This window comes from Ylistrum balloti, unplaced genomic scaffold (assembly GCF_031769215.1).
Source record: "Ylistrum balloti isolate Yb309-2 unplaced genomic scaffold, AGI_CSIRO_Ybal_v1 Utg369580, whole genome shotgun sequence".
NCBI lineage: Eukaryota > Metazoa > Mollusca > Bivalvia > Pectinida > Pectinidae > Ylistrum > Ylistrum balloti.
The window spans coordinates 116253-235181 of record NW_026781871.1 but is presented as its reverse complement, the minus strand read 5'-3'; the positions used below and the strand labels follow the sequence as shown (position 1 = coordinate 235181).

Here is a 118929-nt window from a genome sequence, read left to right as displayed (position 1 = left end):
TTGGCAATCTTCATAAATTCGCTCAATATTATATTGATTAAGTGCCTTAAGATTTTGTGCTAAACAGAAATAATCGATATAATCAAAACATACTTGATTCCGGTTTATACGATTCCCTTCCGACTTTTTTTGCTCTCTAAAATAATATGTCATTGTTAGCTTTATCTTTTATATATTGTTCAGAATTAGTAGATGAAATTACTTGATGTCAATGACATGAAAGGATTCGGGTATTGATCCCCGATATACACATGGCTTTTGATTGAGTTTAATGAAAACATGTCGGCATCATTATACAATGTACAAAGTCTCTACATTTCATTAAGTGTAAAAGCTTGGCTCTGATACAGACAATATAGACAAACTCGGCAATTTTACTTTCCGGTTATCACCACGAGCATAATAAAAAACAAAGAAAAATACACACCTAGTTAATGAAATATTTACAAGTACATAATATAACGAGCAAACCTAAGAATAGTAATGTTCTCGAAAATAAGATACATCCCTGTTTTAACGCAGAACTGAATTGTTAAAGAACTCTTTTGAAAAGGTCAAAAAATTCGTTGACACTTTTAGATAAACAATTTCGCTAACCCTCTTTCACAAACTTTATCCACTTTATTTAAGTATGTATGTAAGAACGTATTCAGAAGCGCAACAAAAAAATTAAAAAAACAAAACAAAACAAATTTTGATTTTATCTTCACTTGAAAAGAAAAAAAATGATCATGGCGTCAAATAGATTGTAATGTTAAATTCAGGACTATTTCAGACACTCTTACATCCGTTGGGCACCACGACCTACATTTACACAATTATCAAACAAAGGTTGGAAATATTCTTAAAGACGAACACAGAAATCAGATCAATACATCTTTCCGAAAAAAAAAAAATTTCCGGCTGTAAATATGGATAAAACCTTGGTGTGATATTAATTGTTTGCGTCATAATGTATGTGAATCGCGTGAGACTTTTTGGAGGTGAAACACTTTGTAAGTATAAAGTTTGGCCGAGTTTATCTATGTTGTCACCTTGTGAGATATTTTTGGAGGTGACACCTTTGTAGGTGTAAGAGCTATCTTGTGCTTAATATTTATTGGCGGTGAAACCTTTGTGGGTTTAAGAGTTAATCAGTATTTTAGATTTCTTGGAGGTGACACCTTTGTAGGTGTAAGAGCTTGTGCACTGTCCATCAATATGTTATTTTGTGTTCTGTGTATGCACAAATATGTACATATATATACTGTATGTATGTATGGGTGTGTGATGGTGTGTGCGTGAGGGTGTATATAGATACATCATAATAATGGGTATCTATTTTGTAAATAAATCTTGCTAAAAATAATTATGTTATAAGGAATGAAAGTGATGAATGTAGAATGAAAGCCCTCCTGTGTGATGGCAATATTTTGTAAAGGAGGTTGAACCCAGAGCTCCTCAACTCTGGCAGCCCCTAATAATGATTGCTGAGCTGAGGGATTAAAATTAAAAAAAAAAAAAAAAAAAAGGTTTAAGAGCTATCTAGTGCTTTTTGTTAATGACACTTTGTCGACCACCTACTTTATTTAAATGACACTGATTGAGATATTTGAAAACCTCCTCGTTAGATTATCCGTTCTTTTATCGACAATCTATTGTACCTTGATGTTATATCATACTCAGCAGTAAAACTTACATATATCATACTCAGCAGTAAAACTTACATACATCATACTCAGCAGTACAACTTACATATATCATACTCAGCAGTAAAACGCAGTAAAACACATATATCATACTCAGCAGTAAAACTTACATATATCATACTCAGCAGTAAAACTTACATACATCATACTCAGCAGTACAACTTACATACATCATACTCAGCAGTAAAACTTACATATATCATACTCAGCAGTAAAACTTACATACATCATACTCAGCAGTAAAACTTACATACATCATACTCAGCAGTACAACTTACATACATCATACTCAGCAGTAAAACTTACATATATCATACTCAGCAGTAAAACTTACATAAATCATACTCAGAAGTACAACTTACATATATCATACTCAGCAGTAAAACTTCAGCAGTAAAACTTACATATATCATACTCAGCAGTAAAACTTACATATATCATACTCAGCAGTAAAACTTACATAAATCATACTCAGCAGTAAAACTTACATAAATCATACTCAGCAGTAAAACTTACATAAATCATACTCAGCAGTACAACTTACATATATCATACTCAGCAGTAAAACTTACATATATCATACTCAGCAGTAAAACTTACATAAATCATACTCAGCAGTACAACTTACATATATCATACTCAGCAGTAAAACTTACATAAACAACAAAGAAAATTCCAACAACCAACATGTCAAGAGAATCGCTATGCAAACTCATTTATAACACTATGAAAAATATGAACAAAGAACCGGTTTATACGGAATACAAAGAGAATAAGACAATGTGTTCCGGAAGAGTTAGCGTCTTCTGCGTCATTGACGACAGGCGCCATGTAAATCTTGGTCAACCATGATCCCAAATGAGATGAAGTACGGAACTACCAGGCATCCTCTGTAGCATCAGAGAAACCTTAGAAGCATTTCATTTGTCAATCAGGCTACCAATACATGCTGACTTTTAGGACCGATGAGAGTTTTCAGCAAACAACTGATTCAAAGATCAGAATTTTGAAGTTCTTAGACACGAATAAGTTTACGTCAAATTGAAAATTGTACACAAGATGTAAACGATTGACATTGAAAGACGGTTATTCAAGTTTCATTGAAAATGACTTTAAAATGTTGTAACAGGGAAAAAACACGATTGTGTGTGTTTTCTGTTCTCTGTTTTATTTATATAGTTCATTACATAGGAGTACTTGTTTATTTATTTTTGTAAATGATCTATAGAGAGGAACAGACAACAAACATTCTTGTCGTACCGCTGCGAATTAGTTAAAAAACAGATTTAAAAAAACAACAACAAAAAACAAAAACTAAAACAAGAAAACACACATGCGCCGGCTTATCAGTTCTGTTCTCCGCTGTATATCCAGTCCTCACTCATTGTCTTTGCAGTTTGCTTTTTTAAAATCGGAATATTGTAGATTTCTACCAGTATTGAATGTATTTTTTCAGTGACCATAGTCTGTCCGAAATCAATACTTATACCATATAAGATGAATTCGATCACACATTAGCCTGCCTACCAGCAGAGTGGTATAGGCATTCACTACGACAAGTGGGTTTATTATTCGGCTGTGTGAGTATAGAGGTTCACTAGATAAGTGGATTAATCTGCGGCTGTGTGTGTATAGAGATTCACTAGATAAGTGGGTTAATCTGCGGCTGTGTGAGTATAGAGGTTCACTAGATAAGTGGGTTTATCTGCGGCTGTGTGAGTATAGAGATTCACTAGATAAGTGGGTTAATCTGCGGCTGTGTGAGTATAGAGATTCACTAGATAAGTGGGTTAATCTGCGGCTGTGTGAGTATAGAGATTCACTAGATAAGTGGGTTTATCTGCGGCTGTTTGAGTATAGAGGTTCACTAGATAAGTCGGTTAATCTGCGGCTGTGTGTGTCTAAACATTGGTTCCTACATCACGTCTGAATTATTAACATCATAATGAGAAACTACGGATTTCTTTATCTGCAGGTAAGTGTATTTATTATGTATGTGTAATTATATCCACGATAACAATAGGACTGATAAATACGTTACTATGTAACTCGGCCGTTGGTTACAATTAATTAAATGTTACATTAATGACGAAATACTTTACCAATGGAACGATTCCACCATTAAATAGATAAGATTTTTTTATTTGTGTAATTATTATAATTGTCGATATATTATTTTTATGGAGTTATTTTGTATGAAAAAAAAATCTAAAAGCAAACACATAATGAGATGGGTATTATCGATGTGAGCACAAATATATTGAAAGATTAGTCGGATGAAACTGTTTGAAACAACCCTCGGTTTTAATAATTTCGAATGCAAGTATGATCGCGTAAACTAAGATTCATGATTTGGTTTTTCGATGATGCTTTAAAGTTTGATATATATATATATATAATTCAAAAAAGATAAAAACTTTGTGTATCGTATATATGGAAAATCAAAACATTAACATGGCAAATAAAATCGTATGAAATCGCCGCTAACGTTTTCCGGCCTTGTGGCCATCTTCAGGCATTTGAATTACGTTACATAGTAACCTAAATTGTGACGTAATCTTATTGTTTCAATATAAAGGGGAGTTGATAACGTTAATAGCCCCAGCGCAATCGTTAATGTGCGTTAAGGGACGAATTGAACAGTTTAACAAAAAAGTCTTCTTTGCTGATTCGCTTAGAAATGTAAGTTCTGACATTTTGTAGAACGAGAATATCCAAAAGTGTGCTTTGCTGCAGTTGTCCAAATGTTCACTCAGCGGTATATTCCGTGTTTCCAGTTCAGTTCAGATCTTTAGTCCCATAACTTAATACATAAGTGTTGAGAAGGTACAACATGTGATTATACAGTAATGTAAAGATAGCCTACACATTCTATACAATGTACAACAGGTTACCGAGGAGGGTTTAGTTTATCTTTAAAAGCGGATCTGTTGTCAGTGGACACGAACCCTTTTGGACAGGGCATTTCCTGTCTGTCCAATGTCATTTTCAAGACGAATGGGACAAGTGATGCAGTAAATAAGATTTCTGCTTTTGCAATTTAAATCGCTGTTTTGTTTAATTACTTTCCCTCTTAGATGTGTTTACATGTTCAACATCTGGTATCCCCGCATTTCGATACCACATAGTCGCGCTGCTCACTGATATCAAATTTAGGTCGGGTTAGTATTTTCTTCAAATTATTTTATTGCCTTTTACTTTGAAGAATATCCGATGGCTTAAGGAGATCGCGCATCTTTGTGCTCTTGTGTAATATGGCGATAGAAGTTTTGGCAATTTCAACCGGCATATTACAGTGACCCGGGTTGTGTGTCAAAATGAACGGTTTGTCGGTTTTACTTGCTTGTCTTCCTTTGGGCTTCCTTAATTCTTCCAGAGGTATTGTTTTGGCGCGTTCAATACCCTTTGTAATTAACTGTTTGGGATAGTGTTGTTTGCGTAGAAATATTTGAAGTTCATTTAGTCTCTCCGTTCTTTTCACGCTATCTATCACAATGGCACATATCCGCCGTGCTAAGCAGAATGGTATGTTTCTTCGATTTTTACTGGGTGAATTCACAAAGAATATAAGAGTAAAGTTTTCCATTCCATTTTACACTGAATATTTTATGTTTGATTTTCAAGTTATATGGATTATCAACTGATGTGTTTTCAGATGCTAATGACAATGCAAACCGTTTGCGGTCTATACATGATACAGGTACGTATTAAGGTAGCCCTATAAGGTAACAGGTGGTTGACATAAAACGTTAGCATTACTTTATTGATAAACAACAATGTCACTCATACGGTCAACGTCGATCTAGTAATCCGTATTGTAGTCTGACGTTATAATTAACACTGTGTTATATGCTAATTTAGTATCCAATATGTTGTATTTCATGATTACGTTTACCTATCTGTTTCTAGGATTGCTTAGATAACATCGGAAATGAGTTCGTGTTGATGTTTATGAATCAGAAGAAGACGGGTTTGCCTTTCTTACTGTTTCTAACTACGCCCCAGCCTTCCCCGGTCACTGTTAGAATAAGAACGCCCCACGCGCTCTCTGCAGTACCAATTGATATGACACTTTTAGTGTATAACACCAATCTGACCAATGTCGTCCTTCCAGAGACACTAAAAAGTAGCCTTAACTGTGAGAAGACGTACAAGTCACTTCTTGTCACAAGTGATGACGTCATAGTCTTGTATGCATCCAATATGCAGCACAAGAGTACGGACTCGATGGTGATATATCCTACAGACACTTTGTCTAATGAGTACATTGCCGTGTCAAGGATCTCGGACAAACCTAATCCTGCCTACAAAGGCTCTCAAATAGGAGTGGTTGCTCTAGGGTCTGGCGTGATTTCATTCTATCTGCCACCCACTGTCTCAGTGCTGTACAATAGCACTACTTATACAGAAGAGATGCACGTGACATTAAACATGTATGAAGTATTCCATCTCGTAACAACAGATGTAACAGGTATTGTCGTTAAAGCTAGCATTAAAATGGCAGTTTTTTGTGGACATTCATTTATGAAATTTGGGGAAGATTCTGGTGATCACATGGAGGTAATGCTCCCGCCCATCCAGTCACTTGATCGTCAATATTTGGTTGCCAGGAAACCATCAATTAAATACAGGCCTGAACTTATTCGTATAGTAAGTACTTCAGTAGCAACACATGTCAACATCAGCAATGGTATCAACACTACTAGTGTGGAACTTCTTATTGTCGGATCTTACTTTGACTACGAACTAGCCTCTACAAGTTTTATTATAAACGCTGATAAAGCAATCTTGGTTGCTCACATAAGTCCTTCCCGAAGTATAGATGGACAAATTGGTGATTCATCAATGTCTTTAGCATTCTGCCCTAACTATTTGTCTTCGTTCTATACCTTTGGTGTTCCGGCGACATCCGACTCGAACCTACATCAGTACAATCTACTTATCATTGTGGAGGAGACTTACGTGAATAATGTATTATTTGACGAAGTACCTTTGGGGCTTGTTAATTGGACAAATATAGCGGACAGCGGATTTGTGGTCACAGAAATTGAAGATATCACCGACAATAGACATACACTCTCAAGTGATGGACCTGAAATTAGAATGGCAGGTGTTATAAATGGATTTGGATATGGAGAGCAGTTTCAGACTGTAATTGGACGGTATTTGGGAGTTCCAAGGGATCAGGTACGTCGTACATTTTACAGTTTACTCAGTTTCGAAAAAGGAACGCGGGTTTGATAATCGTAATAATTTCTTCTTCTCTGCTATGATTTTACTTGTTTTTGTAAATTACCCTCATATTGGTATCAGTACCCAAGCGGATATTTAACATAAATCTAAACATATGACATTGCAGAACAAAACTGACTTGGTTCCAAATTGTTTTCGGCAGTTTTGTGTTTCTTTTGGTTGAATTCATTTGTGAACGTCAGTCCCCATACTATCCCCCTATTACTAGAATGCTTAATTCATTGATAACATTTACGTTTTGCGGTAAGGAGAAGAGGTCTCAATAGCGGGAAAAACTGGAGGGTCCCAGAATGCATTGTAATTTGACCTGATGATGAGATTATAATTTCAATGTTGTATTTTTTGTTTCGACCTCACATCGGTATACAAAAAACGCTTTTCAGAATTAAGCAATAACTTTCTATTCAAATGTGAAAAAAAGACTGGGTGTTGTTTGAATAGTATATTCTCCATATATATTGTTTTTAAGACTTGCCAGGACATTTAATATTTGAGTTATGTGACATTTTCCGAGATCAATATAATGGTTTATTATTTACACGTTTATGTCTTTAGATCAACACCACTAAAGACGAGGACACGGGTAAGTTTTGAATCATTTCCTATTACAACTACGTCATTGGAAGCAAGAGTTTAGCATGTAAAATTGCCAATTTTCCTAAAAACGCTTGTAATCCTCCGATCAATAGATATGTTATTGCTTCATATATATTTTTATCAAGTTATCGTGTATAGGAATTTGGTATTGATAAAAAAATCTTATTACTTAGAGTATGTGTACCGATCAACTGTCGCAGTCCGTCGTTATATCAATATGCAAAAGCTACACCGGTACATTTAACATCTATAGAGCTACACTGCATTACCTGCACGTGTCACGTGACGACTAACGTTAATAAAAAGTTCAGAGATTTCCCTGACCTAGATACGCTTCTGTCGTTTTATCTATTTTAGAGTATAGAGGAAGGCACCTGTGCGGAATATATCGTGCGCTGGTGTTTTACTATTTGTTTGTTAAATTTCATCATAATGACAGTATTCACATCAACGAAATATCTTTCTTGACAAATAATTTAATAATTTCTCATGTAAAAATCATAAAATGTATGTTGTATCTTCCTTTGAATACATCCTATTTACTTTCATTGATAAATGATGATGAGGTAAGTATACCAAGGTCTGTTACTTTATTCTAATTTTCATTAGACGAGCAAAGATAGAAAAATAGGAAGCGATGGGAGAGAGTAGGGTACAGAGATGAGGTAGAGAGGGACCGTCTGTCTTACTTGACCTGTTCTATAACTATAAGAGGACCGGTTAAGGAGAGAGGGAAGAGGAAGAGGGTCGTACACTAGGTAAATTTCGATAAGTTGATAGTATTTTGGAAGTCTGTCAAAATTACTTTCTTAAATAATCCCTATTGCTAACCTAACCCTAACCTCAGGACCCGCTTTATCACGCCTGTTTTTTTTTTTTTTTTTTTTCTGAAAGCCACCGAGGGATATTTATCGTGCGGGTGGGACATTCTCACACGGGCCACCATTGGAAGTCCCATCCGGCGGACTGTGGCTTTGTGGTTAGTTGTTAGTAAGGTACTGGTGGTGATCTGTTTTGGTGTCCATATCTGTATCCGTCTTTCCATTTCCATCGTCCACTCTATGCACTGTTCGCCTTATCCATGACCATACTTTATGAAAATCCACACTGTTCCTTTCTTTATGTAGCTGTAAACATTTCGATGTTTTCCGATGGCATATCTTGTGATTGTGTGATCAGTATTGGGAGAGGTTGGAGGTGTCCGTAGGAGTTTAATAGGTAGTTAATAAATATACTTGTTACGTGGTGACTTATTGGCCAAATAAATGTTATAGGATATTTTTTTACCTTCGTACATTAATAGATAGAAGTGATAGGCAAAAGAGAACTACTGGGAGAGGTTAGAAAGACGGGCCGATAGGTATTGGGCGGAGTAAAGAAGTTGGGGACGGGTCCTACTAATTATGGGGAGGGAGGGGACGGTGGTTAAGCTCATGTTATGGTATCGTACAATGCATCTATGCGGTTGTATTGTATATTGCGTTGGGTTTTGACGAATTAGAAATGAAGCACTACTTTGTAGGGTGATGGTATCAAGTGTTGTGGTGGTATCAAGGTCTGTGGTATCAATTGTGGAATCAATGATTGTGGTATCTAGGTCTGTGGTGTCTAGGATTGTGTTATTAATGTCCGTGATATCAAGGTCTGAATCAAGGTCTGTGGTGTCTGGGATTGTGTTATTAATGTCCGTGATATCAAGGTCTGAATCAAGGTCTGTGGTGTCTAGGATTGTGTTATTAAAGTCCGTGATATCAAGGTCTGAATCAAGGTCTGTGGTGTCTAGGATTGTGTTATTAAGGTATGTGATATCCAAGGTCTGAATCAAGGTCTGTGGTGTCTAGGATTGTGTTAATAAGTTATGTGATATCAAGGTCTGAATCAAGGTCTGTGGTGTCTAGGATTGTGTTATTAAAGTCTGTGATATCAAGGTCTGAATCAAGGTCTGTGGTGTCCAGGATTGTGTTATTAAGGTATGTTATATCAAGGTCTGAATCAAGGTCTGTGGTGTCTAGGATTGTGTTTTTAAGGTATGTGATATCAAGGTCTGAATCAAGGTCTGTGGTGTCTAGGATTGTGTTATTAAAGTCCGTGATATCAAGGTCTGAATCAAGGTCTGTGGTGTCTAGGATTGTGTTATTAAGGTATGTGATATCAAGGTCTGAATCAAGGTCTGTGGTGTCTAGGATTGTGTTATTAAAGTCCGTGATATCAAGGTCTGAATCAAGGTCTGTGGTGTCTAGGATTGTGTTATTAAGGTATGTGATATCCAAGGTCTGAATCAAGGTCTGTGGTGTCTAGGATTGTGTTAATAAGTTATGTGATATCAAGGTCTGAATCAAGGTCTGTGGTGTCTAGGATTGTGTTATTAAAGTCTGTGATATCAAGGTCTGAATCAAGGTCTGTGGTGTCTGGGATTGTGTTATTAATGTCCGTGATATCAAGGTCTGAATCAAGGTCTGTGGTGTCTAGGATTGTGTTATTAAAGTCTGTGATATCAAGGTCTGAATCAAGGTCTGTGGTGTCTAGGATTGTGTTATTAAAGTCCGTGATATCAAGGTCTGAATCAAGGTCTGTGGTGTCTAGGATTGTGTTATTAAAGTCCGTGATATCAAGGTCTGAATCAAGGTCTGTGGTGTCTAGGATTGTGTTATTAAGGTATGTGATATCCAAGGTCTGAATAAAGGTCTGTGGTGTCTAGGATTGTGTTAATAAGTTATGTGATATCAAGGTCTGAATCAAGGTCTGTGGTGTCTAGGATTGTGTTATTAAAGTCTGTGATATCAAGGTCTGAATCAAGGTCTGTGGTGTCTAGGATTGTGTTATTAAAGTCCGTGATATCAAGGTCTGAATCAAGGTCTGTGGTGTCTAGGATTGTGTTATTAAGGTATGTGATATCCAAGGTCTGAATCAAGGTCTGTGGTGTCTAGGATTGTGTTAATAAGTTATGTGATATCAAGGTCTGAATCAAGGTCTGTGGTGTCTAGGATTGTGTTATTAAAGTCTGTGATATCAAGGTCTGAATCAAGGTCTGTGGTGTCCAGGATTGTGTTATTAAGGTATGTTATATCAAGGTCTGAATCAAGGTCTGTGGTGTCTAGGATTGTGTTTTTAAGGTATGTGATATCAAGGTCTGAATCAAGGTCTGTGGTGTCTAGGATTGTGTTTTTAAGGTATGTGATATCAAGGTCTGAATCAAGGTCTGTGGTGTCTAGGATTGTGTTATTAAAGTCTGTGATATCAAGGTCTGAATCAAGGTCTGTGGTGTCTAGGATTGTGTTATTAAAGTCTGTGATATCAAGGTCTGAATCAAGGTCTGTGGTGTCTAGGATTGTGTTATTAATGTCCGTGATATCAAGGTCTGAATCAAGGTCTGTGGTGTCTAGGATTGTGTTATTAAAGTCTGTGATATCAAGGTCTGAATCAAGGTCTGTGGTGTCTAGGATTGTGTTATTAAAGTCTGTGATATCAAGGTCTGAATCAAGGTCTGTGGTGTCTAGGATTGTGTTATTAAAGTCTGTGATATCAAGGTCTGAATCAAGGTCTGTGGTGTCTAGGATTGTGTTATTAAAGTCTGTGATATCAAGGTCTGAATCAAGGTCTGTGGTGTCTGGGATTGTGTTATTAATGTCCGTGATATCAAGGTCTGAATCAAGGTCTGTGGTGTCTAGGATTGTGTTATTAATGTCCGTGATATCAAGGTCTGAATCAATGTCTGTGGTGTCTAGGATTGTGTTATTAAAGTCTGTGATATCAAGGTCTGAATCAAGGTCTGTGGTGTCTAGGATTGTGTTATTAAAGTCCGTGATATCAAGGTCTGAATCAAGGTCTGTGGTGTCTAGGATTGTGTTATTAAAGTCTGTGATATCAAGGTCTGAATCAAGGTCTGTGGTGTCTAGGATTGCGTTATTAAAGTCTGTGATATCAAGGTCTGAATCAAGGTCTGTGGTGTCTAGGATTGTGTTATTAAGGTATATGATATCAAGGTCTGAATCAATGTCTGTGGTGTCTAGGATTGTGTTATTAAAGTCTGTGATATCAAGGTCTGAATCAAGGTCTGTGGTGTCTAGGATTGTGTTATTAAGGTATATGATATCAAGGTCTGAATCAAGGTCTGTGGTGTCTAGGATTGTGTTATTAAAGTCTGTGATATCAAGGTCTGAATCAAGGTCCTGTGTTTACTGTGTTCAATGTATTCGTCAACTAGATAATAAAAGAAAAGCAAGACCAGGTATAAAATGAGTTACTTCCCTTCTATCATTCACCAACTACCCTCTCTGTGGGAAGAGATTGAAGTTAAGACAACTGATTTTTACTTGACTTCAAAGAGTCCGTATTAAAGTTTCTGCGAGAAAATCTTTTTACTTGTTTTGTGGACAAATATCCAGTTAATGTGTATGTATCACTTGACCAGGCGGACAGAGATGTCCAGATAGCGTCTCTGTTGGGTGCCCCCAGTGAGGACATTTATGAATCATTTTATGACGATTCATCTTTGTTTAATTTTTTTTTTTATTAAAGTTTGTCTCACGTTTTCTGAAAAGGCCTACAATATGACTTTTCAGTAAAGACCATCTCATACCTAATGTTTGATGTGTTCTGCTAGAAATCTCCATTATTGATGAATTGGTTAATCACAGTCATTGTTCAATATTTATAAACATGTATTCTTGCACTTTTTTCTTAAATTTTCACCTACATTCATCATAATCATCATTGTAAATATCTTCAATTTTTGGAGGAAATAAAGAAATGATGATAATGATGATAAAATAGTTTACCTCCCCTTTTTCATTTAACAATTGCTCTCTTTGGGTTAGAGATTGAACAAAAGACAAACAGCTGATTTACACCTTACAATCCAAACAAACTATATCATATTGCTGTTTTGTCTTCCTGAGACTCTATGTAGGTTTTGAAATCGAGGAAATCACGGAGGAAATTCAGTACCTGTCGAAATAAATATCAAAATTTGTATAAAAATGGATGGGGAAGTTTCCGAACATCGTGGTTATATCAAGAATGCATCTTTCCTTATGTATACAGTTCTATTTTGTTGAATATTCCACGTGTTAATGGGAAAATGTTTTACAGTAAATCCGTTTTCTCATAATAAGTTTTATGTCGTATCAATTTGTTAACGTGACGACCTACTATTAGATAAAGACATCTTTCATGAGAAATATGCAATACGTTTGATACCAATTTGCAAAAAACTATTCAATGATATCTTCTAAACATCATATTTATGTTTGTATTTTTCTGAAATACGTTGATTGAGATGATTTAATTTCGTATGCAACAATTTATTAACATTGATTGATGACCAATCGTTTTTATTTCATTTTGGTTTTTATTTGTAAAGTGTCCATTCATATCGTTAGGCATAAATATGTCAAAGTCTACAGAAAACGTTTTATGAATAGTGTATGTGTTATTGTAGATGCTGTGTGTCGACAATATCAATTAGCAAAAAACAAACACCTGATGATTAACAATGAATATCCTTTCATTACAGAACCGTTCCGAGAATCGAGTATAACACAGAGATTCATAGACTACCTTCCTTCCGAAGATCCGTTTTACAACGTAACTACAAGATCCCGAGTACAGTGTTCGACCCTGTGTCTGGAATGTAGTGCCTGTTACCTCCTAGCGACCAGGTCCCTCCTCGGAGTGATAAATGGACCGTTCACATGCGCCCTTTACACCAGTGTCGCAGCCAGTGGACCGTTACAGCCTGCACCCGGATATACGCTTTACAGGCGTTTCTCCTAATCATCTTCAATGATATAACGAATATCTACCAATGTTTATACTAATCTTCTGAATTGTAATGTTACGTACGTCTTATATACAGTACAAAAGATCACGATTTATTTCTGTTACAAAACCCAGATTTTTTTTTAACCATTTTCGAATTCATGACTTTACAAGGACGTAAAACAACGTAGACATCAAATAACAGTTAGGGCGTCAGATTCACGATTGGTTTGATTTCATTCCAACATTGAGAATCATTGAAAAACTGTAAGATAGGTATGCTGTATTTTGAATTATCGGAAATGGTTGATTTTTTAATAAGTGTATATAGACATGTTGTAGCATTAGATCATCTTTATAAAATTAAGATGTAATTATCTTGAGTATACTTCAATCATATCTTGTTTTGAAAATCGAAGCTGAGTTGAATGTAGTGATTTGTCAGTTAATCGTTTCGTTAAACAGATGGCTGTTCTATGTTCGACTAGTTGAAATAAGTTATATTACGGATGACTCGTGACGTCTCGGAGTTGATGCTCACGAAATGGTGTGTCACACGATATGATCGTAAAGTGCGCTGGTTATGTTTAATTTATTTAGTGTTACTCTCGCTTGACCGTTTCACATCTGATGGGGACCTGGCAGGTGTTTCGATACCACGTTTCTATCGTGATATCAATATTGACCCGGTAGACCATGATGTTTGTGATTACAAAACAAACTTATCACCACATAGATTACCCTGTCATGTTCAGGATTAAGTTCGCTGTGCTAAATTGATATACCTTGAATTGGTCTGTATTTAAATCAATTTTGCTGCTGGTAATGGAAGAATATTAAGGATACTTTGTGGCATGATGTGTAGTAGAAGAATTGTAAGCGAGTTTCAACAACGCAACATATTTGCCAACATGCCAATACAACTGTAATTCAGAATTTATAAACGGGTACAAAATTATAAAAAAAAACCACTGCTAACATGCAAACTGTTGGAAACAAAAAGAATAAAGCCAGGAGTTCCACAAGGGTAACTGTCTTCAGCTTTATTGACGAGATCTATGTTAATCTAGGCCAAAACAAGTTGCCTTCTCAAATAAAGAATTTTAATATCAATAGCGCCAGGAATAAAGAGGATTGAACAAATTTTACTGCATACGACATGAAGAAATAAGATATTCAGTGATATCACAATCTTTATCAATCTGCATCTTTCAAAACCCTGAATTGATATGTTTTCCGTTAGCTGTCGGCAGCTTTCATTCATTTTGTGATATATGCACCAGGTACTAGAAGATAAACTATATATATAGTTTAACAGGAAACCACTTTTTACCCAGGTATTCAAAACTCCAATAAAAGTGGTGGAGGGATTCTGTTCTGAAAAAAAAAACCCACAAGAATGAAACAAGGCATCGAAGTATATTAGCAGATTGCCTCCTAGAATGAAAATACGACAAATTCTGCGTAAAGAAATGACTTTGACTTATATTCAAGGTCTCAAGTACGGAAAAGCCCACAAACTGTGACTGTTAGGTTCATAGGAGCAAGCCCAACAAAGTTTACGAAAAACATTACATCGGCCTATATTTAAGGTCTCAGAGTTCAAATCTGTTAAAACCATACAACTTCTGATTATTCAAAAGTTCCAAAGGCATGCTATTTAGCTTCACGGTCTTCATAGTTACTCTAATTGTGAAACATTTTATTTCATTGTGTGATAAGTAGCTGGACCTGTTTGATGTTAATTAGTTTGCCTGTTGGGTCCGTTGTTGTATATCTTATTCTCATTTGAGAATGTGACATTACACTTTCTCAGATTGACCAAGTTTTATATTGCGAACATCATCGATAAAGCAGAATACGCTTACTCTCCCGGAACATCTCGTCTTATTCATCTTGTATTTTCCCAGGAGTCTCAATGTAAATCTTTGTATTGTTCATATTTTGCCCAAGTTTTATTAAAATGGATTTTGGATTATGATTATGTTGAAATGTTGGTATATTTTTGTTTAGCTAAACAGTCCCAAAGGGGCAATTCAGCTCGTGTTGTCGTGCGTCGTCCGTCCGTCCGTCTGTCTGTCATCAACTTTTCCGTTTTAATGGTTTCTTTTCAATAAGTAGGAGTGTTAAAGTATGATGTTTGGCTGACATATTCAAGGTCACTGGGTCGAATTGGTTAAATCTTTTGAACAACTTCTTATCAAGCAAAATGCCCAGAAGCATGGTATTTGACTGATAGATTTCTGATATAAATCTCGACAAAGTTTACGGAAAGAATTACCTTGACCCAAATTCAAGTTCACAACGGTAAAATGTGTTTAAAACCTGAAAATGAGATCTTCTGATTAACCAAAAGGCATAGAAGTATGTTCTTAGGAGATTGGTTCCTAGAATGAAGCACGGCGAATTCTGCGAAGACAAAAGGCCTAGACTTATGTCAAAACTTTTATACAACTTCTGATTAACCAAAAAGTTTAGAAGCTTTGGCTGTTAGGTTCTTGGAGCAAATCCAATGTAGTTTGCGGAAAATTACCTCCGCCTATATTTAAGGTCATATGGTTAAAATCTGTTAAAAACCATACAACTTCGGATTATTCAAAAGGTCCACAGGCATGCTATTTAGCTATGTTTCCTTGAAAGAAAACTTACAGAATTTAAGAAAAAGAATTAACCTTGATCATATTTCTTATAAATTGTCCCCAGTTGTAATGAATTTGCGTTTGGATTATGCTTGTGTTGATATGTTGGTATTTTGTCAGTAATCAGCAGAGATGTATTTATAAATTTAATCCAGGTTTGTATCAAGGTATGAGTTTCTTGCAAAAATATCGTTCGTTCGTTTTAAAGTAAAAATGTTTGATCAAATTCAATATTTAAGGACCAGACCAATAATGCAAAGCCAAACTAAATTCAGCGGACAGGAATAATTTGTTTATATTATCAAATATTCAAAAAAAAGTATTTACATGAGATAAGCAGTATAACCATATTAGGCATTGGCTATCGAATAATATTCTTGCTATCATAAATGACATATAATTAAGCAATTAATCTACTAAAGAATCGATAAATTTAATATGTTTCTATAATGATATTTATTATGAACCCTGCAGTTTCCAAGTTATTGTTTGCAGCTAGGCAACAGAAGAAGTATTGTATTGATGTAGATTATAAGGCGAGATTAGATATATGTGCACTACCACACACAGAGACTGGACGCAGCAAGAGCTTAAGGGCAACCAATCGAAAGGTCACTTAACGTTTCCCATTGGACAGGTATAAGTGTCGATATCAGGAAAAAGCATTTATATCGTATGCTTGTTCATTTCACTCTGCACGGTAAGTTTGGTTCTGCATACTTTAAACACTTGTATAGTTCGAAAATACTTTCAACAAAGATAACGAATCAAAATTGAAAGCGCATTTTCCTGGATGGTATAGGTAACATATCAGGTTTTACCACCGTCTACTTCTTTATGAATGCCCTCTCTGTAAAAATGTTCATAGAACCAGTATTATGAATTAATATGTGTTGAAAGAAGGATATCACTTTTCAAAAGAGAGGAAAAATATACTCAGCAAATAAAGGGCTTGTCCAAAACTTTCATCTCGAGGGCTTACACGTACTACTTAAGCATTGAAATATCGTCCAGTTTAACGCATTTTGGTTGATGGTTCATCTATAGATGCTAATGATAATTATTATTGCTTAAAGTTGAAACCAGCAAATTGGACAATTATACAGTGCATACACCATTAGCATTTATGCATAATATTGTGATAAATCAAGAAAGGTCATTTCATTGTATATTTAGGTAAGGAATACAGGACCTGGTTTAGTGACCATGAAAGCGCTTATTGTCCTGGTACTCATCTGCAGCACAGCACGCGGACAACGTAAGCTTACAAGAGATATCACCACTGAATTAGATGTGTACGCGTCGCTACGACCCTTCTTGTTGGCGGAATGTATTGTTCAGTGTGCCGGAAGCACTAGCTGTAAATCGGTACTTCTCGAAGAGAAAACGAAAACTTGTTTTCTTAACAGAAACATCGCAAAGACACATTTAATTGGGATAAATGGATTCCAGTACAGCGAGAAGTACGATCCAGCAAAACCGCAGCAGGTAAGTTTTCTCGTCATCTATATCTATATACTTTCTTCAGTTCTGTATATCATCGTCAATCAAATATTTAGGTTCGTATAAATACTATTTGTCATCCTCTGAAAAAAACTTGAAAAGAAACAAAAAACAAAATATCCATACAAACAAAAGTCAATAAATGAATGAATAAATAGATAAAAAAAGTAAACCGAATTAAAAAATTACACAAAATTTAAACAAAAATATCAAAACATTGACACTACCACTAACACAGTGCATACGCTTCACTGGTCACTTATCTAATGAACTGGTTGTGATATATTCTATCTATATGTGTACATGTATCGTCATATGCATGATTAAGTTAAGAAAAAAAACTAAATCGAGTTGTTTCATTTACTAGATATGTTGGTGTTATTTAGCGGCTCCATTTTATTTCAATAAAAATGATTCGATAAAATATAATAAGGACATAAAAATTACTATATTTTATATTGATATGTAGCAAGCAACTGACAACATACGTTTTAAAAAAAAATGAATTCTTGCAGTCTCATATAACTTAACTTTTCTATTTCGAATTTCAGGAATTTTTACATCAGTGCACGATGATCAAGAAAAAAATGGAAACATGCTATAACAATGGTATTACTGATATTCTTCAAAATCTTATTTAATTTACTTAGTCAATTAATCTGAAATAATTGAAATGAAACATTGCACATAACTGACTTTTCCGCTGGTTATTAAAAACTAAATGGCATATATCTTTCAAGTAACAGCAGCTGAATAGCCGATATCATAAATAATTTATGTTAGGACACCATCATATGATAAAGTATTAGTTTCTGGTGTATTTTTAATTTCAAATTCCATAGTTACTGAAAGTTTCTATAAGTATGTCGCTATTGTAACTGATTGTTTCTGTTGTTTTTTGTGTTTTAGTTTGTATGCGAGTTTCAGATATACTTGTTTATATATAAAGGTCATCTTCCAGATACAAAACCTTTAACGTCGCCATCACATACAGAAATTGCAACACCACAAACAGCAATGACAACATCTGGTACAAAACTAACACCAGGAACGACGACAGCATCTAGTACAAACCCAACAACAACGTCCAAAACAATGTCTGTTTTAATAACATCCGGTAAGACAGCAACATCAACAACATCCAGTACAACACCTTCTACGACCGAACCACCACCACTTGGGACGACATTATCAAATTTCGACACAAAAATCGAACAGCTAACTACTACTCACCAGTATTGTCCTCCAAACTATGGTGAAATCTCTAAATTTTATCCACCTATATGCTACCGTATCGAAATGACAACACCATCCCCCTTTCAAGTAGCCAAGACGGTCTGCGAGGCAGAGCACGCCATTTTGCTACTTCCTGATAGTCGTGAAAGGCTTGATGCAGTGAAAAAAGTTATTTATACTGCTGCCAAAGGAATCAGTAAGTATCAATATTTAATTGATCGCCGAGACATCATACTTAACCAATTATGAGTGCAAGATGATTGTAACAGCAATTGAGAGATTGTAATGTTAACGTCAAGGTGCATTCAGATGGTGTAAAATATAGTATATAAATGCATTGATACAACTAACTTCGAATTATGAACTTCATTTTCAAGATTACAAGACAATGGAGACAAATAATTTACTCTAATTTCATCAAGTTCAAATGGCTAGTAGCGGTAACTGAAGTTGTTGACAGAAAATTGATAAACTACATGTATGGATCGAAAGACCAGGAAGATTAACTTTTCACGATTTCCATAAATTCAATCTGTATATCAATATTTTCATACTTCTATAGGCTTTTCACTTAATTTATTTTACAGCGTTTACAATTATAATAGTAAAATAGAAATATCCAATCTTATGCCTTCGCTGTTTCTTAGTTAATTGTCAAAGAGTTTTGAGTATAACTTACTAGTTCAGGAAAGTTGTTTTCTATCAGTATTGTACAGATTTAAAATTTCAATTATCCTTCTTGAATAAACGTTTGACGGTAGCGGATATCTTTTTTTAATATTCCTGAAAATGATAATTTCACTGATTTTCATTTTGGATTTGATTTGAATTATCTATAGAATATAAGTAAAATTGTTTCAATAATTGATCATGAGTATGTTTTTATTCGTAGATTTGTTATTTTTTTTATTTCGTATGGACAAGTCAGACATAGCTGTGACGAGAAAACGATCACTTACTATTGCAAATCTTGCATATTTGCAACTGCTTCATTTATGGACAGGTTAGAGTCCCTAACACATTTTCTTCTTTGTTGTGTATATCTGAATTAAAAATAAGTTTTCTACCTTCTCGACAGTATGAAATTCAGCGGTTGCATCAATATTACATGGAGCCTTAAGGTTTCATGCTGAATAAGGATAAAACCGATGAACCTTCATACTGGTAAGCTGATTTTTAATCAATGTATATTCACAAAACGACTTCAAACTACCAAAGAAGAGCTACTGTAACTGTTATATTGTGCGTGAAATCAGCTGATAAAATGTTAGGTCTTATGGTAGAAGAATAAAAATAAGGGGTATATATACATGTGAAAGAGTTTTACTCCAATCTAACGTTAACTTTTAACATTCGACCATTCAACACTATTGAATAAATAAAAAAATAAAAATTGTAATCAGGTTTGATGTTAAAGCTGAAATGAAATGAAAATATGCTGAGTGGAATAAAAATCTCAAACGAATATTTTTCTGTATACATTATTCATTTTGTTGTTTTCCTTTATCTAACATAGCATCGCCTCACATGATTTGGATTGATGCTCGGCGCAGTTCAGCTCAAGGCACATGGAAAACAAGCGACCACTCTGATTTTGATTATGACGAATTTCTGAGGACACAATGGGACGACCAAAAGACAGGTGACTGTGCCGGAATGAAATTCACACCACCGAGGAATATATCCGGTTGGATAGCTACTGACTGTTCCTTACCAGCTTGGTACATCTGTACCCCGTCGGGCACTTATGATCAATGGAGTTCATATTATACGTATGGATGATCATGACAGGTTTCACTATGGCTGACTTCATCTATAGAAGACAGCCAAGCAATATTTTCAAAACATGAATTTATTTTATTTTTTTTATTTCCATGTTTTATCTCTTATTGTTTGTTCATTTGTTCGCATACCATACTCTTACTTGGTTTTAAATGGCGTTTATACATATCTTTATACATATATCTTAATATTAAAATAATCAATATCTCCACTCATGGTGTTAAAATGGGAAACAGCCATGTCTCCATCAAAACACAATATTAGCTAAATGACAAAGGACAAAAGAGCGGAACTACTATGATAACCATTCTGTATATTTATTGTAATACCAGAAACGCTGATATATTTTATAGTATTTACAAGTAAATCAATGTTAGAAATATTTGTATAAAAAAGTAATTACAACCTTAATATAAAATCTCAAAATAGATATTATGAATTACATATGTATATATATATCAAATAACGTCTTCTTATCTGCTAATCCAGAAATAAACAATACAGGTAAGTTATTGTACATGGGATTATTGAGCATGGACTTGAAGTACAATCAATAATTATGACAAAGTCCTCATTAAGTAAGACGCCTGCAGATAGTTAAATGCCATGTCTCTTTCTGCTTTTATACACCCAAGTTTCCATTACAGTAAAATGTGTTTTCTTTCCATTTCATCTTTATTTTGTCCTTTTCTCAGAACACATAGAAGGGAAATAACTCATTAGTATTTTAGTTACAAAGAAATTAAATTAATTAGATTAATGAAACCGAACCTGAATGTTTTCATTTAGAAATGAACCATAACACAAACACATCTATGGATATTATCAATTTCAATTGACACTCTGTTTAAATATAAGGAATATTACAAATATAAAATATAGAACACAAAAATTAAAATTGAAAAACAAAAACAAAATAGGTCATATTAACATGATCGCATGGAATGTACAACGTTGATAAGACAGAATAATGTAGGTAGGTAGACAACTGCTTGTTATAAATGGTCCTTACTGCACTCGTGAACGTTTACACAACCATTTTTTAAAAAACATTTTTTAGATGTTTGAAAATTTAAACTATTAAGCCTATGTGGCTATACGATCATCGTCTCATGTTAATAGGTTTAACGCAAAGGTTAAACTTTTTTCGTGCTATAAGTTCACTTTCTAATAATAAAAAAAAGGAGCACCTCTTTTTTACTAGTGAATCACGTCGTGTATGAACAGTAAATATTTATCTCATCCATAACTTTTTCAGTTGAACAAATGAAATTTGTATCTCTAATTGTATAATTATACAGGCATCCTAATAAGATATACGTCACTGCGGTGAGGTATCTGGAGGCGATGACAACCTGTTCACCAGGGCATGAAAAATAATTTATGATGAAACTTCAGCATGTAATAAAGCCACGTTATAAAGTTTTACAAATAACACAGATGTGAACATAAGTAAAAAATCTCGTTGACATACATGTACAATTCGTGGTATAAACATGCTACGATTTATACTGTTCTACATCCTGTTTTATAAACGTGTCATGGACAAATGGATAACATTCCATGGATACAACAGCATTTTATATAGAAATCTGTCTTTCCTAGCCTTTTGGAATAACTATTTGCAGTATATATACAAAAAGATCCTTTTTCGTCCGCGTGGCACAAGGGCAATGTAAAACACTTCAGACTTTGATTTCTAATCATGTGATGATACCAAATAATAGACAGTTTTACATATCAATCAAAAATGTTCTGTTTTACTGAAATGGAGGGTCACTACATACCTTGTCGCAGTAATTACATATGTGTATCTTCATTGAAACCTTGATTAACAGATTGGTACTTCTCCTTAGCGCTTTTGCCATTACTTGGATTTTCAACCTCATCTACATCCATGGTTAGATTTTTACTTTGCATGCTTTCTGCATCTTCAATCGTATCCGGAAGTTTTCTACCCAACGTTTCCGGTAAGACCAGCGTTGCAAATCCACCAATCACAGCCAGAACACCAAAGAATATGATAGGAACCGATTTGTGTGTGTAGTCGCCCTAAAAACCAAGACACCTTATGATTATCATTATTGAAATTGTAATATCGTCCACTGTTGTGACTGTACTTTCAATGAACGTGACTGTTACTGAGACTCCCTTATTGAATATCACTTATACAACCTAATTTCTTTGGGAGTGTAGCAAATAAGTGCCTCTTTTATGCCCCAACCAGCATAGAGCAATATATCTTATTCAACCATCTTTTTAATGAGGGGTGAAACTCAAGCCAAATTGAAAACTCAATTGAAGAAAAAGAAAATAAATTTGTAGTGTTCTAGCAAGTACAGAATCCATGCTTATTTATACCGGTATATGTACTCACAAACATTTTAATTTATGAGCCAGATGGTGATTTCCACGATTAAAAAAGCCATATATTTAGCATTGATGTTGGAGGTACTAGTATATGTAAGAGTGGAATTTTCATCGTTTTCACAAAGCCTTTTTTAGTAGATGACAAAGTTATTTATATATTGATAGCTAATTATCCAAGATGGACCTCTTCCGCCAAGAAAAGGATTAATACTATGTAATTGTGTAAGTACTAGTCTCTTGAAGTTCATACCTTTTCATTTATAGGTTTATATATCTTTGGTGGAATCTGTTCACTGGTTGAACATGAGAACTGGGCACGTACAATTCCTACTTCACTGTCAGATTACATGGTAAAGAAATATGAATTCACAAAAGGGAACCGTTAACCAAAACAAAATAAGCCAAAAAAGGGTTAAAGAATTACATCCACATTACACATACCAATAACAGGATCTGAGGCGCAAGCAACCCACCAACTCTTGTGAGAAAAAAACAGCAGCCCATTCCGATACTCCTGGAAAATCAATTTATATTTCGTTGATAGAATACCATTATCATATACCAGTAAGTTATCTCCCCTACATACACTTTATCAGTAAATTAATATTTCACCATGATGATGATGATGATGATGATGATGATGATGATGATAACGATTACAGCAAAAATTATCAATAAATGTCCATAGAAAAAAAAATAACCCCCTCCCCCTCCAAAACTTACCTGATAACGGTAGGGTACAACTCTGAAGTATACAACACGATTACACTGAACACACCGCCCATACCAAATCGGCCAATGATTGCGAAGCTGGTAGATGCCTTAGATATGTCCTCACCTTGAGCAATGAAGAGTAAAACAATCTCTGATGCTTTTCTGTTTTGCTTCATGCTCCAAATAAGTTCACGAGGTGAATGTTTTGGCTTACATACGTTTGATGTGAATTGGAATGTTTGTCCATTAATATGTCAGATATCAAAAACCGAATCAACAATTCAAAACATTGTTTAATGTTGCTTTGAAATTAAATCAACTACCCGGAAGAATAGACCTAACGTATTGGTGGTTATTTTCATAGGATTATATTTTCGTTATTTCGCAGTACATTAATATGATCACGAAAATTTAGTTCGTTAAATAATGAGACACGTGTGTATAATATGTGCTTTCATATGCAGATCGGGAAATTTATTTCGTTTGAATATAATTCAATTGTTTAAAACAAACTTTTTGTCCACACCAATAGCTTTAAGGCAAACTACTTCTTCGGTGCAATATCCATTAGTAACATATACTACAATAATGAAGATTGTACAGGTGTTTTGTTGTACATTCACAACCTCATAAAGTAAGAAGCTCCTAATTACGTGACGTAACTTAAAATGACTTTGTCCATCTAAGAAAGGGTTGCTTGGACTTCCGAGAAGAAAGGAAAACAGGACAGAAAACCTATGAAGTTCACTTTTATCTTTTTACGAGAATAGTAAACCTCATTATTGCGATGACTTATGGTTACCTGTTCCAGCAAATGGTATAACTCCAGCCAGGATACAGCAGGCTCCGCCAAGGAGGAAGTAGAAAGCCAAAGGCTTACGTCGGCCGAATCTTAAAACGGAACATAGCTCATTTCAAACTGAAATCCAATTTCATGATTGTTATGAAAAGAAGCAAACATTTCTTTCAAAAGGTAATGCGTTTCAATTACGTAGTCATTTTGATACCCGGATTGATATTATTTATAAGTGATAGCGCATCTATCTCCTTGCATGACTCTCCACGATTTATTCGACTTCTGTGCATTGGTATACATTTATTTATAGTGTTCAATATTTATCAATCATAGTTCAGTTCCCGTCTCCTGGAATTCTTTAGTTTACAAACTTTTTGATGATGTATATCACTCCAACGTAGGCTACCATCTCGACCATTGCTCCAATAAAGAAGTTAAGATACTTGTTCCCCGCTAGACTAGTGATTTGGAAAGTAAGACCATAGTATCCGATGGATGTTGTGAACCTGGAAAAATAGAAAAAGGGTAGAAAATATAAAATCTTTATTCTCATTTGAGCGCATAAAAATGATGGCGAGTGTCATAGGTGTGCAGAAGACGCTTACCCTTCCGGAACACCTTTTCATGATCCTTGTATCTTTCTGTTATATATATGATGTTATGTTGTTTTTGAAAACAAAACATATAAATTGTAGCTTGGCATTGGGAACGGCACGAATATAGAACATGCATAATGAAGATACAAAATATTCAGAAATGAATATCACGTTTCAATTTACAATTTCAATTTTAGGACTGGATATCATACTTTAAAAATGAATAAACATGTATTGTATCACACAGCTGTTTCGACCTTCGCGTGCAATTAGGCGAATTTACAGTAAAAATGCTAATAAACAGTGACAAACGTACTCACCAAAGGAAAAACAACAAGAATGTCCTGTTTCTGGTTATTCGTGTCTTCATCAGGTCAAGGGCAGTGAACTGCTTCTGGCTTTTGTCTTTGGTAACCACGCCTTCTTTCCGAATAGCATCCATGATGTCAGCCGGATACGGTAGTTTGTTGAACTTTGCGATCCTTTTCACCACAGCTTCCGCGTCATCGAATCGCCCTTTCATTATCAACCATCTTGGTGATTCTGGGACCCAACTAAGACCATTGAAAATATTTTCTACAGTCAATTGTTTTGTTTTGAATGTCTTTTTTCACTAATAAAACAAAACAAAACTTGCAACAATCTTGTAGACATGTAGACCTATACAATATTGATCGTTTTACAATGTCACTGTCATAGATTTAACATTATGATTATATATAAATGAAAAATGAGCTCATGATAATTGCATAACCTTCCCATCCCTCTACAATAATTATGCTAATGCATCAGATAAAACCCGTTTTAATAGAATTGATCTTAAAGAAAAATTATCGCTGCGACCAATAATTAAAGTCAATGGCATTACAACAAATTACACACAAGTATATGGAAAGTTGTTTTTGTGTGCATAACGTTGATATATTTTCACAATAGCTTTTAAGGTTTCACTGTAACATGAATCCAGATTTTTAAAAAAAGGGACAGCACACCAACCCCAGAACGTAAAACTAGAGCAAAATTAAATCTTTAATACGGTTTTATTTCAAAGGAACGTCACGTGTTTATTCGAAATTTATTAAACGATTAACTGTTAAATCATATATTTTCATAATGTTCAATGTTCACAGTCTTCATTTCGTGGATAAATGAAGCTCAATATATCGACTTATAACAACTGTAAAGAAATCGTAGACATGTGAATTCTTAGATTAAAAGTTACAACAAAATCAACGGAAATAAATTCTCCACGAAAATTAATGATTTTACAGTGAATCTTACAACAAAGATAGGATTGCTTAAGCAAATTTTACATGCTATATTTTACCATATATAAAACACGAGAAGGATAGGCGGGAGGGAAATGGCCAGTTGTATGTAACGCCATGTTTGGATGAAGTAAGCGATTCCCGCCAGCAGCAGAACGCCCGTACCCCAGTAACACTCGAATACCGCTCCCGCCAATCCGCGATAATCCCGTACCGCTAGCTCCATCACCAGGGCAAATGTTGATGTCTGCAGACCCTGAAAGTAATATCAGACATGAATATTTCAACCTTAGTTTTAAAAAAAATGATTGATATCGTGTGTACATTTAGTAATATGATCATAAATGACGTAAACTCCCTTTGTCGGTGTGCTTCGTATTTACCTCTTCGAAGGATTATTCATAGCATAAATAATTTAAAACAAGCATAAAAACAAGAAAATATATACATGTAAATATATATAAGGCAAAGCATGAACAAAATAGAAATTTAAACGGATTTTCCTGAAAATGAGCAGGAAGAAAAAGTCCGGGTGCCCTAGAAGGGTAAGCGTCTTCTAATAATAATTTGTTGCACTACCCTCATCCATCCATCACATTATTGAGATAATTTATTGACTACTCTATGTACAATTCATTGACGACAGCTTCATTCTTTGCTAGAACAATGTGACACAAGAAGTCATTGCTACCATGCCCTTAACTGGTCCATGCATCCATTGACACCGTCAAGACTGGGATTTCTATGACCGTAGCTGATACATCAACCTGATTAGAATATAGATTACATAATGTATTGAGTTATGAAGGTCTGACAAATACCGCTAAGGAGTCCAGTTCCAAAATTTTGCCAGAGTATGATTCTTTTCGGCATCTATCATGATTGAGTATTCCGAATAACAACCATACTAAGAAGGATACGGCCATTGCAGGCTTACATCCGGGATGTAATATGTATTGTATTGTGTATTCACTATCTTCAAATATTTCAACAATGCTTCTTTTGCCTGTTCAATCACCTGTCTCCGCCAATTTTCACACGCTACCAAAAAGGCATATGAAGGAAGAGTTTTGATTGACAAAAAAAAAAAAAAAAATGGTATGGAAAGCATTGAAGTTATCTAAACATAGCTCATTACCGGCCACAGCAAAACTATCTGTAATTTGATCGCGAGGACATAGAATCATGAACATGCAAACAAGCAACCCCTTCCGAAAAAAGTCCAGTCTAGAAATAGCATTCTCATTTAAGTAGTCCATGCATTCATACGAAGGTATGTGTTCTATGTAATATGATCTCTTTGTTACCAAATCATGACATGTAAACAATCCTGAACTTTAACGATGTGTTTCTGCCTAGGATAATGTTTCACAAGCTTTCATCCTGATGTAGTCAGTACAATAGCCGTTGTAAATATGCTATTGCATTTCTGTCCACATATACTCAACAAAAAAGAAAGGTTAACATGTTTCCTTGGCGAATACCTGTAAATGAGTGAAAGCAAAATGACGTTTGTGCAATATTAGAAAATGGTAATGTTTTACATTACAAAATCCAAGGGGGTTACCAAAATCATTCAAGCGTGAAAGTCTGTATTAGCGAAAGAGCCTGCACGATGTTACTGCGACTAACTTGTGTCTTCGCTTGAATTTCATAAACATTCAAACTGACAACTGTTCCTTAGATCCTTAGGACTTAGAAATCACCTAATCTTGCTATCAACTTTATCATTATGCCCCGGCTGTCACAAGTACAGAGAGAAAAGGCTGTAGGCATGATCCAGGTTGGGGAGTCTCGCCGTCGAGTTGCACGGCATTTTGGTTGCAGTGTTAAGATAATTTGCCAGTTGGTAAGTCGTTTAAATCAAACTGGGTCAACATCCGATCGTCCCCGAAGCGGCCGACCCCGTAAAACGACCGCCAGGGATGACCGTCGTATATGATTGATACACTTGCGCAATCGATTCGTAACCGCAGTAGAGACTACAAGGACATTGTTCTAGCGTCGTGTGTCTCCCCAAACAGTCCGCAACAGGTTGAGGGCCTACCAATTGAAAGTGCGGCGTCCCTACACTGGACCCAATGTGTTGCGACGTCACCGTAATAATCGGCGTAACTGGACCCGTGTTCACCGTCGTTGGGCCTTACGACAATGGAACAATGTTCTGTTTTCAGATGAGCCCAGATTTTGGCTGCAACACGGTGACGGAAGGCGCAGAGTTTGGAGGCGACGAGGGGAGCGTTTTGCGAACTGCTGCGTCGCAGAACGGGACCGCTTTGGCGGCGGAAGTGTAATGGTTTGGGCAGGTATTTGTGGGGGGACTCGTACCAGGCTTGTTGTGTTAAATGGCAATTTAACCGGCATTCGATGTCGGGACGAAATTTTAAGACCAGTGGTTCTGCCATTCTTAAGACGCAATTCGTACATAATTGGTAAGGATTTATGAAGGGGTTAATTAATTAATCACAGAATAAAGTAGTGTTACCTTTCTTTTTTGTTTATTATATGTTTGTCAGTGTGTCAGTGTGTTACCGAGGTCCAAGTTTTCTTTATAGACTTCAGTTTGCGTGCTGAAATCCAACAGTCGTCAGAAGTTTGAAATAAAAAAAAAAGACTTCAATTATGAAGTTCGTGTCAATACGCGTTAAATATCATATATAAATTTAGTTATTTACCTGAATGAAGACTCCTTGGAAAAATCTCAAAACAGCAAATGCAGTGAAAGTTGTAACAAAATATATGCCGATTCCTATGGCAACAGGCACGTACAAGCATACCAACATCGTCCATTTCCGTCCAAAAAAGTCACCAATATGCCCGAACACCAAACCACCTGTCATCACTCCGAGGAAGTAGATCGTGGTGGCCAGTTTTCCAAGATAGATGTCGTCACATACTAAGTCCCACTGTTAACAAAACCAACGGTATGCTTTAGTCAAAACAATGGTTGGAAATACACACCGTTATGCCAGGATGGCCATCAAAAACCATATCATAATGATAGCAATGTATATTGCTCTACCAATATAATGAAGCGATAGTAAGAGATGGTAATGTCCGCTGTTCTATGAATTTGGATCTCAAACATGAAAAACCGATGGAAATATGTTTCATTACATCAATATGACTATCAAAACTGATAAAATAATGATAAAACATATATATAACTGTACCAATAAGAGGAAGCGATAGTTTGAAATTGAAATAGGTTCCACTCCACCAATGTGACTATTACAAATGATACAACTAATGATAGGAAATGCATGACAATGTTTCGATCAAACTTTCAATATGGAGCATGTTAACCATACTATCAATAATACGACTTAAAGAAGACATTCACTGTCCAACAAATATGTTACGATAATTAAATGTAGTGGATGATCAAGAAACAATTTCTAGGACATAAAGACTATAAATGTAATAAGACGATGCTGAAAGCATAGAGTTTCCCGCTCATTCTGCCATATTGGTCATGCAGCTGTGGATATATTCTGTAACTTTGAGTTAATGAAACAATCTTGACTGTAACCTTTTAAAGTTTCTATAATCCCTCAGTGGCTACTTTAATGATGTTAAAAGAAATTAAGTTTTACCTCCATGGTAATGGTGGTTTCACGATCAGTGTAAGGGGTATACGCCCACATCCCGTTAGGGTTCGACTTGCAGGTGATCGTGGTATTTTGACCGTTTCCTAGGATGTAGGATGTCTTACACTTGCCATACGTGACACCGAGGATAGTGGTGTTCCCAGTTTCTATGACATTGTCCTGACATTGGTGTGTTGGTGTGGAGCCGTAAAAAGCCATACACACGTGATTGAAACATACTGAGAAATAGTTCAAAGCCAGCAGTAGGAATGTCACTGTTTGGAACTTTCCGGGATGTCCCAGTCTTGGCAGCAATTCATCTAGTGCCACCGTCTTTGGTTTCTTTGTATCGACGTTTGTTGTAACTTCAGACATGACCAGATTCTCGATTCTGTAAGATGTGAAAAGCATTTATCATCACTTAAATTAACATCAATCCAAAAGTGGAGCAATTAATTAACTATAAAACTTGATTGAAGACTGAAATCCTCGGGTCTCATATTTAGAACATAACGTCATTTCGACTTAAAAAGATTGACGGAATGATCTTTCTAAACATCACGTTCCGTTAAAAGTCAATGTGCAAATATTTCAAATAAACACTCGTTAAGCTAACAAAGAACTCGAGTTTGAGTTCACTAGTCAATGTCCGTTATAATTCATGTCACTGCCAGGTAAGGCGTTGGTACGTATAGAAAACATGTAGACAGTTTTGATTTTTCTTGTGTTTGTTACCGACAGCTGAATATGGTATATATTATAGCGGTTGGTCTGTGTGTGATAGTCAACGACAACGACAAACGGCGATTAATTATATAACTTAACATTAAGAATATATCCGTGTCGTTATTTTTCTTAGTTTGAACATAGAAGGTGGATGCCTCAGGGACACACTATTAAACAGGATCGGAAAATACGATATAAATCCTATTTCTAAAATACTCTCTAAACATAAGGCAGAAAACACACATGCTGTAGATTTTAAATAATTTAGAATGTTACACACTCTGCAGGATACCTTCATTTTAGTCGCCTCATATCGTTCACAGTTTGTTCTCTTCCCGAGAATACAAAAGGTTTCTCTGGGAGGGAACGTCATTGTTTCTGGTATATAATATCACCGTAATTAACCTACCAAGTTATCATAACAGTTTGAAGGAGATTTACCAAATATTTACACCACGAAGAAGGATAATGGGTCGTCTGGAGATTAAAGACAATAAGTGAAGTACATAAAACATGTGCATTAAGGACTTTCCAACATTGAATGAGCCACAGTTGGTAAACCAGTACTTGAGATTAAATGATAAAACAACCGTACAGTGTTAGTTTAGTTTATGAGTTCTAGTTTTTGTTTACATCGACATAAAATGTTAAGACTCACCTGAAATTCTTTGCAGGAAGTTTACTCCGCTCAAACTACATATTAGAAATTCAAAACACTAGAGATGTGTAGCCACGAAGTACGAAATCTCGGTTCAATGTAGTAAATGACAACATACAATGTACAATACCAGGTGTGGTACAGATGTGTATTTCGTGTTTACCTGTCTTCAAACCGGTCTATTAAAAGCGACGACGTGTGTTGGACAAATAGCCGGCTGGGTTTGAATAGGGATATACTTTTAAATCAGATCGACTGTCTGAGGAGGTACATTGCTGTTGAAAAGTGGTCTTACTAGTTAACTAATTTATATTCAAAATTTTATTTCATTTATCTTGATTGTTTAAAGCTACACCCACTCCCTCAAAATCTAACATTTCATAGCGTTCTAATTCAATGAATATGTATAGAAAGATACTAGTTATTCTGCATCAATTCACATACCAATAACAAATCTTATCTGGTTGTATTGTGAAGTATCACACGGAGTCAAACAGAGGACAGCGCGGCCACTCGTACTTCTACGGGATGTATACCTGTGTGATGTCACCTAGCTCAATAACAAAACAAATTTTCCTCTCCTCAAATTCTGTATGTTTATGACGACACTCGTGTGTTACCTTTGTGTACACATTTACGTCTTATATACTCAGTACACATTCAGGTATATACACATTCCTCGTGCAACATCGGCCGTCAATTAAAGCGATTTGGTGTCGGCAATGCGGTGGTGACACAAGTAGAGAATCGGAATGACATCAAATGATTTCGACAATCCACCTGAACATCTTGTTTACTTACAGTTGTGGAATCGCACAACGGTAAACGATGTGCGCACGATGCCTGCACGATGTGCGCACGATGTCTGCAAGATGTACGCACGATCGGAAAATTGAACGAAATAACCTATCGCTCATTTGTACGCACGTAGTGCGATTTTATCGTGGTTGATATAAATTTAGAAATTGCTTAAATAAAAGGTGGGTGGGTGGAGGGGGGGGGGGAGGGTGGGGGTGGTTATTGTGGAAGATAACTTGACCGTTGTTCAGTACCATGGCGAAATTATTTGTCAAGATGTTCATTTATTTTCATTTATATTGAAGGAGGACAGCGCACATCCACTAACTACGTGTTGTAAAGACATATCTACAGCTGCAGAACGTCACCATGATACCCGAACCTGCTGTGTCACCTGATTTCTCTCCAACCGACCATGTTTGGGAAGAAACGGAGTGACGATTGCATTTGCAGTTCAATTTTATCATCTTATCCACATAAATGAAACTTTCCCGAAATTTTCAATACGTCCATGTGTTTACTGCATTGCTATTTCTGAACATAAACTTTAACTAAATAAGTTTGCAATGGGGGAAAACTGGTGGTGTTCGTTTGTCGTACCAACGCTTTATCATAGCTGAGGAATAAATACGGTTGTGGTTACACACAACGCACTAAAAACTCCTTACGCACATCGTGCATACATCGTGTGCACATCGCCACATATACAGTATCTAACGCACAACTGCGCGATAGGATCGCACATTTTGTATGTGGCTTGGTAAAAAAATGCGTTTTTAATATTACGAATTGAAACGGAAGAACTCGTGTAGTTGACTGAATAGCGATAACAGGTGTATCAAATTATTAGTCAATTTCAATTCGACATTTTTCGAAATAACACTGGACCCTGCATTAACTAGTCTTTGTATATTTTCACCGAGAGTGTCGAATGGCATGCGCCAGGCAACAAAATAATTGTAAACGGATGTATACGTGACAGGTACGGATCAGTACTGGGTAGTTATTACAAACACAACACTTTAGATTTACCTGGGTACATATTTGTATTTACAAATTGAAAGAAAAATGAGAGTAATACAGAAGTATTGGAAATAAATTTCCTTTCTGACGGTATGCGGTTTAAGATGTTTAATTGACGTCCATTTCATGTTAACATTAATAATAAATATGTAATGAGTGTCTGTATACTTATGTGTGGCATTTGTAAACGAAATACTTACAAGTGTATATAACTATTCCAGTATGTATCTTATTGGTCAACATGTGCCAACCTATAGATTTACGGCTTAATAATAAATATACTTAGTAGTACTCTTATATATCTAAAGATGAAAATTAATTTCTAAATATTACACCAACCACGATAGCATCGCACATCTTTGCGATAGAACCGCACAATGTGTCTATCTAAAGTGCAATAACTTATTTCGCCTAGTTTTCCATTCGTGAGCACAATATGAATACATAATGTGTAAATCGCACATCGTGTAACTATATTTGTTTTCAGACTTCGTTATACATCAATTCAAATATGCATAATAGTTATGTATAATATGTAACAAACATTGATATATGACAGGTTATAAAAATGGAAATTGATGATTAGAGGACATACATGTACATCGATTTACTCACCCACGTCCAAAAATGCTACTGACACAGATGGTATCTTACCCTTGTATTGTGAATGCAGGTCAACTCCAGTCTAATGCTATATATATTACCACGAACAATACGCAGAGGAAACGTCGTCTCCAGAGGTAGAGAAACGGGATACACAGGTTCTAACGTATTCTGGGTTATTGTAACCTTCACGGTCCAAAGATTAACAGTGCCACTGCAATTTGATGACCTTCAACGTATACAGATAAACTAGGTCAGTGGCATGCGTTACATGCACAGTAAGCTTTTAATGATTTACAGAATATACGGTTTCTTTGATATCAAGATATGTGAAGGTAAATCACGACAAACAAATATCAAATAGCTTGGAAAGAAAGAGGATATTAAGGTCAGATTTTTGTACATTGTTAACTACACTTGGTAAAGCAGTCAGAACAGCCACTACATTGGCTTTAATGTGTAGAATGTATAGAAGTGAAAAACTTTACAGAACAGACACATAAGTGACAACAAAATACATAGAGTTAAACTTCTACACAGAACAGACACAAACGTGACAACAAAAAACAGAGTTAAAATTCTGTACAGAACAGACACAAAAGTAACAACAAAATACAAAGAGTTCAACTTCTGTACAGATGAGACGCAAAAGTGACAACAATAACACAGTAAAACTTCTGTACAGATGAGACACAGAAGTAACAACAATAACACAGTAAAACTTCTGTACAGATGAGACACAAAAGTAACAACAAAATAGATAGAGTTAAACTTCTGTTCAGATGAGACACAAAGGTAACAAAAATAACACAGAGTAAAACTTCTGTACAGATGAGACACAAACGTAACAACAATAACACATCAATATACATAGTTAAACTTCTGTATAGATGAGACTCAAAAAAGACAACAGAATACATAGAGTTAAACGTCTGTATAGAACAGACACCAGAAAGACAACAATATACATAGAGTTCAACTTCTGTACAGATGAGACACAAACGTGACAACAATAACACAGGGTAAAACTTCTGTACAGATGAGACACAAAAGTGACAACAATAACACAGGGTAAAACTTCTGTACAGATGAGACACAGAAGTAACAACAATAACACAGTAAAACTTCTGTACAGATGAGACACAAAAGTAACAACAAAATAGATAGAGTTAAACTTCTGTACAGATGAGACACAAAAGTGACAACAAAATAGATAGAGTTAAACTTCTGTTCAGATGAGACACAAAGGTAACAAAAATAACACAGAGTAAAACTTCTGTACAGATGAGACACAAACGTAACACCAATAACACATCAATATACATAGTTAAACTTCTGTATAGATGAGACTCAAAAAAGACAACAGAATACATAGAGTTAAACGTCTGTATAGAACAGACACCAGAAAGACAACAATATACATAGAGTTCAACTTCTGTACAGATGAGACACAAACGTGACAACAAAAAACAGAGTTAAACTTCTGTACAGAACAGACACAAAAGTAACAACAACATACAAAGAGTTCAACTTCTGTACAGATGAGACGCAAAAGTGACAACGATAACACAGTAAAACTTCTGTACAGATGAGACACAGAAGTAACAACAATAACACAGTAAAACTTCTGTACAGATGAGACACAAAAGTAACAACAAAATAGATAGAGTTAAACTTCTGTACAGATGAGACACAAAAGTGACAACAAAATAGATAGAGTTAAACTTCTGTTCAGATGAGACACAAAGGTAACAAAAATAACACAGAGTAAAACTTCTGTACAGATGAGACACAAACGTAACAACAATAACACATCAATATACATAGTTAAACTTCTGTATAGATGAGACTCAAAAAAGACAACAGAATACATAGAGTTAAACGTCTGTATAGAACAGACACCAGAAAGACAACAATATACATAGAGTTCAACTTCTGTACAGATGAGACACAAACGTGACAACAATAACACAGGGTAAAACTTCTGTACAGATGAGACACAAAAGTGACAACAATAACACAGGGTAAAACTTCTGTACAGATGAGACACAAAAGTGACAACAAAATAGATAGAGTTAAACTTCTGTACAGATGAGACACAAACGTAACAACAATAACACAGAGTAAAACTTCTGTACAGATGAGACACAAAAGTGACAACAATAACACAGGGTAAAACTTCTGTGACAACAAAATAGATAGATTAAACTTCTGTACAGACACAAACAAAAATAACACAGAGTAAAACAACACATAACACATAACACATATATACATAGTTAAACTTCTGTATAGATGAGACTCAAAAAAGACAACAGAATACATAGAGTTAAACGTCTGTATAGAACAGACACCAGAAAGACAACAATATACATAGAGTTAAACTTCTGTACAGATGAGACACAAACGTGACAACCAAATAAATAGATTTAAACACCTATATAGAACGGACACAAAAATGACAACAATAACACAAGGTAAAACTTCTGTACAGATGAGACACAAAAGTGAAACAAAATACATAGAGTTAAACGTCTGTATAGAACAGACACAAACGTGAAAACAAAATACATAGAGTTAAACCTCTGTACAGATGAGACACAAACGTGAAAACAAAATACATAGAGTTAAACCTCTGTACAGATGAGACACAAAAAAGGCAATAAAATACATAGAGTTAAACTTCTGTAAAAAAAGAGACACAAAAGTGACAACAAAATACACAGTTAAACTTCTGTACAGAACAGACACAAAAGTGACAACAAAATACATAGAGTTTAATTTCTGTACAGAATAGACAAATTGCAGTGGCAGTGTTTTTTCTTTGCACTGTGTAGGTTATGATAACCCAGAATATATTAAAACCTGTATATCCCGGTTCTCTACGTCTGGAGACAACGTTTCCTCTGCGTATTGTAAGTGGTAATATATATAGCATTAGACTGGAGTTGACCTGCATTCACAATACACAGGGTAAGATACCATCTGTGTCAGTAGCATCAATTTCCATTTTTATGTCCTATCATATATCAATATTTGTTACATATTACACATAACGTATTATGCATATTTGAATTGATGTTCAACGAAGTCTGAAAACAAATATAGTTACACGGTGTGCGATTTGTACATTATGTATGCATATTGTGTGCACGATAAGAAAACTAGGCGAAATAAGCTATCGCACATTAAATTTGTGCACACGTTGTGCGGTTCTATCACACCGATGTGTGGTGGTATCGTGGTTGGTGTAAATCTGGAAATGACTATATATCATCTAAATAGATAAGAGAACAGTTGAAAACATTTACTAATTAGCTGTTAACTCTATAGATAAGACACATGTAGATCTATACACTCGTAAATATTGTGTTAACAAATGCCACACCTAAATGTACCGTCTGAAAGGCAATTTTATTTTCATTATTTCTGTATTTCTCATTTTTCTATAATTGTATCAACATAAAATAAACACAGGAGTTGTTTTTGTTACACCGGCGACCCAGCCGGTACGGATCTGGACTGTCACATATATACCCGTATACAGGTAAAACAATTTGTTGAAACTAAATACGCTTATACTAATTAATGCAGTATGCAATGTCATTTCAAAAACCGTCGAATTGTAAATGACATTTATAATCACCGATCAACTTTGATATTCCTGTGATCGCTATTCAGTAATAACTACACGAGTTTTCCGTTTAATTTTCAATCCGTAATACTAGTCAACCAGTTTAACCAAACCGATCAGTTGTGCGCACGATAATGTGTAGTGCGTGTGTGCGCACGAGGTGCGCCCGATGTATGCACGAAGTGTTTGGTGCTTTGTGCGTTACTACAACTGTTGTGTACCTAATGGTGTCTATAGTAATGTGTACTAAGTGTAGGATTATAAGTACTTTTTCATAATATTGACACCTATCGACAGTATAGAATGACTAAAGAGGTCGAAATGTTGATACATTTGATTTTCTTCACGGTTTACTACAGCTGAGTGATAACCATTTATACAATAGGTAGGGTTTACTTCGTTCAAGTCAGTGGGATCTACAAAGAACAAAAATACTGATCTCCGTTTTTAATAGAAATAATAAGTATTAAGCAACTTTATTCATAATAGTTTGCTTTCCACTTCCGTCTGTCTTCACTTTCAGCATGATCAATGTAAATATTTTTAATTTTTCCTTTCTTGATAGCTGCATCTCTGATTTCTTCTTCATACTGGTATATATTCAAATACTTGTACATAGTATTGTCACTGTAAGATGCTATCAGTTTTTATCAGAATGATATTCTCTCTTATAGATCACCGACACAAATGTTATTAAAGCGGTATTTAAGTAATATGATAAAATGAAACAGATTCACGAAAACCAGTGAAGACATAAGGAAGAATATTAAGAAAGAAAATAAAAATCGTCAGACTGACGGCGTTAATGTAATGACAGTTTCCCAAATTTGTACATTTAGTATACAACAAGAACTCAAATGTCATTCAAAGTGTCAGATTGAAATAAATTAAATTCGTGCTTACTACTTTTAGTATTATCGTTGAAATATCAGGGTTTTATTTCCTTTCCCCCTGACATGACCGAAACAAGACATCAAAATATCGGATATACACCGAATTAAACTCCAAAATTTTCATCTGTATTTATCTCACCCCTAGACGTGATTGGTGAAAAGAGAGGGCAAGATCAGTCAGTTTGCCACGTCTCTACATACAGTAGATAGTCTATAATCAGGACATTCATACGATACCGACAATTGTCGAAGAAGTTAGCGGCGAAAAAACAGATTCGGGGAAGGAGAAACTGCGATCAAATGATCTAATCTTTTGTCCTAATATATGCAACACTTCAAAGAACGCAGTGAATAAGAAATTTGATAGCTGAGGTCGTTGAAGCTGCAATCTGATTCCTTGTACGATATGAAGGTATCAAGTAGATATGTTCGATGGTATACATGTTGGTTTCGTTGTATGCACCTTCTTCTCATTCTGATTACTTACACATGGCGGACAATACCGGTTAAGCACTTAGATTTATTCTATTGGTATTTTTTCAAATGTCTCTTATCCTAGTTGTTATGATCATGTTTCCAAATTTGTTTGAAAAAATATTTCAACAATTTGGCCTGGCGGCTAAGACAGGCTTTCACCACTACGCCACAAAATTACCTGTACAAGTTATGGTCACATTAAAGCCGTCAGTTTTAAGATTTTTATTTTCTTTCATAATTACCATTTCTTCTTTCTTTCTTCATTGATTTTCGTGAATCTGTTTCATTTGATCACATTACATGAATACCGCTTTAATAACATTTGTGTCGGTGATCAAAACTGATATCATCCTTACAGTAATAATACTATGAATACTATGTACAAGTATTTGAATATATACCAGTATGAAGAAGAAATCAGACATGCAGCTATCAAGAAAGGAAAAATTAAAAATATTTACATTGATCATGTTGAAAGTGAAGACAGACGGAAGTGGAAAGCAATCTATTATGAATAAAGTTGCTTTAAACCTATTATTTCTATTAAAAAACGGAGATCAATATTTTTGTTCTTTGTAGATCCCACTGACTTGAACGAAGTAAACCCTACCTATTGTATAAATGGTTATCACTCAGCTGTAGTAAACCGTGAAGAAAATCAAATGTATCAACATTTCGACCTCTTTAGTCATTCTATACTGTCGATAGGTGTCAATATTATGCAAAAGTACTTATAATCCTACACTTAGTACACAGTACTATAGACACCATTAGGTACACAACAGTTGTAGTAACGCACAAAGCACCAAACACTTCGTGCATACATCGGGCGCACCTCGTGCGCACACACGCACTACACATTATCGTGCGCACAACTGATCGGTTTGGTAAAACTGGTTGGCTAGTATTACGGATTGAAAATTAAACGGAAAACTCGTGTAGTTATTACTGAATAGCGATCACAGGAATATCAAAGTTGATCGGTGATTATAAATGTCATTTACAATTCGACGGTTTTCGAAATTACTGCATTAATTAGTATAAGCGTATTTAGTTTCAACAAATTGTTTTACCTGTATACGGGTATATATGTGACAGTCCAGATCCGTACCGGCTGGGTCGCCGGTGTAACAAAAACAACTCCTGTGTTTATTTTATGTTGATACAATTATAGAAAAATGAGAAATACAGAAATAATGAAAATAAAATTGCCTTTCAGACGGTACATTTAGGTGTGGCATTTGTTAACACAATATTTACGAGTGTATAGATCTACATGTGTCTTATCTATAGAGTTAACAGCTAATTAGTAAATGTTTTCAACTGTTCTCTTATCTATTTAGATGATAAATAGTCATTTCCAGATTTACACCAACCACGATACCACCGCTCATCGGTGTGATAGAACCGCACAACGTGTGCACAAATTTAATGTGCGATAGCTTATTTCGCCTAGTTTTCTTATCGTGCGCACAATATGCATACATAATGTGCAAATCGCACACCGTGTAACTATATTTGTTTTCAGACTTCGTTGAACATCAATTCAAATATGCATAATACGTTATGTGTAATATGTAACAAACATTGATATATGATAGGACATAAAAATGGAAATTGATGATTAGAGGACATACATGTACAGCGATTTACTCACCCACGTCCAAAAATGCTACTGACACAGATGGTATCTTACCCTGTGTATTGTGAATGCAGGTCAACTCCAGTCTAATGCTATATATATTACCACGAACAATACGCAGAGGAAACGTTGTCTCCAGAGGTAGAGAAACGGGATACACAGGTTTTAATATATTCTGGGTTATTGTAACCTACACAGTGCAAAGAAAAAAACACCAGTGCAATATGTCTCATATTCATCTGTATAGAAGTTTTACTCTATGTATTTTGTTGTCGCGTTTGTGTCTCATTTGTACAGAAGTTTAACTCTATGTATTTTGTTTCACTTTTGTGTCTCATCTGTATAGAAGTTTCACTCTATGTATTTTGTTGTCACTTTTGTGTCTCATCTGTACAGAAGTTTTACTCTATGTATTTTGTTGTCGCGTTTGTGTCTCATCTGTATAGAAGTTTCACTCTATGTATTTTGTTGTCACTTTTGTGTCTCATCTGTACAGAAGTTTTACTCTGTGTTATTGTTGTCACTTTTGTGTCTCATCTGTACAGAAGTTTTACTCTGTGTTATTGTTGTTACTTTTGTGTCTCATCTGAACAGAAGTTTTACCCTGTGTTATTGTTGTCACTTTTGTGTCTCATCTGTACAGAAGTTTTACTCTGTGTTATTGTTGTCACTTTTGTGTCTCATCTGTACAGAAGTTTTACCCTGTGTTTTTGTTGTCACTTTTGTGTCTCATCTGTACAGAAGTTTTACTCTGTGTTATTTTTGTTACCTTTGTGTCTCATCTGAACAGAAGTTTTACTCTATCTATTTTGTTGTCACTTTTGTGTCTCATCTGTACAGAAGTTTTACTCTGTGTTATTTTTGTTACCTTTGTGTCTCATCTGAACAGAAGTTTAACTCGATCTATTTTGTTGTCACTTTTGTGTTATTTTTGTTACATCTGTCATCTGACAGAAGTTTTACTCTGTGTTATTTTTGTTACCTTTGTGTCTCATCTGAACAGAAGTTTAACTCTATCTATTTTGTTGTCACTTTTGTGTCTCATCTGTACAGAAGTTTTACTCTGTTTTATTGTTGTCACTTTTGTGTCTCATCTGTACAGAAGTTTAACTCTATCTATTTTGTTGTTACTTTTGTGTCTCATCTGTACAGAAGTTTAACTCTATCTATTTTGTTGTTACTTTTGTGTCTCATCTGTACAGAAGTTTTACTCTGTGTTATTGTAGTTACTTTTGTGTCTCATCTGTACAGAAGTTTTACTCTGTGTTATTGTTGTCACTTTTGTGTCTCATCTGTACAGAAGTTTAACTCTGTGTTATTTTTGTCACTTTTGTGTCTCATCTGTACAGAAGTTTTACTCTGTGTTATTTTTGTCAAGTTTTTACTCTGTGTTATTGTTGTTACTTTTGTGTCTCATCTGTACAGAAGTTTTACTGTGTTATTGTTGTCACTTTTGTGTCTCATCTGTACAGAAGTTTTACTCTGTGTTATTTTTGTTACCTTTGTGTCTCATCTGTACAGAAGTTTAACTCTATCTATTTTGTTGTCACTTTTGTGTCTCATCTGTACAGAAGTTTTACTCTGTGTTATTGTTGTTACTTTTGTGTCTCATCTGTACAGAAGTTTTACTCTGTGTTATTGTTGTTACTTTTGTGTCTCATCTGTACAGAAGTTTTACTGTGTTATTGTTGTCACTTTTGTGTCTCATCTATACAGAAGTTTTACTCTGTGTTATTTTTGTTACCTTTGTGTCTCATCTGTACAGAAGTTTAACTCTATCTATTTTGTTGTCACTTTTGTGTCTCATCTGTACAGAAGTTTTACTCTGTGTTATTGTTGTTACTTTTGTGTCTCATCTGTACAGAAGTTTTACTGTGTTATTGTTGTTGTGTCTCATCTGTACACTTTTGTGTTTTTGTGTCTCATCTGTACAGAAGTTTTACTCTGTGTTATTTTTGTCACTTTTGTGTCTCATCTGTACAGAAGTTTTACTCTGTGTTATTGTTGTTACTTTTGTGTCTCATCTGTACAGAAGTTTTACTCTGTGTTATTTTTGTCACTTTTGTGTCTCATCTGTACAGAAGTTTTACTGTGTTATTGTTGTCACTTTTGTGTCTCATCTGTACAGAAGTTTTACTCTGTGTTATTTTTGTCACTTTTGTGTCTCATCTGTACAGAAGTTTAACTCTGTGTTATTTTTTTGTGTCTTACAGAAGTTTTACTTTGTGTCTCATCTGTACAGAAGTTTAACTCTGTGTTATTGTTGTCACTTTTGTGTCTCATCTGTACAGAAGTTTTACTCTGTGTTATTTTTGTCACTTTTGTGTCTCATCTGTACAGAAGTTTAACTCTGTGTTATTGTTGTTACTTTTGTGTCTCATCTGTACAGAAGTTTTACTCTGTGTTATTGTTGTTACTTTTGTGTCTCATCTGTACAGAAGTTTTGCTCTGTGTTATTTTTGTTACTTTTGTGTCTCATCTGTACAGAAGTTTAACTCTATGTATTTTGTTGTCACTTTTGTGTCTCATCTGTACAGAAGTTTTACCCTGTGTTATTGTTGTCACTTTTGTGTCTCATCTGTATAGAAGTTTCACTCTATGTATTTTGTTGTCACTTTTGTGTCTCATCTGTACAGAAGTTTTACTCTGTGTTATTGTTGTTACTTTTGTGTCTCATCTGTACAGAAGTTTTGCTCTGTGTTATTTTTGTTACTTTTGTGTCTCATCTGTACAGAAGTTTAACTCTATGTATTTTGTTGTCACTTTTGTGTCTCATCTGTACAGAGGTTTTACTCTGTGTTATTGTTGTTACTTTTGTGTCTCATCTGTACAGAAGTTTTACTCTGTGTTATTTTTGTTACCTTTGTGTCTCATCTGAACAGAAGTTTAACTCTATCTATTTTGTTGTCACTTTTGTGTCTCATCTGTACAGAAGTTTTACTCTGTGTTATTGTTGTTACTTTTGTGTCTCATCTGTACAGAAGTTTAACTCTATCTATTTTGTTGTCACTTTTGTGTCTCATCTGTACAGAAGTTTTACTCTGTTTTATTGTTGTCACTTTTGTGTCTCATCTGTACAGAAGTTTAACTCTATGTTATTGTTGTTACTTTTGTGTCTCATCTGTACAGAAGTTTTACTCTATGTTATTGTTGTTACTTTTGTGTCTCATCTGTACAGAAGTTTTACTCTGTTTTATTGTTGTCACTTTTGTGTCTCATCTGTACAGAAGTTTTACTCTATGTATTTTGTTGTCACTTTTGTGTCTCATCTGTACAGAATTTTAACTCTATCTATTTTGTTGTTACTTTTGTGTCTCATCTGTATAGAAGTTTCACTCTATGTATTTTGTTGTCACTTTTGTGTCTCATCTGTACAGAAGTTTTACTCTGTGTTATTGTTGTCACTTTTGTGTCTCATGTGTACAGAGGTTTAAATCTGTTTTATTGTTGTCACGTTTGTGTCTTATCTGTACAGAAGTTTTACTCTGTGTTATTGTTGTCACTTTTGTGTCTCATCTGTACAGAAGTTTGTAGAATTCACATGATCATCACGACAACTGAAAATCATACCATTACTATCTATAACTTTTCCACCTGTTGATAAAAATTGTAAGAATTATTTATGGTCACTGTGATGGGATTGAGTTAAAGTCATATTCCTTATAAAATAAAGTAACTCTTGTTTTGAGAACATTACTATGGTCACGTGGCCTAGATTTTCATTTTATACTTTTAGAACAACTTACTCAATTACCCTTGTTTTTGTCTGTGGTCTACATGTAAACCCTTGGTTTTGGTCACATTTTGCCTCCTTTTCCATATTTTGTCCAAATTTTAGTCCCTTTGTTTGTCAATCCTATAATCTCCGTTTTTTTTTTTAACTTTCCGTTCTTAGCTAAAATCTTTTTTCCATTCCGCAGGCAATGATAATAGGAAATTTGGCTTTATTTAACGCGTAATATATACACATTTGTACCACACCTGGACTTATCCTAATGCTATAAACACTGCAGAAATCACAACCGTCTGGCACATTGCCACAGAAAGTTAACCATGATCTCCCAATAGTGACTCCAATGCTATAACTGTCTTGTTTTGGAAACAAAACAAAAATAAAAACAAACCTACATCTCTCTAATCACATACGGTTTATTGTTTGACATCATGCTAAACCATAAATACATTTAAAGAGTAAAAGCTCTACATGAATTCTTTCCCCTGACATCATTTGGGGTCCCTTCAGGTGAGATATTCATATTCATATTATGCATTTCAATGATTAAGAGGTATAGTAAGGGAGACAACTCAAAACGTATTCTCAGTTACATCTGATTCAAACCAAAAACATCAGAATGTATCCATCTGGTGTTTACTTTTAACATTTAACATTTCCATGTGTTAAATATTTATTATGAATAAGGTCATTTTTTTTCTTCAATGCAGAGATCAAAATAAAAATTGATCAGACTGACTGAAAAACTAATTGGTGAGTTGCAAAATTAGTCTGTCAATCTCCTTACAAGTAGTTCTTGTATTGTTTGTGGTGTCTGATGGACTTTCCCATCAGACCAGGTGAGCTTATCATCATCACAATTTTGTTATTACTTACACTCTCAAAAAGCCATCAATCTATTGGGACAAAATGTTTGAGAATTGTTGTTTAGAAGAAGCCAAAATTTGTGTAAAATATCTATTTCATGGCTAGGAGTATTAAACACATACAATCTTCTAAACAGATAATAAAAAATATGTATTTCATGGCTGGAAACATTAAACACATACAAACTTCTAAACAGACAAGAGTTCCTCGGAACTGTATGTATTGTCTGCATAAAGTGTCACGGTCACCCAGAAATAAAACTGGATGTGCAACGATCAACCATAAAGTTATAATACCAAATTTCATTTCTATAACTTAAAGCATAAAGGGAAAACTGCACAAAGTAATATTCCTGAGAAATTTACCAAGTTCAAAGGGACATATCACTGCCAAGAAGGGTTACAGACAGCATATAGCAAATGTCATTTCTCTAACTCAAAGCATAACCAAAGAAAGTCAAGAAAACAATATTCCCAGAGAATTTTCTAAGTTCAAAGGGGCATAACTCAGCCAAGAAAGGTCACAGACAGCCGGAAATCAAAGTTAATCTGTACCCTTGCAAGAAGAAGCCATATACCAAATTTCATTTCAATAACTCAAAGCATAAGCCAAAACAGTCCGGAAAACAATATTCCCAGGAAATTTTCTAAGTTGAAAGGGGCATAACTCTGCCAAAAAGGTTCACAGACAGCCGGGAATCGAACTTAATCTGTACCCTTGCAACGAAAAGCCATATGCCAAATTTCATTTTGATAACTCAAAAGCATTACCGAAAAATGTCCGGAAAACTTTCGTACGGACACCATCGACGACGCATGACGATGGACAAAGTGATCCCTAAGTGTCCGCGAGCTCTACAGGCAACACATTAAGAAAAATATGTATTTGATGGCTAGGAATATTAAACACACACAATCTTCTAAACAGATTATAAAAATATCTATTTCATGGCTAGGAACATCAAACACATACAATCTTCTAAACAGACAATAATGATAATAAATAGAAAAACATGTTTGCAAGATGAAGAGTAGGACAAGCTACATGTATATAATATTGACTTAATACAGTTAACAGCACTACACTGTTCTGGTAGTAGTTGATGTAGCCAGAGTTTGTGTTACACAGTGACACAAGAAATAATGTAACATGACATTTCTGTGAGACAGCAGCCTATCAGTGTGGTAGTACTTGAGAAGTTTAGGACAAGCTGGATGTCAAATTTAAACTCTTGTAAAATAACTGTTTATTTACTTAGCCGACACAAAAGATATCTAAAGTGTCAGTTTTTACTTTGTGTTGTAATAATACTAATATACAGTTAGTACATGAATTCATCTTATGGGCACACTCCAAAATGTACCACACTGTCAAGCAGCCAATCATATTAGAGGTCAGAGGTTACATAAACAATTCATCACACATACCATTTTGATTGGACAGTGAGGATGAATTATAATATAACAATAGATTAATGACAGTTTGTTTTCTAATTTAAAATAAATAGAAATAACTGCCAGTAATTAAAACCACATCTGCAAACTGACAGATCTGAGTTTTTTTTTTTTTATTATTTTCTTTTTAAAATTATTGCATGTGATGTTAAAATGCATTTAATCTGTAAGATTCAAATTGTAATCAACAGAACAGGTGTTTGTATCCTAAAACAGTCCTGGGACTGTGATCACTTATCACCTCTGTACTGTTCATCAAGTGATCAAAATCCGTAGAATTCCTGGATGTGGTGTTTTAAGCTCGGTTTTTTTTGTATGTTTTGGACATTATTCAGGGCTTAATGTGTCCAGGGTAGTTATATGTGTTCAGAGTAGCATGCAGTGTTGTCAAAGTCATGGTTTAATACATTTATTTGTCAGTGGGTCGACTTTCAAAATATTCGTCAGAATGCAGTCAAATAATTGGATTATATAAGATAGTCTGCAAAATGACATATAAGTGTATAGGTAGTTAGACTTTTACATAAACTGAATCATATCTTACAATATTTGTTTCCTCTAATATAATATTATATTAACATCAGTGCATTGTGTTGTCATCAAAGGAAAGCAAATCAGATCAGTCCGATAAAAAACTTGTTTTCGGGAATTTTTGCCAATAAATTTTGAAAAAGTTGGTTATGAATAGGATCTTACATAGATTGCTTTTTATAAGAGATTCAAGAAACACATCACAACATTTAATTTTGCCTTGAATGGGAATCTGACAGTTAAATGCAAAAATTATCCAAGACTTTCATGATTCTTAAGTATTATAAAACACTTGTAAAAGTATGTCTTTGAATTTTATTTTTTCAGTGTAAATATATATATGTGCTGTGCTTTGATTTCTTTGAAAGATCTTACAGCTGTGTCTGAAGAAAGGTCAATAACTGTGTACTCATAGTGCCTGAACACAATAAGCTTGAACCATCACACCTATTCTTTTGATTACAAGATAACCTTACTATTTCTTTTTCTTCATTTTTTCTGTGTGTTTACATGGCTAACCACAAAAGCATCAATATTTTGATAACATATGGTTGTTTTCTCAGGATATTTTAGTAAATTTTAGAATGCCATTTAGAGAAATTACAAATATATTATTTTTAATAGAAAAAAAAATCACTAATTTCAAAATCAAGCCAAAAGTTCAGTATGCAAAAGGCATTATATCTGAAACAGGAAAAGGCAAACAGCCATCATGAGATTTTAAGCAAAAACATCAAAAATATATATAGATGACCGTTCCATTAACCAGTCTGTCTAGTCACTAATGATTGACAAGAATCAGACCAGTAACAAAACCTCCTATAATCTACTGATGCTCATTAGCAGCCCCGTAAAGCACATTATTTATCATTAGGTCTGCACCACACAAAAACTGGCTACTTCTTTATATTTTGGTTTTTTAAAGCTTTGTTTTTTTAAAAAGAAGAAGGTACTACTGTTATGATCGAACAGCAAAGTGACAACCGAACATCATACCAGACCACAATAAATCATCTAAATAGGCTTCATTATCGTGTTAACCGTAAAATGGTTGCAGGATTTTTGTATGGTTAGATATAAACGGTTACTTATCCTAATACTGTTACGCATCTATAACAGCAGTACACACTTCCCCAGAACAGCGCAGAAAAGTATATATATATATAATGATGATACATATTTACAATTAAAAATAAAACAATACTAGCACAGGAACTACAAACTGGGACAAATATACTTAACTATAGTTTAAAAAAATATAATGCATATGTTTGTCATGTAATTATTTTGCTGAATTTTAAATCTATATATTTTCAGTTTGAAATCAATTTGATCTCTTCCTGGCTATACATTTAAATAAAATACTAAAATCCATTCAGGAATGATATTCAATAAAGTTGATTCATCAATCTGATGCTGAGAAGATATCAACAAAACAATATCCTGAAGTGGTCTGAAGTTTCAATGGGGGTAATTTGTTAATTATTTTCAAAAATTACCACTGAAATCAACTTTTTGAAACACCATAAGACATCATAACTGAGAGCTAGAACTAAAAATCTTGCACATCATAAAAATGATCAGTGACATTAGTAATCTAAAGGTAATGCACTACTAGTTATAACTTTTTAATAATCAGTCACTCTTTTCAATATCAATAAAGCATTTATCTCTTTCAAATTTCAAATCAAGTTGAACAGAGAGTGATTGAATCTACCTTGCAAAGAAACATTTCTTCATTTCACACTTGTAAAGTATAACAACTACAAAATAAAACTTTTAAAAGCAAATTTCTCAGATCAACATTCCAGTGTAAAAACAAAGCATAATTCAGTAAGAAGCAAACCAATAACAAGCTCAATGTTTGGTAGTGTCATGTACAGACACATCGGTTCTCAACTTGTCAGTCATGTTAATGACTTCGTCACCCTGGGGCGCCAGCGCCTGTTTCAATGCAACATCCTCCTCCTGGTCATGTCTGTAATTACGAAGACTCTCTGTGTCCCCGATAGTATCAGGAAGTTTTTGTCCAAGAGTTTCTGGGAGAAGAAGGGTCATGAATCCGGCAATCAATGTGATTGAACCAAACACAACAACAGATATAGACTTGTGGGTAACATCCCCCTGTAAAATAAAAATAGCGTAACTCGTCATACAAGATTTGAAAACTGACAAACTGACTTGGCAGTATTTCTCAATATTTCATCAACAGCTGACTTTCCATGGTATAAAATTCTAAAAAATTGATTGACACTAAAAAATGTTGGTATTTAAGAAAGACATATCAGATATCGGATAACCTATTTACATCAGATAATATGATACCCACTAACCAATACAATATACAGGTTTTCGTTAGTATTTTTGTCCCAGTCATTTGCCCATCAATCTATAGAACCTCTTTCCCTCCAGCTTGATCTAATGCGGGGTATATTTTCAGAGTATAAGAAATCTTACCAGCATAAGGACAAGTGGCGCCACTACTCCACCAAAACGGGCCCAGAATGCACAGCTCCCCATTCCAATGTTTCTACAAGTCAAGGTCAAAGGTCACTATGAAGTCATCAGCACGAAGTGTTTATAAACTTTTAAAGCCATTTTACATGTAAATATACTAGATGAGATAAACATGTTAAAAGAAATTTACAGTTACATAATATTCAGGTAAACCTGTCTACAAAGGACACTCAAGGAAACATGAAAATTACTCTTTACTGACAGGTATCTTATAAATATAGGTGGTTATTAAGACAGGTTGACTAGTCAAACTACTAAAATTAAAACAAGTGGTTACTGAAAGCTTGAAGTAATTTTGTGGTGAAACCTGTCTAATCCAATCGTGTGAAGTCTAACAAACTACCCGGATAACAAAAGGTCATAATGCACAGGTTTTCTGTTTTAGCCTTTCGTAGTTTTTATATGAAATGTGATTACACCTGTATAAAAGATATAACAAACTGTAAAACACTGAGATGTTAGATAGGTATTATTCTACTTATCCCCTGTAAATGATCACAAAAATCAGTTAAATATGCATCAAAAACGGTTGAAAAAATCTGGGCAAACCCTAGATATCTCCTACCTTATGACAGTGGGGTACAGCTCGGAGGTGTACAGGAAGGTCAGACTGAACACACCGCCCATACCAAACTTTCCAAATACAGCAAAACCAGTGGAGAATTGCGACATCATGCTTCCTATTGCATAAGAAATAAGGATATTATAATGATTTTATTGGATATAATGCTACATAAAGGCTTCAAGTACAAATGTATGTATACACAAGGAATATTTTTCTTAAACCTCTATTTGCAACTTTGACTTTCGATCTAATGATATACTCTTTTTGGTAGGATACAGAAGTAGGCACATTTAAACACAATCTATTTAATGATCTGACTTGGTGTAAAACTTCTTCACAAGAAGAAAAGCTGAAGAAGACCCTTGATTTCTGAAATATTGATAGGTAAAGGGAGAAAATTGCAACAGAAACTAATTCAGTAAATGGGTATTATAAAGTAGATTTATAGGTTTATAATGTGCTTTACTCCAAGCCATATATCTGGCTTGGTGAAGGTTTTCAATAATACACCATTTCAAAACTCAAATGAATATTATATGAATGTTGCAGTGATGTCTGATGTCTATGGCATTGATGAGTGTGAAAAGATGAAATGTTCAACTGATTGATGATGATTGTGCCATAATGAAATTAATACTAGGCTAACATATTGAATAATTGATGATATCTAAATATACTTCCTATCTGTGGATGATTGACCTGTTGATGATGTTTGAAAATGTGTGATTGTTGGCTGATAGGAAATCAGTGCCTACAAGCAGATGATTCTGAAGATGATTATGCTATAAGATAGGTTTTTGATGATAATTTCGATGAGGATGATCATGGCAATGATAGGGAATTTGATGATTTTAAGTGTGTATGATGATGATGATGAATGCAGGATGATGATGATGATGATGATGATGATGATTGAGGGATTGAGTGAGCCTATAAGTGAATCCATATTATGTACTGTTATGTTTTGTCATGTGTGGTTTGAAAAATAAAAAAAAATACAAAAAAAAAAAAAATGAATATTCAACTTAACATAATATATGTTCATGCAAATATGTCTGTGGAATATACTGTGTAAGTTTTTTTTTGAGGATGGATTGAAATTGAAAAAAAAACCCAGTTGATACCTTAACCTGAAATTAAAAGAAGAAACCTGAAGCACATTAATGACTTCCCTTAAAAACATCTGTTATGCTGTAAGCTAATGCATTGACAGCTGTTTTAGAGATATATCAACTACTGGTCAGATGCCAATTATAATATGGGTGGAAAGAAATCCTACCTTGCTCACTGAAGAATGACAGGATACCAGCAGTTATACAAGACAATGCTCCTACCATGAAGAAAGCCGCCAGTGACCTCCTTCTTCCAAAGCTGTAACATGTTATCATGATCATTTTACAAGTATTTTCCTTTCACATCTAAAAAACATATATCTATTATACATATACATTTTCCTTTGTTTTTCAACTTCTGACTAAATAATTAATGTTTGATAAAGACATCAGTGATCTCTGAGCTATCATTTGATGATTGGCACTAGACATGACTGACCTCTGACCTATCATCTATTGACTGATGTCAGACGTGATTGACCTCTGACCTAATATATGGGTGAGAACAGACGTGGATGTCCTCTGACTTAATATTTAATGAGTGATGATAGATATGAGTGACCTCTGATGTTTCATTTATTGACCGATGACAGACATGGATGACCTCTGACCTAATACTTCAGTAATGAAATACAGGTGACCTCTGACCTGCTGCTTAATGACTTATCATCCAATGATTGAAGAGACACATGAGTAACCTATGACCAATCATTTAAACACTGATAACACACATAAGTGAACTCTGACCTTTTATTTTTTGGTTGGTGACAGACATGTACGACCTCTGCCCTAACATTTGATGGCAAATGACAGCGGATTAGAATTGAGTGATCTCTGACTTGTCATTTGATGGCTATTGACTGACATGTGTGCCCTAACATCTAATAACTGATGACAGACATGGGTGACCTCTGACCTACCATTGAATGATGATCACCACCAGGATGTAGGCCACCAACTCAACTGATCCACCAGTAGCAAAGTTAAAATATTTGTTGCCAGGGAGACTTGTCACACTGAAGGAAAGCCCATAGTAACCAACGGCTACGGCAAACCTGCAAACATTAAACAAATGGAACCAAAATTATCATCTCAATAAATTTCTACTAAACATCACTCGTGATTTGTTTATTTCAGAATGCTATCATTGTAAAATCCTTGATTACCAGAGGTAAAACAGTACGAAGCTGCGAGTCCTGATTCTGGGTGTGGCGACCAAGTCCAAGAATGTGTACTGACGTGCAGACGTAGCCTCACTTTTGTCCAGATGGAGCTTGATATCCTCCATCATTTGGGACGGGTATTCCAGTTTGTTGTACTTGGTCATCTTACTTATCCATTTCTCCGCCTCTTTGAATCGGTGTCTTGTCAGCAGCCAACGTGGTGATTCAGGAATCAGCCTGTTCAGGGAAACAAGGTACATAGATACAACTGTACAAGGTCAAGGCGAATCAATAATATAACATCACATGTAATTTTTGTTGGGAATTTTTTGTTCTTTTTGTGGATGCGAAGAGTAAAAAATGTGTGGGATACAACTGTACAAGGTCAAGGTGAATCAATAATATACCATATAACTATACACCTGATTATTTCCTCTTAAATCTTAGTCATTGTATTCTATTTTCATGGTCTGTCAATAACTGTGGAAGATAACAAAAGATTTGAAAATACAATGACTTTAACTAATTCAAGCCAAAATGGGTGATTCTTTGTAAATATCAGGATACTGACAGTAATCAACAATTATCTACCTTGTATGCCCTCTCTAACACTGAAATAAAGAGACCCGAGTTGTCTTACCAAAAGTAGGGAAGAGTCAGGAGGCTGGGTAGAGTTATAGCCAGCTGGATGTACCGCCAGGACTGAAACAGGTAAGCAACCCCTGCTAGCGTCACCACATTAATACCCCAACACAACTCCAGTACTGCTCCAGCTACACCTCTGTACTGGGGCAAGAACAACTCCATAGCAAGGACGAAGGTAGATGTCTGCAGACCCTAAAATTATATCATGGTACATCTTGCAGGTTATAGATACTCTTACAGTTGTATGTTATAGATACTCTCACAGTTGTATGTTATAGATACTCTCACAGTTGTATGTTATAGATACTCTCACAGTTGTTATAGATACTCTCACAGTTGTATGTTATAGATACTCTCACAGTTGTATGTTATAGATACTCTCACAGTTGTATGTTATAGATACTCTCACAGTTGTATGTTATAGATACTCTCACAGTTGTATGTTATAGATACTCTCACAGTTGTATGTTATAGATACTCTCACAGTTGTTATAGATACTCTCACAGTTGTATGTTATAGATACTCTCACAGTTGTTATAGATACTCTCACAGTTGTTATAGATACTCTCACAGTTGTATGTTATAGATACTCTCACAGTTGTATGTTATAGATACTCTCACAGTTGTATGTTATAGATACTCTCACAGTAGTTATAGATACTCTCACAGTTGTATGTTATAGATACTCTCACAGTTGTATGTTATAGATACTCTCACAGTTGTATGTTATAGATATTCTCACAGTTGTATGTTATAGATACTCTCACAGTTGTTATAGATACTCTCATAGTTGTATGTTATAGATACTCTCACAGATGTTATAGATACTCTCACAGTTGTATGTTATAGATACTCTCACAGTTGTATGTTATAGATACTCTCACAGTTGTATGTTACAAATACTCTCACAGTTGTATGTTATAGATACTCTCACAGTAGTTACAGATACTCTCACAGTTGTATGTTATAGATACTCCCACAGTTGTATGTTATAGATACTCTCACAGTTGTATGTTATAGATACTCTCACAGTTGTATGTTATAGATACTTTCACAGTTGTGTGTTATTATAGATACTCTCACAGTTGTTATAGATATTTTCACAGTTGTATGTTATAGATACTCTCACAGTTGTATGTTATAGATACTCTCACAGTTGTATGTTATAGATACTCTCACAGTTGTATGTTATAGATACTCTCACAGTTGTACGTTATAGATACTCTCACAGCTGTTATAGATACTCTCACAGTTGTATGTTATAGATACTCTCACAGTTGTATGTTATTGATACTCTCACAGTAATTATAGATACTCTCACTGTTGTGTGTAATAGATACTCTCACAGTTGTATGTTATAGATACTCTTACAGTAATTATAGATACTCTCACTGTTGTGTGTAATAGATACTCTCACAGTTGTATGTTATAGATACTCTAACAGTAATTATAGATACTCTCACTGTTGTGTGTAATAGATACTCTCACAGTTGTATGTTATTGATACTCTCACAGTAATTATAGATACTCTCACAGTTGTATGTTACAGATACTCTAACAGTTGTATGTTATAGATACTCTCACAGTTGTATGTTATAGATACTCTCACAGTTGTATGTTATAGATACTCTCACAGTTGTTATAGATACTCTCACAGTTGTATGTTATAGATACTCTCACATTACAGATACTCTGTTGTAGACTTGCTAAGTGTATAGTCATTACTATAACATATCCAATACAGTTTTCATCTGATTCTAGGACATGACTACTAAAATTTGATTTCTTTGTTAAGTCCAAATAAAAAAACTAAACTAAACAAGAGAGACAACTGGTGATAAGTGGCCATTTTTTATTTGTAGTGTTTCCGAATGATTCCATGAAACAATGATCATTTTACCTTCAACAATGATAGATGACTTATAAATGCTGCCTAGTTTTATTTCTCTTTTATCTCAACATCAGTAAATAACATTGTTTGAGAACTTGTATTGATTGAATGTAAACTTTGAAGCAACTTCCAAAGCTGTATATATTACCTGCAAAATATATCTCTGAGGAAAACCAATTAGAAGCAATACACAATAGGTATTAATTAAACTGTTCCTTAATTCATATTCTGTCTTCTTATGAAATTACTTAAAACTGCCGACATGTTTCAGCCCGCTAGACAGGCCATCATCAGGGCACAATTTATTAGTTTGACTGTTACTTTTTGAAAATGAATAACAGTAAAGGTCATGTGACTAACACAATGGACGATATGACATATTATGTTACCAAGGAAGTAGTAAAGAAGTTACAAGGCATCCCCATGATAAGTAGTCTACCTTATCTCGTTATCTTAATATGTTGTTTCCGTCTGCAGGACCTACTGGTCCTCGATAGGCAGCTCGGAATTGTCCATAAATATAGGGTAATGAATTGTTATCCTTCCGATATCTGGTCCATAGCTTGCGTAAAATGAAACCACAGAGGGTGGTTTTCTCAAAGTTTGTCAATTCTGTTCTTGAATAGGTTTGTTGTTCTAGCTGAGACTACATGTTTGGGACGACTGCACCATGTATCTACCATTCTGTGTGAAAAATTGTATTTTCTGACACTTGGTACAATATTGTTTTACTAGTTTCAACAAATTTCCTCATGTGCTGCTGGACATATTTAATTTCAACAAATCCAAATTAACTTTTTGGTTATAGATTCCATTCAAAATTTTAAAGACTTCTGCCATATCTCCACGCATTCGTCTGGGTAGGTAATTTAGCCATTTTCGACGCTGTTCATAGTTCATGTCTTTCATGTTAGATAACATCCTTGTAGCTCACCTTTGGACATTTTCTACTGTTTCCATATCCTTTTTCTTATAAAGTGACCAGGCAGAGCTTGCAAATTCCACATAAGACCTAACCAGTGCTTTAAAAAGTAAGCAGAACGCTCTTTTGTCTACATATATAAAGCTACTTCTCATAAGCCCATCTATCTGATTTGCCTTATTTACTTGAATTTGTATATGCTTTACAAAAGTGAGATGCCTATCTATGGTTACCCCGACATCCTTCTCGCTTTCAACATTTTCCGAGACTCCTCTACCGCCGTCGCATGAATTCATGTCATACTCAATTTCCTTTGTTGTGGATGGACCTAACACTTATCTGGATGGAACTTTAATAACCATATTTCACTCCTGGGGTATAATGTTAAAAGTCAGCTGAGGTAAGTAGCAGCATCCTTAGAGGGCTTCAGTGAGTCCCAGCGGTTGGGAAAGGATATGCCCCATATGTCATCATATTGTTCATTGTGTCACATAATTTCCAAACACAGGAGTTGCTTCCCTTTCTTTTACCTTAATTCTAATGAAATTGTTAATTCAAGTGAAATATTTATTCCTTATTTCAAATGGTAGGATCTAGTTTAACTAAATAGTTTGTATTTATCAAAGCAATAAGAGATGAAAATGGTCTTACAAAAGTGATTTATGAGGCGTAACTGTTACCTGCATGAATGCACCCTGGAAGAACCTAAGGATGAGGAAGAGATGGTAACTGTTGGCGAAAGAGATGCCAATACCGATGAGGATGGGAACATACAGGGTGATCAACATCACAGGTTTTCGGCCAAGTTTGTCTGCTAGAATACCAAACACTAGTCCTCCCACCATCACACCACAGAAATACACTGTCGTGGCCACCTTTGCCAGGAAAGACGAGTCACACACCAAATCCCACTGAAAGAAAAACATGTCTTATAAATTACGAACATGCATGTCTATACTATATTTTTATCAAAAGTTTGATAGGGATGCATTTTCCAAAATAGGTCATGAAATGGACTATTGTTCTCCTTATGAATTTCTTTTACAGAAAGATAACTCTTTCAACCAACAAGCTTTACATAAGAGTATGTGACAGTCATTCCCTTCAGCTGACTTACTGATATCAGAGTACTGTAAAACAATGTAACATCTAATAATCTGAAGACTTCTATATATTTGTTAAAATAACAAAAACGTAATGTAAACAAAACTTAGATAATTAACTTTGTTAAAATAATCACTACACTTAACATACATGTACCGATACATACATATAAAAAATATCTTCTCCACTGACACTAATCTTTATATGGCTACATCAATATGGTATGTTATATGATGAGAGCAAAAGTCTGAATCTGTCAACTGATACAAAGTACATTGTAATTGATTAACTTGTAAGTTACACATAAGATTTCAACACAAATATTTTGAATAAGCCTTTGTCTATATCAAACAGTTGAATGCCATGTATTAGTAAGTTCAGTACTTCTCTCTGATTTAGGGCGATAATGACATTGACTGTTTTAAATTAAGTTTATTTTCAACAAGTACAGTATTGCATTATTTCCTATTTTTATAAGACAAACTTAGACGGTGGTGGGGAGTTATCTGTCTGAAATTGTACCTTGTCTCACATTTTTCATTTCTTTCTAGTAACTACTGTTATACTGACCTCTGTTACTATAGTAGACTCCCGTGAGTTCTTCATGTAGACCCACTCGCTGGTGACATCTGTTGTACAGTCAACAGACACGTTAGCTCCACCCTTTAGATAGTAAACACTGCCACATTGATCATACTTCACACTAGTAATGGTCCGATTAGCCACACTATACCTGTTGTCGGCTACCCATGACTGTTGGTTTGAGGACTGCTCTGATGGAGATTGGGGAGGCTGAAGAGCTGGATTAATACAGAAATGTGAAGGAGTAGAACCATAGAAAGCCATCACAAGGTGATTGAAGGTTATCGAATTGTAGTTAAAGGCTAGCAGAAAGAATATCACTACTTGATACCGCCCTGGGTTTCCAAGCTGTTTCATCAACGTCTCCGTCTGGATCCACATCTTGTCCACAATCTGCTTGATTACTGTAGAATAAAGCTAATTGTTGGTATTTTTCCTACTGTGGTATGGTTACTCCCCCTGGTAGTGATGACTTCAGTATAATCTTGAATTACTCACTTGGTAACTAAAAAAATAAGAATATCATTAAATGTTTAGTAAACAAAATTATGTCAATAATCACTCAATCAATTACAAAATATGAAGTAGTTTACCAACTTCACCACACAAACACTAACATAATACAGCTCATATTATCATTTAACGAAATTGTCACACAGGTTTCGATTAAAATGTATCTTGTAATGAATGCCAAATCAATAAATAAATGGTGATCCAACACTTCTAATGTAGAACTTTGTGGGAGTGTCTTCGGGCAGATCCGTTTAGGATTCAATAGAATTCTTTACTAAGAAAACATAATGAATAAGAATTATTGTGTTTCCTTTTTATTTATTAAAAGCAAAATTGAAACAATTACATTAAATATGCAGTAACTGAATATCACGTATATTTTATGTGCAATTTTGTTTGTTCAGAACAGCATAAGCTGAGTGCAGCCAAGTATATCAGTGTGAAACTGACTGGTGCTGTAAATGTTTACCACAGAAAGTGTAATATGAAATGTGAAAATATCAATAGCACGACACAATGGGAATGTTCAAACACAGAGATTAGAGATTTCAAAATAGTCTAGATTTAAATTTTAGGCAAATTGAATTTAATGAAGTACTTTACAAGAGCCCAACTCACAGTGGCTATCTGTTTACCTCATGTCAATACAGACTGATAAGCAGATTGCTGTATAAAAAATGTATATGATTAATTAATTTTAAACTTCTAGGAAGCAAACAGACCGTTTAAAGGAATTCAAACCTCAAAACATCCCATTTTAGCATGTTTATCTATCAACAAGCCCATGTCTCATTGCAGATTCTGAAAAAATGCCACAAAAAATGCATTATTATGTAGGTATTTGTGTTATAGGAAAGAATATTGAAAATGCCCTGCCACCATTAGGATTCAAACTATACATCCTTTGGTCTCTAGCCGGACAATATCTACAGCTCCACTTAAGGGAAATTTCCACTAGCTGAAGCTAGTTAGGCAACCTGTACTCTCAACTTCTTCACTACTACCCCCTTCACAAAGTCTTTGACCCTGAAGACAACAACAACCCTGATTCAATATCTCTAAGGAAGCATCTAAATATTCTATAGCTTCTAGCCTTGGAGTGGCCTATGGCATCAAATCTGTCATGAGAAAGAGTACCACTCGACTAAAAAGAAATTCCCACCACCCAAGGTCAGTAAGGCGACCTGTACTCTTAACTGCTATATTTAATTACTCCCAATGGGATTATCTTAAGAGAATTACATCACCATTCATCACTCTTTGTTTTAAACAAGAGGCCAAATGAGCAAGCAGTGCTCACCTGGTATATATTTCATTTCTGAAATTAATTTGACAAACTTAAAAAGTGAGTATAAAATTCATTATGGAAAAGAACAACCACAAGGTAAACTGGTCTTAATGCTAATCTAAGAAAATAGAAGACTAGAAGTGAAGTATACAAACTTAGTAGCAATATGTTGCTGCTGAATATCACTTGTACTTATTGAAGATTGTCAGAAATCTTGCATGAATCAATGTGTACAAGAAAGTTAGTTTTATGATAATGAACAATTTGAGTACTGTATTGTGACATTTAACTCCATAACAATGAAACAGACAAATAAGTAAAAGGCCATAATCCTGCCGAAAAAACGTTGTGAGCCTTAAATTGATACCATAAACTATTTCTGAATAGGTATTGCATATCATATTTTATGAAATTTGTTTCAATTCATGATAATAATTTTAAAGGTTTTAACAAATTTGACCCCTGTGACACTGAACATAGGTTTAGGTTATTTCTTTTCATAGACTTTGTTGGGCTTCATACTAGGAACACACCTGCCAAATACCATGCCTCTATTCAGTTTAGTTCAAGAGAAGAAGCCATTTAAAGGTTTTAACAAATCTGGACTCCTGTGACATTGAATATGGGTCGAGGTAATTTCTTTTCGCAAACTTTGTCAGGGTTTATCCTAGGATCATACAAGCCAAATATCAAAATATTTGGTTCACTGGTTATTTCAAAGAAGTTGTTAAAAGGAAAAAGTTAACGCCAAATGCCAAACGAACGAACGACCAAGGATGCCGCAACAAGGTGTAAGCTCACTTGTCCCATCAGGCCAGGTGAGCTAAAATCTGAATTCACTCCAGTATCATAACCTATTTACTCAATATGAAATGAATATGATTCTGTATGATATGATTCTGATGTAAGTGCATTTCCTTTAGTGCATAAAACCTGGTCACCATGCAAACAGCAGTCACAGAGAAAAGAAACAGAAAATGTTGTTTTGACTGAGCTCATCTTTTATAACATGATGTAAAGACTAGTTTCTGATTTATTATTGATAGTGCTATAACAATGAATATGTCAAAGAAAAAGCCATAATGTAAAGCTAACTATAAAGGCGTTTTCTTTAATACCTTACTGACAAAGCATTGACAATTCATCAATATTGTATACAAATGTGTTTTAACCATCAAAGGGAATCAGATGAGACAACAGAAGTGATCATGGTTCTACAACATGGATTTCTCCTCCATAGTAAACATATGTTAAAGCCCCAATATACGTAACATTCACCAAAACTTTAGTGTAGAATCACACATAATTATTGAGATATTCTCTAAGATGTAGTTAAAATTAAGTTATTCAAACAATAGTTACCATGACTTTGTGCATAAAGTATTGATATATGAGCAATTGAAACTCGCTATTTGTAAACACACCTCCATTTTAAACACACCGCCATCGAAATTACGATTGTTGCCGAACGACATTGGAAAGTTCATGACCTGATCTCGCGAGAGTTGAGGTTTCTACTTATAGAGGAAGCACATGCAGATATGTCTACGTTAAGTTTTTGTTTACAAACATTGTTTGCGAAGTCTTGTCGTAGACTTGAGGTATTCCTGTGATAAACATTCAGTTTTTGGGAAATTATTAGAAGGAATATTTAGTTTAGAAATGATACGACGCACAATTATAACGTAAGAATTCAGAACTGGCCTGATGTATGATTGGAAAAAAAGGAAGCGACTGGTGAACGTCTGTACTGTGACTGCCATGTTTACACAATATGTGCATACGCAATGTTATCGCTACGAGCGGTAATGTATGAATTATTGTGGGTCCCACATTATTTATTTTCCGATTTTTTTCAATTTTTATTTAAATTGAAAACAGTCAGTTTTATTTTCTTAAATTAAAGGAAAGAATTTGTTTTGTTGCATATATTACGGGGAAAATAAGATAAAGTTTGTTTTTTTTATAGTAATTTTTACATATATTGGGGCTTTAAATATTCTTTAACATACAAACTAGCATACGGTAAAATAAATCTATAACTTATTACTATTATTTGGTAGTAGTGTAAATAATCATGTATATTGATCTTCCATTACACTTACACAGATAATCAATTACTCTGTATTTGATGGTATCTTGTACAGAGTACTCTGTCATCCTACAGCTTCATATTAAACATTCCAACTATACCTGCAGACATTACACCTGCTGTCTGCAAACTTTAATTAATTGCAGTGTTGACATAAAAATCTCATTAATACTTATATAAATATATTTAAATCTAATTGTTAAAGGCTATAGTGAAAAGTCCATGAGTTGTCCATACCTGCCTTTACTTCTCTTTAATTCGGACTCTAACATACATCAGTGTCAGTCCATCTAATAATACCTGTGAATGTTTGTGAGTTTCTTCTTCTTCAATCTGATTTGTTAGTCCCGGTACAACCATTTACCTCACCAGAATCCTTATAACTTCTTGTGCACTTGAGTGACGGTATTTATCAAAATTTCCAGATTTGTCAATCTTTGACACTTCCCTGAATATCTTTTACCTTTATAATTACCTGTCTACATATACGTACAAAGGATAGGATTTCATTGTTTAAAGTAACAATAGGAAAGTTGAAATACAATTGGTTCCAATTATAAACCAATGAGAATGGGTGAAGTCCCTTGAGTGGTTATTTCAATAAAGTAATCCTATGTAATGTTTTGTGAAGAATTTGATTCTTGAATATATTCTCCAAATATAAGTTTCCGTTTTACCTGTAAGTTGTATCATATTCCTGCCTGTCTGTCCCAATTTGGTTTAGTCAATACATTGTATATGTTCCAGATTATCCAAACTGTTTTACAACTATCTATAGGCCTTATAACAATTTGTTCTAAAACATCTCTTCCTTAACCATTTTTCTTTATTCATATTTTCTGTGTCCCTTTCATTAGTCTGTGTCCTATGGTAATTGTCCTGAGAGATTTTCACCTGTCTGGTACACCTGAGTATAGTCCCATCTTACCTACATGCATATGTATATCAGTCTGTGTCACGAAATAGACAATCCCAGAGAAAATGTTCCCCATACCACTGAAGGAACGAGCCCAATTTCTTAGGCAGTTTCCTATATATAAAACATTCTATTATACTTCGGAATACTAAATGTCCCTAGTGGCTGATATTCAAACCTGTATGTCTCATTTCACCTGTATCCTCTTCCTGACCTGTAAGTCAGTATCCTTAAATATCCTAACAGGAGATCTGTCTCCTGCCAGAATCCATTCCCCTGAGAATTTTCCTATTACAATACACAACAGCAACCAGCAAACCTCCCAGTATCACCTATGGATCCTCGGTATTGATTTTACAGTTAAATGGCTGTTGAACCGAGTTGTCGTCATACCTGTATTAATCAGCTTTTAATCAACATTCCACTACCACATTTAAATATAGCTACTTCAGTCAATAATACTGTTACAAAGCCTTCAGTGGATTACAACAGATCTATATACTATAGAAAACATATACACACCTTGGCCAAGGCTGTAGATTTCCTTAAAACACCTGGTGATATTTACAAATATTTTCTAATCTCACACTATCTGATGATGTATCAGGTCAAAAAACAAAAGGATTAAATCCTGATTTTACCCACGGACTGAGGAGAGCCAGGAAACTTGAACTTTAATCACTTTCTGATGTTATACTTCCTCAACTGTGTGGTCACCACTGTTACATTTCCAATATTTGATTTATAAATACGACTGTGTCTACTTTATGCACTAGTGGATGTAAAGAGTAACTTAAAACTGTATTCTCCCAACAATCAAAAGACCTATTGGTATTTAACAAACATCAACGTCAGTATGACGACTTCTTACTTTTTCATATGCTGTTAATGTAAATGTTCAGGAATGAGCAATCCTTCAAAGTACTTACAATTATTAATGCTTATATTTTTTTTTGTATTTTTAACATATATTTCAACCTCAAAATTAAAGGTTCTAACTTCAGTGTATGCTATTATATCACATACATACTGAAAACTCTTATGTTGCCCTAACAGGAAGTACTTTTAACAATATACATGGATAAAATGATAAAGCTATACTTTACTGTCACTTCCTTGACTATCAAGTCTTCCTATTAAAATGCTTTGATGCATTGCGTCATCGTTTAATGCACATCACTAGACTGTTCTGCAGTTATATCACTACCAGTAAATGGACATTTTTGAGAAAAACCTATCATTAGTTAGACTAGACTAGTGACATTTAATTGTATCCATTCACCTGCAGGATAACATTTATTCCCAGCAGATTATGTTTGAAATATATATATACAAAAATGCAGGACATTTAACCCCATTCATGACATACATGTACATCGTATTATATAACTTGCTATGAGAGATGAATTTACATAATGTGTTTATAATTCATTTATTTGATATATGCTGTTAAAAATACATTTTGAAATTCTTTCTCAGGTTTCTGCTATTTTACCAAATATATTGGGGTTATAAAATTTTTATGAAAGCTTGATGTCAATTTTAAACCTTAATATCAAAATAATTGAAGTATATCATCCCATATAGTGAGTTTGTCTAGCATTGAATGAAATGTTCAAAAAAACTAATTAATTCATTGTTTTGTGCACATATAGGTGACACATATATATACAGAAAAGAGTGATCTGCATGAGAAAATAAAATGCTGATGCACTGAAGTTTTAATATCCTTCATGAATTTGTATGGCTGGTGTCTTGAACTAACACTGATAGCAGATGGTGAAATTTTCCATAAAGTGGCAGCTACTTTTCTTGTCCCAATTTCATGAATCTTCCTTAACTTAAAGACTTTTTTCTTAACTGAAAATCGCCCACAGGAAAGCATTGCATTAAATTAAGGAAAGGTATTCAAATTTCACTTTTTTTCCTTAACTTATGTAATGATTTTCTATGTGAGTTAAGATTTCCTAAAGTTAAGGAAGATTCATGAAGCTGCAGCAAGATCACTTACCATATTGTGTAATGCAAAACAATGTACTATGAAATGTTGAAGATCGTTTTGTTACAACAGTGAGATTATTGATAGATGAAGATTATGACTCTGAATGTGGTTGTTTGTTAACCAAATTATACCTTTAACAGCTTTTAGCTGCAATCAGCCGAGAAGATATTTTGAACACAAGCAGTAGTACACAATGTTTGTACCTTTAATCCTAATTATATGGTATTCACATGGTAAATTCACAGTGACCAATGCAGGACTTTTGTCCACATTGATATCACTTTGACGGTCTTTAGTTGTACAATCAGAGACCTGCACATCAAACATAATCTGTTGGCAAGTATAGTGATACATGATCATATATGATCATATGGGATGTACCCAGCAGGATAATTAATTTTAACATGTACAGAAGACATAAACAGGTAATTTGTAAGCAAATTTATCCTAATGAATACACATTAATTATGCATTATGTATACTTTTTGTAACCAACGTGAGAGAAAACAGTAGGTCTAATGCAACTAAACTTACTGCAATAATTCTATAGACTGCTACAGTGACATGCCATACGTCTTTCACATTATATATTTTTTTTTTATTTTTTTGAGATATTTTTTTTTATTTGTAACTATTTTTCAATGAATTTTCTTGACTTCCTTTAGGGATGGATTTTGACAATATTTCGTCATTTTTATACAATAATATCCGTAGTTTTTTCTCATATTCATTAAATCATCCATTGTTTATTTCAGGGATAATACAAAATTATCTTCACTGCATATTTCCATATGACGCCATTTTCCTAAGCTTACACCAAATTCTCGTGAAAATAGCACCCTGAAAATTGCATGTTGCAATTTTGATTTTCTGAAAACCGCATCGCTCATGCTTAATTAAAAGCGAAAGTATCCTCTTAGTTACCGACATCAAGGTGACTTCAATAACCTTCCAGTTACAATTGTTTTTAAGAATAACAATGATTTGAGACAAAAATAAACAAAAACAAAAAACATGTTACCTATATATCCTTCCATTTAGCCTTTAGGTCAATTCCCTGTCATTTTCCTGGTTTATTGGAAGAACATTCACACGCTGTTTCGTTTCATCAACTGTCGCAATCGAACTCTTCGGAACTCAACGTGATCTTCTACTAATCTCCATATATAACCAAATAATTCCGAATGATTTTTTTAAGCTAAAAATATGTTAGATTTTTGGATTAAAAATGATAGAATGAGCCAATTATTTTAATTTTCAAAGAGATTGGAAAATTTATTAACAACGAAAGGTGTCGATCAATTGAAATACGAGACACACCACGAGCATGAAGAGTTTTCTTGCATTGAATTTCCGGATTCTGTTCGTTCCAAAACTTAAAACATAAAAAAGCGCCGAAACGATCCAGAGTGTTTCGCGGTAAAATCAAAATTGATAGTAGGCATTTGAAGAATAATCGATCTAGTTTTTAACACAAGGTGGACTGTTTATAAGTACTTATCCAGAACAACTTTACTCTGCAAATGCCACACTGAAGAAGGTGATGCAGTGACACTAGATAGATTAATAGATAGATGGTTGTTCATTACTTGATATATCAAGATTTTTTTTCATTTAGTCAATTTTAGATTCGTTATACCGCTCTAGAATGCAGCTACAATTATGTATAACGTGCCACAGGTACTTGTAAACTCAATTTCAATAGCATTTGAAAATAACAAACCACACAATAGTCTTGTCCACGAGTACCTGTGTAACCTACGGCCGCGATTCTTCCAGTCCGTATATACAATTTGTAAAGAACCCATGTGTTCAGACTCGAGGGAGGGAGTACATTAGACCCTGGGAGTTAGCATAAGGTAACAGTACTCTTAATGTGTGATTTTTGTAGAAGATTGAAAACTATCACATATCACATGTTTTAGGATAGGTTGTAATCCGTAGAACACAGATTAAAGATTTCGGATGTGTTTCTTGCACGAGGGAAGAACATGTTAATGAATTCTAATCAGTTATGGTCCAGAGGCAGAAAAAGAATTTGTTAAAATGTGTTTTGTCTCATTCTGATAGATATTTTGGTAGGGCAGCGAAGGAATGGAAATATTAGTATTTAAAATTTCCTTTTTGACTTGAAATTGTGGGATTTCTCACATTATCAAACTTGTAAATAATGATACTCTGTTTTCTTAAAACTGCACAATGTTGCTGAAAATGAAATGATATATGTGGCTATTAATTATGTTCATCTGGTATTATGTTCAGTCAATTAAAAGTATGGTAAACTGTGGCCATAAATTTAACTGTACCCAAAGATGTACTGAATAAACACAGGTAATTAGTTTTCGTTTTTAAAAACAGGCTGATATCAAAATTTGTACAGGTATTTAAGAATAAGTAAAGGCTTCTAAATGAGCATGGATGAGAACTCCATCACACCACCTCTGTCACCAGACAACCCGTACAGACTAGATATTGAGGACAGTGATATGATGTTTGCTGATGACTTGGCCAGGCAATTCCCATCTACCCCTATACACTTTCCAGATGAGGGTACAGTATACTTTGTATTAACTACAAATCTAAACACATACTGTTCTGACAGTCAAGTTATCAAACACTGTGTGTACATAGGTTATTAATGTAATAACTAATAAAACTACCATTTACGTGGCATTACTGCCCAAATCTGTTAATTATTTACAAACAAATTAAACTCAAGCATAACTGGAAAATGTACATGTATTACTATCCAGTAGAATTTCCGACAAATGCCATTAAATTGTTCTTTTGTTGAGCACATATATATCTGGCCTAGATCCTGTGACTTTGAGTTAGTGATGTGTTTCGATATGGACTTATTGCAAGAATGTCGTATGTTTTTGTAATCTGTTGGTGAATGTATATGTAATTAATGCTTTAGCAATAATCTAATTATTGATTATACATGTAGTTAATATTTATTCCTGATAAACTTCATGGCGTACCTGTAATTAATACATTCATATAAATCTTGTAGCTTTAAACATAGGTGTAGATTATGCTTTATAGAGTTAATTTCTTCAGTCGTAAATTCAGGTGAAGTAAAGTTAGAATAGATGAAATATAAGATGTATGCTATTATTACTTTGAATACCATTGAATAATCCAATGCTGGACAGTTCCATCAGGCGATGGATCCTCTTTCTTCAGACACTTCCGTGCATTCCAGGACGTCCTCCAGAGGTGTGTTGGCTAGGTTGATCACGTCAAACCAGGGACTGGTTGGCTCTCACTGCTTTATGTTGTTGTTACAGCCTGATGCCCAAGGTGTTCTTGCACCGTCTTTGCTTATCTTGCAGTATCATTACACACAGTGAAACCTAACTCTTTCCTGTCACCATGTCCCTAGCACTGTATGGTGACTGCTCCACCATTCTTCCCTCTCCCTCCATATCCAGCTTAAAGCAACCTCTGCCTGTCTACTTGATACATGTTTCTACCTGTTTCTTCCAATCTGCTCCTATGACCCCTAGCAATCATAAGGCTCTCCAAAATGACTGGCAGGAAAACTCCCTGCAATCAACCTCAATAGGCAGACATGAAGTTCTCCATCCCTGTTGTTGACACTCTTCCAGCAGATGCTGGTGTTTCTGTCATTTATGTTCATTTACCTCCATCATCTTGTCTTCCCCAGGCAAGGCTAGGTCCACCATCACTAACTGCTTGGAACCACAGGATCAAAGTACAATGTCTGAACAAGGTGGTGTTGGAAATTTGTCCTCTGCAAGATGTATGCCATAATTTCCTAGTCTCCTGCTGTTGCTAGTATTCCTTGATATCCTGTTCCAGATTTCATGAAATTGACAAATTTCGGTGCCTTTGAAACTTCTTTTGTCTTGCACAGTCAAGACTTGCTGCTATCTACTTCAGGACCTAATTGTGTCTGCATGTGTATCTGTCATCTGTTATCGGTGCTACCTGGCTTGATGTGAGGACATGAGTCAAGTTAGCTGATCAACTGCACACTGCACATTCCATGTTATTTTTAATGTCCGAGGAAAACAAATATGAAGGACTTAGTAGAACATCATATGTTGACTTCAAGAAAAAACTAAACCTTAAATCTTCCATGTTTCATATGTTGCCCAAGTATATTTTCAGCTGCTTAACACCCTCCCAACAGGTCCAGCTCCCTTGCTGACTCATGCCAACACCTTTTACTTCAGTTTATGCTGATGTTAGGTTATTTATGCTAAATTTTCTTAGATTAGATAATACAAAGTACAAAGTGAGTTTTATTTAAAATTGATTTGAGATATTAAAATGTCTGTTTATATACTAGGCCAGTTGATGGATGTCCAGGAACCAGCACCAACATACTCAAACCAGCGACCATTCACTTGTCTTAACATCGAATCTGTGCCAAAGCAGTTAGAAAGGTGTGTGTGAAGTATGATATTATCTGATAGTGTACATACACTATCTACAAACAAATGTTGGTGTGGTAGATTTACCATCTACAAACAAATGTTGGTGTGGAACCATCTACAAACAAATGTTGGTGTGGTAGATTTACCATCTATAAACAAATGTTGGTGTGGTACCATCTACAAACAAATGTTGGTGTGGTAGATTTACCAACTATAAACAAATGTTGGTGTGGTACCATCTATAAACAAATGTTGGTGTGGTAGATTTACCAACTATAAACAAATGTTTGTGTGGTACCATCTATAAACAAATGTTGGTTTGGTAGATTTACCATCTATAAACAAATGTTTGTGTGGTAGATTTACCATCTATAAACAAATGTTGGTGTGGTACCATCTACAAACAAATGTTGGTGTGGTAGTTTTACCATCTACAAACAAATGTTGGTGTGGTACCATCTACAAACAAATGTTGGTGTGGTACCATCTACAAACAAATGTTGGTGTGGTACCATCTACAAACAAATGTTGGTGTGGTACCATCTATAAACAAATGTTGGTGTGGTACCATCTATAAACAAATGTTGGTGTGGTACCATCTACAAACAAATGTTGGTGTGGTACCATCTATAAACAAATGTTGGTGTGGTACCATCTACAAACAAATGTTGGTGTGGTACCATCTATAAACAAATGTTGGTGTGGTACCATCTATAAACAAATGTTGGTGTGGTACCATCTATAAACAAATGTTGGTGTGGTACCATCTATAAACAAATGTTGGTGTGGTAGATTTACCATCTATAAACAAATGTTGGTGTGGTACCATCTACAAACAAATGTTGGTGTGGTACCATCTACAAACAAATGTTGGTGTGGTACCATCTACAAACAAATGTTGGTGTGGTACCATCTACAAACAAATGTTGGTGTGGTACCATCTACAAACAAATGTTGGTGTGGTACCATCTACAAACAAATGTTGGTGTGGTACCATCTACAAACAAATGTTGGTGTGGTACCATCTACAAACAAATGTTGGTGTGGTACCATCTACAAACAAATGTTGGTGTGGTACCAAACAAATGTTGGTGTGGTACCATCTACAAACAAATGTTGGTGTGGTACCATCTACAAACAAATGTTGGTGTGGTACCATCTACAAACAAATGTTGGTGTGGTACCATCTACAAACAAATGTTGGTGTGGTACCATCTACAAACAAATGTTGGTGTGGTACCATCTACAAACAAATGTTGGTGTGGTACCATCTATAAACAAATGTTGGTGTGGTACCATCTACAAACAAATGTTGGTGTGGTACCATCTACAAACAAATGTTGGTGTGGTACCATCTATAAACAAATGTTGGTGTGGTACCATCTATTGTTGGTGTGGTACCATCTATAAACAAATGTTGGTGTGGTACCATCTACCATCTATAAACAAATGTTGGTGTGGTACCATCTATAAACAAATGTTGGTGTGGTAGATTTACCATCTATAAACAAATGTTGGTGTGGTACCATCTATAAACAAATGTTGGTGTGGTACCATCTATAAACAAATGTTGGTGTGGTACCATCTACAAACAAATGTTGGTGTGGTACCATCTATAAACAAATGTTGGTGTGGTACCATCTATAAACAAATGTTGGTGTGGTAGATTTACCATCTATAAACAAATGTTGGTGTGGTACCATCTATAAACAAATGTTGGTGTGGTAGATTTACCATCTATAAACAAATGTTGGTGTGGTACCATCTATAAACAAATGTTGGTGTGGTAGATTTACCATCTACAAACAAATGTTGGTGTGGTACCATCTATAAACAAATGTTGGTGTGGTAGATTTACCATCTATAAACAAATGTTGGTGTGGTACCATCTATAAACAAATGTTTGTGTGGTAGATTTACCATCTATAAAAAAATGTTGGTATGGTAGATTTACCATCTATAAACAAATGTTGGTGTGGTACCATCTATAAACAAATGTTGGTGTGGTACCATCTATAAACAAATGTTGGTGTGGTACCATCTATAAACAAATGTTGGTGTGGTACCATCTATAAACAAATGTTGGTGTGGTACCATCTATAAACAAATGTTGGTGTGGTACCATCTATAAACAAATGTTGGTGTGGTACCATCTATAAACAAATGTTGGTGTGGTACCATCTATAAACAAATGTTGGTGTGGTACCATCTATAAACAAATGTTGGTGTGGTACCATCTATAAACAAATGTTGGTGTGGTACCATCTATAAACAAATGTTGGTGTGGTACCATCTATAAACAAATGTTGGTGTGGTACCATCTATAAACAAATGTTGGTGTGGTACCATCTATAAACAAATGTTGGTGTGGTACCATCTATAAACAAATGTTGGTGTGGTACAAATGTTGGTGTGGTACCATATAAACAAATGTTGGTGTGGTACCATCTATAAACAAATGTTGGTGTGGTACCATCTATAAACAAATGTTGGTGTGGTACCATCTACCAAATGTTGGTGTGGTACCATCTATAAACAAATGTTGGTGTGGTACCATCTATAAACAAATGTTGGTGTGGTACCATCTATAAACAAATGTTGTGGTACCATCTATAAACAAATGTTGGTGTGGTACCATCTATAAACAAATGTTGGTGTGGTACCATCTATAAACAAATGTTGGTGTGGTAGATTTACCATCTATAAACAAATGTTGGTGTGGTACCATCTATAAACAAATGTTGGTGTGGTACCATCTATAAACAAATGTTGGTGTGGTAGATTTACCATCTATAAACAAATGTTGGTGTGGTACCATCTATAAACAAATGTTGGTGTGGTACCATCTATAAACAAATGTTGGTGTGGTACCATCTATAAACAAATGTTGGTGTGGTAGATTTACCATCTATAAACAAATGTTGGTGTGGTACCATCTATAAACAAATGTTGGTGTGGTAGATTTACCATCTATAAACAAATGTTGGTGTGGTACCATCTACAAACAAATGTTGGTGTGGTACCATCTATAAACAAATGTTGGTGTGGTACCATCTATAAACAAATGTTGGTGTGGTACCATCTATAAACAAATGTTGGTGTGGTACCATCTATAAACAAATGTTGGTGTGGTAGATTTACAATCTATAAACAAATGTTGGTGTGGTACCAGCTATAAACAAATGTTGGTGTGGTAGATTTACCAAATGTTGGTGTGGTAGATTTACTATAAACAAATGTTGGTGTGGTACCATCTATAAACAAATGTTGGTGTGGTAGATTTACCATCTATAAACAAATGTTGGTGTGGTACCATCTATAAACAAATGTTGGTGTGGTACCATCTATAAACAAATGTTGGTGTGGTACCATCTATAAACAAATGTTGGTGTGGTACCATCTATAAACAAATGTTGGTGTGGTACCATCTATAAACAAATGTTGGTGTGGTACCATCTATAAACAAATGTTGGTGTGGTACCATCTATAAACAAATGTTGGTGTGGTACCATCTATAAACAAATGTTGGTGTGGTACCATCTATAAACAAATGTTGGTGTGGTACCATCTATAAACAAATGTTGGTGTGGTACCATCTATAAACAAATGTTGGTGTGGTACCATCTATAAACAAATGTTGGTGTGGTAGATTTACCATCTATAAACAAATGTTGGTGTGGTACCATCTATAAACAAATGTTGGTGTGGTAGATTTACCATCTATAAACAAATGTTGGTGTGGTACCATCTATAAACAAATGTTGGTGTGGTACCATCTATAAACAAATGTAGATTTACCATCTACAAACAAATGTTGGTGTGGTACCATCTATAAACAAATGTTGGTGTGGTAGATTTACCATCTATAAACAAATGTTGGTGTGGTACCATCTATAAACAAATGTTGGTGTGGTACCATCTACAAACAAATGTTGGTGTGGTAATCTACAAACAAATGTTGGTGTGGTACCATCTATAAACAAATGTTGGTGTGGTACCATCTATAAACAAATGTTGGTGTGGTACCATCTATAAACAAATGTTGGTGTGGTACCATCTAGAAACAAATGTTGGTGTGGTAGATTTACCATCTATAAACAAATGTTGGTGTGGTACCATCTATAAACAAATGTTGGTGTGGTAGATCAAACTAAACAAATGTTGGTGTGGTACCATCTATAAACAAATGTTGGTGTGGTACCATCTATAAACACATGTTGGTGTGGTACCATCTATAAACAAATGTTGGTGTGGTACCATCTATAAACAAATGTTGGTGTGGTACCATCTATAAACAAATGTTGGTGTGGTACCAACAAATGTTGGTGTGGTACCATCTATAAACAAATCATCGTGTGTTAGTTTTACCATCTACAAACAAATGTTGGTGTGGTACCATCTACAAACAAATGTTGGTGTGGTACCATCTACAAACAAATGTTGGTGTGGTAGATTTACCATCTATAAACAAATGTTGGTGTGGTACCATCTATAAACAAATGTTGGTGTGGTACCATCTACAAACAAATGTTGGTGTGATAGATTTACCATCTATAAACAAATGTTGGTGTGGTACCATCTATAAACAAATGTTGGTGTGGTACCATCTACAAACAAATGTTGGTGTGGTAGATTTACCATCTATAAACAAATGTTGGTGTGGTACCATCTACAAACAAATGTTGGTGTGGTACCATCTATAAACAAATGTTGGTGTGGTACCATCTATAAACAAATGTTGGTGTGGTACCATCTATAAACAAATGTTGGTGTGGTACCATCTATAAACAAATGTTTGTGTGGTAGATTTACCATCTATAAACAAATGTTGGTGTGGTACCATCTACAAACAAATGTTGGTGTGGTAGTTTTACCATCTACAAACAAATGTTTGTGTGGTAGATTTACCATCTACAAACAAATGTTGGTGTGGTACCATCTATAAACAAATGTTGGTGTGGTAGATTTACCATCTATAAACAAATGTTTGTGTGGTACCATCTATAAACAAATGTTGGTGTGGTAGATTTACCATCTACAAACAAATGTTGGTGTGGTAGTTTTACCATCTACAAACAAATGTTGGTGTGGTAGATTTACCATCTACAAACAAATGTTGGTGTGGTACCATCTATAAACAAATGTTGGTGTGGTAGATTTACCATCTATAAACAAATGTTGGTGTGGTACCATCTATAAACAAATGTTGTTGTGGTAGATTTACCATCTATAAACAAATGTTGGTGTGGTACCGTCTACAAACAAATGTTGGTGTGGTAGATTGGGAAATAGTTAAATATTACCTGATACTATAGATACAACATCCATTAAAAACATTATCTGACCTCTGCTTTATTCCCTGAAGATAGCGATGATTTTATTGATGAACATAGCTTCACCAGATACTGCACAAGGTTATGTATGGAAAGATTATGAAAGAATTTTGTCACATGCAGGTACATGTGTCAAAAGCATTGCGGGTTGAAATCTTGTAAACGACAACCATGAAGTTATTTGTTTTAAAATCGCATAAAACAAAAGTTGTTTGCGGAAATTTGACAATATTTATTTTAAGTATCAAACTGGAATTTTGAAGAACTTCATGACATGATTTTAAAAATCATAATTTCAATTACTTTTCATTTTTGAATACAATTGTCAGAGTATAATGCCTGACTGGTTAAGTTAATTATTTAATTAATTTTAAACCACTCCTCTCTACAATATGACTTGTAGAAGTATCATATACTATTTGAATGAGAAAACTAGCACATTTGAAAAATTAATAAACTAAAAAAGAAAAATTAAAAAAAAAAAGCAGGCATCAAACTTTAACCACCTTAAGATCTTAACACTTTGCAATTTTTACCAAGGACTTTTATGTAAATTCTATGAATATCAGAGGTTTAATCCCGAAAAAGGGAAAGTAAACCAAAAGTTGGAACAAAATGGTTATATATGGATTTTGTTTAAAGGTAAATACCTAATTTCCTAATCAAGTCAAAGGTATGAATTTATATTATTCATGTCCCCAGCTGTCTGGTCTCTTAGTTAAAATCATCATCTACATTGTGACAGTTCTCTTAAACAATTTTGGTGTGATGGAAAACTAATAATAGCTTTATGGTACTGAAACATTTAAATCAATTTCTTTAGGACTCTGTGATAACAGATGGTGGCACACTTTACCTGAAAGTAAAGATATGTATCATAAGGAATTAAACGTCTGATGTCTCATTGTAATTCTTTGTGCTTTTATATGATTGAACGGGTGTAGTTTGCTGAAGACAGTTGAGGCGGCCTATGTACCAGATCTAGACAATGTTGTGGAATTGTTTGGCTATCAGTTTGTCACTTGCCAACTGGAGCAGAACATGAATAAACTGTTCTTATTTCTCAGGTATGTACTCGGTAGAAAATTCAAAAAGATCTCAAAAAAAGGTTTCAAAAAACTCCTTCAGATTTTTGTCAAGTTTCTCTTCAATACTAAAGTATACTTATCAGCTTCTTTGATAAAAGTCTTAGAGTCCTTGATAAGTCTTCAATTTGCACTACATCTATTCCAGTGTTGATATTATTTCAGGTTTCAGCATTTCCATTTACTTCTTTTTTTCTTTTTTTTTTCAATTTTATATGAGTGGTTTTGTGTGCAAAAGAGTTTGCAGAGTGAGACATAAAAACCATTACTTTTAGTGTTCAGCATCATTAACATTTGTGCGAAACTCAAAATTTTCCAATGATTGCAAGTGCTACTATTTCCAAACCAGTCTCTCTAACCTGCACAGAAAAGCTTACTTTTACCTAGGTAAATACCAAATGCAGACTAAGTGATAAGACACTGACACATGGTTAATTGATTTTGGCCTATACTTGATGGTAATTATATAATCAGTGGTAAAGTTTGTGTTCAGCTTGATGTTGAGCTTAATTTCTCTCCTAGATTATGTATTGCCATAACCAAGCCTGGAAAATATACTTTTATCAATGTCTGATCATCCCAACACTGAGCCCAGCTAAAGCCCTCTATGTCTGATCATCCCAACACTGGGCCCAGCTAAAGCCCTCTATGTCTGATCATCCCAACACTGGGCCCAGTGAAAGCCCTCTCTGTCTGATCATCCCACCATGGAGCCCAGTGAAAGCCCTCTATGTCTGATCATCCCAACACTGGGCCCAGCTAAAGCCCTCTATGTCTGATCATCCCAACACTGGGCCCAGTGAAAGCCCTCTCTGTCTGATCATCCCACCATGGAGCCCAGTGAAAGCCCTCTATGTCTGATCATCCCACCATGGAGCCCAGTGAAAGCCCTCTATGTCTGATCATCCCAACACTGGGCCCAGCTAAAGCCCTCTATGTCTGATCATCCCAACACTGGGCCCAGTGAAAGCCCTCTATGTCTGATCATCCCACCATGGAGCCCAGTGAAAGCCCTCTATGTCTGATCATCCCAACACTGGGCCCAGCTAAAGCCCTCTATGTCTGATCATCCCACCATGGAGCCCAGTGAAAGCCCTCTATGTCTGATCATCCCAACACTGGGCCCAGTGAAAGCCCTCTATGTCTGATCATCCCAACACTGGGCCCAGCTAAAGCCCTCTATGTCTGATCATCCCAACACTGGGCCCAGCTAAAGCCCTCTATGTCTGATCATCCCAACACTGGGCCCAGCTAAAGCCCTCTATGTCTGATCATCCCAACACTGGGTCCAGCTAAAGCCCTCTATGTCTGATCATCCCAACATGGAGCTCAGTGAAAGCCCTCTATGTCTGATCATCCCAACACTGAGCCCAGCTAAAGCCCTCTATGTCTGATCATCCCACCATGGAGCCCAGTGAAAGCCCTCTATGTCTGATCATCCCACCATGGAGCCCAGTGAAAGCCCTCTATGTCTGATCATCCCAACACTGGGCCCAGCTAAAGCCCTCTATGTCTGATCATCCCAACACTGGGATCATCCCAACACTGGGCCCAGCTAAAGCCCTCTATGTCTGATCATCCCACCATGGAGCCCAGTGAAAGCCCTCTATGTCTGATCATCCCACCATGGAGCCCAGTGAAAGCCCTCTATGTCTGATCATCCCACCATGGAGCCCAGTGAAAGCCCTCTATGTCTGATCATCCCACCATGGAGCCCAGTGAAAGCCTTCTATATCTGATCATCCCAACACTGGGCCCAGCTAAAGCCCTCTATGTCTGATCATCCCAACACTGGGTCCAGCTAAAGCCCTCTATGTCTGATCATCCCAACACTGGGCCCAGTGAAAGCCTTCTATGTCTGATCATCCCACCATGGAGCCCAGTGAAAGCCCTCTATGTCTGATCATCCCACCATGGAGCCCAGTGAAAGCTTTCTATGTCTGATCATCCCAACACTGGGCCCAGCTAAAACTTAAAATGTCTGATCATCCCACCATGGAGCCCAGTGAAAGCCTTCTATGTCTGATCATCCCAACACTGGGCCCAGCTAAAACTTAAAATGTCTGATCATCCCACCAAAGGGCCCTACAAAAACCTTCTATGCCTGATCATCCCAACACTGGGCGCAGCTAAAACCCTCAATACTGGGCCCAGCTACAACCTTCTTTGTCTGACCATCCCAACACAGGGCCCAGCTGAAACTGGTTGTCTGATGATCCCACTGCAGAGCCCTTCAAAAACCTATGTCTGATCATCCATTCACAGGGCCCTGCAAAAGCCTTCTTTGTCTGACCATTACAACACAGGGCCCTATAAAACCTTTCAGAAGTGCTTGTCTGTTAGAATTGTGGCCTGGTTAAAATTACATATGCAGACAAGAAATTCACTAGGTCTGGAAATTTTCAAATCATGCAGAGTGCTCCCATATTGTGTATCAGGCTTTAATTCAGTAATGTTCAGTTGTAAATCAGTTGTTGATATCTGGCAAACGTTTTGTAGCTTACCTAACGTGTAGCTAAACATGATTAAACGTCCATTGATTAAAATAGGGTTAAAATCACTGGGTAAGTAATGTTTCATGACAAAGGCAAATATATACGTTTTTGAAGAACCTACAGAAATGTAATGCTGACATAAGACAAGGAAATATTTGCTTAAGATTATTTTGGTCAAGTTCTCTATCACAATAGATGTCTCAACTGTCTTTTTTTGATTATGGGGTAACTAGTAAAAATATAGAAATATTTTTTCACTGAGACATTTTCATTCAGCTAGTCATAGATATGACCTTATACAGGTCCTTACATGTAATGTGAACACTACAGATGTATGTACTGAAATCAATGTCACATCTGTTTCCTTGTGTTCATTCTAGGAGGCACAAACTTGCCTGTTGGCATGCTGAAATTTTGCTATTTTGAATAATACTGTCTCACTAGTGGAATGCTTTAAAACCAGTTGATAAGTTAAACAATTTTAAAAAGTTTATGGATTAATGAAAAACGAATCTCTTTTGATAGACAAATTACCAATAAAAATCACTTGTACTTCAGCAAAATCCTCTGGTCAGGACAAGTGGTTTTACTGGACACTGTTGATAAACATTTTAGATTCTGAATTCACAGGTTTAGGTTGTATTCACTTGATTTATTATACCTCTATATATTAAGCACATCAAGTTGATGTATCCCTGATATGGACAAGCAGGGGGCACACAAGACATATAAGTACATGTAATTCTTGTCCTGTCAAAGGACATGTTGGTCTTGGAAGACTGCCTTCTTCCTTTAAGTAGTTTTGTTGTATTTTTTCACCCAGATGAAATGGCTTCATTAATTATTATGTGACTTTTTGCACAAAATAGCAACAAATTCACAAAACCTTTAAAACGATATTAAAAAATACATGTTAAGTAATGTTCTATCAATTGTTACCGTAGCGATAGGACAGAATTTACCAGAGCTTGCCAAATACATGCTAAGTAGTGTATTATTAAGCGTTAACTTAACAATTGGACAAAATTTAACAGAGCTTCCCTATATTCATGTCCATAATGAGCATTATTTGTTTAAAGCAGGAAATGATATTTTTTTAAGTAAAATGATAAATAATTAACTCACTAGTGCATAATATGTTGATGATATGATCAATGTGTGATTTCTTTTGTATAGTCAGTGGATTTGTCGGATACAGAACAAAAACCCACCACCAGGTAATCATGAAATTTTTCTTAATGCATTATTAACACCTGCCACATTGAACTCTATTAAGTGGCCTTTTGATTGGCCAAGTGATGGTCATACCACAAGGTCCAGCAGCAGTGTTTCTGGGGCAGGAGGGCTTGTATGGTATACTATAACTAGTAACAGTCCTCATCGCCAAGAAACATTGTCACAGGCCCCTGTGAGTCATACCCTGGTTTGTCATATGTTTAGTATTGATAACAGTGTTCTTGTTTGTATGAAAATTTGTTGCTTCTGCTTATCATTGGCCTGGAAACAATGCATTTTTGTTATTTGTTTTCTTACAAAAAATTAGTGATACACCTGCCGCTGTTGTCTGCAAACATAAATAGCTAAGCATGGATATCTATGAATATCAGTAAACAGTGTATCATTTTTGTTAAAATGTAGACTAAATGATCATTCAAAAGGTTGTTGTTTTTGTGTGGTTTTTAAAGAAAAAAAAAGGATATAAATACTAGTATGCCCACTTTGATATAACAAGTCCTCGGACATTTGACCAATTGACTCATATCACGACTGTCTGGCAGATAAGGGTGTAATGTGGTCACATACCATAATTATTGCTAAAATATATCTATCATTGTCAGATTTTTCTATAAAAAGTTACAAGTTCAGAAAACCTGGAGAGCTTTATATACAATATTAATATTTCTGCTGTTAACTGGACTGATAATTATATGTAGACTCAATTCTATATATACTCAACAAAAAAAGAAAGGTTAAAGTGTTTCCTTGGCGAATACCTGTAAATGAGTGAAAACAAAAGGACGTTTGTGCAATATTAGAAAATGGTAATGTTTTACATTACAAAATACAACGGGGTTACCAAAATCATTCAAGCGTGAAAGTCTGTATTAGCGAAAGAGCTGCACGAGGTTTTCTGCCACTAACTTGTATCTTCGCTTGAATTTCATAAACATTCGAACTGACAACTGTTCCTTAGATCATTAGGACTTAGAAATCACCGAATCTCGCTATCTATCAACTTTATCATTATGCCCCGGCTGTCACAAGTACAAAGAGAAAGGGCTGTAGGCATGATCCAGGTTGGGGAGTCTCGCCGTCAAGTTGCACGGCATTTTGGTTGCAGTGTTAAAACAATTTGCCAGTTGCTGAGTTGTTGAAATCAAACTGGGTCAACATCCGATCGTCCCCGAAGCGGCCGACCCCGTAAAATGACCGCAGGGATGACCGTCGTATACGATTGATACAATTGCGCAATCGATTCGTAACCGCAGTAGAGACTACAAGGACATTGTTTGGGCGTCATGTGTCTCCCCAAACAGTCCGCAACAGGCTGAGGGCCTACCAATTGAAAGCGTAGCTTCCTGACACTGGACCCAATTTGTTGCGATGTCACCGTAATAATCGGCGTAACTGGACCCGTGTTCACCGTCGTTGGGCCTTACGACAATGGAACAATGTTCTATTTTCAGATGAGTCCAGGTTTTGTCTGCAACACGGTGACGGAAGGCGCAGAGTGTGGAGGCGATGAGGGGAGCGTTTTGGGAACTGCTGCGTCGAGAACGCGACTGCTTTGGCGGCGGAAGTGTAATGGTTTTGGGTGATATTTGTGGGGGGGAGTCGTATCAGGCTTGTTGTGTTAAATGGCAATTTAACCGGCATTCCATATCAGGATGAAATTTTAAGACCAGTGGTTCTGCCATTCTTAAGAGGCCACGGCGTTGGCGCCATTTTTCAACAGGATAACGCACCAGTGCACACCAGTCGCGTCAGCAGAATTTTCTTGCAGCAGAATAACGTACAGGTGTTAGATTGGCCATCTAAATCACCTGATTTGTCACCGATTGAGCATGTCTTGGACGACGCGTGAGAGAACGTTAAAATCAGCCGTCAAACTTGCAGGAGCTGGCCCAAGCCTTGATCGCTGAATGGAACAACATCTCTCCTCGAATTATCCGCCACTTTACGAGTTCCATGCGACAATGCTGCCGTTACTAATGTGCTACCTTTGAAATTGACCCCAACGTCCTTTACAGTCGAATAAAATCAACTGAACGCAAAGTTTTATAATGAACCATGACTGCGGTTTTATCAGAATTGATCAACTAGATTATTCGTACATGATTGGTAAGGATTTATGAAGGGGTTAATTAATTAATCACAAAATAAAGTAGTGTTGCCTTTCTTTTTTTGTTTAGTATATATACAAAACATTGTGTGGAAAATGTTTTTCTTTATCTTCTTCATTTATTACATAAACTGTTTAAAGCCAACCTTATGGGGAGACATGCGAGACATTTGAAATTTTTATGCCCCCTCCATTTTATGTGTGTGTGTATGTGTTAGGGGGTGGGGGCTCTAGTGTTACCCTTGGCTGTCGTCCCATTGCGCTCTTTTCTGAGTCATTATCATCCCTTGAGAACCTCTACAAATTTAGTTCATCATGATTATTTCATAATGTCATTGTATCGATTTCTGTATAATACCATTGTTAAGGTGATGTATCAGTCAAGGTCAATAAGTAGAGACAAAAGTCACAATGGATGACCTATAAATATTCATCAAAGAATTATTCTTATATGCCTGGGAGTTAGGATATCTTGTCTTAAATGCAGTTTCTAGAAATTTTATGGAGATTTTTGTTTTTATTATTTTCAGTGTCAGAAATACGAAGATGGAGACAAGATATTGTCAATTTCTATGTTTTCTTAAAATCGTATGTTTTAAGGTAAGTTTTTCTTCTTGATCCAAGGTTACATATAATTTGAAATGTTTATCTTTGATGCATTTGAAAAAGGACAGTTAAGCCTTGTTTTGACCACTGTTTCAAACCCTCAGATTATTAAGGATACTCCCCTTCAGATAGCACAGATAGTTTAATATAGCTCGCAACAAATTTCCAAACGAGGGAGCCACATTTGTTTGAAGCAAGAGAGGTGATTTGGCAACATAAAGATAAAGATTGTAATCACAAGTTTGCTTTAGGTATAATTTTTTTAATGAATATTACATATGAAAAAAATAGCTTAAACTTGATTCAGTACATATATTTAAAACATTTGTCATTTCAACATCATCATTTTCCCTTACTTGTAAACTTGTTCACTGGAACACTTGGTGTTTCAATATTCATACACAATTGTTCCATTGCTTGAAATCTTTCCGTCGGTCATACCAAATTAGTATCCTCCTCCTCTGTTTGTCCTAACACTGTTTGGCTTTGTTGTTAATGTAATGGCTTTTGATTATTTGCCACCACTTCACATCTGACACTATATATATTGTTTGTTATTTTCTCCAATTGCCAGTCGATTCTTTCTGAGCTGTGATGGTAGTGAAAGTCCAATTGTAATCGATGATTTATGAAAAGGATTAGTTAATTGGTTTGTTAATTACTCCAAAAATTCTGTTTGCCATTCCTCATTAGGACCTTTATGACATCTTATAATATAGAAAATGGGAGAAAGAGAGAAGTATGGTGACAGGGTTATAATATAGAACCTGGGAGAAAGAGAGAAGTATGGTGACAAGGTTATAATGTAGAATCTGGGAGAAAGAGAGAAGTATGGTGACAGGGTTATAATGTAGAACCTGGGAGAAAGAGAGAAGTATGGTGACAGGGTTATAATGTAGAACCTGGGAGAAAGAGAGAAGTATGGTGACAGGGTTATAATGTAGAACCTGGGAAAAAGAGAGAAGTATGGTGACAGGGTTATAATATAGAACCTGGGAGAAAGAGAGAAGTATGGTGACAAGGTTATAATATAGAATCTCAGAGAAAGAGAAAAGCATGGTGACAGGGTTATAATATAGAATCTGGGAGAACGAGACAGGGTTATAATGTAGAATCTGGGAGAAAGAGAGAAGTATGGTGACAGGGTTATAATATAGAATCTCAGAGAAAGAGAAAAGCATGGTGACAGGGTCATAATATAGAATCTCAGAGAAAGAGAAAAGCATGGTGACAGGGTTATAATGTAGAACCTTGGAGAAAGAGAGGTGTATGGTGACAGGGTTATAATATAGAACCTGGGAGAAAGAGAGAAATATGGTGACAGGGTTATAATGTAGAATCTGGGAGAAAGAGAGAAGTATGTAACAGGGTTATAATATAGAACCTGGGAGAAAGAGAAAAGCATGGTGACAGGGTTATAATGTAGAACCTTGGAGAAAGAGAGGTGTATGGTGACAGGGTTATAATATAGAACCTGGGAGAAAGAGAGAAGTATGGTGACAGGGTTATGATGTAGAACCTGGGAGAAAGAGAGAAGTATGGTGACAGGATTATAATGTAGAACCTGAGAGAAAGAGAGAAGTATGGTGACAGGGTTATAATATAGAACCTGGGAGAAAGAGAGAAGTATGGTGACAGGATTATAATGTAGAATCTGGGACAAAGAGAGAAGTATGGTGACAGGGTTATGATATAGAACCTGGGAGAAAGTATGGTGACAGGGTTATAATATAGAACCTGGGAGAAAGAGAGAAGTATGGTGACAGGGTTATAATGTAGAACCTGGGAGAAAGAGAGAAATATGGTGACAGGGTTATAATATAGAACCTGGGAGAAAGAGAGAAGTATGGTGACAGGGTTATAATATAGAACCTGGGAGAAAGAGAGAAGTATGGTGACAGGATTATAATGTAGAATCTGGGACAAAGAGAGAAGTATGGTGACAGGGTTATAATGTAGAATCTGGGACAAAGAGAGAAGTATGGTGACAGGGTTATAATATAGAACCTGGGAGAAAGAGAGAAGTATGGTGACAGGGTTATAATATAGAATCTGGGAGAAAGAGAGAAGTATGGTGACAGGGTTATAATATAGAATCTGAATCTGGAAGGGTTATAATATAGAATCTGGGACAAAGAGAGAAGTATGGTGACAGGGTTATAATATAGAATCTCAGAGAAAGAGAAAAGTATGGTGACAGGGTTATAATGTAGAACCTGGGAGAAAGAGAGAAGTATGGTGACAGGGTTATAATATAGAACCTGGGAGAAAGAGAGAAGTATGGTGACAGGGTTATAATATAGAACCTGGGAGAAAGAGAGAAGTATGGTGACAGGGTTATAATATAGAACCTGGGAGAAAGAGAGAAGTATGGTGACAGGGTTATAATGTAGAATCTGGGACAAAGAGAGAAGTATGGTGACAGGGTTATAATGTAGAATCTGGGAGAAAGAGAGAAGTATGGTGACAGGGTTATAATATAGAACCTGGGAGAAAGAGAGAAGTATGGTGACAGGGTTATAATATAGAACCTGGGAGAAAGAGAGAAGTATGGTGACAGGGTTATAATATAGAACCTGGGAGAAAGAGAGAAGTATGGTGACAGGGTTATAATATAGAACCTGGGAGAAAGAGAGAAGTATGGTGACAGGGTTATAATATAGAAACTGGGAGAAAGAGAGAAGTATGGTGACAGGGTTATAATATAGAACCTGGGAGAAAGAGAGAAGTATGGTGACAGGGTTATAATATAGAACCTGGGAGAAAGAGAGAAGTATGGTGACAGGGTTATAATATAGAATCTGGGAGAAAGAGAGAAGTATGGTGACAGGGTTATAATATAGAACCTGGGAGAAAGAGAGAAGTATGGTGACAGGGTTATAATATAGAACCTGGGAGAAAGAGAGAAGTATGGTGACAGGGTTATAATATAGAATCTGGGAGAAAGAGAGAAGTATGGTGACAGGGTTATAATATAGAACCTGGGAGAAAGAGAGAAGTATGGTGACAGGGTTATAATGTAGAACCTGGGAGAAAGAGAGAAGTATGGTGACAGGGTTATAATGTAGAATCTGGGACAAAGAGAGAAGTATGGTGACAGGGTTATAATATAGAACCTGGGAGAAAGAGAGAAGTATGGTGACAGGGTTATAATATAGAACCTGGGAGAAAGAGAGAAGTATGGTGACAGGGTTATAATGTAGAACCTGGGAGAAAGAGAGGTGTATGGTGACAGGGTTATAATATAGAACCTGGGAGAAAGAGAGAAGTATGGTGACAGGGTTATAATGTAGAATCTGGGACAAAGAGAGAAGTATGGTAACAGGGTTATAATGTAGAACCTGGGAGAAAGAGAGAAGTATGGTGACAGGGTTATAATATAGAACCTGGGAGAAAGAGAGAAGTATGGTGACAGGGTTATAATATAGAACCTGGGAGAAAGAGAGAAGTATGGTGACAGGGTTATAATATAGAATAGAACCTGGGAGAAAGAGAGAAGCATGGTGACAGGGTTATAATATAGAATCTGGGAGAAAGAGAAAAGTATGGTGACAGGGTTATAATGTAGAACCTGGAGAAAGAGAGAAAGCATGGTGACAGGGTTATAATATAGAATCTGGGACAAAGAGAGAAGTATGGTGACAGGGTTATAATGTAGAATCTGGGAGAAAGAGAGAAGCATGGTGACAGGGTCATAATATAGAATCTGGGAGAAAGAGAAAAGCATGGTGACAGGGTTATAATGTAGAACCTTGGAGAAATAGAGGTGTATGGTGACAGGGTTATAATATAGAACCTTGGAGAAAGAGAGAAGTATGGTGACAGGGTTATAATGTAGAATCTAGGAGAAAGAGAGAAGTATGGTGACAGGGTTATAATATAGAACCTTGGAGAAAGAGAGAAGTATGGTGACAGGGTTATGATATAGAACCTTGGAGAAAGTATGGTGACAGGGTTATAATATAGAACCTGGGAGAAAGAGAGAAGTATGGTGACAGGGTTATAATGTAGAATCTGGGAGAAAGAGAGAAGTATGGTTACAGGGTTATAATATAGAACCTGGGAGAAAGAGAGAAGTATGTGACAGGGTTATAATGTAGAACCTGGGAGAAAGAGAGAAGTATGTGACAGGGTTATAATGTAGAACCTGGGAGAAATAGAAAATTATGGTGACAAGGTTATAATGTAGAACCTGGGAGAAAGAGAGAAATATGGTGACAGGGTTATAATATAGAACCTTGGAGAAAGAGAGAAGTATGGTGACACGGTTATAATGTAGAACCTGGGAGAAAGAGAGAAGTATGGTGACGGTTATAATGTAGAACCTGGGGAAAAATAGAAAATTATGGTGACAAGGTTATAATGTAGAACCTGGGAGAAAGATAGAAGTATGGTGACAGGGTTATAATATAGAATCTGGAAGAAAGAGAGAAGTATGGTGACAGGGTTATAATATAGAATCTCAGAGAAAGAGAAAAATATGGTGACAGGGTTATAATGTAGAACCTGGGAAAAAGAGAGAAGTATGGTGACAGGGTTATAATATAGAACCTGGGAGAAAGAGAGAAGTATGGTGACAGTGTTATAATATAGAATCTCAGAGAAAGAGAAAAGCATGGTGACAGGGTTATAATATAGAATCTGGGAGAACGAGACAGGGTTGTAATGTAGAATCTGGGAGAAAGAGAGAAGTATGGTGACAGGGTTATAATATAGAATCTCAGAGAAAGAGAAAAGCATGGTGACAGGGTCATAATATAGAATCTGGGAGAAAGAGAAAAGCATGGTGACAGGGTTATAATGTAGAACCTTGGAGAAAGAGAGGTGTATGGTGACAGGGTTATAATATAGAACCTGGGAGAAAGAGAGAAGTATGGTGACAGGGTTATAATGTAGAATCTAGGAGAAAGAGAGAAGTATGGTGACAGGGTTATAATATAGAACCTGGGACAAAGAGAGAAGTATGGTGACAGGGTTATGATATAGAACCTTGGAGAAAGTATGGTGACAGGGTTATCATATAGAACCTGGGAGAAAGAGAGAAGTATGGTGACAGGGTTATAAAAAGAATCTGGGAGAAAGAGAGAAGTATGGTGACAGGGTTATAATGTAGAACCTGGGAGAAAGAGAGAGGTATGGTGACAGGGTTATAATATAGAACCTGGGAGAAAGAGAGAAGTATGGTGACACGGTTATAATGTAGAACCTTGGAGAAAGAGAGAAGTATGGTGACACGGTTATAATGTAGAACCTGGGAGAAAGAGAGAAATATGGTGACAGGGTTATAATATAGAACCTTGGAGAAAGAGAGAAGTATGGTGACACGGTTATAATGTAGAACCTGGGAGAAAGAGAGAAGTATGGTGACAGGGTTATAATGTAGAACCTTGGAGAAAGAGAGAAGAGAAGTATGGTGACAGGGTTATAATGTAGAACCTGGGAGAAAGAGACTGATATGTTTACAGGATTATGTTCTGAAGTCCATAACGTAAGGTTTTGAGTTTCAGGTATAATGGAGGTGATCAACAGTTACCGCCCCTGCTGAATTCTCTGCTGTCACACTTACACAGTACCTTATTGTATGTAGACACACCTACCAAGATACATTACAACTCCATGTGCAGGGTGAGATATCATAATTTCTTTAATGTTTGTGAGAAAGTTTCATTGATGTACATCAGTATTTTCGAGTATCATTACCTGGTATTCCTTAAACTATGAACATAGAGCCTAGGATTTCGAAGTTATGGGGTGTTACGTGACTTTATTAGTCCCCACTGATACTCTGTAGGGGACTTTTAGTTCACTGAAATAGGATCTAGGTCCTCACATACTTACAGTTCTGGTCCTTTTATTTGGCATGTATTTATTGATCCTGATGAAGCCCAACTAAGTCCAGGTGAAACCGGTCGACAAACCAAAAAAAGATCCCACCTATTTATATATATATTGTCCCCAACAATTGAGATTGGTGATAACGAAAATTCTTTTTGTCTTCCATTATAAGTTTACAGACATGAGACCATGCTTTTTTAATACCAGATTTAATAAAGACAGACGCCTAACAGACAGTACTGTTATTGCTTAATGCATTTCTTTATTTTTACTTTGTGTCCAGATCTTGAATTTACCACGTGTTATCAGTCTTAATATTAAAGTCTATATCAATATTAAAATCTAACTGTAATAAGATGTGTAGGTTGTTAAATACCTAAACCTGGAGGGCCTGTAATTCCTAATTAATGTATCATCTAGTGTTATTTACACTCTTTAACTCACTACTGCTTTCCTGAGTAATTTAAGACTTAATGAGACTTGAAGATACACATTGAGTCTGATTGGCTGATAACATATGTGCCACAACTTTATTATGTCCTCCCATTGAATGAAGCAAGACTACTGAGGTTTGTCTGATACAGTCTTGTGTGGACCATAACTACAGTAACAAATCTTACACCATTTATGCATCATTCCGAAAACACTATGTCCTGCCATGTAATTAGGTCACTGTGACCTTCATCTCAAGATCAAAGGTCAAACAAGATAATTTTTCATAACTTTGGAAACATTAAATAAATACATTAATGTTTTTATTGTCTCTTCCAAATCTACAATATTCACTTGAGTTTATAAAGGAAGACATATGTTAATACAAAAGTAAATTTTTAGACTCTCATCTCGTTTTCAAATTACATGCATGTGTATGAGTGCTACAGGCACTTTTGTTTATAGGTAACCAATATGTGTTTATATTCTTTAGGTTGACAGTGATGAGTACAATAGTTTCCATCTATGCCTGGATGTGTACTGGGAAACTCTCGAACTTCTTTGTCTAATTGTTTACAAATTTCAAGGTAATTCAAAATAAAACAAATTTCCTTGACATTCACTTATAACAAAAACCACAGCATGTTGCAAAACATACAATATTGTAAATGTCCATATTTTTGTGGAAATGTTCTAACACCAGATTAAGTACCTTTTCAATATCTTATATTGACTTGATCACAAATAATTGTTAGTGTTCATCTGAAGTGCTTTTTTGTCTAGTCATGACAAAAGACAACAGAAGCTGCATTTGGATTAGTTTTTCAGAAGCCATAACTACTTAGTGTTTTAGTGAGATAAAGCAGGGACACAAGACATGAAATTTTGCAGAATTCTTTTGATGAAATTATCCTCTACTTTTCACTAGTTTGATATAATCACACTTTGTTTTAGTTACAGAAGCATGACTTGTTTGGATGCCAAATCTAAAAACATGTGAAATAATGAAACAATGAAATAATGAAACTTGTTAGAGTTGCTGGGAAATATAGGCTAATCCTTAGATTTCAATAATGTTTGTAATTTGTAATTTATAAGCAAGTCAGCAGCTTAAAACAAATCTATTTACCTGTATAGTATATCAGGCCCTAGAAATATTGGTGTATTGTTTGCTACATGGTAAAACACAATTGATTATGTAGTAAGGTAGGAAAAAGATTTATTTAAAGTGTGTATCACATGGGATTGTCATAGATATGTGTCAATACAATGTAGAAGTATATTTAGTAAGATAAAGATTTTAACATAACTCCTATACTCATTATTTATATACAATGTAGAAGTACTATTTGTAAGTAAGCTAACATCTCTCTCGAGTCTACACCAAACTTACTATTTGTAAGTAAGCTGACATCTCTCTCAAGTCTACACCAAACTTACCGTTTGTAAGCACGCTAACATCTCTCAAATTTATACCAAACTTATAAAGTCATTTAGAATAAACTGGGAGCTCCCTTTTTTAAGCTGAAGTGTTTACCTTCTTGATCAGATATAAGTAAACCTAGGTACCCTGTAATTCACCATCTGGAACTGTTGCCATATCATTTTACCTGTGAAACATCAATATATAAAATACTATACAAGTAGTCAGGCACTACTATTGATAGTAGTCACAATTAAACTAACCTATTTTTTGTTGACTCTTATCAAGACTTTTTAATTAATTATTGTTGTTAAAATTAAATAATGTTAACTATGCCATGATCCTACATTTGATGGGAGGGGTGTGGCCCAGTAGGAGCAATAGTACATAAGTCCTTCTTCAATATAAATGCCTGGATTCTGTCCCAATTTGGTTTCCATAGTGTATGAACTGTCAGTGTCATTTTGGATATTTTTAGATTTACCCTGTCGACAAAATTTGATCCGATGCTGTCACAGGAAGGAAGAGGACCCTACCTCAATGTTCACACAGGTGGTGGACCTCGTCCTGTGGGAGTTAGTCACCCTGGCCCAACAGGTGTACAGCAAGGTAACATTTGTCTGTCAAAGTCACCCTGACCCAACAGGTGTCACCCTGGCCCAACAGGTGTACAGCAAGGTAACATTTACCTGTCAAAGTCACCCTGGCCCAACAGGTGTACAGCAAGGTAACATTTGTCTGTCAAAGTCACCCTGGCTCAACAGGTGTACAGCAAGGTAACATTTGTCTGTCAAAGTCACCCTGGCCCAACAGGTGTACAGCAAGGTAACATTTGTCTGTCAAAGTCACCCTGGCCCAACAGGTGTACAGCAAGGTAACATTTGTCTGTCAAAGTCACCCTGGCCCAACAGGTGTACAGCAAGGTAACATTTACCTGTCAAAGTCACCCTGACCCAACAGGTGTACAGCAAGGTAACATTTGTCTGTCAAAGTCACCCTGGCCCAACAGGTGTACAGCAAGTTAACATTTACCTGTCAAAGTCACCCTGGCCCAACAGGTGTACATCAAGTTAACATTTGTCTGTCAAAGTCACCCTGGCCCAACAGGTGTACAGCAAGTTAACATTAACCTGTCAAAGTCACCCTGGCCCAACAGGTGTACATCAAGTTAACATTTGTCTGTCAAAGTCACCCTGGCCCAACAGGTGTACATCAAGTTAACATTTGTCTGTCAAAGTCACCCTGGCCCAACAGGTGTACATCAAGTTAACATTTGTCTGTCAAAGTCACTCCGGCTCAACAGGTGTACATCAAGGTAACATTTGTCTGTCAAAGTCACTCCGGCTCAACAGGTGTACAGCAAGGTAACATTTACCTGTCAAAGTCACCCTGGCCCAACAGGTGTACATCAAGTTAACATTTACCTGTCAAAGTCACCCTGGCCCAACAGGTGTACAGCAAGGTAACATTTACCTGTCAAAGTCACCCTGGCCCAACAGGTGTACAGCAAGTTAACATTTGTCTGTCAAAGTCACCCTGGCCCAACAGGTGTACAGCAAGTTAACATTTACCTGTCAAAGTCACCCTGGCCCAACAGGTGTACAGCAAGTTAACATTTACCTGTCAAAGTCACCCTGGCCCAACAGGTGTACAGCAAGTTAACATTTGTCTGTCAAAGTCACCCTGACCCAACAGGTGTACAGCAAGTTAACATTTACTTGTCAAAGTCACCCTGGCCCAACAGGTGTACAGCAAGTTAACATTTACTTGTCAAAGTCACCCTGGCCCAACAGGTGTACAGCAAGTTAACATTAACCTGTCAAAGTCACCCTGGCCCAACAGGTGTACATCAAGTTAACATTTGTCTGTCAAAGTCACCCTGGCCCAACAGGTGTACAGCAAGTTAACATTAACCTGTCAAAGTCACCCTGGCCCAACAGGTGTACATCAAGTTAACATTTACCTGTCAAAGTCACCCTGGCCCAACAGGTGTACAGCAAGTTAACATTTACCTGTCAAAGTCACCCTGGCCCAACAGGTGTACAGCAAGTTAACATTTACCTGTCAGTCACTCTGGCTCAACAGGTGTACATCAAGTTAACATTTGTCTGTCAAAGTCACACTGGCCCAACAGGTGTACAGCAAGTTAACATTTGTCTGTCAAAGTCACCCTGGCCCAACAGGTGTACAGCAAGTTAACATTTGTCTGTCAAAGTCACCCTGGCCCAACAGGTGTACAGCAAGGTAACATTTGTCTGTCAAAGTCACCCTGGCTCAACAGGTGTACATCAAGTTAACATTTGTCTGTCAAAGTCACCCTGGCCCAACAGGTGTACAGCAAGTTAACATTTGTCTGCCAAAGTCATCCTGACCCAACAGGTGTACATCAAGTTAACATTTACTTGTCAAAGTCACCCTGGCCCAACAGGTGTACAGCAAGTTAACATTTGTCTGTCAAAGTCACCCTGGCCCAACAGGTGTACATCAAGTTAACATTTACCTGTCAAAGTCACCCTGGCCCAACAGGTGTACAGCAAGTTAACATTTACCTGTCAAAGTCACCCTGGCCCAACAGGTGTACAGCAAGGTAACATTTGTCTGTCAAAGTCACCCTGGCTCAACAGGTGTACAGCAAGGTAACATTTGTCTGTCAAAGTCACCCTGGCCCAACAGGTGTACATCAAGTTAACATTTGTCTGTCAAAGTCACCCTGGCCCAACAGGTGTACATCAAGTTAACATTACTTGTCAAAGTCACCTGTACAACAGGTGTACAAAGCCTGTCAACACCCTGGTGTACAGCAAGTTAACATTTGTCTGTCAAAGTCACCCTGGCCCAACAGGTGTACAGCAAGTTAACATTTGTCTGTCAAAGTCACCCTGGCCCAACAGGTGTACAGCAAGTTAACATTTGTCTGTCAAAGTCACCCTGGCCCAACAGGTGTACAGCAAGTTAACATTTACCTGTCAAAGTCACCCTGACCCAACAGGTGTACAGCAAGTTAACATTTACTTGTCAAAGTCACCCTGGCCCAACAGGTGTACATCAAGTTAACATTTGTCTGTCAAAGTCACCCTGGCCCAAGAGGTGTACATCAAGTTAACATTTACTTGTCAAAGTCACCCTGGCCCAACAGGTGTACATCAAGTTAACATTTGTCTGTCAAAGTCACACTGGCCCAACAGGTGTACAGCAAGTTAACATTTGTCTGTCAAAGTCACCCTGGCCCAACAGGTGTACAGCAAGTTAACATTTACTTGTCAAAGTCACCCTGGCCCAACAGGTGTACAGCAAGTTAACATTTACCTGTCAAGTCACCCTGGCCCAACAGGTGTACATCAAGTTAACATTTGTCTGTCAAAGTCACACTGGCCCAACAGGTGTACATCAAGTTAACATTTGTCTGTCAAAGTCACCCTGGCCCAACAGGTGTACAGCAAGTTAACATTTGTCTGTCAAAGTCACCCTGGCCCAACAGGTGTACATCAAGTTAACATTTGTCTGTCAAAGTCACTCCGGCTCAACAGGTGTACATCAAGTTAACATTTGTCTGTCAAAGTCACCCTGGCCCAACAGGTGTACAGCAAGTTAACATTTGTCTGTCAAAGTCACTCCGGCTCAACAGGTGTACATCAAGGTAACATTTGTCTGTCAAAGTCACCCTGGCCCAAGAGGTGTACATCAAGTTAACATTTACCTGTCAAAGTCACCCTGGCCCAACAGGTGTACAGCAAGGTAACATTTGTCTGTCAAAGTCACCCTGGCCCAACAGGTGTACATCAAGTTAACATTTGTCTGTCAAAGTCACACTGGCCCAACAGGTGTACAGCAAGTTAACATTTACCTGTCAAGTCACCCTGGCCCAACAGGTGTACATCAAGTTAACATTTGTCTGTCAAAGTCACCCTGGCCCAACAGGTGTACAGCAAGTTAACATTTACCTGTCAAAGTCACCCTGGCCCAACAGGTGTACATCAAGTTAACATTTGTCTGTCAAAGTCACCCTGGCCCAACAGGTGTACATCAAGTTAACATTTACCTGTCAAAGTCACCCTGGCCCAACAGGTGTACAGCAAGGTAACATTTGTCTGTCAAAGTCACCCTGGCTCAACAGGTGTCACCCTGGCTCAACAGGTGTACATCAAGTTAACATTTGTCTGTCAAAGTCACCCTGGCCCAACAGGTGTACAGCAAGGTAACATTTGTCTGTCAAAGTCATTCTGGCTCAACAGGTGTACAGCAAGGTAACATTTGTCTGTCAAAGTCACCCTGGCCCAACAGGTGTACAGCAAGTTAACATTTACCTGTCAAAGTCACCCTGGCCCAACAGGTGTACAGCAAGTTAACATTTACCTGTCAGTCACCCTGGCCCAACAGGTGTACATCAAGTTAACATTTGTCTGTCAAAGTCACCCTGGCCCAACAGGTGTACAGCAAGTTAACATTTACCTGTCAAAGTCACCCTGACCCAAAAGCTGTACACCAAGATAATACTTGCCTTTCAAATTGTACTGGCCCAATAGGTGTACAGTAAGGTAGCTTTTGCCATTCAAAGTCACACCAATGTAACTTTTCAAGCCTTCAAAGTCTAACTGAACAAACAGTAAAGTATCATATCTTAATTGTTTTTATACACCAAGGAGAAGGCCTGATTTTTGTGATGCCTGTCATTGTATGTTTTGAATGTCTCATCATCTTTTATTTTATTATGGCTATTTGAAAATTATCTCTGAGGGAGGGATGTTAAGCACTTGTATAAAAATTTGATGGGTGATGGGATAATCACCATTCTCTCAGTATTCGTTATACTAAAGATACTTTAATAATTGATTAGTGATGGGATCTCATAAAAAATGCCTCCCACTCCAAATGATTTTGAAAAACCATTAGACCTGGACATATCTTTACTAAACACTGTCATGTAAGTCCCTTTCTTTGTGTTTGAAGATGATACTATAGATATATTGATATTATTTAGTTGTCTACAAAAGAAGCCTTGGGGGCAAGTCCATACCCATGTCCTTGTGTGGAAGAGATGTGGACTTTGTGTTTAGTTCTCCTCAGACACAAACACGGCTCTGAACAGGTCAGTACATCAAAAATAAAATTAATATTCCTGTGTATTTATTAAAAAAATTGTGATATAACTGAATATTTATAGATATCGTATTAAATATTGATGGTGTAGATTGCAGGTAATCAAAACTTAAAGCCTTAGAAAAATGTATCATTAACTTTTGTTTACAAACTAATGCTCAAAAGTAACCTACTGTATCACGTCTAACAAATGTCTGCTTTTCGCATTAAGATTGCGTTGTGAATTTTATTTCAAAAATGATAAATTTTAATTGAGAAACTTGGGAATTTTAATTGATAACTGAAACTGATAATTTTTATTGAGAAATCAATGAATTTGATTGGGAATGTGGTGAATTTTGCCTGAAACACTAAAACTAATGAATTCTGATTGAGAAATTGATTGATCTTGATAGAGAATTTGATGAATTTTAATTGAGAAACTGGTGTGTTTTGATTGAGAAAACTAGGGAATTTTAATTGAGAAACTGGGGAATTTTGATTGAGAAATTGTTGAAATTTGATTGAGAAAGGCAAACTGATAAATTGTGATTGAGAAGAAATTGATGATTTTTTATTGAGAATTCAGTTAATTTTGATTGAGAAGCTGAGAAAGTTTGATGGAGGAAGAGTTACGTTATATATTCTTATTCCGTGTTCTTCAATAATTAAGATTTAAAATTAGATATTCCTGTTTTGAAATTAGTGGGCCTTCAAGGAGTTATTAAAAGTGCTTGATTTTCAATAGGCTACATATGTGTACTATTATATTATTCTTTAATTTGTTGTCACACAGCTGTTCTGGTTTCACATCAACAACATTCTACAGATCTTACAAGAGGAGGAAGTCCCAGAAAACTCCATGGAGATAGGTACTCTCATTTAGGTGTCCCTCTTCTATATATTTTGTTTTCTTTTGATTCCTTCAATATAGTTGAGTTTGGAACTGCGTTGTGACTCTAGAGAAGGAGGTGTACTTTATATGTGTCAATTTATATCTACAGATTCTGGTGTTTTTGTGTATCCAGCTGCTTCTCCAATCCTAAAAGACAGAACTGGCTTCTGTTTGTGGCTATTAACCAAACTAGCCATGCTTCATGATGACTCCTCCAACACTTTGTCTCGGCAGGTGAGAGAAGCTCCAATACAAAAACTAATGACGTCTCAGAATGACTTCCTATATTTTTTGTATTGGTATTATTTAACCATAATTTTTTTCTTTTCAAAAAATCGAAAATTGTTGTTTGTTTTCAGCGTACAAGTGACTGCAATTACCAAGAAGTGATGGCAGCTCTGAAAAAGTCTTTAGCAAAGGTATTGTGAATATCAAGTCCTGTCCACTAACATTGTATTGAAAATACCCGAAATCTGTGAAATTGGTGCAAGCAAACTCATAACAGTATTAAAATTAATTTTCAAGCTTAGTAAAGGTATGTCTTACACCTTATAGCCAGTAAATTTCAATAGGATGATCTATTTGCTATTCGCCTTCAACATGAACTGGAAAATTTGATCCATGCCATAATAAGACATGTTAATTTCATCTTCATCCATCCCCAATTTTTTTAAGGTATTTTTAGTTACAGTTGACAGGAAAGGTGGTAAAACTATTCATTTTATCAAAAAATTCTTGCATTTATAGTCGTAAATCAGTGCTTAATATGCTGTAAATAAATTTAATTTTGCAAAACTTTATTTTGCAAACTTACCTATGCAGATATATTTGCAAAAACATGATTTTGCAGACACTGATCTAGAAATGACTTGAAATTTGCGAATGATGAGCTATTAAAGACCTGGACTCTGTTAGACTCTGATAGCGGTAACCATATCAACATGGACGCCATCCAGAGTCATTGTTGTACAAATAATTGCAAGGGATTTTATGTCGTGATTGACGGTACCCGTACATTAATATGAAAAGAAATCCCAAACAATACATTTACAGTAAGTTGTATAGTTTGCTTTGCTGTTGTTGAAAAATATATAAATTTACTTATTTTATAGACAGATTTATCGGAGGTGGACCTGAGATTTTACCTGCAATGCTGTGTTACTCTTGCTGAGCAATGGAAACCAAATGTATCACTCTTACTTCTCCTTTGGGATCACTTCTATCGCAAGCTGGTAACGATCACAAACAGCCAATGATAATACATATATAGAAATTGTTGAATCTTTAACATTAAAGGGACATTCCACACAAGTTAGGATTTCATGGGATGCTTTTTATCAAAACTATATAAAATTATACACCTCAATTTACCATTTAAACAAAGATATATTTCATTGCAAAAATTCTTTATAGATCTAGCTAGATCAATTTACAAATGTTTGCACGACCCTTATTGTGGCATAATAAATTTGCAATGTTTTAAGCTGAGTGGAATGAATTGTTTGTGTAAATTATAAAATCAGCAGAAAATAAGCCTGATAAAATAATAAAATCGTAACCCCAGCAGAAATTTAAGTGAACACCATACACACTTGAGTATTTGCCCAATACATAAAATCTATCTCTAAGTGAACCTTCAGTCCCAGATTTCCTGATGTGCTATATATAGATAATTAGCTTTGTGTATTCCCAACAATTTTGGCTCTCCAGACTGACCACAGAAGAGACATTTTGATGCTAACAATGGTTTTAAAAGTCATTAAAATGAATTCTTGAAAAATACAGAACGGCCAGAAATTTTGCAACTTGGGCAGAATATCCCTTTAATATTTTCATGTTTAGTATATGTTATCATGTATGACATGAAAAGACGTTTAAAATTTAAGGGGTTTAAAATGATAGCATTCTGCTGCCTTTACTATTTCATGACTGTTTTATGAAGAAATGAAACAATATGAATAATGGTATTGGCAAACCAACTACCCAAGAAATATTTTATGGAAAATTGTTGAAGTGCTCTTATTACAATTAATGCTGCATTGAAATGAATAATTCAAGAGGGATTTGAGGATACTTTTAGAAATCTGTAATGAATATTCTTAGATCAAGTAGATAATGTTGTTAAATGCAACACATTCTTGTAAACATATTCTGACATTAAAACTTATGTTTTTATCAACAGAACAGCAGTTTTATGTTAAACATGGCCACGGTGGAAGGTCTAGGGACTATCAGGTTAGATCACTATGTTTATGTTTTTCAAAGAAAATCTTTTTTGAAATCATAATCACAGTCAATTTTTCTCAGTTTTTAAAGAATAGTGCAAAGTATCTTAAGTTGGTGTGTGTTTCAGTTCTGATTGAAACGAAAAATTCTTATACGTTTGTTGAATGAGTTTTGGAGATAAATGCATGCATACTGATAAATTTATAGATAAAATAAAATACTTATTTTAGAATAAAGAACTTTGAAACAATAGAATGATACATACATTCACTGCCTCTCTTTTGCTTTAGATACAACCCTGGGTATTCAATCTGAAGTCCTCAGTATATTTGAGGAAGACTTTTATGTCAGCCAACTTAAACTTTCATAACCGATCTGCATAGAACTGAGAGGAAATGCGACTCTGAAATTTGATTGTCTTCTTACATGAAGTTGTCATATCAAGTATAGTCCATACACTTAAAATGATTTCTCAGGTTACTTCATAATTTGTGTAGAAGTTTGAGACAAATGTGCTGATGTCTAAATAACAATAAACAGTCAATATGTTTATTTGTTTACTTCCAGTAAGAGCTCGTTAACCTTATTAGAACTGTGCAATCGACTTGGCTCTGGTCAGTACAAATTGTAAGTATAAGTTATATATAAAGGCATGTATTAGTACAGTTAGACTTAGATATGCAGCAAAGTCTACACATGTTGTAAGAACAAGGGAGGTAATCAAATTTAATGTAAAAGTTGTGTTAATCTGTGCAGCATTGTACTATATATTTAATTGTAAGTACAGATATCAAAGCTATTAATACTACTTTCATAATATCTGGCAGTTAGATACTGACATTACAGACCCATGCACATTTTGTACCATAGTATTTCCATACCATCCCTATCCCACTACCATAGTAACGCCATACAATTTCCCTGGTATTTCCATACCATCCCTATCCCACTATCATAGTAACGCCATAAAATTTCCCAAGTATTTCCATACCATTTTGTAGTACATAACAACGGCAGAATTTACAGCTTCCACTCAAAAACCATTTGTTAAACGTTCAGTAAATAGATATATGCCTTTTAATTATCAAATAAAGAACACTGTTGAGGCTTTATACATGAAAACTCATCTTTAAACTTTCAGTAAGCCCCAGGACACTAGTTTCCAGTTATATCTTGGTCTCCTTGGTAACAGTCTCCACCAACTGCTTGACTCTGGCTCCAACCAGGAATGGAGACAGATGAAAGGAAGGTAAAGGCAATCATTGATATGAAATTAAAAAAAAGGGGGGAAGATGTTAAGTTGGAATTCAAATGTTTCTTGAAAAAGTAACACATCTTGAAATTTCAGGAAGGCTTATTATGTCTTGCACAATACCTTTACCAGAAGCATTGTGACTCAGATGACTATTAAGGCCCTTGGGTCTCTTGTCTTTCTCTATCACAAAATTTTATTTGAAATAAATTTATATTGGTTTACTGGATCTAATATGTTTACAGCCTTGGTACATTTACTTACATCACCTTTTAAGGGCTCTTAAACTTGAGTGATCAAGTTCACACCACTATGTATATCTATATGGCAGTTGAAAGGTGGGGTGTAGAGTTTTGTCTTTTCAAAACACCTTCTTCAAGAAAGCAAACCAGCACTTTTGGATCATCTGCTAGCTGCAACGAATGACCATAATCCAGTCTTATTGGCATTATCAGTGGTCAATATGTTTTAAAATCTTTCAACCATTTCTTTTTCATATTGATCAAAAGACCAAATATTTTGATGTTGGCTTTATTTGATGTTTTGAACAAACTAAAGACTCAAGGTCAGAACATTAGTCAGGGTTATGTAGTAAGGGATCCACATAAATGACTTTTATCAATTTAATATAAACATATATGCATAATCCTAATTAATCTGAAAGTTGATGCGTTGTAAACTTGTATTAATCTCTCTTTATAGGGTATATTCTAAGTTCCACAAACGGAGAGTACAGGAGTTGACTGAGAATGGATTTTATAACTTTACATGTCTGTTCCTTTGTCTCAGCTTGGCTGCTGACACCGAGGATGTGGTGAGTATATGGGACAGTAAAGACTGAGACGATGAAGTCATTGTAATTTCAGTTCATAGTACTGATCAATCTTCAATTTATTTTCATGAGTTCTTTTCATTTTCATTGCTGAAAATTCAAATGTTTCCAGAAATCTGAGTCCCATCAAAATTCTATGATTACAGGACCCAGGCCTCACATTTACTTTTATCACTGTCAGTTTTTCACAAATATGATCAGGTGAAGTATGGCCAACTGACAAAGTCACAGGTGTCAAATATGTTAAATTATTCCAGGTCACAGGGGTCAAATGTGTTAAATCATTCCAGGTCACAGGGGTCAAATGTGTTAAATTATTCCAGGTCACAGAGGACAAATGTATCAATCTTTAGATAACACTTGTCAAATCAAGAAAATGTATTAAATTAAAAAAGAATTGATATTTGCCCAGTAACATTTTAAAACACCTTCAAGATCTTGACTCATGGTCACATGTACCGTGCTGGAAATAGAGACTCTTTACTTTAAAGTATCAATGTCTCCCTCCATTTATTTCTTCTACCTCTAGACTGGAAAACTGTGTGACTTTTACAACATGGTGGATATGTCAAGTCTTTCTCTGGGTACATCTCAAGTGATGTGGATGGGAATGTTCACTATGGTGCACCTTTACCAGCAGAAAAATCTAGATATTTCCATCCTAACAGACAGACTCGGCCAAGCTTTCAGTAATACATGTGTGTAAGTTTCACAACAACTTCTTAACAATTTTTAGTCTGATAGTCTTCCCAAAGCACTACTTAGAAGGTGATAGACAATCGTGAAGTGTTTAATCTCTTTGTATATATACATTGACAACGGGTATATTCTAATTTTCAGGGAATTTTCCAGTGATGACCTTGACCCCAGACGAAGGCATCTCTTGTGGAAGCTAATATCATTCTACATAGAAAGTGTACAGGAAGTGTTTGAATCCAGTTCCAAACTAGGACCTGCCCATTCCCGACTGATATGTTAGTTTGATTTCCTGTTTGATACTCATTATGTGCAGTTCTCTTTTGATTTTAATTTTTCTACAGCACAATTCAAAATCACCTGACACCTCATAATGACATGTTTGTACACGATAAGTGCATGAGAAAATGAAACAGTTGCCATTTATCATTGAAAATTGCAAATAAAATTTGTGGTTTCAAAAAGGTATTGCTTCATCTGAAATAATTGAGAGGTCAGAGAAATGGGCCTATTTTCAAAAGCATTAAGATCTTCATAAAAATATATTAACTTCATGCCATAATGTTCCTCTGAAGAAGAACGAATCCTACCAACAAATTTTTTTTTTTTTTGGTAAATGCTAAAAGTGAGTTGTTTGATGTGCAAGCTAAGTTTTTGTACTGCAGCGTATCAAAATAAGCATTTCACATCAAATGCACCATCATTTTATCATTTACTGGTCCGGATCCTGTTTCTGTTGATGGACATTAACACCAGGCATAGCAAACCTTTGGTTCGGCCTTTAATAGGGCTTTGAATGGTTTATATGGTGATATGTAAACTACATGTATAGGCTTACCAAGGATATAATATAGACCCTATTAATGTATACTGTACTGTTGATGTTCGTGATATTTCATGTCTAACAGCAGAGGGATTTGCCAGTGTTCTTCATGGATGTAGAAGTAATGAGCTTGGTCCTGTCTTAGGTACCCTAGAGGCTGTCATCACACGCATCAGGTATTCATTTGTTCTACTCATGTGTTAGAGTCTGTTTCCTCCTAAATCTATGTCATCTCCCTGTCTTCTTCATTACTTAAGATATTTCACTGTTACATAATGTCAGATGAATTCACATGTCAACCAAATTCACCCTTACTATTTGAAGAAAATGGTCAAGTACTCCTATTTAGTAATTCACCTGGCCCGGAGGTGATGAAGATGGGCTTCTTCTGTTTTGTAACACTAAAATGTTAAAATTGACCAGGTTTTGTCTTTCCTTAAACTACATAAATGTGTGTTTATATCCTTAACTGAGTTAAATGTACAGTTTTTGATATACTATATGCTATGAATTTATTGGAAATTATGGTTAAACCTGTCCTTCCAATGTTCACTTCTGTTTGCAAAGAGACACCCTTCCAGTTTTCAACTCATTTCTTTGAAACTTGGTAAGCCTCACCACCATAACAATAATACATGTTTTCCTGTTTAGTGAATGGCATTTTGTCATGGGCTACCACTATTTATTATCTTTAAAATTACAATCTCCCATTCTTTGAACAGATCTTGTTTTAAAATGTGTTGGCTTTATCACTGTAGCATGGAAGTTGTGTTTTTCTAAACAACATTTCTGGTTTCAACATTTTATGCTTCACGAAACTTAACTTTGCCCAAAGTTAAGCAAGGATCATGAAACTTGTTGTATACATTGGTCATACAAAGGTGATGTGCTCCAAATGCAGGGCCCTCAACCCCTCAATTACAGAGTTATTGTGCATTTTCTTGATCTTCATATCCAGTACATATCTTGGCTTGTATTTAAACAAGGATAATGAAAGTTTATGTATACATTGGTCACACTAAGACAGTGTGCAATGTACCAAATTCAGAGCCTGCAACTTCTTAATTACAGAGTTATTGCACTTTGCTAAATGTTTTGTGTCCAAGAGCGTAAAATATGCTTACATTTAATCTAGGATAAAGAAACTTGTATTAGAATTTTGTGCTCAGGTCATTAACTTTGCTCTCATTTAAGATAGAATGGTGAAACTTTGTGCATACATTGGTCATATTACGAGGATGTACAGTGTACCAAATTGAGTGCTCAAAATTCCTTAATTACATAGTATTATGTCTTTGTTTAAATTTTGTGTCCAATAAGGCTGTTTTCGAGGGGCATTCATCACTTTCACTTTTAAAACTCTGCATTTATTATGCATTTTACAGGAAAGCAGTTACACAAATGAATTTCATCTTAAAGTAAATATTCTATAACTAAATTATGATTTAGGGAAACAAAGAAGAAGACTGGAATGGAGAAGACTGTAGAAGACATGTACAATGTTCTACAGACAAGTGTCTTACCAGCTATAAAAACACTGTCATGCAGTCAGTCAGCCTCACCCTTACTGGCCGATACACTGGCTGGGCTCTCTTTGCTGGCTTTTGACAGGTACTGCACACACTGCAGAAAATGTCTGTCTACCTGGACCTGTAAAGTTGTTTGGGTTTTATTGAATTATTGCAATTTTATGTTTCTGTCCAGTCCAGATTTAGAAAAATAACCATTTAGTATCTTCTACTACAAAGGACAAAGCCATTATGTAATGTTGCACTACGTAAAGCAAAATCATCAACTGTGATTATAAGGCAGTATGTCCCGCAGATAGTCTGTGGCTAAAGAAATGGTTTGTCATGATTAAGTTAGGTGAGTTCAATATATAACATTCCAAAATATTTAGGCAAAATGTGAAAACCTTTTGAATCAAATTCTAAATTATAGGTGGAAATCAAATTTGAAAAAAAATTGGATTTATTAATGTGTGATGATTACTTTGTTCTGTTTGTAGCAAAAAGGAAGACTTTATCTGTTTAGTGAAGTTTGTACACGGTGGAAGTATCAACAGAAGGTATAATGATTGAACATTCAGATATAGTTAACTACTTTTTGGTAATAGTAGTACTATTGGACCATAGTAAGAACCATCTCCCCCCACCAACCCTCCACCCCCACAAATGTTTACTATCTGACTTTATAACTAGCTGTAGTGTCATTTTTTATATGTGAAGATATCTTTTCCTGACTCGTCTACTTTCAGGTGTTTCACATAATTATTTAGTATAATGTTTCATTGTTATATTTCGTGGATATTTAGAGTTATGGCCCTTGATTTTTTTCCAGTTTACATTTCTATAAATATATGATGGCTGTAGCTAACACTTCAGATATTTTCCCTACCATTTCAAATCTGAATGTATGTAACTGGTGAGTTATGTAACCCTGGTAAAATACTAGCCACAATATACCACTCGGCTAGAGAGAACTTCTCTGTAGCTCTGTAACCCTGGTAAAATACTAGCCACAATATACCACTCGGCTAGAGAGAACTTCTCTGTAGCTCTGTAACCCTGGTAAAATACTAGCCACAATATATCACTTGGCTAGAGAGAACTTCTCTGTAGCTCTGTAACCCTGGTAAAATACTAGCCACAATATATCACTTGGCTAGAGAGAACTTCTCTGTAGCTCTGTAACCCTGGTAAAATACTAGCCACAATATACCACTCGGCTAGAGAGAACTTCTCTGTAGCTCTGTAACCCTGGTAAAATACTAGCCACAATATACCACTCGGCTAGAGAGAACTTCTCTGTAGCTCTGTAACCCTGGTAAAATACTAGCCACACTATATCACTCGGCTAGAGAGAACTTCCCTTTAGCTCAATTGGTTGAGCATCAGACTAGTAAGCCAGGGGTCCCGGGTTCGATTCCTAGCAGAGGCATTGAAATAAATAATGACCGCTGTTACAGTTATGTTCCTTAAGGTAAACTGTCTGGATTGATTGCACATATTACACCTATCACATCAACCTCATTCTGTACTCATCAGCTTCTTCCTTTTATACCAAAGATACTTACTTCATACCTATTGTTTCTTAACCTGTAGTGTGTGCTGTCGTTTCTGGAGCCACTTGTTGCCAGCTGACGGCGTGATAACCGCCATGTCCAGTATGGTTCCAAACTACCAAACTGAGCTGATCCAAACGTGGATCAGTAGCACTGTGTTCTTACCAGCTCAATCTCAACACCTCATCACCATGAACAGGTCAGTCTGCAGTGATTCACTACACAGCAGGTGTGTAGAACCAATTGGTACAAGAGGTCAATCTCTCTGTTATCTATAAGAGAAACTTAGGTAGCTAGGACCAAAGATTGTCTAGAAACATGTTGAATTACCATAAAAATTCTCACTGGAAAAAATTCTCTGTGATCTATAGCCGATAAACACCTGTGTATACAAGTATAGTTTATTTACTCGATTTCAGGGAGATCCCTAGGTGTATACAGACACTCTTAAAATAAATAAGTTAAAGTAGCTTGTATTCTTTTCTGTTTCAATTCTAGTAAAAAATTTATGATTTTCGCAGAGACTGTTTTTAGCTGCTTTCCAGGATGGAAAAAATAAATCTACATTCCAGTGCTAAGTCATGTACTCATAGAATTTTCATGGGACTGACAGAATTTCTGGAAATACTTAAATTTTACAATATGGGATTCATTGTGTTTAGCAATGAAATTTAAAAGGACTCAGGAAAATATGTAAAACATTGATCACTGCCTGAACAATAAAATGAGTGGAGGAAACTTGATTCTGTTTCATGAAAACTGCAATAATTAATATTCATCAGGGATTTGTTTTTAGGTCATCTGACCGAAAGGTCTGCTGACCTATTGCGATCGCCTTTTGTCCAGCGTCCGTCGTAAACATTTTCAACTTCTTCTCAAGTTCTACATGTCTCATTGAAATGAAACTTACCTGAAATGATCATTGACATGATCCTGACCAAAGTTTGTTAATTTCTGGTTGGTCCGAAATCCAACATGGTTGCCATGGCCGCCATCTTGAAAACACGTTTTCGACTTATTCTCAAGTTCAAAGTTTGAAATCTTATATTTAATGTCAGATGACTGTTAAGGCCCATGGGCCTCTTGTTGTTAATTTTTATGGGTACACTTAATCCAGTAATTGATGTGTGGACAAAATGATAAACCATCTCAGATATGTGTTATCTTGAGGATTTATTCAGTACATGTATAGAAAATCAAGTGTCAACAAAATTGTATTTTTTATTGAAAACCAGGAAATTTGATAAAACAAAAACAGATTATTTTAAAGGACTTTGAATGTGTTATCAATTAAAATTTAATTCAGTGCTCTGATATTAACTGTAGGGCATATTTATGAATTATAATGATGTAAATAGTGATTTTATGATCTGTTGAGATTTTCTCTCTTATAAACTAATATTGACATATGTACAGTTTTAAAAAGAGATTATTGAACATGTCTAGTGCTGCGAGAGTAGATATAAATGTTTCGGTACCAGTCCCAAAAAATTTTGATACCCAGAGCATATGAATAAAGAGACTGTTTTTCTTCAGATTGTTTTTCTATTACTATTTTCATCACCAGGTGTATGCAGGCTCTTCCTGAAGTAAGAGACATGATGAAACAAGCTGGCATTAATAACAGTGAGATCACAGAGAAGTCAACTTGTCTGCACTTCATAAAGGCTATAGACCTAGTCTACACCAAAACAACGGTACATATCTTATACAGGATGATATGTACTGTCAAAGAAATGAAACAGTTTCACTTTGATAAAAAAAATTGTTCTGCAAGAATGATAATAGAAATTTGTTTTTCAAGAATTGTAGATTAACAATATGTCTTTATTTAGCACAAAGCTGTTATATTGGTGGCCACTGAATTTTTTATTGACATTCATAAAGTGCTTACAATGACGATAAAAAATGGTGCCTACAAAAAAAAAATTGCATACCCTGTGGTACCCTATACATCTTTTTTAGTATTCTGAAGATGTCTCCGAGACACTCAACATCAAGACGGCCATCCTCAGTACTCCAGTGGTTACACTCACTAATGCTCTCTGTACCCATGAAACATTACCTGGCAAAATTTAAGGTTTATGTGCAATATCTTGTATATAAGACAAGAAGACTAGTTTGATCCTTTGATGTACATCAAATGAATCTCCAGGTTGTGTAATGGTTTTGAAATTAGGTGTCTCTTTTCTGTAATCTTCAAAGGAGCATATCAGTCTGTGATTGATCAGTTTCTTTCTCCTCAAACCCACTCTAGACCAATCAGATTACTTCTGTGTACCTTCAATTTTGCCATAAATTGTTACAGAGGTGCAGAGAGCAAAAGTGATCATAACTGCCGAGTATTGAAGATGCAAGACGGTGTGCCATTGTGAATTGGCTACTCAATTTTATTCAACAGTTTGTGATAAACCAAAATGTTCCAGATTATTACACCTTATGTACCTATTAGTGATTATCAATTGAAGAGGTGTGGCAGAACAATGTTATCACCTTTACCTGTACCTGTAACTCAACTGAAAATAATTGTATGCAGTAATTTTATATGATAGTATCCTAAAATACATATGCCTTGATGTTCCCACCCATATTTGACTTCTATGTTCTTCTTACAGCTTTTGTAGTCACTCTAGCTAGAGTTGAAGATTAAGCCCCTATCAAGTTTTATCCTTCATCTTATGTCAAAATTTCACTGTGTTTAGGGCACCACCAAGCTATAAGTGTATCCCTTTTCCAGCTCTTGCGTCTAAGTTTCACCGTGCTTAGGTTACAACTAAGTTATAGTGGTTAAGTGGTTTGTGAACAAGATGTGGTATAAATAAGTTTTCCGCATCTTGCTCTTGTGGTGATAAACATAGCAACATCCTGCCATCACTCAAGCTACACCAAGTCAAGGAATAATTTAGGTTTATGCAAATTGATTTTAGTTAGCTGAGTCTGCTCAATATGCCAAATATGTTTATATTGTAACTGTAATAATAGGTTTAAATTTTGTGTGAATGTGAAAATGACCAGAATCTGCAGATATATATATGACATTATTCTCTTTTGATGTGTTTTGTGATATAAACTTTAAAATCGAGGACTTTTAACATAATTTTGGACCCAAAATCAGCAACATATATGTAGTACTCATATTCATTGCTGTGTTATTTGTTATAGCATCAGTTATATTATTGATAGTACTGTAATGACAACCAAATGTTTTTATTTTCAGATGTGGAAGGATCGAATACAACTGCGTGAGAAGGCTATGAACTACTTTTCTAACATACTACGACAGTTGTCACCGATATTACAAACCCTAAAGCCGGCAGAAACTCTTGCTAATGCGTATGCAGTGATGGGGTACATTGTGAAATGTTGTGCCCAGCTTCTCTTTATTCAAGTGAGTTTGTAAATACTGAATATGAATGATTAATCAAGAAATAAGGTAATACACACTACCTGAATTTATAGATCAACAGAAATTTGTCAAATAACAGGCAGTATTTGATCCCATCAAAATGGTGTCTGTGATTCATCCTTTTAGAACTAGTTGAACCCTGTCAAGCTTTTATTTATAATAATATGTAATATTGATATAGTGCTCTATACAGTTAAAAAGGTCATCTCTAAAGCACTTTCAAGCCATGTTTTAAAAATCTTATCTCTACTGTAAAAATTTACAAAAGACATCACATATATATCTATTATGATACAAATAAGTATGGGGTAAATTTTGGAAGAGTGCAAACTAATCAAGACACAGTTAAAACACTATTTACACATCAAATGCAAGTTTGAAGAGATATGTTATCAGTCTGGATTTGAATACTGTGAGTGAGTCACATTGACACAAGTGGCAAGGTAGATCATTCCACAACTGTGCTGCCTAGTGGTCAAAACAGCACACTCCGTATGTAGCAGTTCCTGTTTTAGGGACAATCAGCATATCACTAGACTGATCTCATTGTCCTTGCTGGAACATATGGAACAAGCAGTTCTTTAAAGTAGTCAGGAAAGGGTCCATGTAGGGCATTGTAAACATGTACTAGAAGTTTATACTGGCATCGGAACTCTACAGGCAACCAATGAAGTGACACAAACTCCAGTGTAATGTGGTCTCTCGTCTTTGTTCTTGTCACAAGTCGAGCTGCAGCATTTTGAACCTTTATACAACTTGAATTTTGCCTTTGGCAGCTCTGTTGATGTTGGATTTTAGATTTGTTTATATATTGGATGGTTTATATAGTGTAATTTTTATAAGCAGTTCTCTATCCCATGCAGAGGTTTTTCATTACATAAATTTGCCGTAAGTCCACAGCCTTATTTGGATTTGAATGATATATTTTTCTATGCAAATGAAATTAATTACGTGAGAATAAGGTAGATAGAGTGATACATTTTAAAGGTTGCATATTAGAAAGTTAAAGGCTTTTTTCTTCAATAAATTACAAACTTTTGTGTTGATGATTCATATAGTTTTCAATGTTTTAAGGTTTGTCAGTTAAACTATTCATATGAGAAAAGTGAAACCGCCACAGTATTTAATGTAAGACTGTTATAAGCTCCGACTCATTACCTGTGTCATCGGGTCTGGAACATACCTAGAGTATCCAAAGGTACATTTTCACCATGGGAGTCCCTCTTGGAAGAGTTGAATATTATATACTGTATTCGACTCAATAAGCGCCATGTCCTTATAAGCGCCCCCTCCCCCCTTCAGATACCTAAAAGTCTAGATTGACATACCTTTTAGTCAGGATCAAGAATTGTTTTAAGTCGGTTTTATTGCATTTAAAAAAACCAGTGATTTTATAAATACATGAAACCGTACAGTAGATTGCAATTTTTTAAGCACCCTGGGCACTTATTGTAACGAATATGGTATATGTAAAAAAAAAAAATGGAGTATGTGTATTAGCATTTTCACCTTTTTTGGTCTTCAAGGAATCTACAAGGTATATGGAGATGCAGATGGCTCTTTGTACAGTTGTTTGATGGAACCTTATAGAGAAAATATAACTTATTTATGAAAAGCTGATCCTTCCAACATAGATAAATCACCACCAAGTAATTTTATTCAAGTCTAGTTTATATGTTTCAAACGAGATTCATCAACGAAATCAAAAATATCTGACTGAATTTGTAGAAATTTCGATTTGACTTATTTGGAGTGTTAGGGTCGGGCCAGACATGTAAGATCCAGTTAAATATTACAAGTTTCCTTCCTATGGCAGTATATATCTATATTTTCACATACTCGTGAACAATATATATATTCTGCCAAACTGGTGAAAGATTTTTTATATTGAACAGGAAACTATTAAAAATCCTGCAGAATTATATTTTGTCATATGTGTGTGTGCCTGACATGACCTTGAGAAACAAAGAATGGTGTAAATATCCCAGAAGTTCTTTGTATTGAAATATTTGTTTGAAATATTTTGATTAAAATATTGTTGTTTTGTGTTGCTGTAGGCCAAGCCAGACTGTCCCCTGCCTAACATCATTAGTGCAATGGTTGTGCCTCACTTCCTCTTCAACTCTGACAAGGCTGTCAGCCCAGTTTTCCTGGCAGTAGCAAGGGATCACTTACATTTAGTATGATCAACTCTTCACACTAACTTTCATAAACAACATCAGATTAAAACAAACATAGATACCAAAAATGTAACAATAATTAACAGACCTTTTGATACATAACAAAGTTAAGCTTTGTTTAGAATTCTTTGAACTGTGCTGAAAAATTTCACCAAAACATTAGTTGAATTTGTATATCTTCCCAGTGTTACAACTCCTTTTATACACTCCTAACAAAACTGAAATCTAGATAATTTAATATACTTTAATATAAATAAAATTGAATTATGATTTTGATTTATAAAGGGAAGTTTCACTAAAATAACACTTATTTTATATGGTAATTATTGTGGAAATCAATAACTTTTAATTTAGATAATACAGTAATACTGTTGTAATACATACACAGGCAAATATTTGAATTTCTAACTATTTTTTCTTAATTCAAAACAATATTTAATGATAGGTTAAAAAGTTTAATCTTCTCATGTTCCATGCTTGCCTCTACTGCCTCAGCTAGCACATCAAAGCAATATATTGTATGTAATGATAGATAAACACAAAGCTGTTCAAACCAGACCTTATGATGATTAATTTTTCATGCCCTTACCTTATCACGGTCAGGGGCATATTTGGTTTTCCTTGACCATCATTTCTCATGGTTATGTTACCACCCATTTTCCCAGTAGTTGATACAGATATAGAACTGTTATTTTTCATGTAGTCATATAATGATAGTATGATGTGAAGTTCTGATTTACTTGGGTAGGACACTTTATTTTTATTTGTTACAAACATTCATCTTTAATAATTATGATTAAAATTTTTACTTAAACAATAAAACAAGAATCACGAAGTCTTGTCCGACTCTGATGAGAATTAAAAACTCCTGAAAATCTTTAAGCAGAACTTCGGTTTCCTTTCAAATTCTATTGTGCAAATTCTTCAGCCGGAACAGAGAACTAGTGATAAGTACTCTTACCAAAGTCAATAACCCAAAAAAGCTGATTGCGCATTTATATCACTCCGTCACTAATAAAGTATGTCAAGATTTCTCACTGCTTTATCAGTTTTTAGGTCATCTGACCGAAGGGTCTGATGACCTATTGCGATCACTTTTTGTCCGGCGTGGTCCATCGTAAACATTTTCAACTTCACCTCAAGTTCTGCATGTGTCATAGAGCTGAAACTTACCTGAAATGATCAGGACATGATCCTGACTAAAGTTTGTTAATTTCGGGTTGGTCCGAAATCCAACATGGCCGCCATCTTGAAAACACATTTTCGACTTCTTCTCAAGTTCAAAATTTGAAATCTTGTATTTTATGTCTCATAACCATTAAGGCCCGTGGGCCTCTTGTTTTATTTACACTTAATAATCATAGAGAGGCTATGTTAAAGACTAATTGATTCTGGTCTGAAGAAAAAACATTTCATGCAATCATTGGTTTTATTTCCATTGTTTTCTTCAGTTTGTGCGAGGTTTGGGGCGTCTTGATTATAAAAAAGCTCCATATGTACAGAGAAGGTTAAAGGATATTGTTTCAATTTACATTCCAAAGTTTTGGGTAAGTGTTTATACATATTTTATTTACATATATAGAAATGGTTTTTTTCCTTGACTATTTTCATGAGTTTTAAAAGTTTTAGTACAATGATATACTGACTTAATGTATCATAACTTAAACTTTGATTGGTAATGCATTGACTGCTAGAGGCAGCTTTACTTTGTATTCAATTTCTGTCAGTAATTGATGTCAAAACGTCAAACCAGTATTGACTAACAACTTCATATCTCACTTCTGTAGACAAGCAGCAGCTCTCTGTCGGTAGGAACAGCGTCTTCTGTACACCCTCTCGTGGTATGTGTTGATGCTTTTAGGCAAATGCTTTTTTTATCAAATAATTCAAGTCTAGATGCAAATTTCTTCATGTCACAAATTGTATAATATTGCCTTAATGAATGTTGTATAGCAGATTTTTAAGTCTTACTGAAATATCACATCACAGATTTTATAGTGTTGTGTTACTGAATTGTCACGTCACAAATTTATAGTGTTGTTTTAATTTGAAATGGTATGTAACTTTAATAGTGAATGGCTGAAATATTAATGCTTTTATAATGTCTCTGATATATTTCAGACCAACTGATAGTGATGGATATCATGTCATAGCTGTAACTGTGTTTTCCCTATTACTTATTGTCTCAGAGCTTTTAAATAACCATTGTGCAGGTGTCCTTGAAGGAGAGTTGTGTTCGACAGCCTATAGAATCTGCACTGGAGTTCAGGAAATTTCTGTTTGAAGCTGTACTTGAGAAGTTTCTAGTCCCCTCCCAATTCTCACTTCCACCAAACCACCACTTGGTATGTAGTATAATATCATGATTTTAACTTCAAAACTTTTCACATGTATGAAATTAATATTAGCTCATAAATTCAAATTTGGTTTTGGATTTTCCACAAAATTCAAAAGTTGTAGAGGATGGAGAGCAATGTATTACTTTATTGAAAGGTATACAACACATGAATTGTGATGAACACAATGAGCTATTTTGGGGTAAAAAAATTGAAATGTGTGTGAATTTTGAAGATGGTTGACATGTCCTCAAGTAATTAAAGAGATCTTGTACTTTCATATTAACCTTTTGTATCATGATCTCCCATTAATTTATTGTTAGTCTGCATTGTATTAACAGGAGTGCAGAATAGATATTCTAAGTCATACAACAATGATGTAGCGTAATGTTGGTACCATGATGTTGACCAACATTACATCAACACTTCCCCTGAGATTGCCTAATCAGGATATCCACATTTTTCATGACGCCATCGAACTGGTTTTGTTCATGCTTCCTGTCATGTTCTTCATTGACAATCATTTCACATCTGTTGAGCAATGTTCGTACAATGCCCAACTTCTGGTGTAAGGGGTGGTGCTGTTGGAAGTTGAGGTATTTTACCATTTCGTCACACTAATTTCGACCTTAGTGTACGAAGGATTGTAGTACTGCTTATTCCTTACCATCTTGTTCACTAAGTACATCAGTGCTAGTATGATCCACACTGGTCATTTGTCTGATGAAGGTGACTGTGCTGCACACTGGTCATTTGTCTGATGAAGGTGACTGTGCTGCACACTGGTCATTTGTCTGATGAAGATGACTGTGCTCCACACTGGTCATTTGTCTGATGAAGGTGACTGTGCTCCACACTGGTCATTTGTCTGATGAAGGTGACTGTGCTCCACACTGGTCATTTGTCTGATGAAGGTGACTGTGCTGCACACTGGTCATTTGTCTGATGAAGGTGACTGTGCTGCACACTGGTCATTTGTCTGATGAAGGTGACTGTGCTGCACACTGGTCATTTGTCTGATGAAGGTGACTGTGCTGCACACTGGTCATTTGTCTGATGAAGATGACTGTGCTCCACACTGGTCATTTGTCTGATGAAGGTGACTGTGCTCTACACTGGTCATTTGTCTGATGAAGGTGACTGGCTGGTCATTTGTCTGCTGAAGGTGACTGTGCTCCACACATTTGTGTGATTTGTGCTGGTCATTTGTCTGATGAAGGTGACTGTGCTGCACACTGGGTCTGATTGACTGTGCTGCACACTGGTCATTTGTCTGATGAAGATGACTGTGCTCCACACTGGTCATTTGTCTGATGAAGGTGACTGTGCTCCACACTGGTCATTTGTCTGATGAAGGTGACTGTGCTCCACACTGGTCATTTGTGTGATAAAGGTGACTGTATTCAACAAAATGTCACATTCTAATCTTCTACTGGTTGTGTTATTATAACTTCTGTTCTATCAACATGTGTATTTGTTGTTGGATTCTCACGAATTTTGGTATGCGGCTTTATTTATGTGAATTTATGTACACAAGACATCGCATGGATTTGATAAGCATTGGAATCTGTCCATTTCTACAAGAGTTGTAAGACTCTGAACGCTGGTACAAATGATCATTATGACATCCTCTCACAAGCATTGTTGATTTTGGTTTAGATATGAAAATCCAGTATGGCTGCCGTGACTTCTGATTGGCTGAAACATTTTCAACTCCTCAGAGCTTTTGGTGCCATTGACTTCTAACTTATGATAATCGTGACATTCCTCACAAATTTTGTTGATTTTGATGTGGATTGGAAAACCTAAAATGGCCGCTGTGGTTTCTAATTTGAAAAGATCTTTTTTCGAATGCTTATAAAGAAAGGCTGGTGCCATTGACTTTGAATTTGGTATAAATGATCCTTATGGAGTCCAAAATCAGTATTTTTATTTTTCATGCTGATCAAAAAATTCAAAATGGCCACTGTGTCTTCTGATTGGCTGAAACATCTAAATTTATTTTCAATAATGGATGGTGTAAATAAGCTGTGTCTTATTTTCAAATTTTAAGGGTATCTTAAATTAGTATCTGAAATGTAAATTTAGCTATTAAAATGAATGTTTTTTATCTTAAATTTGAAATGAATTTGAGTGATAGATGAATATCCATGATAACTTATCAGTCACCAAGATGGCATTCATTTTGACAATAAACCTGATTGATTTTCAAAGAAAGGCACATCTTACAAAATAATACATTTAGTGATGCTATATATCTTGCACTTTTCTGATTTTAACGTATTTTGTTCCTGTATATAAGGCTTTGCTGTTCCTCCGAGAGGTAATTGGTAGGACTAATAGTAAAGAGGTAGCAGTGAGGTGAGTATAGTTATCTACCAGTGTTCAGACTTGCCTTGATTTAACTGATCAGTATTCCAAGCAATTTAAAAAACAAAAAACTAGTTCAAGTAAAAAAAATGTAACTTAATTGACCTAGTACAAGACTTGCTTGTTTTTGTCTACCTGGAAAACTTATTACAAGTGTAATATGAATTGAAAACCTGGTAAGTATTCTGTCATAATAGTTATCACTACTTCATTGAACAGGGATACATTGACTGTGCTAGGCAGTGTCCTTACAGTGATGGTATTGTCTGACGTACAGTCAACGCACCAATGTGCTCAAAAAATAGCTACAAGACTACTGGAGGATTGTAAAGTCTTGCCTACCAACTCACCGTAAGTTAATTTTATTTAATTCTGTTTGTCTGATGCTAGTCAGCTTCAATAAATAAAGAATTTAGGTTTATAGTAATGTAAAAAAGATGGGAAAAAAATCTTTAAAAAAAATTCCATCTTCATAAACAATAAAAAATACATATATTTTCTGCAAAAATATGACAAAATCTGAAATTTTTGAAAACAAATGAAACATATTACAAGGATGGTGTTAATTTTTGCACGTTATACACATACATTGATTTGACTTATAATATATCAATGCAGTATTTCCCTTTAGTATGTGGGTCTTCTAAAAACCCATGAAAGTTTGTGCATGCTTATGTCAGTCAAGGTGCCTTCAACTTGACAGTGTATGTAAATTTTATTTGCACTTTCAAGACAATACAGAAATATTCATGTGACTGTGTGAATTATCTGCTTTTCTCAGAGCTGCTGTAACTGCTACATTAGAAGCATTTGTAACAGTTCACAAGAAAACTCATCTTGACCACTGTATTAAAGTACTGGACAAGGTGTCAAAAGCTGGGGGCATTTTTATCAGTAACCTACTCCCAAAGCTACAGCACTACATCGTTGACCACGAGTCTCACAGAGGAATTGGGTCCGACTCCAAACTCAGGTATGTCATTGTTATCAGAGTCTCACAGAGGAGCAGGGTCTGACTCCCAACTCAGGTATGTCATTGTTATCAGAATCTCACAGATTAGGGTCCCACTCTTAAATTAGGTATGTTATTATTATCAAAATGTAAAATCAGGTATGTCATTGTTGTCAAAATCTAAAATCAGGTATGTCCTTGTTGTCAAATTCTAAAATCAGGTATGTCATTGTTGTCAAAATGTAAAATCAGGTATGTCATTGTTGTCAAAATCTAAAATCAGGTATGTCATTGTTGTCAAAGTCTAAAATCAGGTATGTCATTGTTGTCAAAGTCTAAAATCAGGTATGTCATTGCTGTCAAAATGTAAAATCAGGTATGTCATTGTTGTCAAAATGTAAAATCAGGTATGTCATTGTTGTCAAAATCTAAAATCAGGTATGTCATTGTTGTCAAAATCTAAAATCAGGTATGTCATTGTTGTCAAAATCTAAAATCAGGTATGTCATTGTTATCAAAATCTCACAGGTGATGAGATCTAACAAAAAGCTCAAGTACACCCCAGCAACACTTTTGCATAGGAAAGGGGGTTTACTGGAAACTGTTTGTGTATGCATGTGTTCTTTCAGGTGTTTGCCCATAACAATATTGTGTATATAATTCCTCATAAACAGATTAAGTTCAGATTCACACCATACATACCATCACCACACAAATGTCTACATTTGAATAGATTTTAGTGGACATTGGTCAAGGTCATAGGTCACCATTAACCATTTTTGATATAAAAAATGCTTGTTTACAAGAACCCCCTGAACAAATTTAGGGTCATAAAAAATAATCATCTCATTATAACAACAAACACTTATTTTCTGATCCAGGGATGGAGGGTATATCTATATGAGCACCTGCTCAGCATGACTTACTGATCCAGGAATGGAGGGTAGATTTATTAGAGTACCTGCTCAGCATGACTTACTGATCCAGGGATGGAGGGTAGATTTATGTGAGCACCTGCTAACGATGACTTACTGATCCAGGGATGGAGGGTAGATTTATGTGAGCACCTGCTAACTATGACTTACTGATCCAGGGACGGAGGGTAGATTTATTAGAGTACCTGCTAACGATGACTAACTGATCCAGGGATGGAGGGTAGATTTATGTGAGCACCTGCTAACGATGACTTACTGATCCAGGGATGGAGGGTAGATTTATGTGAGCACCTGCTAACGATGACTTACTGATCCAGGGACGGAGGGTAGATTTATTAGAGTACCTGCTAACGATGACTTACTGATCCAGGGATGGAGGGTATATCTATGTGACCCCTTGCTGACTTTGATTTCCTGGTCCAGGAGTGAAGGGTATATCTATGTGACCCCTTGCTGGCTTTGATTTCCTGGTCCAGGGATGGAGGGTAAATCTATGAAAGGGACACTGCTGACTTTGAGTTACTGATCCAGGAGTGGAGGGTATATCTATGTGACCCCTTGCTGACTTTGATTTCCTGGTCCATGGTTGTGGGTAAATCTATGAGACGGACACTACTGACTTTGACTAATTCAGGGGTAGAGGGTGTATTTACATCAGCCCCTGTTCTCTTTGTTTGTGTTATTGTTTGAATCTCGTCGAACCTTATATTCCGACTCTGGGATCAGGTATATCAAGGCATCCTCAACAGAATCTATCATTCAGAGACAATACCAGACAACACACATTCTTTACTAACCACTGATGACTTATCCATTAGACTCAAAACTTGTGGAGGACCTCATTTTTCAGCCCATCTTCATGGGACTGATCAGATAAACAAAATAGTTGACAGGCAGCCATCATAGATTTTGACAATAAGTTTGTTATTGCTGTTTATAGAGAAATACTAGATGTATTCTCAATTTGCATTTGTAGGTGCCCCAATGAACCCTAGTATTGTCATTTTAATTATTAGACTGGTCAGATAAGCAAACAGACAACCATCTTAGATGGAATAGTTAAAGATTAATACTACTTTTTCTTGAGAGGTATTTTCAAATAAATTAAGATCAAACAATTTTGGGCACCACAAGTCCTCTGTAAACTCTTGTATTTGACCCTGCAAAGTTACATTCAAATGTGTTTACATGTACATTCCCAGATACATCTATGAGAGCTTGTGGAACATGGCTGTACCCTAAGACATTAAAACCAGAAAAGCATATTTCTCTCCTTTTGTGTTCATATTAATCATATTAGATTTATTCTTTTGCTTCAATATGCATTTCAAAATTCAAATTTGTTCTACTAACAAGTCCATTAGCCATTTTTGTTGTCTTTTTTTTTTTGTAAAAATCCAGTTGAACAGCATGTTAGCTGTAATAATTACAAGTAATGAAAATGTATAAAAATGAATGTATAACATGTATAATTGTCTTGTATTTTGTTTGTTTCTTTCAGACAAAACTACATCAGCCTATCAAAGAATGTTAGCTGTAAGCACACAGATGACATGTGACAACAGTTGTTTTAGGAGAAATGTTTTATTTATTCAATTATTGTCAATGCTTGTCAGAAACGTTATATGGCCAAGCTTGAAGGTACTGTCAGTATCTATAATGTTAATCAGCATTTGTAGAGCTTTTACTGTTGCCATGGGTACCTTCATACTTATTTTCATTTGTTTTGAAAATTGATGTAAGTCAAGCTTCCTACCAATGGAATGGCACCTGAAATGAAGTGATTGTGATGTCAATTGTTTTATGATTTTTAAATAAATCCCATGAAACAAAATATTCAAACTTATTGTTTTGCATTTTTAATATTATTTTCAAGTCTCCATTTTTCAGAAGAAATGAGACATCAGTTTCTGTGACCTCTTTATTTCAAAGGCTGTTAATAATGGCCAAGGATATGTTAAATGATTTTTGACATAAAGCATTGCTTCCTTCAGAAATTCAGAGTTTCAAACATGATGAGATTCAATTGATTGGTAGGGCTTTTGTTAGAATAGGGGGAAAAAAACATATGGTGATAAATGTGGTGAAATTGTATATATGTGAATTCAGAAATTGTTAGCTTACCTGGCCCCCAGGGCAAAGTGAGCTATAGGGATACCCTGTCACCTGTCAACTTTTACTAAATATTCATGAACAACTGAGCAGATTCTTATTAAATTTGGTCTGAAGAATCCCTTGGGAAAGCGGAACAAAATTTTTGTATGCGATGGGTCTGGGCCCATACTTTTTGGACATTCTTACTGAGGTACCTAGTAGAGACCAGAGTAATTTAACCGGACAAGGAAATATATACCTAGCCATTTCGTTTGGTCATAACTTGCTATGTACTTGGTCAATCTAAAGCATATTATTGGATTCATATAATTCATTAAAAATCTGACATGTATAACTCAACACAATTTTGAATAATTTCATTAACTTACATATTAACTTTTACTTCATTGATCATATATCTATCCCAGTAAAATGTATCCAGTACCAATATTGAACCACACTGTCGATATTACTTTCAAGATTCTGTGTATGCTATGCCATACACCTTACCATTAATCAAAATTACACAGACACTAACTTAATTGAAATTTTGTAAATATTTTTCACCAATACACTTCTGTATGTTTGAACTGTAATGGTATTGTGGTATATATACATCTTACTTTGGAATAAGAAAGTTCTTTGTCAGAGTTTAGAAACTATACATTGCTGTCAGGTTTTGTTACA

The 118929-nt window shown here is 35.5% G+C and overlaps 5 protein-coding genes across 5 annotated transcripts; 3 read left to right on the top strand and 2 right to left on the bottom strand.

Moving 5' to 3' along the window:
• Window positions 1-5349: 5349 nt before the first annotated feature.
• On the top strand, window positions 5350-13313 carry LOC132543298 (uncharacterized). Its single transcript, XM_060206790.1, has 4 exons — window positions 5350-5388; window positions 5598-6875; window positions 7497-7524; window positions 13054-13313. The coding sequence occupies exons 1-4, from the start codon at window positions 5350-5352 to the stop codon at window positions 13311-13313; spliced, it is 1605 nt and encodes a 534-aa protein (XP_060062773.1).
• A 3830-nt stretch (window positions 13314-17143) lies between these two features.
• LOC132543383 (uncharacterized) lies at window positions 17144-20458 on the top strand. The gene is made up of 3 exons (XM_060206876.1): window positions 17144-17425; window positions 18350-18872; window positions 20193-20458. The coding sequence occupies exons 1-3, from the start codon at window positions 17144-17146 to the stop codon at window positions 20456-20458; spliced, it is 1071 nt and encodes a 356-aa protein (XP_060062859.1).
• Window positions 20459-22258: 1800 nt separating this feature from the next.
• Window positions 22259-30167, bottom strand: LOC132543373 (solute carrier family 22 member 3-like). The gene is made up of 9 exons (XM_060206866.1): window positions 29799-30167; window positions 28878-29108; window positions 26262-26458; window positions 25255-25488; window positions 24710-24844; window positions 24345-24433; window positions 23552-23666; window positions 23270-23342; window positions 22259-22510 (listed from the first exon to the last, which is right to left on the bottom strand). The coding sequence occupies exons 1-9, from the start codon at window positions 30165-30167 to the stop codon at window positions 22259-22261; spliced, it is 1695 nt and encodes a 564-aa protein (XP_060062849.1).
• Window positions 30168-47588: 17421 nt separating this feature from the next.
• LOC132543309 (organic cation transporter protein-like) lies at window positions 47589-65218 on the bottom strand. Its single transcript, XM_060206801.1, has 10 exons — window positions 65166-65218; window positions 57322-57838; window positions 56328-56558; window positions 52829-53025; window positions 52192-52425; window positions 51946-52080; window positions 51193-51284; window positions 49914-50028; window positions 49289-49361; window positions 47589-48955 (listed from the first exon to the last, which is right to left on the bottom strand). The coding sequence occupies exons 2-10, from the start codon at window positions 57712-57714 to the stop codon at window positions 48689-48691; spliced, it is 1737 nt and encodes a 578-aa protein (XP_060062784.1). The 5' UTR covers window positions 57715-57838; window positions 65166-65218; the 3' UTR covers window positions 47589-48688.
• Window positions 65219-66558: 1340 nt separating this feature from the next.
• On the top strand, window positions 66559-117707 carry LOC132543362 (protein MMS22-like). Its single transcript, XM_060206857.1, has 33 exons — window positions 66559-66694; window positions 68466-68562; window positions 74831-74953; window positions 78643-78683; window positions 81340-81409; window positions 86923-87040; window positions 88176-88269; window positions 89584-89714; window positions 94084-94191; window positions 94978-95053; window positions 95186-95310; window positions 95436-95495; window positions 96189-96308; window positions 97259-97311; window positions 97870-97929; window positions 98444-98551; window positions 99257-99368; window positions 99916-100088; window positions 100227-100360; window positions 100991-101081; window positions 102355-102516; window positions 102914-102973; window positions 104010-104168; window positions 105537-105666; window positions 107187-107357; window positions 109433-109555; window positions 111007-111102; window positions 111343-111396; window positions 111769-111900; window positions 114194-114252; window positions 114481-114612; window positions 115043-115234; window positions 117650-117707. The coding sequence occupies exons 1-33, from the start codon at window positions 66559-66561 to the stop codon at window positions 117705-117707; spliced, it is 3558 nt and encodes a 1185-aa protein (XP_060062840.1).
• Window positions 117708-118929: the final 1222 nt, after the last annotated feature.

Bases quoted from the DNA above. Each gene is read 5' to 3' on its own strand.
- LOC132543298 (XM_060206790.1), top strand. From the start codon at position 5,350: ATGACAATGCAAACCGTTTGCGGTCTATACATGATACAG. The intron at 5,389-5,597 runs GTACGTATTAAG...ATCTGTTTCTAG, and splicing joins GCGGTCTATACATGATACAG to GATTGCTTAGATAACATCGG. The intron at 6,876-7,496 runs GTACGTCGTACA...TTATGTCTTTAG, and splicing joins TGGGAGTTCCAAGGGATCAG to ATCAACACCACTAAAGACGA.
- LOC132543383 (XM_060206876.1), top strand. From the start codon at position 17,144: ATGAAAGCGCTTATTGTCCTGGTACTCATCTGCAGCACAGCACGCGGA. The intron at 17,426-18,349 runs GTAAGTTTTCTC...TTTGTGTTTTAG, and splicing joins ATCCAGCAAAACCGCAGCAG to TTTGTATGCGAGTTTCAGAT. The intron at 18,873-20,192 runs GTAAGTATCAAT...TATCTAACATAG, and splicing joins TACTGCTGCCAAAGGAATCA to CATCGCCTCACATGATTTGG.
- LOC132543373 (XM_060206866.1), bottom strand. From the start codon at position 30,167: ATGTCTGAAGTTACAACAAACGTCGATACAAAGAAACCAAAGACGGTG. The intron at 24,434-24,709 runs GTTTGTAAACTA...TTCCGTTTTAAG, and splicing joins GTGATATACATCATCAAAAA to ATTCGGCCGACGTAAGCCTT. The intron at 22,511-23,269 runs GTATGTGTAATG...CTTGGTTTTTAG, and splicing joins CGCCTCAGATCCTGTTATTG to GGCGACTACACACACAAATC.
- LOC132543309 (XM_060206801.1), bottom strand. From the start codon at position 57,714: ATGTGGATCCAGACGGAGACGTTGATGAAACAGCTTGGAAACCCAGGG. The intron at 53,026-56,327 runs GTAACAGTTACG...ATATAATTTTAG, and splicing joins TCCAGGGTGCATTCATGCAG to GGTCTGCAGACATCTACCTT. The intron at 49,362-49,913 runs GTAGGAGATATC...CTTGACTTGTAG, and splicing joins CTGTACCCCACTGTCATAAG to AAACATTGGAATGGGGAGCT.
- LOC132543362 (XM_060206857.1), top strand. From the start codon at position 66,559: ATGGATGAGAACTCCATCACACCACCTCTGTCACCAGACAACCCGTAC. The intron at 102,517-102,913 runs GTACTGCACACA...TTCTGTTTGTAG, and splicing joins TCTTTGCTGGCTTTTGACAG to CAAAAAGGAAGACTTTATCT. The intron at 111,901-114,193 runs GTATGTAGTATA...CCTGTATATAAG, and splicing joins TTCCACCAAACCACCACTTG to GCTTTGCTGTTCCTCCGAGA.